Source organism: Bubalus kerabau, chromosome 1, assembly GCF_029407905.1.
Source record: "Bubalus kerabau isolate K-KA32 ecotype Philippines breed swamp buffalo chromosome 1, PCC_UOA_SB_1v2, whole genome shotgun sequence".
Lineage (NCBI taxonomy): Eukaryota > Metazoa > Chordata > Mammalia > Artiodactyla > Bovidae > Bubalus > Bubalus kerabau.
The window spans coordinates 65,343,260-65,477,990 of record NC_073624.1 but is presented as its reverse complement, the minus strand read 5'-3'; the positions used below and the strand labels follow the sequence as shown (position 1 = coordinate 65,477,990).

General features: G+C 47.5%; 10 protein-coding genes and 1 non-coding gene across 36 annotated transcripts in view; 7 read left to right on the top strand and 4 right to left on the bottom strand.

Moving 5' to 3' along the window:
* The window catches only part of STAT2 (signal transducer and activator of transcription 2), a 16,445-nt gene extending 4,022 nt beyond the window's left edge, over positions 1–12,423 (top strand). For 2 of the 3 annotated variants that reach the window (XM_055577961.1, XM_055577968.1), the window contains exons 5-24: positions 82–171; positions 263–338; positions 758–843; positions 1,007–1,155; positions 4,053–4,211; positions 4,315–4,407; positions 4,624–4,683; positions 5,045–5,065; positions 5,276–5,369; positions 5,749–5,796; positions 5,877–5,960; positions 6,107–6,205; positions 6,307–6,442; positions 6,564–6,616; positions 6,742–6,836; positions 8,094–8,230; positions 8,404–8,586; positions 8,825–8,882; positions 9,701–10,029; positions 10,313–12,423. In XM_055577961.1, the coding sequence (XP_055433936.1) occupies positions 82–171; positions 263–338; positions 758–843; positions 1,007–1,155; positions 4,053–4,211; positions 4,315–4,407; positions 4,624–4,683; positions 5,045–5,065; positions 5,276–5,369; positions 5,749–5,796; positions 5,877–5,960; positions 6,107–6,205; positions 6,307–6,442; positions 6,564–6,616; positions 6,742–6,836; positions 8,094–8,230; positions 8,404–8,586; positions 8,825–8,882; positions 9,701–10,029; positions 10,313–10,455 (2,193 nt within the window). In that variant the 3' untranslated portion in view covers positions 10,456–12,423. Of the gene's footprint in view, positions 1–81; positions 172–262; positions 339–757; positions 844–1,006; positions 1,156–4,052; positions 4,212–4,314; positions 4,408–4,623; positions 4,684–5,044; positions 5,066–5,275; positions 5,370–5,748; positions 5,797–5,876; positions 5,961–6,106; positions 6,206–6,306; positions 6,443–6,563; positions 6,617–6,741; positions 6,837–8,093; positions 8,231–8,403; positions 8,587–8,824; positions 8,883–9,700; positions 10,030–10,312 lie in introns of those variants that run through there. The other variant, XM_055577969.1, reaches the window with a different exon arrangement.
* Positions 11,486–15,028, bottom strand: IL23A (interleukin 23 subunit alpha). Its single transcript, XM_055577975.1, has 4 exons — positions 12,876–15,028; positions 12,552–12,653; positions 11,763–11,909; positions 11,486–11,647 (listed from the first exon to the last, which is right to left on the bottom strand). Exons 1-4 carry the CDS (start codon positions 13,041–13,043, stop codon positions 11,486–11,488), a joined length of 579 nt encoding a protein of 192 aa, XP_055433950.1. The 5' UTR covers positions 13,044–15,028.
* A 1,751-nt stretch (positions 15,029–16,779) lies between these two features.
* Positions 16,780–30,664, top strand: PAN2 (poly(A) specific ribonuclease subunit PAN2). 8 transcript variants are annotated; one of them, XM_055577903.1, is made up of 26 exons: positions 16,780–16,921; positions 17,575–17,980; positions 20,638–20,807; positions 20,919–21,039; positions 21,180–21,257; positions 21,849–22,116; positions 22,512–22,854; positions 23,055–23,151; positions 23,995–24,114; positions 24,327–24,446; positions 24,724–24,852; positions 24,981–25,180; positions 25,280–25,413; positions 25,552–25,658; positions 25,874–25,972; positions 26,090–26,163; positions 26,270–26,417; positions 26,857–27,000; positions 27,129–27,188; positions 27,416–27,506; positions 28,085–28,242; positions 28,339–28,482; positions 28,613–28,792; positions 28,918–29,011; positions 29,288–29,485; positions 29,985–30,664. In XM_055577903.1, exons 2-26 carry the CDS (start codon positions 17,699–17,701, stop codon positions 30,017–30,019), a joined length of 3,594 nt encoding a protein of 1,197 aa, XP_055433878.1. In that variant the 5' UTR covers positions 16,780–16,921; positions 17,575–17,698; the 3' UTR covers positions 30,020–30,664. The 8 variants fall into 8 exon arrangements, with proteins under 8 accessions (XP_055433878.1, XP_055433855.1, XP_055433844.1 ...); XM_055577880.1 differs by having other exon boundaries at positions 26,830–27,000; XM_055577869.1 differs by having other exon boundaries at positions 26,830–27,009.
* TRNAE-UUC (transfer RNA glutamic acid (anticodon UUC)) lies at positions 26,472–26,545 on the top strand. Its single transcript has one exon. It is a non-coding gene; the product is annotated as a tRNA-Glu (tRNA).
* Positions 30,665–32,632: 1,968 nt separating the features above from the next.
* On the top strand, positions 32,633–35,849 carry CNPY2 (canopy FGF signaling regulator 2). Of its 2 annotated transcripts, none has more exons than XM_055577945.1 (6): positions 32,633–32,932; positions 33,560–33,672; positions 33,817–33,932; positions 34,700–34,903; positions 35,065–35,161; positions 35,687–35,849. In XM_055577945.1, the coding sequence occupies exons 2-6, from the start codon at positions 33,585–33,587 to the stop codon at positions 35,728–35,730; spliced, it is 549 nt and encodes a 182-aa protein (XP_055433920.1). In that variant the 5' UTR covers positions 32,633–32,932; positions 33,560–33,584; the 3' UTR covers positions 35,731–35,849. The 2 variants fall into 2 exon arrangements, with proteins under 2 accessions (XP_055433920.1, XP_055433925.1); XM_055577950.1 differs by lacking the exon at positions 32,633–32,932 and adding an exon at positions 33,121–33,430.
* An 8,081-nt stretch (positions 35,850–43,930) lies between these two features.
* Positions 43,931–66,265, top strand: CS (citrate synthase). 2 transcript variants are annotated; one of them, XM_055577905.1, is made up of 11 exons: positions 43,931–44,066; positions 54,742–54,792; positions 55,406–55,513; positions 56,219–56,284; positions 56,601–56,732; positions 57,353–57,541; positions 62,727–62,926; positions 63,621–63,750; positions 63,867–63,968; positions 64,166–64,375; positions 64,682–66,265. In XM_055577905.1, exons 1-11 carry the CDS (start codon positions 44,025–44,027, stop codon positions 64,850–64,852), a joined length of 1,401 nt encoding a protein of 466 aa, XP_055433880.1. In that variant the 5' UTR covers positions 43,931–44,024; the 3' UTR covers positions 64,853–66,265. The 2 variants fall into 2 exon arrangements, with proteins under 2 accessions (XP_055433880.1, XP_055433884.1); XM_055577909.1 differs by lacking the exon at positions 43,931–44,066 and adding an exon at positions 49,104–49,277.
* COQ10A (coenzyme Q10A) lies at positions 49,243–70,376 on the bottom strand. Of its 4 annotated transcripts, XM_055577924.1 has the most exons (6): positions 70,050–70,376; positions 69,370–69,516; positions 68,396–68,588; positions 68,064–68,165; positions 54,193–54,363; positions 49,243–52,670 (listed from the first exon to the last, which is right to left on the bottom strand). In XM_055577924.1, exons 1-5 carry the CDS (start codon positions 70,169–70,171, stop codon positions 54,235–54,237), a joined length of 693 nt encoding a protein of 230 aa, XP_055433899.1. In that variant the 5' UTR covers positions 70,172–70,376; the 3' UTR covers positions 49,243–52,670; positions 54,193–54,234. The 4 variants fall into 4 exon arrangements, with proteins under 4 accessions (XP_055433899.1, XP_055433913.1, XP_055433894.1 ...); XM_055577938.1 differs by lacking the exons at positions 49,243–52,670; positions 54,193–54,363 and adding an exon at positions 60,100–63,073 and having other exon boundaries at positions 70,050–70,374; XM_055577919.1 differs by lacking the exons at positions 49,243–52,670; positions 54,193–54,363 and adding an exon at positions 66,096–67,796 and having other exon boundaries at positions 70,050–70,374.
* A 5,471-nt stretch (positions 70,377–75,847) lies between these two features.
* ANKRD52 (ankyrin repeat domain 52) lies at positions 75,848–97,548 on the top strand. 4 transcript variants are annotated; one of them, XM_055577833.1, is made up of 29 exons: positions 75,848–76,241; positions 76,552–76,635; positions 77,090–77,168; positions 77,361–77,431; positions 78,476–78,676; positions 79,183–79,270; positions 79,386–79,528; positions 79,830–80,042; positions 80,294–80,372; positions 80,627–80,741; positions 80,850–80,932; positions 81,039–81,156; positions 81,385–81,453; positions 81,651–81,791; positions 81,872–81,952; positions 83,064–83,175; positions 83,381–83,452; positions 83,701–83,902; positions 84,150–84,237; positions 84,314–84,431; positions 85,120–85,339; positions 85,555–85,642; positions 85,751–85,834; positions 85,938–86,083; positions 86,301–86,383; positions 86,584–86,666; positions 86,866–86,957; positions 87,364–87,518; positions 97,422–97,548. In XM_055577833.1, exons 1-29 carry the CDS (start codon positions 76,215–76,217, stop codon positions 97,500–97,502), a joined length of 3,216 nt encoding a protein of 1,071 aa, XP_055433808.1. In that variant the 5' UTR covers positions 75,848–76,214; the 3' UTR covers positions 97,503–97,548. The 4 variants fall into 4 exon arrangements, with proteins under 4 accessions (XP_055433808.1, XP_055433811.1, XP_055433803.1 ...); XM_055577836.1 differs by lacking the exons at positions 87,364–87,518; positions 97,422–97,548 and adding an exon at positions 87,042–87,331 and having other exon boundaries at positions 75,849–76,241; XM_055577828.1 differs by lacking the exon at positions 97,422–97,548 and having other exon boundaries at positions 75,850–76,241; positions 87,364–92,973.
* Positions 92,953–97,242, bottom strand: SLC39A5 (solute carrier family 39 member 5). The gene is made up of 10 exons (XM_055577851.1): positions 96,785–97,242; positions 96,398–96,581; positions 95,430–95,592; positions 95,078–95,247; positions 94,738–94,878; positions 94,266–94,362; positions 94,013–94,183; positions 93,752–93,832; positions 93,436–93,626; positions 92,953–93,194 (listed from the first exon to the last, which is right to left on the bottom strand). Exons 1-10 carry the CDS (start codon positions 97,066–97,068, stop codon positions 93,051–93,053), a joined length of 1,626 nt encoding a protein of 541 aa, XP_055433826.1. The 5' UTR covers positions 97,069–97,242; the 3' UTR covers positions 92,953–93,050.
* Positions 97,549–98,422: 874 nt separating the features above from the next.
* NABP2 (nucleic acid binding protein 2) lies at positions 98,423–104,558 on the bottom strand. 6 transcript variants are annotated; one of them, XM_055577818.1, is made up of 8 exons: positions 104,324–104,549; positions 103,980–104,061; positions 102,260–102,363; positions 101,748–101,886; positions 101,601–101,672; positions 101,361–101,442; positions 101,203–101,266; positions 98,423–98,942 (listed from the first exon to the last, which is right to left on the bottom strand). In XM_055577818.1, the coding sequence occupies exons 3-8, from the start codon at positions 102,336–102,338 to the stop codon at positions 98,743–98,745; spliced, it is 636 nt and encodes a 211-aa protein (XP_055433793.1). In that variant the 5' UTR covers positions 102,339–102,363; positions 103,980–104,061; positions 104,324–104,549; the 3' UTR covers positions 98,423–98,742. The 6 variants fall into 6 exon arrangements, with proteins under 6 accessions (XP_055433793.1, XP_055433785.1, XP_055433802.1 ...); XM_055577810.1 differs by having other exon boundaries at positions 102,260–102,361; positions 103,975–104,061; positions 104,324–104,547; XM_055577827.1 differs by lacking the exon at positions 101,601–101,672 and having other exon boundaries at positions 102,260–102,361; positions 103,975–104,061; positions 104,324–104,558.
* Positions 104,559–104,701: 143 nt separating this feature from the next.
* Positions 104,702–133,010, top strand: RNF41 (ring finger protein 41). 4 transcript variants are annotated; one of them, XM_055577799.1, is made up of 8 exons: positions 104,708–104,854; positions 105,347–105,498; positions 107,514–107,698; positions 124,374–124,486; positions 128,360–128,631; positions 129,329–129,464; positions 129,834–129,937; positions 130,699–133,010. In XM_055577799.1, exons 4-8 carry the CDS (start codon positions 124,397–124,399, stop codon positions 131,048–131,050), a joined length of 954 nt encoding a protein of 317 aa, XP_055433774.1. In that variant the 5' UTR covers positions 104,708–104,854; positions 105,347–105,498; positions 107,514–107,698; positions 124,374–124,396; the 3' UTR covers positions 131,051–133,010. The 4 variants fall into 4 exon arrangements, with proteins under 4 accessions (XP_055433752.1, XP_055433774.1, XP_055433768.1 ...); XM_055577793.1 differs by having other exon boundaries at positions 104,713–104,854; positions 105,403–105,498; XM_055577782.1 differs by having other exon boundaries at positions 104,718–104,854; positions 105,386–105,498.
* The last annotated feature ends 1,721 nt before the right edge of the window (positions 133,011–134,731 follow it).

The window sequence follows — 134,731 nt, the reverse complement described above, 5'->3', positions numbered from 1 at the left end:
ACATCCTGTGGTTTAATTTCAGGTCTGGATTTTAGGGGTGACAGGTCAGAGTTGAAATGTGCTCATAGCCTTTTATTTCAGGAGCAACGAGATCCAGCCCCTGAAGCACCTGGGGAGAGCCAGCAGCATGAACTTGATTCCCGGATCCTGAAATTACAGGCTATGAAGGAGGTTGGTAGACGTGGCAAGAGCCAGGGTGGGCAGGACTCAACCTGCCTTCTTTCATAGAGGCAGCCTCACTGGGGTCTCATCTCTTCTGCAGAAGCTGGTGAAATCCATCAGCCAACTGAAAGACCAGCAGGATGTCTTCTGTTTCCGATATAATATCGAGAAATCAGGTAGAAAGCACTTTGAAGGGTGGGGTACCTACTGGGAGGCCAAGGGTAGAGTAGAGCAGAATGGAAAAGTCCCAGTAAATGGTAATCAACTTGTGGCTGCATCTTTCTGGTTATAGTCCTGCTGCCATGCAATGCTGGAAGTGCCAGGGTATGTTGTATAGGTCAGGGTAATGATATAAACCAAGGGATAGCTGGTGAAGGTTGGAGGAGGTGTTTGGGAAACTGCCTTGGCTGATTGAGTGGGCTTCTAGTTCTAGCAAGACGATGCAGAATTTGCCTGAGGGCCCAGAGATGCCTGTGCTTTGCTTGGTTCCCTTTCTTCTCCCTTTCAAACTCCCTTCTCCTGACTCTAACTGAGGTCTGGATCAGGAGGAGCCCTAGGTCTGAGCACTTGTCTCCCTCCCTCTCCTGCCATCCAGTGAGGACACCTTCTTTGGACCCCCGTCAGACCAGACAGATGGACATTCTTCAGGAAACACTCAATGAACTGGACAGACAGAGAAAGGTGGGAGTCAGAGGACAGAAGGAGTGGGCAGCAGGGAACTGGGGAAAATGAGGCATTGGGAGCCCTGGCTTCCTGGCCTTGGTTTCTTTGTCTCTTTATGCCTAGTTGGATGGTGGAGGGTAATGGTAAGAGGCTCTCAGTACTTACTTTATGTCTTCCATAGGAGGTGCTGGATGCCTCCAAAGCACTGCTAGGCCAATTAACTACCTTAATTGAGCTATTGCTGCCCAAGTTGGAGGAATGGAAAGTCCAGCAGCAGAAAGCCTGCATTGGAGCGCCCCCTGTCGGAGGGTTGGAACAGCTGGAGAAGTGGTGAGAGACACCTCCCCAACTTCATGCTCACCTGTCCCTAGTCCTAACTACCACCTGTGCTTTGTAGATTATAATGCCCTGAATGAGCTTCCCCAGTGGCTCAGTGGTAAGGAATCCACCTGCAATGCAGGAGACCTGCATTCAGTCCCTGGGTTGGGAAGATCCCCTGGAGGAGGAAATGGCAATCCACTCCAGTTTTCTTGCCTGAGAAATCCCATGGACAGAGGAGCCTGGCAGGCTACAGCCTGTGGGGTCACAAAGAGTCAGGCACGGTTGACTGAGCACACACACAATGGCCTGTATATGACAAGAGACACCGCCCTCCTTAGTCTCTACTCCCCAGAATGACCTCAGCTCCCTTGTCTGACTGCAGCTACACGCTGCTCTTCATTCTCACCACTCAGCAAGCCCAGAGCCCAGTCTTTGCTTTGGTGAAAGACTCTGATCCACAGTCCAATTTTTCCTGCCTCTTTAATCACCAGAGAAATATCTTTTTACCTTTTTTTAGTGCAATGAATATAATGCCACCAAAAAAAGGAAAAGAAAATTACCTGTTAACCTTAATATCTGTTTGTAGCTACTATAATATTAAACAAAAATTGAAACGTACTGTTCAAACTACTTTGAGACCTGTGAGTTTGTTTTTTTAACTTAGCATTATATAATATTTACTTGTGATATTTTTTTTTTGGCCATTCCACACGTCATGTGGGATCCTAGTTTCCCAAGCAGGGATCAAACCCATGCCCCTTGCAGTAGAAGCCTGGAGTCTTAACCAGCAGGGAAGTCCCTACCTATGATACTTTTAATAGATGCATAATAGTTCCCTTTATGGGAGTAATATAATTTAATTAATAAACTCCTATATTTGGATATTCAGGTTGCTTTTAATTTCTTGCTATTGTTTTCTAGTAAACTATCTTATATTATCTATTGTGATGTAAAAAAAATAACTAATGTGTCCTTCAATATATTTGATTTGAAAGATACCTATTATTTAAATATCTTATGAGAAAATTTATTATAATTTAATCTATTAAAAATACACCACAGGGAACTTCCCTGGCGGTCCAGTGGTAAGACTGTGCCCTTCCACTGCAGAGGGCATGGGTTCGATCACTGGTCAGGGAACTAAGGTCGTGCATGCTGTGTAGTACAGCTGAAAGTTAATAAATAAATAAATAAAAAATATCACAACTTTCAGGTAAGTTGAAAACAGGTGTATAGGGCTTAGGGTACAGGATAAGTATTTAAATTACAGTTGCAGGATTGGCAAACTATGGCCTGTGAGTGATTTCTTGCTTTTTTTATTTTTGGCTGTGCTGTGCTGGCTTGTGGGATCTTAGTTCCGTGACCAAGGACAAACTCATTCCCTTTACAGTGGAAGTGCTAACCATTGGACTGCCAGGGAATTCTCGATTTCTCACTGTTTTAAACAGTGCTGCAGTAAATAACCTCTCACTGTTTTAAACAGTGCTGCAGTAAATAACACGTTTGCATGCGTGTTGAGTCATGTCCATTTCTTTGTGACCCCATGGACGGTAGCCTGTTAGGCTCCTCTGTCCGTGGAATTTTCCAGGCAAGAATACTGGAGTGTGTTGCCTTTTCTTCCTCCAGAAATAACCTCATAGTTACATCTTTATTTACAACCCTAATTTATTTCTGTAAGTTGTTGGAAGTGATATTCCCAGGTTAGAGAATATATCTTTTCTTGGTGGTGCTGCTGTTATTGTGTTGTTCTTTTGTTTCATTGTTTTTATATACAAAGAGCTTTATTGCTTTCTCTGATTGTAAATATATGCCAATTGAAAAAATTTCAGACTACTGAAAAGAGGGAAAAAAAAGTAAAAATTATCCATCTGCATAATCTGATCATGCAGAGGTACCCACTGTTAATGCTTTTGAATACATTTTCCCAGATTTTCCCTGTGCATATACACAAATATACATCTGTTTTAAACAGAAATCAGATTCTATCATATATGTATACTATCTTATATTTTTTAATTTAATATTTTTGGACATTTTCCATATTAAAATTTTCCACCTATTTTATCGTTATTTTTAATGGTTGCATAGTATTCCATGGTGTAACTATAACATAATTTATACCATGGGATCTCAAAGAGTCAAACATGACTTAGCGACTAAATTACCACCACGTATACCCAGTGCCAATTGTTTCTAATTTTTCTATTACAGATAACAAAGCCATGAACTGTGACCATCTGTCTGTCCATTTGTTTGATTATTTCCTTAGGGTGTATCTTAGAAATGGAATACTATAAAGCATATGTACATTTTTGAGGCTTTTTAAAAAATAGTTCCAAACTGCTATCCCAGTCTGTTTGCTTTTATGTAGTGGACGATTGTTTTCCTGTTACCACATTGTCTATTGGTCTTATATCTTATTATAAAAACAGTAAAATATAGAAGTTAAAAGTATGGATGGTACAGCCAGACTGCCTGGGACCACATACAACTTCATTCTTTACTAGTTTTATGACCTTGAGCAAGTCACTTTACTCTTTCTGTGCCTCAGCTTTATCCTCCATAAAATAGGGATAAAATAGTACCTACCTCATAGGGTTGTTTTAAGAATTAAATGCATGAAGATGTGTAAAGCACTTTAAAAAAAAGAGATCAAGCATCATATGTTATCTTTATTATGTTAAATATAGTTTTTGGTTTTATATGTGAAAGTGGCTTTCATTTTCATTCCTTGCATTATGAACAATGTTGAATAATATTTCATACACTTTCATACACATTGGGACACTTTTTTTGTCCCAATCAGTTTATGACTTTCCACATAGTTAAAGGGGAGCTTTTGGAGCCTGTTTGGGGGTTCCAGGAAACTCATGATTCTTTCTTCCTTGGATTATGTCATTACCCAGGTTCACAGATGGAGCGAAGCTGCTGTTTCACTTGCGGCAGCTGCTGAAGGAGCTGAAGGAGTTGAGTCACATGGTCTCCTATGATGGGGACCCTCTGAACAAAGGGGTGGACCTGCGGGAGGCCCAGGTCACAGAGCTGCTGCAGCGCCTGCTCCACAGGTCTGGAGGCCAAGAAAGGACCCCTCGGAGGCCAGAGGGAAAGGACCAAGGGAGCCATTCTTACAGATACTGACCTCTATATATTCTCTCCACATCTCTCCAGAGCCTTTGTAGTAGAAAATCAGCCCTGCATGCCCCAAACTCTTCATCGACCCCTCATCCTCAAGACAGGGAGCAAGTTCACCGTCCGAACAAGGTTGGCATCTCAGAACTCATTCCTGCTTTCTTTTTCCAGCCCTGACACTGTGTGCTCTTTGGCTTTTCAGATCTTCTCACTGTGAGCTGTTTCTTCTCTCATTTCCCCTCAGTCCACTTACCCCTTCTCATCTCTTCCCTTATCTTTTTTAAACATCTGTTCTATCCAGGAGATTGAGGTTGACCACTTTCCCCCATCTACCTCCCTCTCCTCCAGGCTGCTAGTGAGACTCCAGGAAGGCAATGAATCACTGACTGCGGAAGTCTCCGTTGACAGGTAAGTTGGGGCAGGTGAAGGGTGGGACCCAGAGGCGCCCAGGACACGGGATGATGGAGTGGAGGAGACAGCTACCATTCACAACCAGGCCCTAGGGCTGTGTTCTTTCCCCTTCCATTACTACCTCATAGAAATAGTTCATCCCTTTTGAGTCGTTACTATGGGACATGTAGCTTGTCAAGTACCCAATTTAAAATTGTCACAGGAACCCCAGGAGTTAGATATTATCAATGCACTTTATATCTCTAGTGCAAGCCACATAACTGGTGAGCTATTTGAACTTAGGTCTGTCTGACCCCAAAGACTGAATCCCTTACTTCTACATTATTTTGCTTCCTAATGATTTTTTTTTTCTTTTTAGGGATTCTCCCAAATCACAAGGGTAGGTACCTAACAAGGATGCTGCAGACTCTGTGCACTGCATGAGCTGCTCAGTCACGTGTGACAGCCCTGATGGGGACACAGGCGAGGAGGTTGATTTGTGTGGTGCATGGACAGAGAAAGGAGGGGAGGTCTGAAAGGAAGTGGGACTTTTGTTTTCCTACCGGACTCTGCTCCTGACCTCCATATATCTTCTTTTTCCTCGGAACAGCTTCCGGAAGTTCAACATTCTGACCTCAAACCAGAAAACTTTGACCCCCGAGAAGGGCCAGACTCAGGGCTTAATTTGGGACTTTGGCTACCTGGTAAGGTGGTTAAGAAGGAATGCTTTTTTTTTTAATATTTATTTTTGTTTATTTGGCTGGATTGGATCTTAGTTGCAGTACATGACATCTTTGTTGTGACATGCAGGATCTCTAGTTGTGGTATGTGGGCTTAGTTGCCCTGTGGCATGTGGGATCTTAATTCCCAGACAAAGTATCAAACCCATGTCGACTGGAAGGTGGATTTTCAGCCACTGGTCCATCAGGGAAGTCCCAGAGGGATGCTGTTTTAAGCCTGTAGTGCAATGGAACAGGCTGGGGGAAGTTCCCAGGCCCTGGGAAGTCCTGAGGACAAAGCCGGGGTTCCAGGGGCCCTGAGGTCTCTTCTCTGGCATTCTTTCTCCCTCCCTTCCATTCACAGACTCTGGTGGAGCAGCGTTCAGGGGGTTCAGGAAAAGGCAACAATAAGGTGAGGCCTGCACAGAGGATTATGGGGCAGGAGGAACTTGCCAGAGGGCACTCTGATCACTGAGTCTTCTGTTGTCCCAGGGGCTGCTGTCTGTTACAGAGGAATTGCACATCATTAGCTTCACAGTCAAATACACCTACCAGGGTCTGAAGCAGGAGCTGACAGTAAGTGAAAATGAAGTGCATTTGTGGGGAGACATAAGGAGGGGTTAAGCAGAAACCATTCATGGTAGGCTGTGATCAGGCCCTTACCAAACGTCTACAGTTGGAAACCTCACATCCCTCGCTGGTGATTTGTGTCTCCTCCTCAGACGGACACCCTCCCTGTGGTGATTATTTCTAACATGAACCAACTCTCAATTGCCTGGGCCTCTGTTCTCTGGTTCAATCTGCTCAGCTCAAACCCCCAGGTAGGAGGTGGGGCCAACAGGTGAAGGGAGGCCAGGAGGGGTGTGGAGCTTGGTGTGAGGGCACTGCTTCTGAGCCACCCTGTCCCCTCCCACCTCTGCAGGATCAGCAGTTCTTCTCCAACCCCCCAAAGGCCCCATGGAACTTGCTGGGCCCTGCTCTCAGTTGGCAATTCTCCTCCTATGTTAAGCGAGGCCTCGACTCAGACCAGCTCGGCATGCTGAGGGACAAGCTGTTTGGTACTGATACTTCTCTTCTGTCAGCCTTTCCCTAGCCTCTGTCTGCCCCAGCCCTCCGTCCTTGCTGTCCCAGGACCTTTGGCCTTGCCTCCTTCCGTCATCTTGAACTGTCCTTCCACAGGGCAGAACTCCAAGACTGAGGGTGCATCGTTGTCCTGGGTTGACTTCATTAAGGTAATTCCCTGCATCCCTTGCAGCTGGCCCCTGGCCCCCTCCAGTTACTAGCCCTTCCCCCACCCCTCACTCTCCACACCCGGGGCAGCTCTGCACCTCTTCCTGCCTTGCCGTTCTTCCTTCAGCGAGAGAGTCCCCCTGGCAAGCTACCGTTTTGGACATGGCTCGACAAGATTCTGGACCTGATACATGACCACCTGAAGGATCTCTGGAAGGATGGGTAAGGCCTTGGTCAGTCTCCCTCCTTCCACTCCCTCAGGCCCAGCTGCCTTTCTGGGCTTGAGAGTGGACTCTGTGCGCCCTCGTGTGGCAAGTAGAGGGAGTGTGCAAAACCCGCTGCAACGTCACACCCCCTCACGTTCGCAGTAGTAGTCTCCTAGCCTGTATTTGATTCCAGTACTCTTGCCTGGAAAATCCCATGGACGGAGGAGCCTGGTAGGCTGCAGTCCATGGGGTCGCTAAGAGTCGGGCACGACTGAGTGACTTCATTTTCACTTTTCACTCTCATGCATTGGAGAAGGAAATGGCAACCCACTCCAGTATTCTTGCCTGGAGAATCCCAGGGATGGGGGAGCCCAGTGCGCTGCCGTCTGTGGGGTCGCACAGAGTCAGACACAACTGAAGCGACTTAGCAGCAGCAGCAGCCTGTATTTGTCAAGCATCCACTGTGTTCATGTGGCAATTGAGAGTTGGTTCATGTTAGAAATAATCACCACAGGGAGGGTGTCTGTCTGAGGAGGAGACAGAAATCACCAGTGAGGGATGTGAGGTTTCCAACTGTAGACGTTTGGTAAGGGCCTGATCACAGCCTACCATGAATGGTTTCTGCTTAACCCGTCAGTGTTAAGGCAAGGCCAAAGGTCCTGGGACAGCAAGGACGGAGGGCTGGGGCAGACAGAGGCTAGGGAAAGGCTGACAGAAGAGAAGTATCGGTACCAAACAGCTTGTCCCTCAGCATGCCGAGCTGGTCTGAGTCGAGGCCTCGCTTAACATAGGAGGAGAATTGCCAACTGAGAGCAGGGCCCAGCAAGTTCCATGGGGCCTTCGGGGGGTTGGAGCCTACTAGGTGCTCTTGATGAATTCTCTCATGTAATCCTTTCAGCCCTGCTGCATGGTGGGTGTTGCCACCCTCAAGTGAGGAAGTGAGGGCTCAGGGAGATTAAGGGAGTTACACCAGGGGGACAGTCGGGATTCGAACCCAGGGCTGTCTGACCCCACCCCTGTGCACTTTCCACCACACTGCCCATTTGGGCAACCCTTTGCCTTTTACAAGGTGCTTTTCACCTGTGTGATCTCACTGAAGCTTCACACCTCTTCCAGCCCTGGGAGGTGGATACTGTCAGTTAAGTGAAATGACTTGGCCAACACAGAACAGTCTGTAACAGGTTGGCAGGGCTGAGGCCCAGCCCTGGCACTCTGTTCTTCTACAAGGGGAGTAGGAAGCAGCAGGGCCTCACAGCTGCTCTCCATGCTGCAGACGTATCATGGGCTTTGTGAGCCGGAACCAGGTGCGCCGGCTGCTGAAGAAGACTGTCTCCGGCACCTTCCTGCTGCGCTTTAGCGAAACGTTGGAAGGGGGCATTACCTGCTCCTGGGTGGAACACCAAGATGATGGTCAGCAGCTCTACCGTTCCCCTCAGCCTCTCCTTTCCTCCCCTCTACTGCCCTTGGCTTCCCTGGCTCTGTCCCAAATCCCTTGGCAGATTTGGGGTTGGGCAGCCAGGGTGGGAAGCCCTCGGGCCCAGCCTCTCCTCTCAAGCCTGCCTGTTCCTACATCCGCTCTCTAGACGAGGTGCTCATCAACTCTGTGCAGCCCTTCACCAAGGAGGTGCTGCAGTCACTCCCACTGACCAAGATCATCAGCCAGTACCAGATGCTCACGGAGGAGAACATACCTGAGAACCCACTGCGCTTCCTCTACCCGCGAATCCCCCGGGATGAGGCTTTCGGTTGCTACTCCCAGGAGAAAAGTGAGAACCGTTGATATATTTCACTGGTAGAGTGCAGGGGTCCACAGGCATCCATAAATGCAGCTCTTCTGTTTCAAGATGGGAAAACCAACATCCAGAGGGGAAGGGATTTGTCTGTGGGACGCTGCTAGTCAGTCAGTAGGGAGACATGGCAGTCAGGACCACCTGCACTAGAGGACCCTGGGGCGACGTGTCCAGTCCACTGACCTCCCCTGCCTCCTGTGTCTGTCCCCCATAGTTAATCCTGAGGAGCGGAAGAAATACCTGAAACATAAGCTCATTTTTGTCTCTAACAGGTGAGATATGAACTCCTTGCCCACCTTCCTTAACCCTTCTTGGTTAATATAGTTACCCAGACCTGCCCCGTTCCAGTCTCCTCAGCCTTCTTTCCTACCAACCCAGGCTCCCCAGCCCTCTGGGGTTTTTTTCCTACTCTTTTAGTCTCTCTCTATTTTCCTGCTGCCATCCTTAGGTTGTCTCCATGGGGGTTCCCTGATAATAATCGTCATCATCACTAATGTTAATGGACATCTACTTGATGCAAAGGATAGTAGTAGATTCTTTTAGAACATGTTTTGTTTTTTTTTTTTCTTTTTTCATTTAATCCTTATGAGAACCCAGCCAAGCCAGAAATGGTAATAGCCACAGTTAATGAAAGTTCATTATGTGCCAGGCACTGGGCTAAAAGCTTTGTGTTCGTTTTCTTTAGTGACTTCATAACAGTCCTGTGAGGCAGAAAAAAAAAACTGTTATTACTGTTTTCAGCTGAGGAACCTGAGGTTTAATGTGGTGAAGTGTCATGCCTCGGGTACATGGCTGATCGGCAATTCAGGTCTCTCAAATTCCAGAGCCCTGATTTTAACCATCCTACTCCTCTCAAGTATTCTGAAGTATGCTTGTTTAGGCTCAGAGTGGTTGGGTCACTTTGCCTAAGGTCCCGCAACTAGTAAATGATAAGATTTAAACTCTAGTAAGCCTAATTCCAGAGCCTTTGGTCTTAAGCCCTCTGCTCTGTTGCCTTTTTAGACTAGAAAGATAGCCTCTGCTTTCTCTGCCATTCCCCACTTCACCTAAACAACTGAGCCCTGCTCTTTTGTCTGTATTGGGTATCCAGACAGGTGGATGAACTGCAGCAACTGCCGGAGCTCAACTTGGAGCCAGAGCTGGAGTCATTAGAGCTGGGTCTGGGGTTCACGTCAGGGCCTGAGCACGGGCCAGGCCTGGACCTAGAGCCACTGCTGGAGGCAGGATTGGATCTAAGCATGGAGCCCATGCTGGAGCCCACGCTGGAGCCCACGCTAGGCGAGGTGTCACAGGGAGTCCTAGAACCACACCCGGGACCACAACTGCAGCTGGAGCCTATTCCAGAGCTCGAACTACAGCCCATGCCAGAACCAGATTTGCCCTATGATCTGAGACACTTGAACACTGAGGACATGGAAAGTAAGTGATGATGTGCAACCAGGGAAGAGAGGACACATTGCCTTTCCCAACTCCCCTCCCTCACTCGCTACAGAAAAAGCCTGTGTTCTAAGCTCCTCATTGGAGAAAGGCTGATTGCGCTGCAATTCATTTCATTAGGAAATACACACGCCTCGCCCACCTCACCTAATGCCCCCCTCAGGCCCTATCTAGGCCTCTGCTGCCATCCTCTCTCACTTTCCCTGCTGGTTTGGGAACTCCTAGTCTGAGATCAGGGCCTGACTTCTTTCTCTGGATGATCTAGTCTTTAGGAACAGCATGAGGATTGAAGAAATCATGCCAAACGGTGATCCACTGTTGCCTTGCCAGAACACCATGGATGAAGCTGACGTCTTCAACCCCAGCCACTTCTATGCAGATGGGCCCTTGAGCCCTTCTGACTACTAGGAGCTACATTTCCTCAGATCTTTCTGTGCATTTGCCCCTCGTACCCCTCACACATGACACTGCTCTCCAAGGATGGGACATGAGGCATGTGCCCCTTCTAAACTGGGTTAACCCTGGGGGAATGTGAGGGAGAAGCATAATATGGGTAAGGGAGAGGCAGCAGTGAATCAGCAGGGATGTTACCCATGGCTCCGACTAGGAGCCTGGAGGCTGCCTGCTGTGCTGGGAGGTACAGGCATTCAAGGGCAGACCAGGACAGTTAGGAGGTTCCTGTATGGCTCAGGGCAGTGGCTTCTTTCCAGTATGGAAGGCTTTCAACATTTTAGTGACTGGTAAGACTAACCTGGTGCTCATTTCGTCTTTCTGGAATGCCCTTTCTGCTCATAACAGCTCTGACTTCTGATCCCGCAGTACCTGGGGACTCCTAGCATTGGCCAAATACACTGTTGGCCAAGAAAGAAGGGAAGGAAGCCCTGGGTCAAGGAGCAAGAGAAGGCTATGCTTAGGAGCGATACTTCCCAATTGCAGTCCCTTGTAACCTCATTCAGCTTGCTCAGCCTTAGCAGGGATTATGGCCAAAAAGATCCCAGTTACTCTATATACCAAGGGGTCACGAGGTAAGACCCCTTTCCACTGTAGCCCTGCAGAGCAGAAGGATACATTTTATAGTGCTTTGGCCCTATTTTTTCCATTCTGTTTCTTTTTACTGACAAGCCTAGACTTAGAGATCCACATAAATAAGTCTTTATTGAAAAAGGTACATAATTCAGTATAAATATAATAAATAATCCTCATCCCCAAGCTCCTGCCACTATAAATAATCCCAGAATTTCCCTTCCCATGTAATAAATATTCAGCCTCTCCTAGGTCAACATTGTAAGTCAGTCAGTTTTGGTAATTTTTCAACAGAAGAAGTCTCATTAAAATTAATGGACCAATGAACTTGTTGGCTCACAGGTGTCTAGTTGATAGATTGATCTTAGCATTACTGAGCCACGGAGGTCTGGGTGTCATCCTTAAGCTACTGGCTTTAGGGGCTCAGAGTTGCTGCTCCGTGGGCAAAGACCCGGGCAGCTACAGCCACAAAGGCCTGGAGGCTTCGAAGGATCTTGAGACGGAGAAGCAGGCGCTGCCATGGCTGGCTGGGAATAGGGCTTGGAGTCTGCTCAGTTTCCCAGTGGTGACCCTTGGGCTGAAAGGACACAGGACACAATCAGAGAAGACTGTAAATCATTCACCCCACCCCCACCCCCAGGCCCTGTCTCTGACACCTGCAAGCCCCTCTCCTCCAGGTCCCTAGTTCATACCTGCACGAGTTCCCTGAGGCCCAGTATGGAGGCGTGAAGCTGGTCCACAGGGCCATATGGGAGTAGAGAAGGCTCCCCTGTGAAAATATCTGAGCCCAGCAGCTTCTCGTAAAAAACCAGGCCTCGATGAATTCTTTGCAAGCAGGACTGGGGAGAAAAGAAAGCCGTGAAAGAAAACAGATATGGGGACTTCCCAGGCGGTCCAGTGGTTAAGATGCCACGCTTCCACTGCAGGGGCCATGGGTTTGATCCCTGGTTGGGTACAGCTCAGCTCAGCCAAAATCAAAATGAAAGAAAGAAAACAGATCCCTTCTAATTTCTCCACCAAAGACTCACCTGATATTTGCCATTCTTAAGACATGGCTGTGATCTGAATGTTTGCGTCCCTGTGAAATTCATATGTTGAAATCCTGACCCTCAGTGTGGTGGTGGTAGGAAGTGGGACTTTTGGGAAGTTACTAGGTCATGAGGATGCAGCCCTCATGAATGGAATTATTGGTCTTATAAAAGAGACCCACAGAACTCCTTACTCCTTCCCACAATGTGAGGAGACAAGAAGTCTGATCTGGAAGAGGGCCCTCACTTAACCACACTGGCACCTTGACCTCAGACTTCCAGACTCCGGAGCTGTGAGAAATAAATGTCTGTTGTTTATAAACTACTGAGTCTATGGTTTATTATTAAAGCAGGCTGAATGGACAAGGACAGATACAACTTTTACGAATTCACCATGGTGTCCAGCTCTATCTCCAGTCCCCTCTTCCTTGGGGGCCAGCCTCATCTTTGTACCTGACTGTTGTCCCTGAGTCCTTGTGGATCACAGCCATCCTCACACTGGATACGGGGGACATCATCTGTAGTCTCATCACCTCCTTCTTCTCTTGGTAGATCCTGAAATGGAGGAGGGGTGGAAAGAGTAAAGAAATAAGTACCCTCAAATCCTACCTGGACCTTTTGGCCCTTACTCTCCCTGGATGCCTTCTTCAGGGGTTCTCTCAACCACTGTTCTCTCTTACCCTGATGGCTTTCAACCCTCCAGCTTCCACCCCAGGCCACAGCATCTTCCACTATAGCCTTGGAGAGCTCAGATGGGCTCTAGGGGCCGCCACTCACCACATGTCCCATTGGTAGGTGTGCACTCCAGGCCAGCATGCAGAGTTGCTGTGAGAGCTGTTGGCCCCGAGTCCAAGCAGGGCTGCTGTCCTCTGACACAGCCCGGCCCTGAGCTGTCCAGGGCAGCAGTAGCAGCAGCAGCAGCATCGCAGCTCTGTTCCCCAGCATCTCGTTGCCTGCCTCTCCAATCGGGCTGGCTCCGTGCCTTGCAGTCCCTGTGGAACCTCTGTCCACTTCCCCTTGCTCTGAATCTGATTCTCTCTGTTCTGTGCGTCTGGTTCTCTCTTGCTCACCGTGGTTCTGAGCTGCTTCCTGTAGATTTTCTCCCCTTGTCTCAGTCTCTTTTTAAGGTCCTTGCATTGTGAGACCCGCCCTTTATACTAGCAGGTGACTCACAGCAGGTGGGATTCCCCTCCTGCATCATCCCCCTCCGTGGGGAGCCCAGGTAAGTAGCCTCAGTTCCAGGGGAAATGAGTCGTGTGGTGGCTGTGGCTGGAGGCCTGGGATGAGACTTCTGTGTAATGCTCTCCAGGAATCAAAGTGGCCGAAGACAGGGGGAGGGGTGGGAACAGCAAATATTTAAATGAATCTAGTCTCAAGTTCCTTCCTGTTTAACCTTTCGCTCATCTTTTTGTGTCTCTAAGCTATATTAGCCCTCCCTTTAAACCTAATTTCCTCACCTCCTGCTTGAGTAAAAACCAAAACAGAAGCATTCTTTTATCTCCCAATAGGATGGCAAGATCAGTTTGGAATGAAGCTGGCTCACCTGATGCCCTCAATCCAAGAATAAGGGGGCTTCTTTTTCTCTGTTGGGAAGTGTTATTTTCACTAGGAGAGGATGGACATGAAACATTTTGTGAACTGGGAAGCCGCATCTGTTCAGTATAAGGTATTACTGCTCCCTCACTTCAGGCCTCACTCTGGAGGCTAGGGGGACTGTTGGGAGGAGAGAACTGTTGCTAAGAACCATCTGATTCCTCAACCTTAGTGGCCCAAGTTTCTTGGGCTCTGTGGGATTCAGGTGATTTGGGGGTAGGGGACATCAGTGTGTAAGTGAGGTCTAGAAATCCAACTGGAGATATTCCAGCACCGAGCCCTTCACCGTGGCTAGAAAGTCCAGGGTTCTGGGTAGTTGAAGGTGCACTGTGTCAGTGACCCTGGCTGGTCCTTCAGCCTGTTGCATCCATGGGTAAAATCCACTGATACTGATTTCATCACCATCCCTGATGCAACATTCAGTGAAACAGCTGAGACTGTGAGGCTGGACGTGGGAGTGGAGGGTGGCCCAAACCTGGGACTGTCCCCACCCCAGTGGAGGGTCCCAGGACAATCTGGACGTCAGAATGAGGCCATGGATGACCACACAGATGGCTCCCAAAGCCTTTCCAAGAGGTTGACCCTTTTTCTCTGAGAAACTTACCTTCGACAGAGGTCTCCGTTCCCTTAGTACTATTCAAAACTGCCCAGTGAAATTTCTGATTCAAATGTGACTCTGTGGTAAATCCACCCTTGGGATAAAATATTTCCAGCCTCAGAGAAGTTATCTCAGTTTGAGTGAGAAATGGTTTGCCTTCTGAGAAAGATGGATATGCATGAAATAAGGAAATTGGGAGTAGGGTGGGGGAGCTCACCTCACTTTTGTATGTCTTCCATGCTTTTCCCACCTCTAGTTCCCATTCTGGGAGCCGTTTAGGATAAGAGATGGAAGGTGAAAAGGAGGAAGAGGAGGAAGTGGAACTCTGGGGGATGGGATGAGAGGGACAAGGGTGAGTTGGAAGCACGGGGCTTTGTTTCACTTCCTGGTGCTTTGGGAGTTGGGTAGGAAGCAAGGTTGGTGGGGTGACTGTGGGACTGTTGTGTGACAGGAACTACTTCCAGGACTATATCTGACCTGGAGCTGCAAGGAGACCATGACGTCAGCAAGACCTCAACCGTTATGCAAATCTTATTGACAAGACACTCCCAAGCAGGCCTTTCCAGCTGGATGCCTGGACACCAAATCCAGTTGAAGTTTCCCCAGGTGGTTAGTAATGATGGCTTCTATCCAACTCTCACTTTATACCAAATACTTGGTTTAAGCACTTTTCATGTATTAACCCATTTAATTTTCACAACAGCCCAATGAGATGGGTACAAATGAGGAAACTGAGGTGCAAAGATAAGTAACTTACCTAAGATCACTATTAAGTGGCCAGAATTACCACATAGACCAGATTCTGCATTCTCATTCTATTATATTGGACGCTGTGAGGGGACACCACGCATCTTAATAAAGTAGCTCTTTTAGCCTGATGTTGCTGGTATCTCAGGCCTTGTAATTCTCACTGCTAAGTCTTAAAAAAAATTTTTTTTTGGCTACACTGGGTCTTAGTTCTGGCAAGGATCTTTGATCCTTGAGGCATGCAAATTCTTAAGTTGCAGCATGAGGGATCTTGGGATTCCCTGACCAGGGAACAAACCCAGGCCCCTGCATTGGGAGCGAAGAGTCTTGGCCACTGGATCACCAGGGAAATCCCTGTTAAGTCTTTCTTAATTTGAGACCTAAATATGGAAATTTCTCAAAGTGTAGGAACTGTCCCTATTACTCAGCACACATTTTTTTACAAGATTTTAAATCTAGGGACCTCTGAAGTCAGATCAGCTTGAGAAACCCTCTTGAGTTAAATGTGCTTTTCTCTCGGTCTATGACCTCTAAGCCTAGAATCCTGACTCAGAGAATCCTGAATCAGAGGGGTTCTAGACTTAGAGGTCATAGACCGAGAGAAAAACATGTTTAACTCAGAGGGTCTCTCAAACTGATCTGATTTCAGAGGTCCCTAGATGGTGACTTCCCTTGTAGCTCAGTCGGTAAACAATCTGCCTGCAACGCAGGAGACTGGGTTCGATTCCTGGGCTGGGAAGATCCCCTGGAGAAGGAAATGGCAACCCACTCCACTATTCTTGCCCGGAGAATTCCATGGACAGAGAAACCTGGAGGGCTATAGTCAATGAGGTCGCAAGAGTCGGACAGGACTTAGCGACTAACCACCGCCACCACATTGAGATGCTTTAAAACTGTATTCTCTGTGAGGAATCCCATCAACGCTGCCCTTTATGTGGCCTTTACAAACTGAACTAAAATACCCTACAGACATCTAACATTCTGGATCTATTCCAAAGCAGTTCAAGCTCAGAGTTATACCCCAAGAATCCCTGAGTAAGTGTTGACACTAAATATGTTAAGTCCGGGGAAGGCAAACGTCTCAATTTGCCATGTCCTGCCCCCTGAGGAATAATGTCCTGCTCCACGAGCTAGGGGAATTTTATAGCTGAGGGGTCCTGTTCCCTGGAAATATTACCGGCGACTCTAGGGAGGGAATAATCACAGATGGGAGTTTCAGATGGTTGCCTTTAGAATCGTAGAAGATGCAGCTACTTGAGCCGTGTTAGGAGGCTGCCTCCCGCTTCCTTTTTTCTCTCCCATGCCTGAAAATGACAGGAAATGCCGGCAAGTTTCAGGAGTAACAAGTCGGAGTTGGCGAAGTGCTCAAAGAGTACCACGGGGAAAGGGGGTGGACTGGGCCATAATGGGAATATCCAGCAATCGATTCCCAGTGCTTTGCTTTTAGGTTCCCCTTACTCTAGTCTTGAGCTATACAGAGCTTGAAAGTTCGGGCTCCAAGCCTGGGGCTTTCTAATTTCTTTTAAAGAAGGCTTAAATAAGACAACGGTTACTCTACCACCACCGAACTGGGACAAGGTTCTGACTCCGTTTGTCCCTATCCGCGCCCCGTAGGTCTTGTTTTGCTCAGCTCGCTCGTCACACGTCTTCTCGCGGGTCCGGCTGTACCTGGCTGCTCCCGATTGGCTAAGGTAAGCCTCTCGCCCTTCCTAATTGGAAGCTGAGACTGGGAGTGCACGCCCTTTCCGTCGTAGAGTTTGATTGAACCTGAGGCGCGGGGGAGAAGTGGGGAAACTGGAATTTCCCGCGGAGCTGACGGCGCTTGCTCTCCCCCTACTCGTTTTAATTCCACGCGCTCCAAAATATCCGCCATGGAGAAATCTTGGTAATGACCTAATCCCCGTAAGCATCCCAGGAACACATCTGACCCCTGCCCTAATCCCTCCCCTCCCCGCCGCCGAGGGAGAATTATGGGTAATTGATTTTTCTGGTTCCCCCAGAGAATTCTGGGTAACTAGTTATTTCCTTCACGTCCCCCTACCCCCCGCCCCAACTGTGGGTAACTGGCCAGTCTTATTTTCCCCTAGCGAATCCTGGGTAGCATTGCAGAGGATTCTGGGAAACTGACTTACCTTGTTCTGCCCTTTCAACCGTCTACCCCTATCCCTAATTCTGGGAAATAAGCACTTTACCCCCCTCTACCTAACCCCTACCCCCACAGTTGCTGCTCCTGACATTGATGGTTCAGGGATGAACCAGGCAAGTGAGCAGCCCTGAAGGAGGGTGAAAAGGAAGTCAGGGATTAAGTTAACTAGTGGGGTGCTGGGAGTTCAGAGTACCTTAGAGGAGAAGAGCAAGGGACAGCACCTTCTACCACCTCTACCCCAGTGCCGATTCCCTTCCTGCCTGTTTCATCCCCTGCCTTGTATTCTTACATCTTCTGCCTGCCTTATCTCCGTCCTGCCAGTAAAATCTAGAACACACTCAATACAAGTACCTGGGCCTACCCGTGACTTAGCTCCCTCTTTCCCTTTGCAGGTCAGGATGTCCATTCTAGGTCCAGTGATGTCCTGCTGAAGGTTGGGTCAGGCATCCAAAGGGGCTGTGGCAAGGGAGGGTGTGTGACACGGGTCAGTCTGCTGCTATCGTCATCATCACCATCATGAACTTCGAGGGTCTGGACCCTGGACTTGCAGAGTATGCCCCGGCCATGCATTCTGCCCTGGATCCTGTCCTGGATGCCCACCTGAACCCGAGTCTGCTACAGAACGTGGAGCTGGACCCGGAGGGAGTGGCCCTAGAGGCTCTTCCAGTCCAGGAGTCAGTGCACATAATGGAAGGTGTCTACTCTGAGTTGCACAGTGTGGTGGCTGAAGTGGGTGTGCCTGTCTCCGTCTCCCACTTTGACTTGCACGAGGAGATGCTGTGGGTGGGAAGCCATGGGGTAAGAACTGTACCCCTTTGAAAGGGCTGAAAGGAGATATTGGGGGTCTCTTACCTGGTTTTAGCCCAAGAACAACTGCTTTGCAGGGAGCCAGAACTGAGTTGAGGTGATGGAGTTAGCTGGGTTTCTAAATCAAGCCAAGAGGAAGGGAGGGGAGGGAGAAGGAGGGAGTCATAGAATGCAGAGATGGATTACATAGGTGTTCTTATTCAGAAGGTATCCCACTTCTTCCACAATTTGTCCATTCCATGCTTTGATTAATCTTGATAACTGTACGCATTCAGTTAGTCTATAGCCATCTGAATACAGTCTCTAATGCTCTTCCTCTGTTTTCCATTTTTATAATTACAGGATGTTTTCTTTTTGACCATGCCAGCCACTTTGGGGATCTTAGTACCCCTGACCAGAGATCAAACCCGGGCCTGGGCAGTGAAAGCATGGAGTCCTAACCACTGGACAGGCAGGGAATTCCCTAATTACAGAATGTTTAACTCCTATTTCTGCACATATTACATGGAATCATTTTGTCTTTGGCTGACTTTAATCACTCTGGGAGCAGTTATCATTGTTAATTTTTAAAAATGTATCCATATTGCCAATATGCTCAGGAGCCCAAAGATTTTGTAAGAAATAACATGGTGTCTGTGGTTTATTTACCTTACATAGGATGTGAATTCTTTTTCTGTTGGAAAGAGTGAATTTTTTGGTAATACATTCATTTCAGTAGGCACTGTCTACTACTAGACTAGGCTCAGGGAATAAAGCTTAATAAAACATAATCTTTGCCCTCAAGGAGGTCACAGGACAATGAAGGAAAAAACCCAAGTATATGAATATAATTTTATGGCATTTTAAAAGAAACTAAAAAGTGTTTAACTTAATAATTATGAATTTGGGATATGAACTTAATAAATGCCAGTGTGAAAATACATACTGGATGTTGGTGAGCAAAGAAGAGAATTAGAGGATCTCCAGAAGGAAGTGACACCTGAGCTCAGTCTTGAGAGATGCGTAGGAGCCAGATGAAGAAGAGGGGGAAATTCCATTTTGGGAAAAGCAATGGAATAAACAGTGATTCCCAAGCTAGTACACAGCTTGGTGATTGCACAGTGCAGGAACTACAAGCAGGTAGGGTTTACTGGAATGGAAGATGAAGCTGCAGAGTTAAAGACTTTTCTTCAGCCAGTGTTTTTGAGCACCTTTTAGGTGCCAGACCTTGTTCTGAAGTCTAGGTTTTGAATAAGCATTTTAATAAAAGGCAACAGAAATATATTTATGATATATCCTTAAGAAAAATAGAATCCCTAAGAAAAGTACCGTGGAGTTAGGGGGTTGAGGTATTGAAAGATGTGAGGTATTGCTATTTTAGATATATAGTCAAGGGAAGGGCTTTCCGATAAAGTAACACTTGAGTGGAGACCTGGATGCAGGCCAGGATGTCCATTCTAATCTCCCTGGAAGGAAGGGAAGGAACCATGCAGTTGTCTGTGGGAGGACATTCTGGAAAGCCTTATAAGCTCTGTTAAAAGAGCTTGGACTTGATTCTTTAGTCCACTAAAGGTTTTTATCCAGAATGACGAGGTCTAGTTTGCATCTTAGGTGGAGTGCTTAAGTAGCAGTATAGAGTGATTTAAGGAGGATGGGACAGGACTCCATGAGGTCAGTGCACAGAATTTTGTAGTAGTTCACCTAAAATGTGATGAAGGCCTGAATGAAGCACTATAGAGATTTATACATCAGAACAGATTTGGGAAGTATTTAGGAAGTTAAATTTAAGTCGACTACCAGTGACTTATTCCACTGGGTAGATCATGGTACCATAGGGAATACAGTTAAGAAGAATTGAAATGAGGGGAAATGGTGAGTTTTATTTAGGATGTAATGAGTTTGCGTTCTCATGGAATAGCTCAAGAGAGGCATGTGGTAGGTATTTGGATGTACAAGTCTGAAACTTGAGGCAGTGGTCTGGGCTAGGGGAAAAAATTAGGATTCATCCGGTTTAAGCTGAATGTTTAAACCTTAAGAGTGGGTAAAATTAGGAAGACAAGTAGGGTGAGAAGATGGTGGGCTTGGAATAGTCACGTTTCAAGAGTGGTCATAAGGGTTGCACATAAGGAGAAGATATGAGCTAAGAGTCAGGAGAGAAACCAGGAGTGGATGATGTCATAGGAGCCAAGGGCAGCATGAGTTTCAGTCTCTCTGTTCCAGCCTGTGACCCACAGTACACATTTCCCGGGTGGCTTGTAAAGATGAGGACTTGACTGTGGGACACAAGACTGCCACCTGGCCAGTGGAGGATTGGACCTGTGTCCCTAACCTTCTGAGTACTGTTCTAACCAACTGAGCCATTACCTATTCAGCAGGGTCATTGTGAGGATAAAATGAGGTAGAGTTTATAAAAGTACTTTGTAAAGTATTAAATGAACGTAAGATAGTATTCTCAGTGTTTTTATCATAACATATAAATATCTTTATATTTAAAGATACCATATCATATCATATAAGATTGGTGCCCAGCTTTATGCCTTAGTCACTGCCAGCCAGAAAGGCCAGGCAAGAAGGGAGGAAAAACTGAGCAATGTCTAGTTCTCTGATTTGTATCTGGGATAGCCTTGCCGCTCCACTCAGGGTGTCTCTCATCTTTTTGTCCACTACAGGGCCATGCCACATCATTTTTTGGCCCAACTTTGGAGCGCTACTCATCATTTCAGGTCAATGGCAGTGACGACATCCGCCAGATCCAGAGCCTGGAGAATGGCATCCTTTTTCTTACCAAGAACAACCTCAAGTATATGGCCCGAGGGGGCCTCATTATATTTGATTACCTGTAAGTGGCTTCTTACCTCTGGACTGGGGAAGGGGATCCCTCACAGAGTGGGAAGGGTAAAGGATTGGAAACTTTGGAAACCCTGGCCCCTGAGCTTTTCATCTCCCACAGGCTGGATGAGAGTGAAGATATGCACAGCCTGTTGCTGACTGACAGCAGCACTCTGCTCATTGGTGGGCTGCAGAACCACATATTAGAGATTGACCTGAACACTGTCCAGGAGACTCAGAAGGTACAAGTGGGATGCAGGCAGGGCCTGAGGTTATTGGGGGCAGTATAAACTGGAAATGCCTATGATGCTCATATGACCTTTCTGTTCCTTTGGTCTGTGGGAAGAATCATTCTCACGGGTTTCTCCCGCTTCCCTCACAGTACGCAGTTGAGACACCTGGAGTCACTATCATGAGACAGACGAATCGCTTCTTCTTCTGTGGCCACACATCTGGCAAGGTGAATGACTAAGTTCCATTTTTCCTCCCACCTTGGGGCTCTGTTTCGCCAGATATGTGATTGGGCTCTGTTTTTTACTCAATTCTGGGGCTCAGTAGTTGGGGAGGTGGGAGGAGTGAATTGAGTTCCTACTCAGCCACGTTATACTATGAGATTATCTTTGAGCCTGATATTTTCTGTGTAAGTGGGGTATATTAGAGGCAAAAGGGTAAACAAGTTCTCTTTGGGGTCCCTTCCAGATCTTGGCTTCTCTTTTTGCTTTTTTTGTGCTTTAATTGCCTGTATTGTGGCGCTAGTGGTATAGAACCTGCCTGCCAGTGCAGGAGACATAAGAAACGTGGGTTCTATCCCTGGGTCAGAAAGATCCCCTGGAGGAGGGCATGGCACCCCACTCCAGCATTCTTGCCTGGAGAATCCCATGGACAGAGGAGCCTGGCAGGGCTCACATAGAGTCGGGCTGACTGCAGCAACTTAGCACACACACATTGTAGAGCCTTAGTTCTTTTGGCAGGGACCTCACAGGGTTAGGTAGATGGTGGGTCCTATTCCTGAAAACAGTGTTGGCAGATAACGAAGATCTCTCTTCTTCAGGTTTCTCTGCGAGATCTCCGTACTTTTAAGGTGGAACATGAGTTCGATGCCTTCTCAGGGAGCCTGTCAGATTTTGATGTGCATGGCAACCTGCTGGCCACCTGTGGCTTCTCCAGCCGCCTTACTGGTCTGGCCTGTGACCGTTTCCTCAAAGTTTATGATCTACGCATGATGCGTGCCATCACACCACTTCAAGTTCACGTGGATCCTGCCTTCTTACGCTTCATCCCTACATATACTTCTCGTCTTGCTATCATCTCCCAGTCAGGTATGAAGGGGACATAGGATGGGATAAGAGTTGATGAGTGAAAGAGGAGTGTACTCCCTGAAATTTTTTTGCTGGGAAAAAAGTAACCTTTCTGAGGGGTCTCAGGGTCTCACTTAGGTTTGGTAAGAGATTAGAGCTTTTATTTTCTCCCTGGATGTGAAGAACACATATGCAAAAAATACAGGTAGAGCAGGCAGATAACTAGAGAACTGGTCTCCAGTGGGTAGCAAACCTCCTTGTGATTTATGGGAGGCACCAGATGGTATTTCCTCTTATCTCTAGGCATGGATTTGGGGCCCATCTTTTCTTGAAGCAGGGGAAGAGAGTAGGAAGGGCATAACAAGATGGCTCCCTTTCACCTTCCAGGGCTCAGTGGGCTTCCTCCTCCCTCCTAGGGCAGTGCCAGTTTTGTGAGCCCACAGGCCTGGCCAACCCAGCAGACATCTTTCATGTGAATCCTGTGGGACCTCTGCTAATGACGTTTGATGTGTCAGCCAGCAAGCAAGCCCTCGCTTTTGGGGATTCTGAGGGCTGTGTGCACCTCTGGACTGATTCCCCTGAGCCTTCCTTCAACCCGTACTCCCGTGAGACCGAGTTTGCTTTGCCCTGTCTCGTGGACTCACTGCCGCCTCTGGACTGGAGCCAGGACCTACTGCCTCTTTCCCTCATCCCTGTCCCGCTCACCACTGACACGCTTCTCTCTGATTGGCCTGCTGCCAACTCTGCTCCAGCTCCCAGGTTGTACCTCATATCTGGGCCAAAAGGAGGGAGGGGGAAAGGGCCAAGATACCAGGAGTCTCGGCAAACCCTGTTATTATTCTACTTCTTTCCTGATTGTTGTCTACTCTTAGTATTTTTTTTTTCTGGTCCCTTGGGGATTGGGAATTGGATGGGCAGACACCACAGTCTTCAAGCCCTAGAACTATACTACATTATAGGCGAGCACCCCCTGTGGATGCAGAGATTCTGCGCACCATGAAGAAGGTGGGCTTCATCGGCTATGCACCTAATCCCCGCACCAGGCTGCGAAATCAGGTTTGTTCAGGGGGGAGAGGGTCAGCCCCCGCCCCAGCCCATTGGTTTTTCTCCTTTGTTTTTAGTAATTCTTCCTAGTTTTTGTTTTTAGTTAGTCAACAAAGGTTTTTGAAGCCTACTGAATTGGAGGTGGTATACTAGGTGTTAGGGTTCAGATACATAAGAGATAGGGTCCTTGCTCTTTAGAAGTTTAGTGTTTGGTTGTTGAAGATAAGACCTATCCATGGCAGAAGTTATTTATGCTTTATCATTAAATGCTAAAGGAATGTTAGAAGCAGTCAGTGTTCGAGTTGTTTAGAGAGAAAAGGGTACTCTGGTCAGAGGCTAGACTGGTCAGAAAGGGCATACTCCACGAGGTGGGTGTTGAGCTGGAGGGATGAAAGACAGGTAAGTAGATAGTAACGGGAGCATTTCAGGATGAGAGAACAGTGTTAGTAGAAGTCTCAGGAGGTCTAACTGACAGGGACCATGTTGGACCGGCTGTTAGTATTGGGAATCAATGAGAAATGAAGTTTGGAACGGGCCTGGTTGTGAAACCTTGTGCGTACCAGTGTACAGTGGAAGCAATGCACCAAAAAGGCCATGCTGGGGGGGTTAGCTCGGTGGCGGTGTGCTGGGCTGAGTGGATAGGGGTGGGGGACCCACTGTGGAAGCATCGGCATTGTCCAGCTGTGATGAGGTAGGGTGATGGCAGTGGGAATGAAAAGGCAGCAGTGGATGCTGAAAACCCCATGAAATTATTAGGTTTGGGACTTGGTGATTGCTTCAGTGTTGGAATAAAAGGTAGGCGGGACCAAAGATCATTATACACCCAACAAGGGTACCTCTTTTTAAAAACCCTAGATTCCTTACCGACTCAAGGAGTCTGACAGTGAATTTGACAGCTTCAGCCAGGTCACTGAGTCACCAATAGGGCGGGAAGAGGAGCCACATCTCCACATGGTCTCTAAGAAGTACCGCAAGGTACTGGGGGATACCAAGGAAGGGGCCCTCTGGGATGTGGGGGCAGGTTCCTGGGAAAGGTGGTCATCAGAGAAAGGATTGAAGGGCTCATTCAAGAAGCCTTTGCCTATCCCTCTGGACTTGGGAAGGGTCTGGGGGAAGGTTATGGTTACTGCAGAGATTTAGGGGGCTCTGAGGACATCTTCATCTTGCTCAGACTATTTCTGCCTCAGGTGACCATCAAATACTCCAAGCTAGGGCTGGAGGACTTTGACTTCAAGCACTACAATAAGACGCTGTTTGCTGGATTGGAGCCCCACATCCCCAATGCCTACTGTAACTGCATGATCCAGGTAAGGCTGGGTATTCCCGCAACTGGAAGATGGCTACTGCTTTTCTTCTTCTCTCTGGGCCCCTCAACCCCTCTTTTTCCAGGTCTCCCTAACCAAGTGGCCAAGTCCACTTTAGTCTCCTCTGCCATTCTTTCTTGCCCCATAGCCTGCAAGTCCCCCATGAGCTCCGCTTCTTCAGTGGACTCGAGCTTTGTGTTCTCCACCATCTCTTAGCCTTCCCACCGCTCTTTCTCCCTGTGCCAGTTGTCCGCATCAGATCTCCTGCTCTTCCCTCCAGGTGCTCTATTTCCTGGAGCCTGTGCGCTGTCTAATCCAGAACCACCTTTGCCAGAAGGAGTTCTGCCTGGCCTGCGAGCTGGGCTTCCTCTTCCACATGTTGGACCTCTCCCGAGGCGACCCCTGTCAGGTCAGTGCCTGGAGACCTGGGACAATAAAAAGGGAAAGGAGGGGGATAGTAGGCAGGGTCATCACTCTTGCCAGTAATCACAGAAGAGGAAATAACCCTTTTCCACTGACACACTTCCTGCATTCCAGGGCAGTAATTTTCTTCGAGCATTCCGCACCATTCCTGAGGCCTCAGCCCTTGGTCTGATTTTGGCTGACTCAGATGAAGCTTCAGGCAAGGGCAACCTGGCCAGGCTCATTCAGAGGTGGAACCGTTTCATTCTCACGCAACTTCATCAAGATTTGCAGGAGCTGGAAGTACCCCAGGCTTACCGAGGTGCTGGAGGCAGGTATGGAATAGTTCAAGTCACCACGGCAGGCCCCTCTGTGACTAAAAGGGTGTCCTGACTCCCTCAGTGTGCATATCTTGCCCTGTCCACTCTTAGCAGCTTTTGCTCATCGGGGGACTCTGTCATTGGGCAGCTGTTCAGCTGTGAGATGGAAAACTGCAGCCTCTGCCGCTGTGGCAGTGAGACCGTGCGAGCCTCATCCACACTGCTCTTCACACTCTCTTACCCTGAGGGTAGCAACAGTGGTATACCCTGCAGCTGGGGTGGGGGGGCGCTCCCCCAGGTGTCCTCAAACATCAAGGAGAAGGGTGTTGGGGGGCTCATGGTGGGGATAGGGAGGACCTGGAGTGAAGCATCCAGTTTCCCCTCAGATAAAACCGGGAAGAACTGTGACTTTGCTCAGGTGTTGAAGCGAAGCATCTGCCTGGAACAGAATACACAGGCCTGGTGTGACAACTGTGAAAAGTACCAGCCCACGGTGAGTGGGCGCTTGCCCTGGGCCAGAGTCCTGCCACATGGGGGACTCAGCTGTGGTCTCATCCGGGACAGACTAGGTCAGCACCGCCATCCAGAGATCTCTAGTGGGTGGGAAGAACCCCAGTTGGAGGAAGCAGATCCAGGCCTAAACTGTTCCTGTCCAGGTTTCTTTCCCAGTGGGCCTCCTGCCATTCCTTGTTTGTTTCCTTCTCTCAGATCCAGACCCGCAACATCCGCCATCTGCCAGATATTCTTGTCATCAACTGTGAGGTGAACAGTTTGAAAGAAGCTGATTTCTGGAGGATGCAGGCTGAGGTCAGGACTTAGGTTGGAAATAGGGCGCTAGGAGTACTTTTTAGTTTTCTTCCTCTTTTAACCTCCACAGATGATTCATGTTCTCCGAGGAACTGGATGTTTTCTCCTTGTGTGCAGGTTGCCTTCAAGATGGCAATAAAGAAGCATAGTGGGGAAATCTCCAAGAATAAGGAGTTTGCTTTGGCTGATTGGTAGGTATTGTCTGTAGAGTGGTCAAAGGATTGAACTACCCAGTGGCCCCTCTTGTCACTGGTCAGATCTCCTTAGAACAAATTTCCAATTCTCCTATCCTGATAGGAAGGAACTAGGCAGTCCAGAGGGCATGCTGATGTGTCCCTCCATTGAGGAGTTGAAGAATGTCTGGCTTCCTTTCTCCATTCAAATGAAGATGACCAAGAACAAAGGGCTGGATGTTTGCAATTGGACTGATGGGGATGAGATGCAGGTTGTTGAAAAACTGGGAAGAGGAGGGGGAATAAGGGAAAGAAGGTTGGGAAATTCCCTGGTGGTCCAGTGGTGAGGACTCGGCGCTTTCACTGCCGGGGCCCTGGGTTCAATTCCCTGGTCAGGGAACTAAAATCCCATAAGCTTTGTGGCATGACCAAAAAACAAAAGCGAGAGATGGTGCAGAAGCAGGGCAAGGGAAAGGTGGAATTTTTAGTTTCCCTTAGTATAGGGGAAAAAGAGAATAAGGCCTAGTATTCACCAGCTATGGGCTTTTCTAGAGTGACTCAGTTCAGTGCTGGGAGTCATAGTTGGGCTAGGATGGAAAGAACCCACCCTGGTCCCCTATCCCCATCCCCCAAGCTCCCTGTCCTCTATCCCCATTCCCCTTCCTTCCCCACCCTTAAACTTAGCTTAGCAGCCTGGGTACCCCCTCACAGTGGGGCCCAGCCAGGGCAGAGGAGGAGCATGGTGTCTATGTGTATGACCTGATGGCAACTGTGGTGCACATCCTGGACTCACGCACAGGGGGCAGCCTGGTGGCTCACATCAAAGTTGGAGAGACCTACCACCAGCGCAAGGAGGTGAGTGAGGTAATACAGGGCAGGAATATTCCTGGTGGTAGCCACAGTGGAATCCCAGTTCTGTCCTTATCTTGAGTCTGAGCCAGAATGCTCTAGCCATCACTTTGGCATCCTCTGTATCTCCACAGGGTGTTACCCACCAGCAGTGGTATCTCTTCAATGACTTTCTCATTGAACCTATTGATAAGGTTAGTTGTAACACATTCCATTCCCCCTTGCATCTCCCCTTTCCCTGGCATCCTCATCCTCAGTACCCAAGAGAATGCCAGGCAGATTCACGAGGAGGGATGGGTCCTCAGTAGTAAAAAGCATTAGCAAAGCTAAATATAGCACCTGAGTCCTGTCTTCTCTCTGACTTGGGATAAAGGGGAAGAAAGGCGTATATGTTGACCATTAGGTGCTTTTTCTTTTATAGCATGAAGCTGTGCAGTTTGACATGAATTGGAAAGTGCCTGCTATCCTTTATTACATCAAAAGGAATCTTAATTCCAAATACAACCTGAACAGTAAGTAGTATAGCATAGACCCAAGGGTGTGAGCAATAAGATTCATCTTCAGGAAGAGATCTGGAAAACAGCTTATTAGGATTGGCAACCAGTGTTAATATTTCCAGGGACAGTAGAGTGATTCTGCTCATCAGGCCTTAAATTTAGAAGCTGGGGATCCTGAGGGTGTAATGGGAAGAGGTGATGAGAGGTAATATCTGAAAATAGCTAAGGTTATGATTTTGAGCTTATCTCCAAGTAAGGCTCTCTTCTTTTGTGTGTGTGTGGTAATAAACTATATTATTCTAGACTTTCTTTTTTCTTTTTTTTTAATTCTGGATTTTCTAAGGTAAAGTCCAAATTGAAAATCTCACTCCTTTCTGGTTTTTTTTTTTTTTTTCCCTTAGCATATTTCTTGATAATTTTCTGATTTGACCTGTTCGTTGGCCTGTTCTGTTCATCAGACATGATCTTTTTAGTCACATGCTTCGATTACTGGGATCACAGTGTAGACCCAGTCTGTAGTCAGCCACTCTGGTTTCCCTCCCCTGGTCACTTCCCTCTCCGCAGCCATCTGTCTTCTGGATTCTCCCCTCCAGTTAAGAATCCTATTGAGGCAAGTGTTCTGCTGGCTGAAGCCTCATTAGCACGGAAGCAGCGGAAAACACATACTACTTTTATTCCCCTGATGCTGAATGAGATGCCACAGGTTGGGGACTTGGTGGGCCTGGATGCTGAGTTTGTCACCCTTAATGAGGTAACCAAGACCAAAAGAGTGGGGTGTTAGGACATAACTCTGGGGATATCAGGAGTCACAAGCATTTCTCTGGTTTCCTTATGAACTCTTATATAGGAAGAAGCAGAGCTGCGCAGTGATGGCACCAAGTCTACCATCAAGCCAAGCCAGATGTCAGTGGCGAGGATTACCTGCGTTAGGGGCCAGGGACCCAATGAGGGTATCCCCTTCATTGATGACTACATCTCTACCCAGGAGCAGGTATTAGGATGTGGATGTGCAAATGTGACAGACCCTGTGCTTCTACAGAAGGTCCTAGAACCTGGGGACGAATGGAAGGGGAACTGTGCATTTCGCTTCTTGTGTGACTTGACCTTTTCTGTATCCCTAGGTGGTGGATTACTTGACTCAGTACTCAGGGATAAAGCCAGGAGACCTTGATGCCAAGATTTCCTCTAAGCACCTCACAACTCTAAAGTCTACCTACTTAAAGCTTCGTTTTCTCATAGACATTGGAGTCAAGTTTGTGGGTCACGGTCTGCAAAAGGACTTCCGGGTCATCAACCTCATGGTTCGGGCAGGGCTCTTTTAAGAGTCTTTCTTTGTGCGGGCCCCCCAGGGTATACATTGTGTTTTGGGAAAATGGGAAATTATGGATCCCCTGCGTTCAGTATCCCACTGTTTTATCCCTGGCAGGTGCCCAAGGACCAAGTCCTTGACACTGTTTATCTATTTCACATGCCCCGGAAACGAATGATTTCCCTGCGATTCCTTGCTTGGTACTTTCTAGGTGAGTTCCTCTGCCTTGTACATCCTTGTGTGGAGCAAGAGCATGAAAATGTGTGAGAGGCCAAGGGGAATAGGGATAACCCTGAATTACTGGTGAGAGTTACAGGTGGATTTAATTAGCTTCAGTATCCCTTTTGTGCACTAGGGATGGTGTTTGGCTCTTTCCCTTAACGGCAGTCAGGGATTTTTTGTTTATTGAGAGTGGGGATGTGAGTAGAGGACATGTTCTTACCTTCCTTTGCTAGCTCCCAAACTATTCCACCTCTGCTTCCCCTAGACCTGAAGATTCAAGGGGAGACCCATGACAGTATTGAGGATGCCCGCACAGCCCTTCAGCTTTACCGAAAGTATCTGGAACTAAGCAAAAATGGCACTGAGCCTGAGTCCTTCCACAAAGTTCTCAAGGGCCTTTACGAGAAAGGTCGAAAGATGGACTGGAAGGTGCCTGAGCCTGAGGGCCAGACAAGTCCCAAGAGTAAGGCCTGGGATGGGACAGGGGAAACTGGCCTGGGTGGGTTGTGAAGATTATAGCCACCATAATAAGAACAATGAAAGTGAAAGTGAAGTCGCTCAGTCATGTCCGACTCTTTTCAACCCCATGGACTGTAGCCTGCCAGGCTCCTCTGTCCATGGGATTCTCAGGTAAGAATACTAGAGTGGGTTGCCGTTTTTTTCCTTTGCCAAATAAGAACAATGGTGATGTTAAAACAGTACCACCCCAGCCTTCTGTTTGTAATAGAAAGCACTTAATGGTTTACAAAGCACTTATTCCTTCCAATATTCAGTGAAATCAGAAATCAGTTTTATTATTGAAGCTCTCTATTGGTCCTAACCTTCTCTTTCCCAATTCTAAAAAGTTTGGGGGAGGTCCATGCCTTTTTTTCTCCTGCATTTTTCCTTCATAAGAAATGTCCCAGGTGCTTTTTCTCCTGACTCACCTTAGGAGTCAATGCTCTTGGTTTTGTCTCTGACAGATGCAGCTGTCTTCTCTTCAGTGCTGGCACTCTGACCTCATGCTCTCCCAACGAACAGCTCCCTCCCTTTAGTGTTCTGTGGCCCCAGAACTGGGAGATGAGTTCCCAAGTTGGCTATACCCTGTCTACTTCCAGAATTGGACTTGCTCAGGGTCTACAGATGGTGCTATTAATAGAACTGGAATGCAGCAGGATTGTTGCAAAAGGTCTAGGAGCCAGATTAATTTTTCATCCTTTGCAAAATAGTGGGCCAGAAACAGCCTAGAATTGACCCAGATGGAAAGTAATTCATGTTCTTAATAATTATCCTGGGTAATTAATATACAGGTAAAGAAGCTCCTGGAACCTAAACGCTCAGTTCCTACTGAAGTCCCAGACACTGATAGGATACAACAGAAACTCAAGACCTAGCCTAAGTCTGGCTGCTTGAGGGTTGCCCAGAGGGGCCAGCATTTAGAGTCTGGTGGTCCCAGCAAACCAGTGTTGCCAACATCATCATTGCCAAAAGGGCCTTTGAGTCCTAGACAAAGCTTGGCTGCTGGCTTCACTCCTGCTGACAGCTGAGAAACATCTGTCTTCCATCCACTCTCCTGTCCCAAGTTTTGTTTTCTTGCTATTTTTTTAAAATTCTTGTTTTAAACTGCATGTTTTGTAAAATAAAAACAAAAATATTATTGAGTGTCATCTATTTCATTAGAAATATCTGCACGTGGGGTTCTCTGACTTCAGCCTCCTCTCCTTTGTGTTGGCTTTTTATTGGGTTGGCCAAGAAATTCCTTCAGCTTTTGAGTAAAAATAAAGGACACATTTTTCATTTTCACCAATAACTTGGTTGAACAGCCATTTTGTTTCACTACCTTCTGCCATTTTTCAAGCAACTCCATAATTCCATTTTCCCAAAACTTTTCTTTTTGAACAAAGGACTGTTCCAGGTGCCTTGTACAGTCTTCCAGAGAATTGAAATTTTTTTCACTAAGAGAATTTTCTAAAGACCAAAATTAATGGAAATCCAAAGGTGCAGTGTCTGGTGAATACAACAGATGCATTGGAACTTCCCAGCCAAGCTGGAACAGTTTTTGCCTGGTCATCAAAGCCTTGTGTTATTCCTAATGGAAGACTATGTTTTTTCTGTTAATTCAGGACACTTTTCATTGAGTGCTGGTGTCAGCTGGTCTAACTGGGAGCAGTACTTGGAATTGTTTGGTTTTCTGGAAGGAGCTCATAATAGAGAACTCCCCATCCCACACGACTTCACCTTCTTTGTATAAGGACCAGCCTTTGGCGTAGTTGGTGGTGATTCATTTTGCTTGTGCTATGATCTTTTTTGTGTCACGTTATTGTACAGTATTCACTTTTCATTGCTCATCACAATTTGTTTTAAAAACAAGGTTTTGGAACTTCCCTGGTGGTCCAGTGGGTAAGACTGTGCTTCCACTGCAAGGGGCGCAGGTTTGATCCCTGGCCAGGGAAGTCCTGCATGCCTCCAAGTGTGGCCAAAAAAGAATACAGAACGTTTTCGTTAGGGTTAGTAGAGAATCGCATGTGGAAATACAGCCAAGAAGGTGATGTTTTAGGTTTTTTTTTCCACTTAACATATGTGGAATCCAAACAACAAAACAACCAAGCTGGTGCAAATTATTTTCAATGTCTGATTTGGATTCTTTTAAAAAATCTCTTCACTGATTTGGATATTTTGAGTATGTCAGCTGTCTTCCCTCATGGTATAACATTGATTGTTCTCAATGTCTTGATTGATTGCTATCAACCTCAACTGGCCTACCCAACCGTGGAGCATCCTCCAGCAAGAAATCTCCAGCCGAGATCTTTGCAAACCACTTTTGACACATTTCATCAATCACAGCGCCTTCTCCACACACAACACACATCTTTTTGCGTTTCAGTTGCATTTTTTTTCTCTCGAAACAAGCAGTATGCCAAAGACGTTGCTTTCTTCTTTCATCTTAAATAGTAAAATGGCTACACAAAAATTAACCAATTTTGCTAAGTATTTTTAGTTATGACAACTGTCACACTACAATCTAACAAAATTGCTTCGAATGAAGTTAAAGACAACTAAGCACTACTACAGACATCTTACATGACAAAAACCAAAGGAACTCTTTTGGAAACCCAATATTACAAGTGGAAAAAACTAAGTCAAAGTCTCACCCATGAAGATAAAATTCTCAAGTCCAAAATTCAGGATATTGGAGATGCATGTCATTCCTGGGCAGTTAGGCCTTTGGTGTGGCTGCCTAGAACCCTAGGGTCGGATTCTTTTAAGAGGTACAGTATGGTGTCCCCGTTTTGTGTAAAATGTGAGTTGGAGAAACTGACAAACTACAGGTCCCAGGAATCTTAAAACCTGTAGCTACTAACAAAGTATAAGTGTGGTGATGTGGTGCTTCCTGGGAGATGTAGTTTCCCGGGTATTAAAACCAGGGATTCTCACTGGCTAGCCGCATACCTTTCTTTTAGAAGGTCCGAGCCCACCTAGATTGGCGTGTGTGAGCCTGACCGCCTCCGCGCACGACGTCAGGCTCTGACCCTGCTTCAAGCCACTCCTATTCTTCGGCTGACCTCTGATGGTCACGTGGAGCTCCTCGCCACGCAAGTCTGGGTCCTGCGATCCACCGGGGTCCTTGCTGTCTGGGAGCCGCTCCTAAGCTGCCTGTTCGCGCGAGAGTTTGGAGGGGCGGGTTTGGGGTCGGTCTCCGGTGTGCGACGCGTACTGTAGCGCCTCTGAGCCCTGCTTAGGAATCCACTTAGGACTCGAGGAGCTGGCTCAGGCAGTCACCGGGGCACCCCGTGTCTGGAGCGCGCAGGAGCGCTCTGGAGAAGCCTGGACAGCCCCGCTCCCCCGCAGCCAGGTGCTAGGGTCGGGAGCTAAAGTGAGAGTTCGGCTGTCTTCCAGTGCCTGGGCCACGGCGGCGGCCCTGGGAGCAGAGGTGGGATGGATCCGAGTGGCACTGAGGGTTGGGGTTGGACTGGAGCGAAGGCAGTGGTGGGGTCTTTACAAAGGGGGCTGGTCCGCACGGAGGAATAGCTTATAGGCTGGAGGTGGGGATGCAGCAGTCTTCGGTGCTGGGTCCAAATAGGCCCTAGTTATTGAGTGCTCTTCTCGCCAGTCAGCCACCTCGCTACCTCTTGGCCAGAATCAGCTACTCTCCTTGCCAGCAGCTCCTCTGTGCCTGTCATCCTTGCTTAATCCCAGCCACCAACCCATGACTGCCACATAGCCCTGTGATCCTAGGCAGCCACCGCTTAAGTACCAACATCTGAGGGCTCACCTGTCGACGTAGTATCTGGAACTAAGACCCAAGTCCCAAGCCCGCTCTCTCACCCACTGCCCCGGGGCCTCCGGGACATCGAGCGCCGGAACAGAGGAGCCCCTTTGTGTCCAGGCCATTTCCTGGAAAGTAGAGCCAGATCACACTGAGGCCTTTGTAGGCTTGGGATGAGGGATGGGGAGGGGTGGTGGTGGCGGGGATTAGAAGCTGACTGGGTGTTGTGGCGGCCGGGGGTGGGGGGCGGGCGAATGGAGTAGGCTTCTCACATCTATGCTTTAAACCCAGGTGGAGCATCCCCATTGCGTCAAAGATGAAAGGCTGGGGTTGGCTGGCCCTGCTTCTGGGGGCCCTGTTGGGAACTACCTGGGCCCGGAGGAGCCAGGATCTACACTGTGGAGGTAAAGGCACAGAAGAAGAAATGGGAGGAAGCAGGGTGGGATGGGGAAGATAGAGCCTTGGAGAGGATGGGATCCAAGGCCTGGGAGAAGGATGAGTGGAAGCCCGTAGGTTGATTCCTTTCTCCCCCTACCCCCTTGCATCAGCTTGCAGGGCTCTGGTGGATGAACTTGAGTGGGAAATTGCCCAGGTGGATCCCAAGAAGACCATTCAGATGGGCTCTTTCCGAATCAATCCAGATGGCAGCCAGTCAGTGGTGGAGGTAATTTGACTGTTCCCCCAAATAGCTCATTCTAACTTTGAATGAGAACTCAACTAATGAGATATCTAAAAGATTGGGCTGTTTCATTTGGAAGAGGCTGGAGGCTTGTATCCCATACATTTGCTTCCCTGGCTCCCTAATACAGCAGAAATCCTAATACTTTGTAGACGTTGTTACAACTTAGCGTGCATGCAACTGCCTGATGCTCTCCTTTTAAGGGCAGGTATTAGCCTCATTTTAATACCAAAAAAAATAATAACCTTACAGCCATAAGAATTAAAGAAATTCAAAGGAAGAGAACACATAGTGACCAGAGTTAATCAAAGAGGTCATTTATCTATAATTTGGAAAGACACCTATTTTATTTTTTCCGCTTGTATAATGAGGTAAAATAAGATCACATATTTGAATGGACTTTTGTTGTTTAGTTGCTAAGTTGTATCTGACTCTTTGCGACCCCATGGACTGTGGCCCTCCAGGCTCCTCTGTCCATGGGAATTCCCAGGCAAGAATACTGGAGTAGGTTGCCATTTCCTTCTCCAGGGAATCTTCCCCGACCCAGGGATTGAACCCAGGTCTCCTGCATTGGCAGGTAGATTACCGCTGAGCCACTAGGACTTCAGAATTACACAAATCATAATGGTTTTAAATTGGAGAAGGCTTTTTAGAGTAGGTTGATCAAGCTAGATTTGGAAGGAAAAGTAAGGGTATAAATTATTAATGTACAGAGGTAGAAGAATATGACCCAAGGCTGAGGACATTTCTAGGTGCCTTATGCTCGCTCAGAGGCCCACCTCACAGAGCTGCTAGAGGAGGTATGCGACCGGATGAAGGAGTATGGGGAACAGATCGACCCTTCCACGCACCGCAAGAACTATGTACGTGTCGTGGGCCGGAATGGAGAATCCAGTGAACTGGACCTACAGGGCATTCGAATTGATTCAGACATCAGTGGCACCCTCAAGTTCGCGGTGAGCTATGGGAATGGGTAGCTGGTTCTTGAAAATTAGGGGAGTTATTGGAGAGCCCAAGTGGAAATTTGAGTTCATGTCCTTCTCCTCCTCTCTGGAGGTGGAGACTAGAGGCTTCCCCTTGCTGGCTTCTCTCACTCCTTTCTCCCTTGGGTTGACAGTGTGAGAGCATTGTGGAGGAGTACGAGGATGAACTCATTGAATTCTTTTCCCGAGAGGCTGACAATGTTAAAGACAAACTTTGTAGTAAGCGAACAGGTAAGCTACGGTCACTTTACCTCCTGTCCTCACATCTCTGTGGAACCTGGCGCATTTTCTAGTGTGTGTCCCACTCCCTGTCCTCCAGCACCCCCAACACCTCCTCCTCCAGCCTACTCTATGAAGTTAACTTAAGAGTTACTTATGGCTTAGGGACTTGGGTTGATCCTCTGCATTCTCTTCCTATCAGCTTTCAGAATTTGTGGCTCCCTCACCTGAGATACATAGAGGGGAGAGGATGATGGGAGAGTTTTGTCATTTTAAAGTCTATGCTGGGGGGTGGGGGACTTCCCTGGTGGGCCAGTGGTTAGGACTCTGCACTTCCACTGCCGGGGGGATGGGTTGGATCCCTGGTCAGGAATTAAGACCCTACATGCCTTGAGGTGTGGCAAAAAAAAAAAAAAGCATATGATCTGAAAAATGGTGGTCAGTGTGTGTCAATTTGTTTTGGGGTATTTTCTTGATAGTGGCATATATCAGCGTGAGAGTGGCGTTTTCTTTGAAACTGTCATGTGCTATTTGCAGATCTATGTGACCATGCCCTGCACATATCCCATGATGAGCTGTGAACCACTGGAGCGGCTCAGACTGACAAGCTTGATGGATCACCCCCAGGAGGGGAAGAGGGTAGCGATGCCTTTTATATTATGTTTTTACTGAAATGAACTGAAAAAATATGAAACCAAAAGTATGAACTGTGTTGTCTTTTCATGCCCAGAATTGGCCCTTACATTAGGCTTGAAAATAGGAGATTCCAGACAGGAAGAAAAAAAAGGGAAGGAAAGGAAAAGCTTTGGGAATTGTATAGTGCTAAGGTAGAAGGGCAGGAGGAGAAGGGGACGACTGGATAGCATCACAGACTCAATGGACATGGGTTTGGGTGAACTCCGGGAGTTGGTGATGGACAGGGAGGCCTGGTGTGCTGCAGTTTATGGGGTCACAAAGAGTTGGACACGACTGAGTGACTGAGGAGCCTGAACCATAATTCTTTTGTCATCTGAAATTCCTGATGGACTAACAAACTGGATAAGCATTTATTCAGTGCTTACTCAATATAATGTGTTTAGAGTCTAATTATTGTGAGAAGAGGAACCTCTATGCATAAGCTAGGGAACATGAATAAGTGTATAGTAGTATGGCCTTCCCTGGTGGCTCAGCGGTAAAGAATCCACCTACAGTGCAGGAGCTGCGGGTTCAATCCCTGAGTTGGGAAGATCGCCTGGAGAAGGGAATGGCAACCCACTCCAGTATTCTTGCCTGGAGAATCCCATGGACAGAGGAGCCTGGCGGGCTACAGTCCATGGGGTCGAAAAGAGTTAGACATGACTGAAGGGACTTAGCATGTATGCACGCATTCATGGTAGTATAGGATTCTAGAAATTAGTTGTATTCATACTGATGAAACATAAGATAGAGCACAGTCCTAAAGGAAATGGATTATTTTACCCTCTGTACCCTTCCAGATGGAGGGATCAGCAAGAGCAGACAGGAAAGGGCAAATGGATGTGATCATCTCAGCTGACAAGTAAGGGCTTTGTCAGATAGGGAGAGATGAGGTAAGAAATGTTATTGAAGGAAAGGTGTTGCTTTCAGATTCCATGCCAACAGCAACATGTCATCTCCATCCCTAGCTATGGCCAATGTGGACTATAAGTACACTACGGTGTGGACTACACACACTTTCTGTGCGTAGAGATTCTGTCCTGGGACACAGGATGAAAATGTAAAGGATACTTCTTTGAGGAGCTTCTAAAACACCCTGATCCTAAAGTGGCTGTCTCAGGGTTTGGAATGGAACATCTGTCCTAGGGAGAAACACCTGTTACTAAGGTTTATTACATTTCAAAGACTTTTTAAAAATTATTTATTTGGCTGTGCAGGGTCTTAGTTGTGGGAACTTTTACCTGCAGCATATGGGATCTAGTTCCCTGACCAGGGATTGAAACTGGGTACCTAGCGTTGGGATTGCAGAGTCTTAGCCACTGGACCACCAGGGAAGGCCCCATTTCAAAGACTTTTTAAACTAAGCACTTTAGAATCTAAGGGCCCTTGGAGGTCACAGATACCCCCAAGGTCATCTTACAGGTTCACTTCTGCAGATGAAGTAACTGATTTTACCGATAAAGAAACTGAGGCCCACAGAAACCACAGGTCCTCAAGTTCTGTATTTAGTGGCAAAACTGAATCTATAAGCTAATGTTCCCAAGTGTCAACTGATCTAATATAGCTGTGAAGTAGCTTCTGTATTAAGTCTTTTTTTCCCCTCTTCATACCTTGCACTAAGCCTGGCACATGGAATGAATATGTTCAGCAAAGCTTTCGTGTACCAGAAATCCCTATGAAATCTAACTAGCTCAGAGCAAGCACCTGATACTAGTTGACAACTAAATTCAGAGTCAAGTGCTAACTCTTTTTCTCTCATCAGTCATAAGAAATGTATCCTGTCAAATCACTTTTCTAGCCGTTACTACTAAGCGTTATGTCTTCTGTGATGCAGGTGAATAATGTTCACATGCTTCATTCCCCTATGAGTATCCCTAGGATTCTGTCCATCGTCTGCTTGCAGTCTGAAAAGCTCTTCCTCTTCCACCAGAAAGTTTCTCAGAAACATAAGTGAGAGTACTCTTATGGGGAACCCAAAACTCGTCTAATTTATACACAAAAAAGATATTTACAAATTTAAATAAATAAAACAAGTTACTTGTGATGTGCCTCATTAGTTTGTCAAGGTACAGCTGTTAAGAATGTTCCAGACCAAGAGTTTTTGCCACTGGGACACAGGCATGTGTCTCATATGGGAAAGAGTGGACCTTATCATCCTTGACTTGATCCTCAGAAGGTCAGGAGGATATATTTTGCTTATCTCTCAATTCATACCACAGGTTAACACAAGGAATCCATGAATTTTTCTGAACCTTTCTGGAGGCTACTAAAATTATTCTAGCCTAGTATTTGGTAGAGCATATACTCAACCCTGGCCTTCCCTGGTGGCTTAGACAGTAAACAATCTGCCTGCAATGTAGAAGACTGGGGTTTGATCCCTGGGTTGGGAAGATCCCCTGGAGAAGGAAATGGCAATCCATTCCAGTATTCTTCCCTGGAGAATTCCATGGACAGAGGAACCTGGTAGGCTACAGTCCAGGGGGTCGAAAAAAGAGCTGGACACAACTGAGTGACTCACACTTTGACTTTTCACTTTCATACTCAACCTCATATATATGGTTACACCCTAAATTTTACATGCCTTCTAAATGAGTTTATCAGAAAAATGTTAGCATTTAATGAAACATTCCCAAAGACAATGTGATAGCCTTGTTTCTTTTGTTTTTGGTTTGGTGAAGCTTACAGGATTTTAAGAAGACTCTTGAGAGCCCCTTGGACAGCAAGGAGATCTAACCAGTCCATCCTAAAGGAAATCAGTCCTGAATATTCATTGTAAGGACTGATGCTGAAGCTGAAACTCCAATACTTTGACCACCTGATGCGAAGAACTGACTCATTTGAAAAGACCCTGATGCTGGGAAAGATTGAAGGTGAGAGGAGAAGGGGATGACAGAGAATGCGATGGTTAGATGGCATAACCAACTCAATGGACATGAGTTTGAGTAAGCTCTGGGAGTTGGTGATGGACAGGGAAGCCTGGCATACTGCAGTCCATGGGGTCGCAAAGAGTTGGACATGACTGAGCGACTGAACTGAACTGATAATAGTTTTAGTTCCCCAAGCAAACTCAGGCAGACTGCCAGGGAATTCCCAAAGACAGTGTTAAATGAGATCCAGGGTGACTAGGAAAATGTATTGTGTGAAAATCTAGTCTATATTTTAGAGGATTTTCTTTTTGCTGTAAAAGGATTCTAAGCAGGAACAAAAATCCTTTAAATATAAGACAAAAATGAATAATAAGGGAAAAATAAATATTTTACTTATATAACACATTTATTTAATCTTTATAACTCTAAGAAATACTAGATATTACTCCCATTTTGCAGATGCAGAAAACAAGCTCAAAGAGGGTTGCGGTATCCAACGCTTCATCCCCAGTGATCACCTCATGCCTAGGCCAGTGGAGTCTTCATATAGTCCCTAGTGGCTCTGTAAAGTAGTACTTCTTTTATTTGTTTGAAAACTACCTTCAAGTTTGAATGCAAGCCCTCTGAATCTAATAATGTACAGTGAAAAAGCACTGTATCCACTTTTCAGCCTTTTTCCAGCCTGATTATTCCTTGTAAGAAGTCCATTCTATCCCCCTGGTGTTTTTAGGTGCTAAATGTTTGTCTCTCCTACCTTTATTACCTGTATACTGGGAAGGTCATCATTTATCATGTATTTCAGGTATGAGTGTACAAAGGTTTTACAGGATGAATGAGACTATAGTTCTTTATCTTTTTGTTTGTTTAGTTCCCCAACCAGGGATCAAACCCCTTCCCCCTGCATTGGAAGTGTGGAGTCCTAATTACTGAACCCCAGGGAATTCCCTATAGTTCTTATCTTTTAAAATATCTTTAAACATACCACTGAAAAAAAAAAAAAATACCACTGAGCTAATGTGCCCAAGAGACAGTTAACAATGACTCAAAGTCCCCTTCCTGAGTTGCAGCTGATAATATACAGTCATCATCATATAAACAATACAGCTTAGTAATTACAATACAGCTTCTGGAGTGAGGCCAACCTAGGTCTGAATTCCAGCAATGCCAATTATAAGCTATGATCCTGAGTGGGATACTTTATCTAAACCTTGGGTTCCTCCTATGTAAAGATACTACTGTTACCTACATCCCTTAGAGTTGTGAGGATCAATTAAGGTAATGCATGTGCCACATTTACACAATATCTGGAAATAGTAAGTACTCAACAAATTTTAGTTATTACCTATTTAAGTAAAGGAGTTTGGTTTCAGTTCAGTTCAGTTGTTCATTCGTGTCCAACTCTTTGCGACCCCATGCACTGTAGTACACCAGGCTTCCCTGTCCATCACCAATTCCTGGAGCTTGCTCAAATTCGTCCATTGAGTCAGTGATGCCATCCAACCATCTCATCATCTGTTGTCTCTTCTGCCTTCAATCTTTCCCAGCATCAGAGTCTTTTCCAATGAGTCAGTTCTTCCCATCAAGTGGCCAAAGTATTGGAGTTTCAGCTTTAGCATCAGTCCTACCAATGAATATTCAGGCCTGATTTCCTTTAGGATGGACTGGTTTGATCTCCTTGCAGACTCTTGAGGCACTTTCAAGTCTTCTCCAACACCACAGTTCAAAAGCATCAATTCTTCAGCACTCAGATTTCTTTATGGTCCACCTCTCACATCCATAAGTGACTATAGGAAAAACCATAGCTTTGACTATACAGACCTTTGTCGATAAAGTAATGTCTCTGCTTTTTAATATGCTGTCTAGGTTTGTCACAGCTTTTCTTCCAAGGAGGAAACATCTTTTAATTTCATGGCTGCAGTCACCATCTGCAATGATTTTTGGAGCCCAAGAAAATAAAGTCTGTCACTGTTTCCATTGTTTCTCGTCTATTTTCCATGAAGTGATGGGACCAGATGCCATGATCTTAGTTTTTTGAAAGTTGAGTTTTAAGCCAACTTTTTCACTCCCCTTTTTCCCTTTCATCAAGAGGCTCTTTAGATCCTCTTTGCATTCTGCCGTAAGGGTGGTGTCATCTTCATATCTGAGGTTGTTGATATTTCTCCCTGCAGTCTTGATTCCAGCTTATGCTTTATCCAGTCCAGCGTTTCTCATGATGTACTCTGCATATAAGTTAAATAAGCAGGGTGACAATATACAGCCTTGACGTACTCCTTTCCCAATTTGGAACCAGTCTGTTGTTCTATGTCTGGTCCTAACTGTTACTTCTTAACCTGCATACAGATTTCTCAGGAGGCAGGTAAGGTGTTCTGGTATTCCCATATCTTTAAGAATTTTCCACAGTTTGTTGTGATCCATACAGTCAAAGGCTTTAGCATAGTCAATGAAGCAGAAGTAGATGTTTTTCTGCAGTTTGGTTTACTGATGAATTTTTAGGGTGTATTCTTCTACTTATCCTTGGCCACCAGAGGGCACTATTGCCCTTGTCCATTTTAAAGAGGTCATTCCCAAGGTCAAGATGACCTCAATTCTCAGTCTTCTCTCCCTTGTCCCCTCCAGTTTTTCAGACACGTAGCTGTATTTGGACCTATAATTCACTTGGCTGCTTTATTCATGTTAATCCTTCTCCTTTAACTTTTTTCCCCACCTCCCCAGATCCCAGATAGCTTCAGAGAAAAGACTCTAAGCCAGTTTCTGAAAAATACCATTCAGTCCCTTTGATCCCTGGGTTTTCCCATTGATCTTATAGCAATGGATGTCAGAACTGAACAACCTTAAAATAAGTCTGTTGCAGGAAGGCGGACTGTTTCCAGGGCCCAAAAAGTGTCTCTTGTCTAATATTCAGAAATGAATTGTCTGAGGAGACACACATGCTGACAAAGCAAGAGACTTTATTGGGAATGGGTACCCGGGTGGAGAGCAGTAGGGTAAGGGGACCCAGGAGAATTACTCTGCCACGTGGCTCAAAGTCTCAGGTTTTATGGTGATGGGGTTAGTTTCTGGCTTGTCTTTGGACAATCATTCTGACTCAGGGTTCATCTTGGTGGCACACGCATTGCTCAGCCAAGATGGATGCCAGCAAGAAGGATTCTGGGAGGTGGTTAGGACATGTGGTGTCTCCTCTTAATCTTTCCTGAACTCTTCTGGTTGGTGATGGCTTATTAGTTCCGTGTTCCTTAGTAGGACCTCCTGTCATAAAATAACTCACACAAATAGTTACTATGGTGCCTGGCCAGGGTGGGTGGTTTCAGTCAGTGTGTTTCCCCTAACAAGTCCATAAAGGCCTCATGACACTAGGCTCCAGGACGCTGTAAGCATTATTATTCCCCACCCTTCCTTCATCACTAGAGTTCCAGAACAGGTTACCCTCATGGCCACTCAGTAATTATCCTTTTGGTAGCCTCACCCTAAGAATGCCTTCTGTCTGTCCGGGCACTAGAGTTCAGTCCTCTGGTCTGCAGGCTAGTCTCTGTGGATGATTAGCCAGAGAGAAGAAACCAGGTCAAACTATTCTAGGGTTAGGAGGAAATCCTCTGTGAGATGCTAAATTGGGAACAAGTATTGATCAGTGGAGCTTTGAAGTCACCGAGGAGATAGCTAAGTTCAGTGCTCCTCTGGGGCACTATTTATGAAGTTCTTTCCTAGGATCTGGTCCCCAAGCCAAAGAAGCATTGCTTGGTAGGTGTAAAGCTAAGTATAAAGAAATCTGGCAAGAGAAAATGACTTTTCTTTCTCTCTTTCCAAGTTCAAGCTATAAACTAGGTTCTTTATAAATGGGATCTAGCTAAACCTGGCTTAGATGGTACTGAGACCTCTGAACTTTGTTACTTCTATGTAAGGAGATAAAAGGACTGTTCATCTGGGCGTAGGTCAGTTCCTCTCTGCCCTTGGGTCAATGACAGTGATAGCTTATAGAGGCAGAAAGGTTCTAAGTTCTTGTCTACCCAGAATAATTAGTCAAGAATGATATAGAAGATCACTTCAGTGCCATGGTTCATTTAACGGTCTCTGGGGAGCACAGGATACGAGTATATAGAAGACAGCCAAATACGTGTAAAGGTCCAGAGGTCCTATGAGAGTAACAGGAGTGATGTAACAAAAAAGGAGGTGATTTTGGGTGAAGGGTTGTTCTGCAGCTCCTGATCTTTTGGTTATATGTGGTGTGGACTGGTTGTGTGGGGTTATGTGACTGGAGTGGCAGTGAGACTAACACCCAGGACCCAGAGGCTCTGGACTGCTCTGGAAGCCCTCACATTAAGGGGGCCTTTGTAGGAGTTGCTTTGTCTGATACTCAGATGGTAAGGAATCGGCCTGTGACGCAGGAGACCTGGGTTCTGATCCCCGGGTCAGGAGGATCCCCTGGAGGAGGGAATGCCAACCCACTCCAGAATTCTTGCCTGGAGAATTCCATGGACAGAGGAGCCTGGCGGGCTATAGTCCATAGAGTCACAAAGAGTAGGACACGACTAAGCAAATAACACTTCGTAAGACTTGGGTTTCCTGGCACTAATCACAGAACTGACAGCTGGCGAAGACCACCCGATATTCAGGTTCCTGCCTTTGCTTTCCTTCTCCACATTTTGGGATCTGTTGGTATCTATAATACCACGCCTTCTGCTTACCTCAAATGATTTCCAAGTAGCTAATTCTGGCATCATAGCCTGTGTCCACATGATGTCACCTCTATTGCCATTAAGTCATTAACCAATGACATTGATCAAGAAAGCATGCCAATGGAGTACGATCAGTTGCCGTGATAGTATTAAGGGGTTGGCTTCGGAGGCCCTTTCAAAGGTCAAAGGCCTTGGAGCTTTTTTTTCTAACAGCCACCTTACAGTTAACCCTAAACGTGTTAAGGGCAAGGGGAAAAGCCTAAGAAGGAAGTTAACTGAGTTCTCAGGCACATACTTAACCACCTACACGCTTCCCCCCGCCCATCCACCCTCAATTAGCCCACCTCGGACGGTCCAATCCTCCCCGCCACAACTGCTGTCAATGGCTTAGGACCCGCCCCCCCACGCACACTGGACCAATGGCCGAGCTCGAGGCGTGTCCCCTGAGAGGGGGCGGGAGCGGGTTCCGGGCGGTAGGCGGGGCCTCACCGAGGACCCCGGGCTGGGCGCCGCCGCCGGCTCATCTACTCTTTCCCTCAGCCTCCTCCTTTCAACCTTGTTCCCCTCGTCCGCGCGGCCTCTAGTGCAGCGGCGGCGCCTCCCATTCCTGCCGCAGCTCTCTTCCCTTCTTCCCTCCTTGACAGATCCCCGAGTTCGCCCGCCATGGCTTTACTCACTGCGGCCGCCCGGCTATTCGGAGCTAAGGTGAGCATCTAGGAGGGACCGCGCCGTTCCAGGGTGGGGCTGAGGCGACTGCAGGCCCTCAAGCCCGGGGTCTCCCTCCCCTACCCAGGCGCACCCCAGCGCGTCTTAAAGGGGCCCTGCGCTTGGCTGGCCGCCTGCTCTGCTTGGAGCTCCCAGGGCTATGTGCCTTCCGGCCCACTGCGGGTGAAGTGAGTACTGCCCGCCCAGGCCTGAGGTCTTGGGCCGGTGGGGAGGCCGGACCGAGCTGTCACCCCGCGTGTCAAGGGTAGAAGAGGCGGGGGTGCTTGGCCTTGGAAAAAGGAGTGAAGAACATAGATGTATTCCACTGGGATTAGGGAAAGAGCCTGTTTGGAAGAAAGGGCTGGCTAAGAGAAGTGTCAAGGGTGAGCAGATGTGCTCACTCTATCCTGGGCCCGAGCTGGAGCCGTGGCTAATTTCAGCTTCGACTGGGTAGAGAGGTCCTTGACAGTTTCAAAACTGCCGGCTTCCATTTCTCCAGCCCAGTTATTTAAGCCTTTAGTGACCAAGCATAGCAGTTCCTTCTGGAGGAATGCGACTCAGGTCCTCTTTGTCCTTGGGACTTTTGCAGTTACTCTATGTAGGAGGAGCTTGGGTGGGGTGGAGGGCTTGTGTAGAACCTTCTGCATGATTATCGCATGTGATTGAGGAAAACTTGTTCCTATAAACTGCAGGCTGATAAGTGAAGATAACTGGGCGGGAGATAGTAATTCCAAGGTTACGTCCTACTACTTGCTCGCTTAAGTTTTACTGTTGCTTTTAAATATGTTCTACCCAAGAAAGGTTCCTCTTTTGGGGGGCCCTTTTACTTTTTAAAAATTTATTTGGCTGCAGCACACGGAATCTAGTTCTCTGACCAGGGATGGAATCCAGGCCCTCTGCATTGGGAGCGTGGAGTCTAAGCCACCAGGGAAGTCCCATGGGGGACCCTTTATTTGACTTTTGTTGTTGTTGGGATCATAAGGAATATTGTTGCTTACACAATGTCTTCAATTTCATATTGCCAAAATTACTTTTGTCTCTGGGTAACTGGGTCCTTTAAACAGAAAGACTGGTGTGCTGAGGGGTCCCAGCCTTCTAATCCAAGCAGGGACAGTCCCACAAGTGACCTTGACTCTTGCAAAGAACTTACACTGTTTTCTTCTGCAGACAAATTAAAGCTGCCAGCACCTAAGGGGAGGAAAGGAAAAACCTAGAAAAGTTTTGGCTTACAGTGTGTTATCTTGAATGGTTGGCAGTTAAAGTAAAGCCTGTAGCATTTACAGGTTTTTCCAGGTACTCAGCAGCAGCAGCAGCAAGGTGGAGGCTGGCCATTTAGGAGATACTTGTCTTACTTGATGGTAGTTCCTTCCACTACCAGGGAACAGGGAAAGGAAACCTATTGGGAAATGAAGCAAGTTCTGGATAGTGTTTTGGCAGAATAGGAGATACTATAATTAGCTCATTCCAGAGCTGCTAACTCTACAGTTTGAAACTGCCTTTGGAATTACATTTGAATTTAGTTTTTATCTTAAACCTCTGGGGAAAGAAACTCAGAAAGTTTTTGAATTGACAAGGCAACCTAATTGTAGTGATCAGTATTGTTTTGTTTACTTTCTTGTTGGACCTGAGGATCCTAGAAACCTGTATATTGGAAGCCCTTAGAAGGCTTTCAACCTTTATAACAAAGCTCAACAGACCAAGCAGTGGAAACTTCCTGAGATCTAAGCAGTATAGCCAGAATACCAAGAAGTCTTTCAATCTGACAGCATTGCTAGCACCTGCCTGAACTTTGCAGATTAGCCTACAGCTTAATGGTGCTCAGTTTTTCCTTCGCTATTAAGGTAGACTTTAGAAGGCAAAAATAGTACCTACCACTTTGATTCTCAAAGTCAGGTGTAATTCACTTTTCTGAGAAAACTTTTTAACCTTGCTGCTGCTGCTGCTAAGTCGCTTTAGTGTGTCTGACTCTGTGCTACCCCATAGACGGCAGCCCACCAGGCTCCCCCATCCCTGGGATTCTCCAGGCAAGAACACTGGAGTGGGTTGCCATTTCCTTCTCCAATGCATGAAAGTGAAAAGTGAAAGGGAAGTCGCTCAGTCATGTCTGACTCTAGCGACCCCATGGACTGCAGCTTACCAAGCTCCTCCGTCCATGGGATTTTCTAGGCAAAAGTACTGGAGTAGGGTGCCATTGCCTTCTCTGTTTAACCTTGCTAGGAGACACAAATGCTAATTATTGTTCTGTTGTTCCACCCTGCCCACTGTCAGGTAATTTAATGAGCACCTGAGTTGAAGAGACCACCTCATTCAAAGCCTTAAGGTTATTTGACTTCTTGTTTATCTGAACGAATTTCTAGTAAGCAATGGCTTTAGTATTAGCTGTGGGTGCCTTCGCTTTGTGCTGTCTTTTCATAGGTGATCTGAGTTGGGAATTAGAGTAGATCCACCAATTAACTTCTGCATTCTTAATACCAAAGTGACAGACAGCCCTACTTCTTGTATCTTTGAGAATTATTCCTCTAAGCTGTTTGATAACTTTAGTTAAGTCAATCCAAAAGTGTTTCTAGATTATTTCTAGACTTTTTCAAGACACTTTACAGCAAGCCCACACCACTACACATCTCTTCTGTAAATTCAAGCCTGAAACTGGGTTCTACACAATTGAGTCAGTTTTGTCCTTTGAAATATTAGTTAAGCTTAAAGCCCAAAGCTTGTTAAGAGCAAACTCTCAAACTTCTTTGATTCTCTGCTACCCAAAGTGATGGCAACTGCCTGATGGCTTATAAGATGAATCAAAGATGAACAGTGGAGAGCGATGCCTCATCCTGTGCTAGTGGTGGAGTGATTGTATTTGTTCTTCCTGATGGTCTTTAGATTGGTAGCCCTTGAATGCATGGGTGTAGGGAGGCATTGAGATAAGCAGGGATTAAGCAGGTAATCAGAAGGGAAGGCTGACATTCCAAGTGGGCAGGAGGCGGGAAACCAGACTTGGTGGAGCTTCCTAAAGCCACAGAGTAATTCCTTCTGCCCTGTTTTTGGGGCCTTATGTAATAGAGTTGAATAGGATTTGAGTGAAATTAAAACCAGTAGAGAGACAACTTTAGCAGCAGATCTTAGGATCTGTTTTTCAGTTCTTCCCTGAAATTGCCTGAATTCCTGTTTCTTTTAACATGTTATCATTTTAAAAGATCTGTAAGTAAGTTCACAGTGAGCATCATCACCTGGGGTGGCTTGTTTACATTGCACGTTTATGAATCCTATATGCAGATTCTGGTTCAGCAGAGGTGGGGTGGATCTGGAAATTTGTATTTTTTCAAGTGTCTCAGTTGACTGCTTGGTGATCCCCTCCTGTTGGGCCAATAAAGCCACATGCAGTCCTTTTTGCTTATAACTATATTTAATATATATGTGTGTGTGTGTTGGGCTTTTTTTTAAATTAGTGATTTTTTAAATAAATATGTATTTAGTTGATTGCATCAGGTCTTGGTTGCACTACACAGAATCTAGCACAGATTCTCTAGCTGTGTCACATGAGCTTAGTTGCTCCTTGACAAGTGGGATCTTAGTTCCTCAACCAGGGATTGAACTTGCGTCCTCTGTATTGCAAGGCAAATTCTTAACCACTGGACCACCAAGGAAGTCCCTAACTAGTTATTATTTTTAAATGACTTCAAAAGTAGCTGTAGTCTGTTTTAGACTATTTTCTCTAGATAGGTGTTTAGCAACTATTAAAGAACAATAAGAATTTCTCTAAAAGAAAAATTAGGACTCAATTCTTTCCTGAGGCTGAATTGGTGTCCTTTGCAGTCTTCTTCATTGAATAATCAGCGAACCTTTAGAGAAGGGTCTGTTAGACAATGGGAGTTGGGCAGAATTATTAAGGGAATTCTTGTGAGTATGAAGGGCATCAGAGTACAAAATCTAAAGATTTCTCTGCTCAGGCTATTAAGTGGCCTGACCAAGTAGTGCGGGTAGACTTCCAGTATTACCCTTGTGAAACACAGATGTTAAATGGCTTGAGTTCTCTGACCTGGTTCTGGGGAGAGAGGAGTCTTTGTCCTGCGTGTGTTCATTTTTACTTAATGCAAGTTGTTTCTTCTGCACTGGAAGCCTTCATAGCACAAGCTTTTTCTTGCAGTTATTAGAGAATTGTGTTGTTTCATCAACTAAGCCAGTTCTGCTGGCTTGGCAAGCTCTGATCTTTTGTTACTGGACAAGGGCGCTAATAAAATCAGGAGCATCTCTCACAAGTTTTTTTTTAATTAATTTTTAAATTGAGGTGTAGATTATTTACAGTATTTCAGGTGTACAACATGGTGATTCACAATTTTGTAGATTATATTCCACTTATAAATATTATTCTGTATTGGCTATGTTCCCTATACTATACAACATATCCTTGTAGCCTATTTATTTTATACACAGTAGTTTGTAGGCTCACAAATTTGATGTTGGAGCTCCTGGATATGTGCCAGGACATGTTCTGAATGTGTGTTTGATGGAGTATTGAAGGAAATTTGGCTTTTCCCTTGTAGAGTAAGGGTCCTAGATATGGATCAATGATGATAATAGGCTAAGAGGAATAAGAGAGAAATAACTACATTATTAAGTAAGTGCTTATCCAAATGGGATTCTACTGTTTGCAGAATCTGGGGGAGAAGGGAGTAGTTTTAATTGATTTTTGTTAAGGGACTTGGCCAATACCCTAAAGTATTATAAGCAAATCTTTGGCAGAATTTCCTGCATGTTTTATTTGTCCTTTTCCTCCCTTGGCCTTTTAAGATAGAGGTTCCCTTAATTGTATTTTTCTATCCTAGCATAGCACATTTGACAGCTGCAGCCCATTTCTATCAGTAATAGCCAGCTCACTAAAAGTTATTGGCATGGGATGGCAGCATGTGGGGTTTGAAAAAGCCTTTTAGTGATGGTAATTCCCACCACCCTGTAGAGAATTCTGGCAGACAGAAGCTGTGAGCCTGGCCCTTGTCTTTGGAAGTAGCTCCTACCGTCTCTCCCCATGAAGCAGCTGACCTACTGAGGCAGATGATTCCCGGATTCACCTGACAGCCGCCTTTCCTGTAGGATGACTCCACACGTGGCATGTAACCAAAAGCCAAAGCTCAGTTGCCACACCTCCAGAATTGGGGGGAGGAGCTAGGAGTTGAAAGTTCGGGGATGACTCAGAGATTTGTAAGCTGGCCTATTCTATCTGTGAGTATAGCCTGAATGCACTGTACCAAAGCCATTTAGCAGCTTTCACTGGTAGCCAGGAGGTAGATGAGATGAGGTATGTAGCCTAAGGTACAACAGCCCTCTAACACCTCCTGCTGGTAGATTATAGTTAGTTAAATTTGTTTCCTCTCCCTGAGACTCTTCGCTTGGTCAGGAAGCCCTTCAGAAAGTTGGGGCTTTATTTCCTGTTCTTCAACTACAGGGAATTATTCACTCACCCCTTCCTCAGACTTGACTGTCTCTTTCCTGGGATCCAGCTCCACAAGAGAGTTGTGACACAAGTTGGTAGGTAACAAGCCTGCACATAACTAAGAAACATGTTTACTGATCTCAGCTATGCAGAACGCACTGTTCTAGATGCTTACATGCAAATTATTTCATGTAGTCCACTTGTCTACCCTGAAATTGGCTTTATTACCAATTTTGAGATGTCAAAATTGAAACTAGAAGTTAGGTCTTAGAGCCATGGTAACACAGCAGGATAGTAGCAGGACCTGAATTTAGGACTTGACTCTTAATAACACCACATCCTAGACTCTTGGTGTTCTCCCCTCTGCTTCCTTGCTTAACACTTTAAATCATGAATGTTTCTCAAACCTTACTGTCGATAGGAATCAACCTAGTGAGTTTGTTAAACTACAGATTTGGATTCAGTAGGTCTGAGGTGACACCCAAGATTCTGCATTTCTGACAAGCTCCAGGTAATGGTAATATTGCTGGCCAGGCAGTCATATTTTTTAAATAGCAAGGTTTTTATGTACCTTTATATATATGTCCTTGTTGGAACCTTAGGATCAGACTTTGGAGCCAAGTAGCTTGAGTGTTATCCTAGAAGTGGAGAGGGCAAGGGAAACAGTAGTAGTTTTGCTTTAGATGTCTCAGTTATTTAGTAATGGAGCTGGGACTGGAACCCAGATTTCCTTTCCTAATTCCAAGCCATGTGCTCTGTCTTCTACATCATTAGGTAAAGGTATCCTAACCTGAATTTTTTCCAATATTCTACCCATATTGATTGTTTTTAAAATCCTTCATATTTCTTCAGTTTTTTTTTTCCCCCTAGGCTGCAGGGTGAGCTAAAATATGACTAAACTTGACATTGAAGAGTGCTGGAAAGTAGCCATACTATTTAATTTTCTATATTTATTAAATAACAAATATAGAGCACTTGGTGCTGTGTGCCAGGCATGATCGTAAGTGCTTCATAAATATTGACTTAATTCATCCTCCTAGCAGTGCTTTGAGGTAGGTTCAGTTATTTCCATTTTACAAATATTTTCTCAGGTCCTCTCTCTCTCCTCCTTCTGGGACCTGCATAATGCGGATGTTTGTGCATTTAATATTGTCTCAGAGGTCTCAGACTGTCCTCATTTCTTTTTTTTTCATTCATGTCTTCAGGCTCACTTATCTGTTTCTTCTGTGTCACTTATTCTGCTATTGATTCCTTCTAGTGTATTTTTTATTTAAGTTATTGTATTGTTTATCTGTTTAACTTTCCTGATGGCTTAGATGGTAAACGTCTGCCTACAATGTGGGAGACCTGGGTTCGATCCCTGGGTAGGGAAGAGCCTCTGGAGAAGGAAATGGCAACCCACTCCAGTATTCTTGCCTGGAAAATCCCATGGACAGAGGAACCTGGTAGGCTACAGTCCATGGAGTCGCAGAGAGTTGAACAGGACTAAACTTAAACTTTATTGTTTATCTGTTTGTTCTTTAGTTTGTTGTTAAACATTTATAGTGTGTTGATCAGTGCCTCTATTCTTTTTCCAAGATCTTGGATCATCTTTACTATCTTTACTCTGAATTCTTTTTCAGGTAGATTGTTTACATTTTAGAGATAAGGAAATTAAAGCACAGAAAGATTAAATAACTTGGCTAGGCTCACACAACCAGAAGTATAGTAGGAACAGAATATTCTACCTTCACTTTGGAGCTACATAGCCATGCTATTCACACACTAGCATTATTTTTGCAAATTGGAGATCTGGCTAAGAAGTGTTGCAGATGGAGATTAGGGACAGCTGAGATCAGCTCTCCTCAAGTTACTTTGAGGTGCCTCATTAAATGGCAAAGACATGCTCTACAAAGGAAATTAAGACTTTGCTGGTGGTGCAAGTATGGTAATACTTTCCATCTGATGCCTTTAAATGATGTTGCATTCTTATAGCCTTGTTAGTTGACCTTCCACCCTTTTCTTTCTGATTTCCTTTTTTTTTTTTTTTTTTTTAACCTTAAGTGAAGTAAAAGGAGAGGGAAGCTCATTGATTCTAGTAGTTCTCTCTTATAAGGGGAAAAAACTGTTTTTGTTTTATGTTCATACAGGCATATTGGTGGAAGAGAGACTTCCATTCTGAGAGAATTTCATTTTCATCTTAAGATCAGGCTTTCATTCTGTCAGCTTAGCTTGGATACATTTTTTTTTTTCTTATGCCTAAGATTTAACCTTAGACTATTCTTATAATGTCTTCCTCTTGCCAGTGAAGTAGCCAGCCATTATAGAAACTTAAAGATGTTTTAGAAGTGAAAAAAGTATCATTATGGAGAGATTTCAACTTCTTTTTTCTCTCAGATGGTATGTTCCCCTATAGCCTCTTTAAAAGCAAACCCACATAACCAACTACCCACAATTAAAGGGTCTGCTGAGTGCTGATGTGGTCTCCAGGAGATAGGGCTTCTATAATAGGGGATCTGTGGGACCGTGGAGCATGGGATAGCTTGAACATGGAAAGTGCTGTAGAAGAGTAGTTTGAACCCACTCAAGGTTTTCCCTTGTTCACTTTTGGATGACTAGTAAGATAAAGGAAATAGTTATTTCTTGAGTGCTGGGTGCACTCCCATTCACCCCATGTAGGATGAACAGGCTAAACAGCTATTTGTGCTGTGTACTTTCTGCCCAAATGGTCCTCACTGAGCTAGAGGAGATTCTTTAGAAAGTTAATGAGAGGAGTCGCAAGCAGCCCTCATTAACAATCTGAGGCCTTCCCCCTTTGTTTTAAGGCCACATTAGCTTGCCTTGTGTTCTCTGAATTTAGCTTTGGATATTCTTGGCCTGGGAAATCCCATGGACGGAGGAGCCTGGCAGGGGTCACAAAGAGTCAGACACAACTGAGTGACTTCTCTTTCTTTCTTTTGATTCTTTTTAAAATAAAGTTTTCTGAAGGGTCTCTTCCCTTTCCATTTCTTCCTCCTGCCCCAACAGAAAGAGGGGTATGAAATTCTAAAAGCCTCAGGCACTACTCAGTCTCACCTTAAGCATGTGGTGTTTTGGAATTTATACAATACCACTAGTTCAAATGATTTCCAGCGCAATCAGACAGCAACGCAGTACAGTCGGCCCTTTGTATCCATGGGTTTTGCACCTGTGGGTACAACCACCTGTGGATCAAACACATTTTTTTAATTCCAGAAAGTTCCAAAAAGCAAAACTTGCACTTGCCATGTGCTGACTACTGGCATAGCATTTACTTTGTACTTCCAACTATATAGCATTTACATTGCTTTAGGTATTATAATGGAGAAGGCAATGGCACGCCACTCCAGTACTCTTGCCTGGAAAATCCCATGGACAGAGGAACCTGGTAGGCTGCAGTCCACGGGGTCTCGAAGAGTCGGACACGACTTCACTTTCACTTTTCACTTTTGTGCATTGGAGAAGGAAATGGCAACCCACTCCAGTGTTCTTGCCTGGAGAATCCCAGGGATGGGGGAGCCTGGTGGGCTGCCGTTTATGGGGTCGCACAGAGTCAGACACGACTGAAGTGACTTAGCAGTAGCAGGTATTATAAGTAATTTAGAGATACCTTAAAGTATATGGGAAAATATGCATAGGTTATATACAAATACTACACCAGTTTATGTAAGAAACTTGAGCTTCCTCAGATTTTGGTATCTGTTGAGGGTGGGGAGGTTCTGGAACCAATACCCTCTTGAATACCGAGGGATGACTGTAGTTACTTAAAAAAGTGTGTCTGACTTTTTGGCAAAAGGAGAGGTATAGACGTGCTACATGGTTTGTGTGTGTGTGTGTGTGTGTGTGTGTGATCTGTAGTTTGCAAAGTGCTCCCACGTCCATTGTAATTTAATCATCACAAGACAGCCCTGTGGGATATAGTGGGTATCAGCGCCATTTTATAGATGAGGACCCTGGGGCTTATTTTTACTATTTAATTTTATCTTCAGAATAATCTCGTGAAGAAAAGTCAGCCTCCTTGCCTAAGTCCTTACAACTTGGTAGTAGTACAACTGGTTGTCTTTTTCAAAGGCAGTGTTGAACTTTCTGTTGCAACTCAGCAATCTTCATAGAAAGTTGTGTTTCTTGGGGGGAAAAAACGATCTCTAAATATAGAAAAATATAGCCTAGCTACAAAATACAGAAGCAATCTAAGTGTCCATCAAGAGATGAATGGATAAAGATGTGTGTGTTATATACACAATGGAATACTACTAAGCCATAAAAAAGAATGACATTTTACCATTTTCAGCAACATGGATGGACCTGGAGTGTACCATGTGAAGTGAAGTAAGTCAGAAAGACAGATGCTGTTTATCACTTACATGGAATTTAAAAAAGAAAACTAGTGAATATAACAAAGAAAAATACAGATATGAGAATAAACTAATGGGTGCCAATGGGGAGAGTGAAGTGGGGCAATAACTATAAATGGAATGTAACCTTCAAAAATTATGAATAATGTTGTACACCTGAGACTTACAGAATACTGTACAAGAATTATACCTCAATTTAAAAAAAAATTTGTTTGGTACAGGTGTGTAAGTGATAAACTCTCAGCTTTTGTTCACCTGAAATGTCTTTATTTCACCTCCTTTAAGAGTTTTTTCTTTCTCACCTGGGTACACAAGTCTAGTAATTTCTCTCAGTATGTTAAAGCTAACTTACCAGTTTTCTAGTTTCCATTGCTGTCATTGAGCGTTCTGATTGTTACTTTGTAGATATCCTGTCTTCTCCACGCTTTTTCCAGGAGCATTTCAGGTAGTGTTGTAAAAGGTTGCTTTCCCCTCTGGACTCTCCTAGACTGGAGAGGTTGAAGTGCTGCCAGAGGACTAGGTGCTAAAGAGAGATTACCAGCCTGGTTAAGGGATTGATCAGTTTCCTCGTTGCTTTTCTCAGGGCTCCTCAGAGCTACGGAAAGCTAGATTTTTGAAGGACTGGGTACTTTAACAACTGCCTCTCTGCCGTTTCCTTCATGCCTAACAAAGCCCAGCCCTTAGAACCCAGGTGATGGGAGAGGCTCTTCGGGGAGTGCTGATGAAGCTGCTGCCTCCATACTGGAAATTCTTTCCAGGTTGCTCAAGGCCTTATACAGCTTTCATATGTCAAACTGTCCACAGAGGCTAAAATAAAGAGAGAGAGGTTGAGGCATTGTAATTACTTGTTAATACTTAGGAAGGAGGACGGTTGTATAAGGTTTTGTGTTTTTTTTTGCAGAATGCATCCTGTATTGTTCTTGCTGCCCGGCATGCCAGTGCTTCTTCCACGGTAAGGTTTGGAAAGAGGACTGAGGATCATTGAGGCAGCTGGACCCTGGGGTGGGCTACCATCCAGGCTCTTATCATTATCCCAAGTGTCTCCTGGAGGTGACCAAGACTCTTGTTATAGCCTGTTATAGCCATTATTACTACTGCTATTTTAAGATAGCTAAATCACTGTGGACGTGATAAGGGCTGTGGGATTTTGGCTGGAAAAAAGTAGCTCTGTAATGTACTTCAACCAAAGTACCATTCTCTTCACCGACTATTCAAAGCGTTCTGTCCCATAAAAGGAAATGCTGGAGCTTATGGTATTCATTAGAAAATAGACTGTTCTCAAGTTTATAGTTTAGGGGTAGTTAAGTAATTCACATTATTGTGCAAACATCATCACTATTCATCTCCAAAACTTTTGTCTTCCCAAATTGAAACTGTACCCATTAAACAACTCCCCATTCCCTTCTTCCTCTGCCTGATTCTTTTACCCTCATCTGTACAGAGCAGTTGACCAGGCTTCCCTGACAGAGAAAGCCAAATTCTAAAAAGCAGTCTTAACATATCAACTTGGCAGAAATATAATCAATATTTTGATCATCACTTAACCTCTCTACTTCTCTTTTTAGAATTTGAAAGACATATTGGCTGATCTGATACCTAAGGAGCAGACCAGAGTGAAGGCCTTCAGGCAGCAACATGGCAAGACGGTGGTGGGCCAGATCACTGTGGACATGGTGAGGGCTGTGGGGTTTTGCCTGGAAAAGGAGCTCGGCACCACGCTGGGGCAGAAGCACCACCCTCCTCACTGACCATTCAGAGCATTCTGCCCCACATAGGGAAATGTTGAAGCTAATGGTGTCTGTTAGAAATTAGACTGTTCTCTTCCACAGATTTCATAGTTGAGGCTAACCTAATTCATGTATGGGAAAGGATGAATGAAGTTTCTATTACTTTTCCCAATCCTTTTGGGCCCAAGGTTCTCTGTCTCTGAGTTGATCATCCAGTTAGACCATAGCTCTAGCTGGCCTTATAGAACAGCTTTAGGATGGTTTTTCTTCAGTTCTGAGAATCTCAGCAGCTCAGATGATAATTTCATAACACTGTTTAGCCATTGGTCTCCATCTTCTTTCCATATAGTCAATCCCATTCTGTTTACTTTGGTTGGTGGGAATGAGGGGAGAAGAGCAGACAGGAGAAAAAAATAACAAAAGGGAGCACAGGCAGAAACACTAACTAAAGATAGTGATTTCTCAACTTAAAAAATTCATTTCCAGCGTTAGCAGTCTTCCTTTCAAAATTACTTTCTATAGAAAGTTAACTCAGAAATCACCCAAAGTTTTGCAAGTCAGAGACTAAATTTCCTCCCCCAGATCCCATGAAGCTCTAACAAGCTCTTGCCTGAATTACTTGGACAACTTGTTACATCCTCTTTTCTTTAGATGTATGGTGGCATGCGAGGCATGAAGGGATTGGTATATGAAACATCAGTTCTTGATCCTGATGAGGTAAGAGACCTCCTGTCGATCACTAGTAATCACTGACTTTACTGAGTTGTGCACACCATGGATTAAATCACTAAGGGTGAGGAGAACAAAATAGGGCACATACCTATATATTTTGGAAGGTGAAAATAGGTACATATGGAATAGCTGAAAAATAACTTTACCTTTTAAATATATCAACTAGTAAAAGTACAAAGCAAGAGTAAGTTACCTAAAGATTTACATTTTGAAAGTTGTAACTTGTTGACAGGTCTGAAGAAAGTGAGATCAGTCAATTTATGTGATTTTTGAGTTGTAATCCTTACTCCTCTCCCTCAAGGGCATCCGTTTTAGAGGCTACAGCATCCCTGAATGCCAGAAACTGCTGCCAAAGGCTAAGGGGGGTGAAGAACCCTTGCCAGAGGGCTTATTTTGGCTGCTGGTAACTGGACAAATCCCAACAGAGGAACAGGTAAGCAGAAGGACATTAGCCCTTCTCATTCCCCTCCTTTGCCTTTTTCTAATCTCAAGCACTTAATATTATTCTGGTTATGGGTGATAGGGGAAGGAAATCAGAGCAGAGTTCTGTTTTGTAAGCGGACTGGATTGAAATCTCTTGGATTTTATTTACTTGAGGTCAATCTTTTCATTTTCTTTAAATTTTTTATTTTGGTCACACCAGGCAGCTTGCAAGATCTTTGTTACCATTTTGCAAGTTGCTCAGAGCCAGAGATTCAACCCAGGCTCCCAGCAGTGAAAGCGCCGAGTCCTAACCACTGGACCACCAGGGAATACTCATTGTCTTTTTTTTTTTGTCATTTTCTTCAATTTTGGCTGTGCTGTGCTGTGCCATGCGCAGGCTTTCTCTAGTTGTGGCACACAGGCTCTAGAGCACATGAGCTTCTCTATTCTCCAGTTGCAGCACGTGGGCTTTGTTGCCCAGTAACATGTTGGATCATAGTTCCCTTCCATGTCCCCTGCATTGGAAGGCAAATTCTTAACCACTGGACCACCAGGGAAGTCCCCTGTTGTCTTTTTATTTGTCTTTTTTTTCCTTGTCTAGTGTTATGAGCAATGTCTTCCTTTTCACAGGTATCTTGGCTCTCACAGGAGTGGGCAAAGAGGGCAGCTCTGCCTTCCCACGTGGTCACCATGCTGGACAACTTTCCCACTAATCTACACCCCATGCCTCAGCTCAGTGCAGCTGTTACAGCTCTCAACAGTGAAAGTAACTTTGCCCGAGCATATTCAGAGGGTGTCAACCGAACCAAGTACTGGGAGGTAGGAAACTTTGCTGTGATGATTGATGTTTGATAGAGATTCAAAGGACCTGAGTGCGAAGAAAGAAAAAGGAATGAAGAATCCTTAGGAAAATTACTACCCTGAGTTATGCCAAAGATTGATTTAACAAAATTTTATTGTAGGGTTGCTTTTTATGGGTCATTGAAATTACAAAGATAAATGAAGCATGCTTTCTATCACCAAGGTTTTTGATTTTAGTAAGGGTGATATACACGTAAAAAAGGAATTACAGTTCAGTAATCTTGCTATAATAGAGGTATGTACACAGCACTGTTGGAATATTGAAAAAGGTGTGACTTTAATTGCAGGGTCCCTGAGGAAGGTTTCGCAGAGTAGACATACCCTGGCCCCAAAAGATCCTTTCTCCTCTTCTTCAAATGAGAACCTTTTTAAGTTGGAAGAATGGCACCTAAGGCAATTTTGGAGTCTAGGAAGGACTGATTGCCGTCAGCCACAGTTTGGGCTAAGCCACTCCAGATACCTGTCAGGAGTGGAAGGGTAGTTAGTATCCTGGAATGAGGATGCAAAAAGCAAATGAGCTTTATTCTCTGAAAACACAGTGTGACTTCACAGTTTGAACTCTATTGTGAGAGTATGAGAAGATTGTTGGGCCTTATCCTAGTGCACAGGACACACTTCCTGCTCTCCTCTTTCCAATACCTCACAAATACTGGGTAAAGTACAATTTATCTGGCTAGGTCTACAGAAGGACATCTCTTTTTGTTTGTTTGTTTCTTATTTAGAGACAGGTAGTATAGGAATGGAAAAGTCCCTTTTAGCAAAGCAGATGCACTAAATGATTTTTGACCAGAAGGCCCCTAAAGAGTTCACTGTGAGTTCATACTATTCATAGAATAGTATGGCCCACTTGTCTGATGAAATCTCCTTGGGGTTTTGGCAAATCCCACTCCATTTGATTGGTCAGTGTTTACTCAGTGCCAGCTGTGTATGCAGAACTGAGTGCTATTGAGGGAAAGAGGGAGAGAAAGTTTGCAATTGATACTAGTCTGGTTGGCTTTGAGGAAAAAGGTATAGGAATGATGCAAACTAAACATATCCACAAGCATTTATGAAATCACAAATCAGCAGATTCAGAAGGTTGTATAATCTGAATATATTGTTTTTCATTTTCTTTTTAAAATGCTGTTTCAAGTCATTGTTATCTGTGTGGGTCACCATAACAGAAAAAGTTAAATCAAGCCCAACATTTCTTTTAAAACTTGTTTGTTAGAAATTGACCATTCAGGAGTGCCTGTTACTACTTATGATGCTGTTGTGTTGACTATTGTAGAGTTCTTCATACTTTGCAGTAAATACCTATAAGATATTTCCCAGGTATCCAAACAGGCTGCACTGCTTCACACTGTCCTTTATTGAATCAGGAAGATGAATCTTGTTCTCTGCTTGCTCTTGCCTCCGATTCAGTGTACAGGTATTGGTTGGTTGTTCTGCTACCTCTTGGGAGATGTCATTTGAGGGTGGCTGTCTTGAGGTAAAGATTGTATTTCAGGACTTTACCAACCTTGAGAGTATTTGTAAGCATTACTGATAATTCTGTCAGCCTCAGGATGTGTGTCTAATAAAGTTCATACTGAACAAAAGTTAGCTCCAGTAATTGCTCTAGTGGAACTTGGTGCTATTTTGCTGCCATGTCTTATATCTCTCTAAAAGGTCATTGAAGCACTATTCTACTATTCTGCTTAAGTAGAATTACAAGACAGTGTTCAACTGGTTATTTCTGTTTAAAAATTTATGTTAAAGAGTACATGTGATCTAAGTCTCTTCTAGAATTATCAGTTCATGCTGTTTTACATATATCTCAATGGATGATCTGCCTACAGCTTTCCTTTCATAGCAGTTTACATGACTTTAGATAACTAGTGTACTCTCTTGAGGTGAAAGAGTTAGGTCTTTTTATAATTGACTTAACTTCACTTGTGACTAGGAGATTACTCTGATGCACAAGCTGTTTAACTGTGAGGTAGCCTTAACATACTGTTGGATTGGGTAAAATTTGCAAAGTAGCTGACAGATCAGGTTTTTGTAGTAAGGCCTATGAACAGTATGTGTAGGGTTTGAAGCTGTCATTCCAACACCTAACAAACAACTCTTGAAAGCATCAGCTTGAATGCTTATACTCATCTGATTTAATCATCAGAACTACCCCATGAGGTAGACCTTACTGTTTATTCTCATTTTACTGAATGGCAAAGTTGAAGATGAGAGAAATAAAGTAGCACGCCCAGGGTCATGCAGGTAGTAGCTGGTGGAGACCAAGTTGAGACTTGAGTTTGTTTCACTCTAGGGTCTCTTCACCATTAATACTGACTCTTTGTTTTCTGTGTCCTCTTAATAATGATTGATAGCTATTAGTAGTACAACATTGTAAATCAACTATACTCCAATAAAAAATTTTTTTAAATGATTGCTTGCTAAGTACTTGGCCAGAATTTCTCTAGCCCTAGAGATGCTGGATCACAGTGATGATTATGGCCAGTTTTGTTACCTTTATTCCAGGCAGATGTGGTGGTGGCAAATTTTGTCTTTTTTTTTTTCTGAGGGTTTAAAGATGAAGAATGAGTTAGTACCAGTAGCTAAGTAGCACCTCAGTCTTATTCGCTTATTAAAGAAGAAATAAGTGGAGAAGGAAATGGCAACCCACTCCAGTATTCTTGCCTGGAAAAGTCCATGGACAGAGGAGCCTGGCAGGCTGCAGTCCATGGGGTTACATGACAGAGCATGTGTGCATGAGGGTGGAGGGTCACGGGTTGGTAGCAATAAACTGGTAGAACTAAAAAAAAAAAAAAAAAGAAATAAGGAGTTCTCTGTCCGTGTGTTTATCTATTGAATCTCTTGACAGTACAGCTTTCCCACTACAAAAAGCAGGGTAAAGATCCCACACTGTCAGACCTGGTCTGATACTAGCTGCTTCATAAACTTCATCTTCAGTGGTAGAGGTTGAAACAATCTTTTTGTAGTTTCTTTATGAATCGGTCATTCATACTTCACAAATAATTATGAAAATTAGTACATAGTCCACAGATGCCAGTTGGCCTAGCCCAGGATCTTGTTGTTCTTGGCATTCTGCTAATTGATCCAGGTCCCTTAGAGCTGCATATCGTTTATGCATACTTCTGGAAAACATCTACTTCCTTGGGGGATGTAAATCTGCAAGGAGGTGTGGTTAATAGTATGATTATCATGTAAGTAATCTCCTGAGAACTTGTGTTAGCTAAGTACTTCTTGCTTCAAGTAGCTTAATTTTGGCAGTGTTCTTATTGACTCTTGGTGGCACTGACAAAATTCAATGCTGAGTACTTGAGTAATAGATGACTTCACATAGATTATCTCATTTAAGATACTTATTATAGATTTTGTTCTTTGTTCCAGCAGAACTACTAAAACCTCATGACTTCTTACAGGAACATCTAGCCAGTTAGCTTGATAGAACAAGCACTATATAATATCATTCAGCAAGTATTTTCTCCATGGTTCCTATGTACTGTGACTGAAAGTAGAAATTTCTTTGTTTTTTTCTTTGGCTGCACCTCATGGCTTGCAGGAACTGAAGCCAACCAGGAACTGAACCCAGGCCTTGGCAGTGAAAACACCGAGTCCTAGCCACTGGACCACCAAGGAATTCCCCAATTTTTTTGTTACTAACAGAAAAAATAGGAATTCCCTAGCAATCCAGTGGTTAGGACTCTGCTTCCACTGCAGAGGACGCAGGTTCAGTCCTTGGTCAGTCAGCTAAGATCCCATAAGCTGTGCAGCATGGCCAAAAAAAAAAAACTACTAAGTTCCTCCCTAGAGGAACTTAAAATCCCTATGAGAAGATAAAATTGAGACATAAAAGTTGAGCAAACCATTAACATCACAAAAAGACAACCAGATGTTATATGTTGCTCTTAATAAATGAACATAGCGCTATTTATCAAAAAGTCTTGCTAAAAAAAAAAAATTGAACCTGAATCTGCTCAAGCCTCCATCTCTTATCAATTTGTCAGAAATAAAATGGACAGAAGGACATGTTAAATGACATCACAGGTATATAACCAGCAAAATCTAAACTAAGGGAAATTCTCCAGAACAAATGAGGCTGATTTTCTACAAGTAAATTGCAAAATAAAAAAAGGAGAGCAGAAGAGGGAACTTGAATTGATTAAAAACTACTTCAGAGACATCAGACAATTGTAATATAGGCTATTTTTCAGTAAAACAAACAAATGAGGGGGAGCTTTAATCAATGAATGAGGTGTGGAGGGGATTTCAGTACTGATTAGTTAATGATATTGAAGATTTGTTAAATTTTTTTCAGTGGGATAATGGTTTTGTGATTTTGATTATGAAGGATCTTTATCTTTTAGAGATACATGCCTAAATATTTACATGTTATATATGATATCTGGGATTCACTCAATAATTTGGGAGATGAGAGGGGAAAGTAAGGGTATAGATGAAACAAGCATAGCCATGAGTTAATAATTTAAGCTAGATTGATGCTTATTAGCTGAGTGGGTAACTTTGTGCCCCAATTTTTACAAATGAGGGATATGTTATCTTACAGGACTATTGTAAGAAAAGAAAAAACTGAAAATAATCTATTTAGCACAGTACCTGTTACATAGTAAATACTTTAAAAATGGAAGCCTTTGTTAATAACTAATGATTGAATGTCACTGTTTGACCCTTAGCATATATGGTAAATTTTCTTTGAAAGATGGAACATAGAATTATTAAATAACCTAATGTCTTAGCATATTCTTTGAGTGCAAAGTCATATAGTGGAAAAGATCATGTTTAAACATGTAAGGGTTGGAAATCTGACTTTGGCATTGACTGAATGCTCTGAGGTTTGGTTCCCTTTTCTGTAAAATGAAGGTCATTATATATTTTGTAGAATGGAGAAAAACTGGGAATAATATTTTAATATACATGGGATACCATGTGTAACTCCCTTGATGCAGTACCTGGGTCATAACAGTTACTCAGTTACATGGTCATTGTTGTTATTTACTCCATATATAACCACCCAGCATATAATCCAAATATCCATATCAATCCAAAAAGCCCAGTCCATGGAGAAGAGACACTATCCCTGCCTAACTGTTTTTTGCTGATGATTCCTCTTCTTTTTTCTCCATTTTCCTTTTCTCCTCATCAGTTGATTTACGAAGACTGTATGGATCTGATCGCAAAGCTTCCTTGTGTTGCAGCAAAGATCTACCGGAATCTGTACCGAGAGGGCAGCAGTATTGGGGCCATTGACCCTAAGCTGGACTGGTCCCACAATTTCACCAACATGTTAGGCTATACTGACGCTCAGTTCACGGAGCTCATGCGCTTGTACCTCACCATCCACAGGTGAGGGAGACCCAGCCACCAGGTTGCTGGATTGGTGGTGAATATTAAGAGAAACTCCTTGGGACTTCCCTGTTAGTCCAGTGGTTAAGACTCCGCACGTCCACTGCAGAGGGTGTGGGTTCAATCCCTGGTCAGGGAATTGAGATCCTGCATGCCACACAGTGCACCAAGAGAAAAAAAAGAAAAAGCTCCTTAACATTCTCATCTTTTGGGAACAGGTGGTAGGCAGCAAGGAGACGGAAGCACAGAATATGGAATGATACAAAGCATGAAAGGGGTCTGGTAAAGGCACAAGAGGTCTAGTGAAATTACTATAACCACACACACAGTAAGCTAGTGCTTCTAGCTAGGAAAAAGAACTAGCTGTTCGCGTTAGGTGAGCCCTTTGGCTTTCCAGGAGCTCCCTCTTCTGGCCATTGCTGTTAAAGCTTGAGTGAAAGTCAGGGAGCATGGCACACAGGTTGGGCATCATCAACCAATAACCTTTCCAGCTCTGTGGATTAGTGAACAAAGGCTGATGATAACTTTGGGACATCTCTTACAAGAGCTTATGTATAAATGACTGGCTCTAGGCTGGTGTGAACCCACAGCTAGGCAAGTATGTGACAGTAAGAGAACAGCAAGGTCCCTGTTAGCATAGTCTGCTCCTTTTTTCCCCTTTCTCTGGGCCTTTATTCTCCTTTCTTCCCCACAGTGACCATGAAGGTGGCAACGTAAGTGCCCACACCAGCCACTTGGTGGGCAGTGCCCTTTCAGACCCCTATTTGTCCTTTGCAGCAGCCATGAATGGGCTGGCAGGGCCCCTGCATGGACTGGCAAATCAGGTAAGACTCTTCTTCTCCTGCTCCATGTTTTTCTACTGGCATGCTTTTGTTTCTGATCCTGGCATTCTCTCTTGGCGTATACATTGACACTCTTATTCTCTAAACCTTCCCCATAGGAAGTGCTTGTTTGGCTGACACAACTTCAGAAGGAAGTTGGCAAAGATGTGTCAGATGAGAAGTTACGAGACTACATCTGGAACACACTCAACTCAGGACGGGTGAGCAGAGATACTTAGCAACTAAGAAAGAAGCCAAGACTAAAGTTCAATAAATTGAAAGAAGGAAGGAGAAAACAATGAGATAACTTCCTAAATTAGAGATTTCTTTTCCATTTGTCTGCCCTGAAGAATTTAGAAAAGACAAAAATTTATGCCTGAGAATACAACTGGTTTTCCCCCAACCCCATCCTTTGCAGGTCGTCCCGGGCTATGGCCATGCAGTACTAAGGAAGACTGATCCACGATATACCTGTCAACGAGAGTTTGCTCTGAAACACCTGCCTCAGGACCCCATGTTCAAGCTGGTTGCTCAGCTGTACAAGATTGTGCCCAATATCCTCCTAGAGCAGGGCAAGGCAAAGAATCCATGGCCCAATGTAGATGCTCACAGCGGGGTGCTGCTCCAGGTGAGTCCTGCTTTCCTCTAATTTATACCATATCCTACTGTTCTCTGCCATGCACAAAATCAACTCCCTAGTCAGAGCCAGGGCTCTCACACCTCCTTCCTCAACCCTGTTGATAAAGTTGCCTGTGGTGTAGAAAGTGGGGGCTGGAGGGAAGGGATGATGATTTCCTTTCAGAATGCAGTTGCTATACTTTTCCCAATCATTTCTATTTAAGGCTAATTGGGTTAAGGCTTTTAATCACCCTGGACTTGTACATGCAACTACCCGTGGGCCTTTAACACAACTTTTTTCTCTTTTACCTTACAGTACTACGGCATGACGGAGATGAATTACTACACAGTCCTGTTTGGGGTATCACGGGCACTAGGTGTATTAGCACAGCTCATTTGGAGCCGAGCCCTAGGCTTCCCTTTAGAGAGACCCAAGTCCATGAGCACAGATGGTCTGATGAAGTTTGTGGACTCTAAGTCAGGGTGAAACTGAAGATGGGGAGGAAACTATCCACCAGAGAGTGAGGGATCTTTAAAAAAAAAAGTATACTTTTGTTTCGGGGCTTTTAGAGACTTAAGATTAAATTGGATCTGAGGCACTGATGATAAGTCTGAGGTTAAAATATAAATTAAGATTTTTAAAAGAAAAGTAACCCGTTCTTCCCTGACCAGCTCCCTTCCCCTGCCTGGTGTGAGTTGCCCACCAACTGTAGGATGACCAGGACTAATGCATGTAGTGTGGGTTAGGTTTCACCTCACCCCATCTTCAGAGTGGGAATCTGGCTCCTCTTTCCCTAGGTCAAAGCTGGTTGCAGAGAATTTGCCATCACTTCAGAACTTTTGGTTCTACTCTGTCCACCTTTAATAGGCCAGCAAACCAGGACTCTACCCCTTCTGTTTCCATAGGAATCATGTTGGATTGTCAGCTGTACTAAGCCCCATTAACTTCTCCCATGCACACAGAGACTTCCTAGCAAGATCTATTGGTGATGCTATGGCCTTTTTTTTTTTTTTTGGTTAAGCTACCAGATGATCATAAAGGCCATGGTATTTGTTGTTGACTGGCAACCAATATTTGGTTTTTATTTTTCTTTTTTAAAATTATCCTATTAAAATTAAGATCTAGGAGTGTTCTATTCCCCATTACTTGAATACTCACCTCTTTCCAGATTTTCTATACCTGCTGCACCTCAAGCCAAGGTTGCTGTGGACCTTCCCGTCTTGGTCCTTCCTAGAGACCTCTTTTCAGCAGGTATATACAGCACTGTCTACTATGTGGTCTTTCCTAGTTATTTGGCTTTATCAGTGCTTAATGTGAACTAAGTTTTTACTTCCTTGGAACACAAACCACTACTTTCTGACCTTTTTTTTTTCCCCTTTAATATGCTATGGGCTATAGAACAGGGACTTAGGAAAGACCAGCATGATATCTTCATGGCCTGATCCTAGGAGTACTAGTACCTCTTTCTGAACAGGGAAATGATTTTTAAGATTGGACATGGTCTCCTTTGACTATCAGGTGCTGGGGCTGAGGACATTAAAAATAGTAAACCTCCTTCCTCATCCCCTGCCACAAGCCAATATCCCTTTATTTATCAAGGTTCTTATCCTGTCCCTTCCCCAAGAGCTCACAGTACACTGTTTGTTTTAGAAGCCCCATATGCACAGGTTTCAAGTGACTCAAGGTTCTACTGCCTTTTTAAGAAAGGATTAAAAATACACTCCTGCTGTGCCCCTCTTCCTCTCTTGCAACTCCTGCCTGTGTTTGTGTGGATCCCTAATCCTCAGAACCATGCTGTTGAGATGGATAATACTGTCTGTAAACCCTTGGGTAACTGTCATGATGCAGACTCCAGGTTGTTCTGTATAAAATGCAAAATAAATGTTTTTATTAACAATGCTTGAGCCTATTAATGAGGCCTAGAAGAGTCTCCATTCTGAGGTAAGGAGTCTGGCTAGCAAGATCCTAGACTTAGTAGGTTATAAGTTACCCTGTGCATCTCTTTATCTTTAGGCATGTTTGGCACTCACTTAACCTAATCAGAAGACAGGTTCCCTGTGAGATTTCCAAAGAAGATTGCTGCTATCTTAATGGTTAGAAGTCCTTGACCTTTAGCCTCCATCCTTCCTAAATTTGTTGTAAAGTAGAACACTCAAGGACTAAAGCCGAGACCTCACAACTGCTTAGGTGACTAATCCAAGGAAGCTGGTCCAGCCCAGTGGGTGAAAGGAAACTATACCAAGGGCAGTTAGGGTAGGACAGCTGACTCCGGATCTGACCCTCCAGAGGGCTCTGGAGCTTTGTGGAATGTCGATCCTTCTTTGCTGCCTCCCTTACAGATCCCCCAGAATAAGAGGTGGTCTGGAGGGCATCAGTTATATGGGAGGTCTGAGACCAGATTACTCTGTCCTGAGACTCCTGCTGCAACTGACCTTCTGAAAAAGTCTATAAATAGGCAAGGGAGTGGGTACTAGGTCCTGGCTTGTAGAATGTGCTACTATAGTTAGCAGGGACGCTATGTCCAAGAGGCCTTCTTGCACCTTCGCTCCCCTAGGAAAGGAAGCCATGACTTTCTTCTGCTCTGCTATATCTACATTATTCCCCCAAGAAGCAATATAAAAAAGCCAGATTCACACTGTCACAATTAATTTATTGAAATTTTATAAAAACTCAGGCCAGGTAGAAGACAGCCCAGGAGTACAACTGTTCAGTGCTCTTTTGCTCCTTGCCCCTGTGGCACTGATGGCTGAGAAAGTCCCTTGCTCTCCACTAGCCAGGCAGCATGGAAGTAAGGTCATAGGGATTTCAAGCTGGGGCCAGATCTCAGGCATCTCCTGAGGCATTTCAGGCAGGCAAGGTTATTGACCACCCAGTAGCTCTGTGTCAGAACAAAGAGTTCAATTTCTTCAGTCCTAAGAAAAGCTTTCTTCCCCTGGTCAGACACTAAGGCACCTTGACAAGAGCTCAGAGACAACCGTGCAGCCCCCACTATAATTCAATGTGAGAAGGTGGCAGGCTTCAGGCATATGGTGCTCTCAGGATAACCCTGACCCTTTCCTAAGCATATCTCCTTTCCATGCCTCCTTGCCTTTTCTTTCTCCCAGCATTTCTAGCCAGCTCAGAGCCCAATTTTGGGGGATTTCAGAGGGAGAACAGTAATATGAACATGGACTCTTCTCTCAGATTGGAACAGGAGCCAAATAAATAAGAAAATTGGGTGAGGAGTGGGGGGAGAGGCGAGGCTAGGGAATAATGCTTTGCCTCAAGCCTGGTGCACCTCATGAAACATCAGTTCACGGGGGACGGCTGTTTCTGGACCAAACTTGGTTGCTGCCCGGCGCTCGAAGGCAGCGACATTCTTTTTGACAACCTCATCAAAAAAGATGGTGGCCAGCTGGGAGTGCAGCAGAGAGCGAAATTCAAAGGAAATCTGGGAATGGGTAAGAGACAGTCAGAAACTCTTCAAAACCATGTTGGATAGTCCCTGACCAAATGCAAGGGTACTATTCAGTGCCTTTTCCTCCCCCCCACTCCTGTTCCTTAGATCTCCTCAAAAGCCCTAGGACTGAGTACAAAGTACAAGTGTGATACAAGCTGACCCCTGTGGAGAGTGTCATTGACTTGGGAAGTAACTGTCATAGTACCTCAGCTCAGCCCCCACAACCCAGTTGTAGCCCTATGTAGCCTCCTGACTCACCGAAAAGTCCACAGTGCAAGTTCGAGGATAGGCAGGAATTCCAGGGCTGAATCGCCAAATGGTCTCTAAGTGGTTGAAGAGCTTGCCATCAGTGCAAACAGCCTAGAACAAGACAGGTAGTTAAAGAATATTACAATGGAATGAGACCTACATCAGGTGTAGGAAGCTATACGAAGGAACTGAAAGCCATTTTCCTTTCCTTCAAATATTGGAAATATCTGACACATGGAGATAGAAAAATCATAAGGAAAGCCAAAATAGCCCTTAAATGTAAAAATGCCACAGAACACAGAAAAAAAGATCCTGATAAATCACTCCCAATCAGGCCTCACCTTGACCATATGAGGTTTGACCATGGAAACAGCAGAAGTGTAACGTTCCACAACAGGTGGAAAGCCAACCTCCAACTGGGCCTTCAAGTGACCTTTGCGGCTGGATACCACCAAAGACTTCTTACACCAGGGCACAAACTCACGATACTCCTGGACATTGGCTACCACCTCGTACATCTCCTGCATTGAGTACCTAGGGGAAGGAGTCACAGAGGCCAAGAAGCTGCCAGTTGGCTCAGGTTCCTCCTTGCCATAGGCACCCTCCCCTCATACCTTTGCCCACCAATCATGTACCTTCAGGAACTAGAGATCCCAAATAAGCCCCCATGAATGATTTTGCAAGAGCAAATGTCCAGATTTCCATGATGTTAATGCATCTCAAGTCTTGCCATTTAGAGAGTGTTTTTGAATTTACTATCTATTTTGATCCTTAAAAGGGTCATGTCCGGAGAACCGGGATGACTGGTGATTCACATAGGGACGCAGATCCCAGCTCTATAACTTTTTGACAAAGCGGCCCTAGGAAAATTATTGTTTCCATTTATCTTCTCTGCAAATCATAATAGTAGTAAGTGATTCATAAGTTTGTTTAGAGGATCAAATGGGAAAATCTGTGATAAAACACCTGAACAGCCTAACTGCTAGCAGTAGTTAAGTGTTCAATAAGTGTTAACTCATATTTGCTCAGAATACCTAAAGTCAGGTCAGTAAAGAAATAATACCCTATTGTCTTATGTTATTGTCCAACTCTGGTCACGTTTCACAATGTACCTGCACAGCAACCAAGAAGAGGGGGACTAAGATTGGGAGGCTGCCAAAGGAGGGTAAAGGATCAGTAATACCACTGGGGAGAGTGGGATGGCCAGGGATGAATCTTGCCCACTATGGCTACTCTTACCTTCTACCCTGGACATGGTGTTTTGTTTGTCGGGAAAAGGAATGTGGAGGGATACTGGACAGGAGAGCATGCTCACCCCATGATCCGACGCTCAGAGTAAGCCTTTCGCTTGTTGGTGAAGGGGGCAGCAAAGCCCATGAAGGAACGGCTGGGAGGTAAGCCAGACTCAGTCGCCAAGACCTGGGGAGCCCGGGGCAAAAAGAAGCTGCAGGACATCGGAAATCTAAGGCCAAAAGGAAAGGAGAGACAGTGTCAAGATTCTTTCCTTGTGGTCCTCAATCATTCTCAGGTGCAGAAGAAGAGGGGCGCATCCCAGAAGGAAGGTCGTCCAAACCAGCTTTTCCCCTAGCACCTGCTGCAGCCCGCCAGGCTCCCCGGCCAGGCGGTCACGAGTGCGAAAGGTCGAGGGCGGCTGAGGACAGTGCCGAGGGAGGAGATGGGAAAAAGGGGTGCGTGCGAAGCTCCAGTTGCCTTTGACTGGAGGCTAAGCTACTGCTGAAAGCAAGGACTCCCGGGATGCCTCACAGCCCCTGGGGCCTCGCAAGCCGGCGGATGCCAAGGCACCCGCGACTCGGGGACTGCCTCGCGAATAATTTGCAAAAGCATTTCCCCAAAGCAACACATTATACCCCAGGGTATGATCACCGCCGCCCTCCCACCGCGCTTGCAGCCAGAGTTGCAACTCTCCACCTCGGAACTTCGGGGTCCTGGGTGACCCCCTCGGCTCCAGCGCTGACGCCCGCACCTCCCTCTCACCTCATTGGTCCCGGCGGTCGCGGAGGGCCCGGGGGCGGAGCCGGGCGCAAGGAGAGGCCGCAGCAGCCCCGGGCCGCGGCGCGCGTCCCAGCAGGGAGTCGCCGCGCGCCCGCCGAGGCCATGCGCGCGACCCTCCCTTGCCCTCTCTGCTCTGATAGCGGCCGCGCCCTCCTCACTCCAGAGGGAGAGCGGAGGGTTAGCCGCAGTCGGGCGGGTTCAGGGCCGGCGAGGGCAGGGGCGGCGCGGGGCGGTGGCTGTTCTCGCCCAGCTCCCGCCCGGGCGGCTGGATAGCTTAGAACTGAAGCCGCTCCCGCCGCTCCCTCAGCTCCCAGTACCCCCACGTCACGCCGTTGCCATGGCTCGGGACCGGGAGAGGGGGGAAGGAAGGGGACCACGCGGCCTGTCGGGAGATGTAGTTTCACACCTCTGGCGAGAAAGGGCAAGGGCGCTGGAGTGGGTATTTGAGAAGCTGCAGACATGGCCCGGTGGGGCGAGGTCAACAGGCAAACTACTTGCGGGGTCTGATCACGGGCCTGATACATAAGCACAGAGGTGGCTTAGTGGCCGTGTCAACAGCAGATACCCTCGGTCTTCTGCACGTCTCTTAGAGCCTGTACTATATTTTGCCTTGTTTATAGTTAGAAGTTCCATTCATCTTTAGAGCCAGCATAGCGCATAGTGCAGTGCTTTGAGACAGAAAATTAATGTTCCAAGATCTGGGCTAAGACTTTGCATCATTTTCTCTTAATAATTATAGAAAGCAGTGGAAGTGAGAAGAACCAGACTTACTTTTATGGTAGATAGAGAACCATCTTTGCCTGGAAAAGTGTGCATTTGATAGAAGTGAGACCTCATGGGCCAGGTAATGTCACTACACTGCTTTCAGTCATATTACAAGGGTAGAAAAAGTGTCCTTAATAAAAGTGGGGAGAACAGATGAAAAAGAGAGAGAAATCAACAATTAGAAACTAGATCTAGGTGGGTACAAGAGCTCTTGCAATTCTCCCACAGTGGAGTAAAAGAAGGACACTTTAAGAACAGTGGTATCTGCTATTGCACTTAAAGATGTTTACACTATTACAGTGCAACCCCCCTCTCTGCTTTAGTCTTGAGAGCATAAATCTTTAGTCATGTTCTCCACATTCAGGAAATCTTTATCTGAGTAGTGTGGTGTGGTTGGTGCTTCCCAGATGGCACAGTGGTAAAGAATCCACCTGCCATTGCAGGAGACGGAAGAGACGTGAATTTGATCCCTGGGCCGGGCAGATCGCCTGGAGGAGGAAAATGGCAACCCACTCCAGTATTCTTGCCTGGAAAATTCCATGGACAGAGGAGCCTGGTGGGCTACAATACATGGGGTCACAAAGAGTCGCACATGACTGAGCGACTGAGCACACACCATACAGTCCTGGGGTTGAGGGTGGAAGAATGAAATGATTAATGATGGTGTTGCCCTTAGGACCTGCAGTGAGTCCACTACATACAAACCTTCAGGTTGTGAACTCTCAAAGATGCAGATGTGCGTGCACACTTCCAATAACATCAGGTAGTTCATGTCTGGTGTACGCGGTCATGTACATGCATCCTCTATAAGTGGTTGTGCTTTTGTGTACTCAACAGTACTGCAAAGAGGACAACAGTAGAGTATCTTTATTTCAAGCCCAGGATGTCCATAACCAACTGAGAAAGTGGTGGTGATGTAGCTGGTTCTGCTAAGAAGCACCAAGGGATTGCGATGGAAACAAAAGTGAAAATAATTGAGAGAATGGAGTGACAAGGAGAAGAAGTAACTGAAGAACCAAAGAGATTCACAATGCAGGAAGCAGCAAGGGGATTTTCTTTACTGAGGAGGCACTGTTAGTTTTGAGGTACAGGACCTGAATGTAGAATGGTACACGAAGGTTGCAGCAGCCGTTCAGGATGCAGTCCAGTGCTACTGAGTCAGGTATGATGAAAAAAAAAAAAAAAAGAGCTACTACCTTGTCATCACTGGATCATTTTTTCCTGAAGGTAGATAGAATTGACTCCAGCAAGGAACCAGAACTTGTGCCATCAATGTCAGGCAGGAGTGAAACTGCAGCTTGCCCTCATCTCCAGTTGCTAATGACCATTCAGCTCTACCATCTCTCACCTCCTCTGCCTCCTCCAGTCAGTAACTCTTCTTGCTTGTTCACTCGATGATGCCAGCCCTGCTATGCCAGCTGTTGTATTGTACTACTTTACTTTTCAAGATATTTTACTGTAAGATTAAAAATCTTTTATTTTTTGTTTGTTTTTTGTTTTATTTGTGTGAAAAGTATTATAAACCTGTTTCCATACAGTACTATATAGCTGGTTGTGTTAGTTGAGTACCTAGACTAACTTTGTTGGATTTACAAGCAAATTGGACTTACAAACATGCTCTCAAAATGGAACTCATTTTTATGTAGGGGACTTGCTGTAACTGGAAGGGAAGAGAGACAGCTTGTCCAGAAACAAGGCCCTGAAAACAGATATAAACCTTCCAACTTTCCCCACTGTTTGAGACTGGCATTTATTTGGGAGATTTCGGTGGATATGGATTGATTTTTTTAAAGTTTGGGCCATTTTGTCTGGACTTCATGAAGTGGGGTCCTCCCTTGAACTGTGGCTTACATTTGCCATTTTTCAAGGAAGGCATTTCAATCCTTACTTTGTATTATATACACATGAAGTCCCAATTGTGGAATGATCTCATTTCTTTTTTTTTTGAACATTTCTTCTTTCCCCCTCAGAACCCTCCCTGCCAACAAGACACAATATGTTCTTCCAGTTTGAAGATGGTCATGGGGAGCCATTCTCAAAAGGGTATGTGATCTTGAGGGACAAATTTATTTACTCTTTCCAACCCCACTCTCTTGTCCACCCCCTCTGACTAAGGGCTTACACATGTGAGACAGCTGTGTAGAGTGGCGGGTAAGGATCTGGTCAGATAAAAGACAAATTAACTGGGATACATAACTAAACTGTGACCTCATTAACACTATGCCTTAACTGAGTTAACTGCTACAGAATCCCCAAGGAGGTATAACAGGCCTGCCAAGCCAATTTGCTTGCTGTCCCCCCTACTAATTAGGTAATTATTGCCATTTAAACTCTTCCTAGTTCATCCCTTGTACTTGAAACAACCAGTTTCCTTCCATTTCCCTGTCATTCTACATCAATAACTTCCTTCAAGTACTGACTAAACACATCTCCTCCAGGAAGACCCTCTTGACTGAATCCATCTCTCAACATTATTGTGAACACATAATGCCACATAAAGTAGCTTGAATTCTATATTCTCTAATTGTTTCATGTTCATGTATATGTTTTTCTAACTTGTAAACACAAAAATAGACACTGTTACTTAAAAAAAAAAAACAACCTACTATTACATATATTTTTCTGTTTTTTTGGCAGCACCTCAAGGCTTGTGGGATCTTAGTTCTCGCCCTTGGTAGTAAAAGCATGGAGTTCCAACCACTGCCCACCAGGGAAATCCTGAAACCATTACTTCTCAATTTCTACCTCCAAACCAGTTAGTATAGGGCTGAATTCAATGGTGAAGCCTCAGCAAACGTTTGTTAGAATGAAAATCAAGGCTTAAAGACAGGCAGGCATCTGCTTAGTTATCCAAATATGAATACAGTAGTGTACTCCAGAGGGAGAAGGCAATGGTACCCCACTCCAGTACTCTTGCCTGGAAAATCCCATGGATGGAGGAGCCTGGTAGGCTGCAGTCTGCGGGCTAAGAGTCGGACAGGACTGAGCAACTTCACTTTCATTCATTGGATAAGGAAATGGCAACCCACTCCAGTGTTCTTGCCCAGAGAATCTCAGGGACAGTGGAGCCTGGTGGGCTGCCATCTATGGGGTCGCACAGAGTCAGACACTACTGAAGCGACTTAGCAGCAGTAGTAGCATCAGTGTACTCCAGAAGGACAGTTTGCGTAAGAGGACTTTAGGACCACTTCCGGCCTCCTTATCCCCACGCCTTGCATCTCCTTGAGCCCTGGAAGTAACTGTGTTACCTACATCATATCCTTTTTTCCCTATTGGGAAATCCTCTTTCTGTGCTCTGAATAATATTAAAAATAACTCTTCTAGCCCTTCCTCCTCCTTCCAGCTGCCCAGAGGACCTGGCTGGCGTAAACTCCCTTGTTCACTTCCACTCAGGAGCCAGAACCAGGCACGTGACCCCAGTTCAACCTCTGACTCCAACTCCTCAGGTTACCAAAAGCTATTCTGGGCAATGGAGGCCATGTAGTCCCCTCCTCCCCATCCTCTGGGCCATAGCTTAGCCCTTCCTGGAAGGTCTGTCAAAGCTAATAGATAAGTCAACATGTCCCAACACCCCTATCCATCAGATTCCAAGCTACCTTCAGTTTCTACTTCTTCAGCCTCATCTTCATCATCATCAAGCATTAAGTGTCTGTTCCTATATACTTCTCTCCTTGAGCATCCTTTTTTCATAGAAAAGAAAACCAATATATAGTCCAATGTTGGAAGACTCTGGCTAAGAAGGAGCTTAAAATCCCTTCTGAAACACTGGATTCCTGTATGTCAAAGATGTAAGGTGAAATAAAACAATAAAGATGTGCAATTTAAACTTGATTGTGACTGCAATATAGAGAATATAGCCTGTATTTTATAACAACTATAAATGAAGTATAACCTTAAAAATGTGAATCACTATGTTGTACATCTGCAACATATAATATTGTGCATCAACTATATCTCAATTTGTAAAAGTGGAAAAAAAAAAAACCCCGCCTGAAACAACAACCTGATTGTGACAGTGTAAACTAAGTATAGAAGTGTTAAAGAGACCTGTCAAAACTAAAAGAAACTGTTAACCAGGGAAGACTTCCTGGAAGAGGTAAGTTTTCAGTAAAACTGTGAATTTTGTTTTCAAAATGGTAAAAATTTAAAAAAATTAAAGGTATATACTGATAGGTAAATTTCTCCCTCACTCCTTATTCCCTGTTCCCCAGTTTTTCTCTCCAAGAAAAACCACTGGCACTTGTGTATTTTTCAAGGGATCAAGATAATGAAAGTGATGAGGGTCAGAGATTGTCGGAAGGCAAAGGAGGGCTTTTATGCCTCTGTCTTGACAGGGTGGGCAACGCGCTATGCTTCTTTTTTCTAAATGTGTTCCTCAGATTGCATATATTGAGTTGCTGAGCTCTGCACAGGACACTGAATCATCTTTTATAAATTGTATATAAATTCTTCAATATCTACTTTTCTTCTCTCTTTTTGACTTTTTGGGAAGTCAACCTCCATCTAGATCTTGCCTGATTAGCCTGGTCTCTCCAGTGGAGAAGTACCTCGACCCTTTTTTGGGGAGAAACTGACGAGTCTTTTAAAATGTAGCCACCCTACCACCTTAACCTAGCAATAAAGTAGGCAATGGAAAAGCCCCCTTCTGTTGGGCTTGGAGTCCTTCAGTTGCCAGCTAGCTATCTTATCCTCTCTGTGGGGTTTTTATGCAGCTAAGAATCCTTGAGGGTTTTTTTCCCCCCGCTCCTCTGCAGTTTGGGCACTTTTGCTCTTTGCTTTCTACCCAACTCTTGTCACCGCCAGCGGAGATACGCGCCTTCCCTGCCTCTGGGACTATTGTCATATATAACCCCCAGATCTCCATGCCCTGCTTCCCCAAGTCAGTGGGGAATGTTGAGTTGTGTGATCGCGGACCGGAGGCGTTCGCTCAGAGGAGGCATTGTAGGCTGAGTGAGATCTGGCCCGCCATTTGGTCCTCAGTTTGGAAGGCAACGCAGGAGGGCCGAGGCCCGAATTGCCGCTAGGATTTTATGGAGCATCCCCCGTGGGCTTCAGACTGGAGCTAAGAGCCCGGCGCGGCCGGCCTGAGGAGCTGGGGAACCAGGGCGCGAGGTGGGGGGGGGTGCCCAGACCGCTGGGACCGCTGGGGAAGGGCGGAGGGCGACGCGGCCTGGGGCAGCCTGCGCGGCAATCGCCCTGCGGCCGGGCCCCCGACGGCCGCCAGGGAGCGCTGCGGGCTCCCGCTCGCCCGCCCCCCGGTAGGCGGGGCTGCGCTCTCCCCGCAGCCGCCGCCGCAGCCGCCGCCTGGGCCGCCCCGTGTCCCCGGTGGAGCCGCCGCCGCCGCCGCCGGGAGCTCGATGCGGACGGAGCCCGGGCAGGGCCATGGGGATCCTCAGCATCACGGACCAGGTCAGCCCTCCTGCCCTCGCTCGCTTCCTCCTTCCAGGGCCCGACGCCGCCGCCACGCGAGCCCGGGGATGTGCGGCCTAGGCTGGGCCCGAGCCCGGGGCTCCCGCCCCGCCCCACGCCACGCTCCCCTCAACCGAGCCGGTGTCCTTGGGGGCCTGGCGACCGGCGGAGACACCGTGGAAGCCCCCTGCAGCCAGGACCCCAGAGCGAAGCCCCTCCGGCATCGCCCCCCCATCTCAAACCCGGTGTCCCCCGCCCCCCTCCCCGGTTCCGCTCCGGCCCGCTCCCTGAACGCCGGTTCTCCCTGCAGCCGCCCCTGGTCCAGGCCATCTTTAGCCGAGATGTGGAGGAAGTGCGTTCCCTCCTCTCGCAGAAGGAGAACATCAATGTGCTGGTGAGTTGAGATCAGGGAGGATGGCGAACCGGTAATCTGGGCCCTGGCGTTCAGGACCCCTCCCCACGCGTGGGGCGGCTCCGTGTCTGTTCGGCTCGCGGGAGGCCGCAGCTCTTTCCACCCTGGGATGGGCGACTGCTGTACATTGGGGATGAAGAGCAGGGCAGGCTTGGAGCACAGACCAGTAGGGCTGAGGATGCCCAGAAACGGTGTTCTCTTCTGAACCATCCGTGTCTGCAGCGCCCCCACCCCTCCTGGAAGAAGGAGGTTGCTTCGCTGCCGGTGGCCCCGACCCCCTGACTCCACCCTCCTAGGTCCTGGCTTTGACCTAGGATTGGGGTTTAAGGGGCCACAGAACCTGTGCGAAGAGGTTGTGGGGAAAGGCCTGGAGCACTAAGACTTGGGGTCCTGGGTAGTTCACCCCCATAGCCGCTCCTCTTCTCTGCCTTACCAGGACCAAGAGAGGCGAACCCCACTGCATGCTGCTGCCTACGTAGGCGATGTCCCCATCCTCCAGTTGCTACTGATGTCAGGTGAAAGTGGGGAGCTGGAAGGTGTGGTGCCCAGGGAGGGACCTGAGGGAGGAGCCTATTTGTTGTATCCAAGGATGGTCCAGCTGGGTCCAGGCGAGGTTCTGTCTCCATCTAGATTTCCTGGCCTGATTCTGGCTTTTCTTCCCCACCTGCTCTCCAACTCCCACCAAAAGAATGTATTGCGTCCCACAGGTGCTAATGTCAACGCTAAGGACACACTGTGGCTGACCCCTCTTCATCGTGCTGCTGCCTCCCGAAATGAGGTACTGGCCTCCCCGCTCCTTTCTCCCTTCCGAAGGGGATGAGTTGGTTAAAGGAGGATGACAAGGGTTGGAGAGCCTTAGTCCGCTGCCCCACAGGTTATGGTCTACCCCCAGGTTGGGAGGAGACCAGACCTTGGCCCCTCCCTCCTACCCCTGGAACTGGCTGGTAAGGGGGGGTGGGGGCTGAGTGTTGCCAGCTGATGTGACGTCAGGGGAGAGCTTAACACTGGGCTGGCAGACTGCAGGGGGCCCTGCTGCCAGGCCTTAGTGACTCATCCCTCCCAGGGGGGCCACCTTGGAGTCTGACCCCGCTCTGGGCACTAAGATTTCTTTCCTTGTGCTTGAGGGATGGGGGTTGGGAGGGAGTGGTTTGTGACATCCCTGGCCCTTAGGTAGCCTGGAAGTTGACACCGCAAGGATCAAACATACCTCATCAGTTGGGCCCTTCAACCCTGAAGAGTGGGAAAAGATGACCTTCCTCTTGGCTTGGCAGTCACTTCCCCTGGCTCCAGCCACTAGGGAATGGGAATGGGGTGGGTGGTGAACAGGAGGGGTATTTTAGCTCCTCTCCTAGAGGAGCCAGTATCTGCTTACCTAGGTAATGGAGATGATTTTGATGTCTATGGAAGGATAGAAGCGGGTATTCAGGGCATTAATGTAGTGGGAGCATTTATCTTTCCTAAAAGTGGTGGGAGGTCAGGAGCCTCTGTGTGGGGATCTGCTCGGTAGTGGCTGTATATGTGGGTGAAGATTTTCAGGGTATGGGTTGGAAAACGATACCAGGTGACTTGAGGAAGAGTTCTGTGTTTTCCTCAGCAAGTTAGGGAAGATTTTAAGCTCAAAGAAAATCCAGAAGATGGAAAGTGGGTATTGAAAAGCTCACTGTGTTGGAAAAATGCGAGTAACTCTGTGCTGGGGTAGTGGGGAGAGGAGGACATGTGTTCTGTGCTGACCGGTTCTCCCCTCCATCTCCTGTTGGTTTACCTCCTGCTCCCCCCCACCCCCACCCCCCCGTCTTCTCTTTTATCCTCCACCCCTCCACAGAAGGTGCTGGGACTGCTGCTGGCACATTCAGCAGATGTGAATGCCCGGGACAAGCTGTGGCAGACACCATTGCACGTGGCTGCTGCCAACCGGGCCACCAAGTGTGCTGAGGCTCTGGCACCCTTACTGAGTAGCCTCAACGTGGCCGACAGGAGCGGGCGCAGTGCCCTGCACCATGCAGTGCATAGTGGGCATCTGGAGGTGAGGACCACTCCAGGCCATGCCCAGCTTTCTACCTTTTTCCTTCCCTTCCCGCTCCCCTTCCCCTGCTTCCAGGCTATTAGGCCTGGGGAACAGCAGCCCAGATGATTATATAAATACTTGGGCTCAAGCATCAAATGAAGGGTTGGGTTAGAGGGGAATTCTTGACTTGGACCTCAAGAGGGTGGTAAAACCTCTGAAGCTGCATGAAAAATGTTTGCCTGCGTGCCTTTTTCTGAAGGGAGAGTCCATGTCCTTCAGCACATTTAGAAGACTTCGAAAGAGTTCAAAAACCACCAGATCACCTGAAGAGACTCTCTTGAGTTTACCTCAGTATTTCCACATCTATCTGGGTTCTCCTTAGTGCCTGCTTTCTCCATTACCCCTAGTTCTCTGTTCTGCCCAAGAACAGAAACACTGGGCTGCCTCAGCCTTTTCAGGTGCTCTTAGGTACACTGAAGACAGGAAGCTGGCTCTGAATAGGTGTCTTTGCTGTCCTGCTATAGACGGTGAACCTGCTCCTTAATAAGGGAGCCAGCTTGAACGTTTGTGACAAAAAGGAGCGGCAGCCTCTGCACTGGGCAGCTTTTCTAGGTGAGAGGAGAATCGGGATGAGCAGGATTTGGGGTTCCTCGGGCAGGGATGTAGGGTTGCAGCCTTTGGAGGTGCTCACCCTCCATGTCCTTGAGAGCATGCACTCCCTTCTCAGGGCATTTGGAGGTCCTGAAACTGCTGGTGGCACGGGGCGCAGACCTCGGCTGCAAGGACCGCAAGGGCTATGGGCTGCTCCATACAGCTGCTGCCAGTGGCCAGATTGAAGTGGTGAAGTACCTGCTCCGGATGGGGGCTGAGGTCAGGGTGCAGAGCATGGCGGGGGTTCAGGGTGAGGCCAGGGAGCTGGAGTTCAGAATCTCTTCAGGAGATGGGAGGGTGCTGGGGTTCCTGGTATGGTTTGGGGAGTTGGGGGGATGTGGTGAGAGGATCTGAATAATGCTTGTCTTAAGCAGAAGTGCCTTCAGTCTCTGGGTTGGGAACCTTAGGAGTCTGAGGCCATTGTTGGATTTCTGGGACTCTTTAGGCTATCTCTGCCAGCTTCCACTTTGTTTAAACTGATACCTCCCTTATCCCCTGACCCTCACCCCTGGAAATCCAGATTGATGAGCCCAACGCTTTTGGAAACACAGCTTTGCACATCGCCTGCTACCTGGGCCAGGATGCTGTGGCTATCGAGTTGGTGAATGCAGGAGCCAATGTCAACCAGCCGAACGACAAGGGCTTCACGCCGCTGCACGTGGCTGCAGTCTCCACCAATGGCGCGCTGTGCTTGGAGCTGCTGGTCAATAACGGGGCGGATGTCAACTACCAGGTGCCTGAAGGGAAGAGTCTGGGACTAGGGGGAGAGGACCCTGGCTCGGGGTGCTGACCGTATCTGCCCCTCTGGATAATTCTCTGGGGAGTCATCTGCTTGTGTCCTGAATTGACCAGACCTTCCCAGGAGAAAGTGGGTTGAGAAGATGTCCCTATGGTCGCCCTATCTTCAAAGATGTGTCCTTTGGAAAGGGGACTAGGGCACGCTCCATGCTTTGCACTAGGGGAAAAAATGCTGTGTTTCCACAGAGCAAAGAAGGGAAGAGTCCTCTGCACATGGCTGCCATTCACGGCCGTTTCACCCGCTCCCAGATCCTCATCCAGAACGGTATGGACTTGGGAGGCTTTGTGACCTCTTCTCTTCACTCCTCAGAGAACTCATCTCTAGAGACCCCTCTTCTTCCTTCTACCTCCCACCCCATCTTCAGTCAGGACAGGCACCTGGCGCTCTGGAGCAAGGCGCTTGTGGAAATGGCCCTGCTCCGCCTGCCCAGCCCCGCTCAGACGGTGGCTCACTAATTAGTGGGAGTGGCCTGAAGCCTAAGGGTTAGTTCAGTGTGTGCATGCGCTGCCCTCTTTCAGGCAGCGAGATTGATTGCGCCGACAAATTTGGGAACACGCCACTGCACGTGGCCGCTCGCTACGGACACGAGCTGCTCATCAGCACCCTCATGACCAATGGCGCGGATACCGCCCGGTGAGTGCAGAGACCCCCGGCCCCACTTCTAGGCTGCCTCAGACCCCAGGCTGGTGGTGGGGCTGCAGCTGGTCCCCCCTGAGGACTGAGTCCCTCTCCTTCTTGCAGGCGCGGCATCCACGACATGTTTCCCCTGCACTTAGCTGTTCTCTTTGGATTCTCTGACTGTTGTCGTAAGCTTCTTTCCTCAGGTATGAGCTGACTGGTTTGGGAGTGGGAAGGAGGGCAGGAGAGCAGGGGCCATGTCCTGCCCCGGCCCATGCCCTCAGGTGGGACCTGCGGCTTCTGGCCCCTCAGGTCAGCTGTACAGCATCGTATCCTCACTCAGCAACGAGCACGTGCTTTCAGCTGGGTTCGACATCAACACACCTGACAACCTTGGCCGTACCTGTCTTCATGCTGCTGCTTCCGGAGGGTGAGTTCTCATCCCCCTCTCTCTCCCCCAGGCCTAGCGAAGGAGTCTGGGCAGCAGTCTGGACCCTTCCTTCTCTCCTGCCCAGAGCTCCCCACCTCTCGCAGTGAGAACAGTGGCAGCAGAAAGGGCTGTCCAGTTCTGTCCCCCCTCAGCCTCTCCCTGGGGAGAAGCCCGTGGCTTCTCCTTGAAGCGCTTTCTCTCATTAACCCGTACCCTCCTTCCTTTCAGGAATGTTGAATGTCTTAACTTGCTGTTGAGCAGTGGAGCTGACTTGAGGAGGAGAGACAAATTTGGAAGGTGTGTTAATGTGCAGGAGTGTATATATACAGAGAGGGCGCCCAGTCAGAGACAAGTGATGGAGGAAGTGATGGAGGCAGGGTGGGGAGTTGGAGACTAAGGGAGGAGAATATTACAAAGCAGCTTATGGCTGTACCTCTGGTTGCATTTGGACCTGCCCTTGATTCTTTTCTCCACCCTCCTCCGCTTCTCCCCAGGACCCCACTGCACTATGCAGCCGCCAACGGCAGCTACCAGTGCGCCGTCACGCTGGTGACTGCCGGGGCCGGCGTCAACGAGGCTGACTGTAAAGGCTGCTCTCCCCTCCACTATGCTGCCGCCTCCGACACCTACAGGAGGTGAGGCGCCCTCTTGGTTCTTCTCAGCCCCACTCTCCTCCCTGAGCACCCTACCAGACTTCCTCACTCTCCTCCACCAGGGCAGAGCCCCACTCACCTTCCAGCCATGATGCTGAAGAGGATGAGCCCCTGAAGGAGTCCCGCAGGAAGGAGGCCTTCTTGTGAGTAGCAGAGAAGACCCCTGGGCTGCACCTCCCCAGCAGTGCAGATTCCCGTCCTGTTATTCTCCACCACTGTCTGCTGCTGCCTTGCACCCTGAGTTTAATCCTGGACCAAGCACCGTGGGTACAGGCAGAAGTGGGAGAGATACTTCCTTCAAGAAATGGATGGTCTTCTTGAGAGGATCAGAAAAGCTAAACACAAATTCATTTATTCCTCAAGCATTAAATGAGTATTTACTTAATAGGTACACCAAGTACTGTTCTAGGTGGTAAGGATAAAAGATGAATTACCCTGAGATTCTTATTCTTGGGGTAATACCCCAAGATTATACCTTCTAGTGTAAGATGTTAATAATAGAGGAAATTGGATGACGAATATATGGGAACTCTATTATCCTTGTAATTTTTCTTTATGACTCCTTTAAAGGGTTTATTTATCTAACAACAACAACAAAAAGATATTTAAAATCTGGGAGGCCTAATTTGTAACTGTGACTTCTGGCAAGTAACTTAATCTCTCTGGGCCTCAGTTTCCTCAGACACAGTAGGGATAAGAACAGTATCTACCTCAAAGGATCATTGTGAGGATTAAGTGATTTACTACACATTTACTACACAAAACGGTGTTTGACGCGTTGTAAATGTTAAATGCAATATTACTGTTACTACTAGTAGAGTTGCTACTGATCTGTGAGAGTGGTGCCAGGGAGGAGGCACCTGTCGGGAAGGCTGGGGAGGGCCTCCCACAGAAGAGGGTGCTGGGAGTGAGTGTGAGACGAGCAGGCCTTTTCCCGATGGGCTAGGAAGAGAGGGCAGGGTCAGTGTGCCTGGAGGTGGGGAAGAGTGTGTCAATCAGCAGGTTGGTAACTGTGGTTGTGCTCCAGGGTCTCTAGGAGCACATTCAAAGGGTCGAGGAGCTAGAGTGGTTCAGGGCAGACCTGGAGGTGGTGGGTCTGGGTCAAACGGGCTGGAGTTAGCCTCCTAAGAGTGAGGGGTGAGCGTGGACCAGCTCAGCCTGGAGGGGCTCCTTTGCCCTATCCTCTGCTCTTCCCAAACTGTACCTTCCCTGGCTAGGCCTGTCCCTTCCTCACCATCTGCTCCTGTCCCCCAGCTGTTTGGAATTCTTACTGGATAACGGTGCAGACCCCTCCCTGCGGGACAGGCAGGGCTACACAGCTGTGCACTATGCAGCCGCCTATGGCAATAGACAGAACCTCGAACTGGTACGTGTGGGACCTGGTGTGGGGAATGGGAGCAGGGCAGGGCCCAGCACGCAGTCTGCTTCTGTGTCTGGATTCTCAGGCCAAGGGGTGGTTGAATCCAGTGTGGTCTCTAGATCCAGGGACTTCGGGGATTGCTGTGGGTGGAGTCAAGGGTGATGTCTTGGGAATACCAGAACCTCAGCACCTCCTGTTCTGTCCATTGCAGCTCTTAGAAATGTCCTTTAACTGCCTGGAGGATGTAGAGAGCACCATTCCAGTCAGCCCTTTGCACTTAGCTGTGAGTCCCAGGTCTTTTCCTCTTGCCTTCCCTGTCCCCACCCGCCCCAGGCCGGCTCACAGGTACCAGCACGTGTGAATCCGTCCTTGCTTCTGCCTTCTCGTGGGGATGTGGCAAGCAGGCAGTGGTCTGAGAGGGGCCCAAGGAGCTCACGGGGAGGCCTGCTGCCCAGAGTCTCCCCGTGGGCCCCAAGAGCAGAGTGGGGCCATGTCTGGAGCTTTATCCATGGATTTCCCACACCCCTCCAGGCCTACAACGGTCACTGTGAAGCCCTGAAGACACTGGCTGAGACGCTGGTGAACCTGGACGTGAGGGACCACAAGGGCCGGACCGCGCTCTTCCTGGCCACTGAGCGAGGCTCTACTGAGTGTGTGGAGGTGCTAACGGCCCATGGCGCCTCTGCCCTCATCAAGGAGCGCAAACGCAAGTGGACACCCCTGCATGCTGCTGGTAAGGGTGCCCTTTGGGCTGCTTCCTCCCCTTGCCACCCCAGGCCTCCTCTGGGACTGGTCCCCAGCTCCCTCCAGAACCCTGAAGGGACTGGGGTTGAGATAGGGTAGGGCAAGGAGGATACAAACCTCAAGTCCTGACTCTTCCCCAAGACTTCTCCCTACCCCGTGTCCTCCCATGACCTCCACCCTCCACCTGGTCTTCTTCCCCGACCATGCCTGACACTGAAGGCCCCCTCTTCACCTAGCTGCCTCTGGCCACACTGATTCCCTGCACTTGCTGATCGACAGTGGGGAACGCGCTGACATCACGGATGTCATGGATGCCTATGGACAGTGAGTGTGGGCTGGGGGTGGGGTGCAGGGTTCCCAGCCCTGCCAGGCCCTCACCCTTTCCCCGCCCCCTCGGTAGAACCCCACTGATGCTGGCCATCATGAATGGCCACGTGGACTGCGTACATCTGCTGCTAGAGAAAGGATCCACGGCTGACGCTGCTGACCTCCGGGGCCGCACCGCCCTCCACCGCGGGGTGAGTGGGCTTCAGGGTGGGGTTGCTCACAGAAGGGCTCGGACACAGGAGCGCACAGTAGGATATCAGATTGTCTAGTAGGTGGGCTGGAGTCTTAGTGGGCCTTAGGCAGTTCATCTTCCTGATTACCTTGCTCTGTGATCCTGTGTAGTCACCTGCTCACCGCCCAGACTCTGCCCAGGGTCCCCAGCTGGCCCTCTCCTGTTTGATAATGATGCCACTTGCCCAGTCCTTCTCCACCATCACCTGCCCTAAAGCTGTCTCCTCCTTATCCCATGGGGTTGTTTGACTCCTTAGTCTCCCGCTGCAGAGGGCCAACGTTAACTCTCACTATCCTGCTTGTCTGATGGCATAGAATCAGGGAAGGAGATGCCAATCCTTAATACTTAGAATTATTAGAAAAGACCCTGATGCTGGGAAAGATTGAGGGCAGGAGGAGAAGGGGGCAACAGAGGATGAGATGATTGGGTGGTGTCACTAACCCAATGGACCTGAGTTTGAAGATAGTGAGATACTGAAGGACAGGGAAGCCTGGCATGCTGCAGTCCACAGGGTCACAGAGAGTGGGACATGACTTAGCGACTAAACAATACTTAGAATCATTGTTGCAAAGACAAGGATTGGAGCCCGGGAAGCGATTCTTACTCCTGGGCCAGCCTCAGGACTGACACCCCCACGTCACCTGCAGGCAGTGACTGGCTGTGAGGACTGCCTGGCTGCCCTGCTGGACCACGACGCATTTGTGCTATGCCGAGACTTCAAGGGCCGCACACCCATTCACCTGGCCTCAGCCTGTGGCCACACCGCAGTGCTGCGGACCCTGCTGCAGGCCGCCCTGTCCACAGACCCCCTGGATACCGGGGTGGATTACAGCGGATACTCGCCCATGCACTGGGCCTCCTACACTGGTGTGGCTCTGGGGCCTTTGTGGGGACAGCTGAGATGGGGGTGGAGGGGTGTGGGGGAGGGCAGACAAGGACTCGTGGGTTGCTCCAGATCTGGAAGTAGAATGGGGTGTCAAGAGATGGGAGCAAAAAAAAAAAAAGAGAGAGATGGGACAGACCAATGAAAGGGGTCGTGGTGTTATTTCTCTCCATCACCACTCTTCCCTCCTCGTCCTCAGGACACGAAGATTGTCTGGAGTTGTTACTTGAACACAGCCCGTTTTCATATCTGGAAGGAAACCCCTTCACTCCTTTGCACTGTGCAGTGTAAGTCCCTTCCTCAGCCCCAGCCCCACCCAAGGGTCTGTGATGTGGGCATAGAACAGACCGTCTGTTTCCCCGTGCCCCTCCTGCTGACCCTTCCTCTTCCCCCAGTATTAATAACCAGGACAGCACCACAGAGATGCTGCTGGGAGCTCTGGGTGCCAAGATTGTGAACAGCCGAGATGCCAAAGGACGGTGAGTGGCAGGAGCCTTGGGAGACGCCTCTGCTGCCCCTGGCTTCCTCTCTGCTCAGAAGAAAGGGTCTCCCGGTTCACTCTGCCCTGACCCCTCCCCACAGGACCCCTCTTCACGCCGCTGCCTTCGCGGACAACGTCTCCGGGCTCCGGATGCTGCTGCAGCACCAAGCCGAGGTGAACGCCACGGACCACACTGGCCGCACCGCGCTCATGACGGCGGCTGAGAACGGGCAGACTGCAGCTGTGGGTGTGTAGGGGCCCCATGTGGATGGGAGGTACTCCCCCTGGGTTTTCATGAGATGAGTCAGCCCTGCCGGTGGGGGTTAGGAGGCAGGAGGCTTGTCTTTGGATGTTTCACCCTCTGCAGAGGGGATGCAAAACATGTGCAGACAAGAGCGGGCAGAGCCAGACTGGCCCAGCTCTGGAAGGGAACATCACCCCTCTCTGCCTCCCTTCCCTTGTAGAATTTCTGCTGTATCGAGGGAAGGCAGACCTTACTGTGCTAGATGAGAACAAGAACACTGCCCTCCACTTGGCCTGTAGCAAGGTACCATCTGCGGTGCTGGTGGGGGTCTCTGTATGGGGCAGGGCCTGATGAAAGACCTGGGTCTGGTGAGAGGGCTCAGGGGAAGTCAGGATTGTCCTGTCTGCCTGGTGGGACAGCTTTGTGTACCCCTGCCACCCTCCTCAGCTCCCATGGTCAGGCTTCCACTTCTCCAGCCCTCACTCTCTGCCCCCCTCCCTCAGGGCCATGAGAAGTGTGCCCTCATGATCCTGGCAGAAACCCAAGACCTTGGCCTTATCAATGCTACCAACAGCGCGCTGCAGATGTGAGTGCCTGGGGTAGGGGGCTCTTGGCTGAGGGGTGGGGGCTGGGGAGGTGGAAAGGAGGCTGCTGCCCATTCCAGGGTCTCTAGCTCTCTGGAACTCACAGTATTCGCCCGGCAGTGTGGCTGCTCTGGCTGAGGGTGGAAAGGCAGCTTGCCACCCCCTTGACTTCACACTCCCCTTTTCTTCCTTTCTTCCAAGGCCACTACACATTGCTGCCCGGAATGGCCTAGCCTCTGTGGTGCAGGCCCTGCTGAGTCGTGGGGCCACCGTGCTGGCTGTGGATGAAGAAGGTGGGTGGGGTCTGGGGTCAGGGACGTTCTTCAGGAGGTGACTTCTTAACCTGGCTGGTTAATAAACTGGATTTTTTTCCCAAGGGAACTCTTCAGAGCAGGGACCCAACACCGATACGCTAGAGTCTCTGAGGGGAGTCTGACGGAACTAGGTGGAGCCTGCAGGGTCCTCAGGACGACCTCCCGCACACCTCAGCCTCCTGTCCCCCAGGCTCTGCTCTTTGCCCCTCACTTGGACAGCCTGCCTGTCAGCCTCCCAGGGCCCTTATAGCCCCTGATTGTGACCCTGTGGGGTGCTTGCCTGCCTCAACTCCCCTCTACAGAGAAGAGCACTCAGGGCCCGGGGCGGGTGGAGGGGGCCCGGGAATACAGGACTCTGGGCTCAGTTCTCCCCTTTGCCCCGCAGGTCACACCCCAGCATTGGCCTGCGCCCCCAACAAAGATGTGGCAGACTGTCTGGCCTTGATCCTTTCCACCATGAAGCCTTTCCCACCCAAGGACGCTGTCAGTCCTTTCAGCTTCAGCCTGCTCAAGAACTGCGGCATCGCGGCAGCCAAGACGGTGGGTGGCTGCGGTGCCCTGCCCCACGGGGCCTCCTGCCCCTACAGCCAGGAGCGGCATGGCGCCATTGGGTTAGATGGCTGCTACTCCGAGTAGCCCCCTCCAGTGTCCCTCCCCCTGCCGGTGGCTTGATATCTTATTCTATTTATTTAGAAAAAGTCTATACATTTAGGGCACTTTAAAGGAGAACACGACTGGGTTGGGGGGGGGTGGAGTGGGGAAAAAGCACTGGGGAGCAGCTGCTCACCCCTTTGCCACACCATCCTGGCCTGGCAGGGGTCTGGGACCAACAGGGAGCACCCCAGGCCCTTAGTACCCCCAGGGCAACCCCTTCTGCCAAGTGTCCCAAAATGATTGCTTGCTGCCTGGCGCCCTCTCTTCTGTCCGCTCTCTCAGTTCCCCTTCTGCTGCCAGCTGCCCCTTACTCTTCCTTCTGACTCGCCCCAGTTCCCTTCCCCTTGCCCCTGCCAGGCAGATCTCCGCCTCCTCTTCCATACCCATCACTGCCTCCCTGCTCGGCCGGCCCCTCCATCCCCGCAGCAGTGAGAAGCCTTAATTTCTGGTACTGTGTGAGCACTCTGGGGGTGTCCCCCTCCCCCTTCAGGGGCAGCTAGCGGACGAGGGGGGAGGGTATTTAGCACTGGGGCCTGGAGCTTTTCCCCTTCTTCTGTATCTCATCACCCCTAAAGTTCAAATGCAAAACACTTGAAGCAGCAACTACTGTACCTGGGCCCCAATCCTGCACTCTCCCGGCTCCTCGTATGCAAATCAAGGGCTGGCATTGCCCCCACAGCCTGCCCCTCCCCTCCTCCCGCCCCTTCCTGGCCTGGCCTCCTAACCACGCACTTTAACACCCACCCCCCACCCCGCTTCTTTCTTTTAACTTCTTTTGGGAGGGTGGAGCCTGTGGCCATTCCCTCTCTGGCTCTCCCCTCCCTTGACTTTGAGGCTTGTCATGAATTTTTAAGTAAGCATTTTATCCTTTAGGGGAAGAAACAAATTAATTTCCTGTCCATTTCAAAACCACAGCCCTAGTCTGTCCTCTGTGTTTCAGGCATGTGTTTGCATGTGTGTGGAGGGAGAGACTGTTCTTCCTCCTGTGTCCCCCAGTCCCACAGTTGCTCTCTGCCCTGACCCCACCCCACCTGCTGCCGCCTTCTGTGATGTCCAAGAGTACCCACTGCCCCCAGGCACTCCTGATCTGAAGCCAAAGATGGAGGGGCAGGGCAGACTAGGGACCGTGGCTGCTCGGGGGCCCAGGCGTCTCCTCCAGTGAGAGGAGGAAGGTCTGCGTCTACTGGGGCTTGGTTTCTGCCTTCCCAGCAGCTGGGAGAGAAGGGATCAAGCTAAGGGCTGCGCTGAGATTTCCTGACGTTGCACCCTATAAGCCAAACTGGGCTGGAGTGAGGAGGGGGCAGTTTTCTCTCTAAATGTAGCATTGAATTTGGCCCTGGTCCCTTCAGACGCCCTGTCCATCCATCTCCTAGCTCAGCCTCCTGGACAGTGGGACCCGCTTCCTTAGCCCAGCGTTCCCTTCCTTACACTCAATACCTCAGCCAGGGGCCAAGACACATAACTTGAATAGAGGTCCTGCCCTCCCCCGACCCCAGTGCATCCTCGCCCAGTCTGGCTGCCATCAGTATTGTCCCTGGAGGACTGGACAGGCTTCGTTTACACAGTACAGGGCCTCCCCCCGGGGTGGGGTGGGGGAGTCCCCTCCGTCTCCTTCCCCCACCCGTGCTTGCTTTATTCACAATCTTTTACACCCTTTTCAGTTGTGTCCCCCACAAGTCTGGCCACCCTTGCCTGGGGTGGGCTGAGGGGAGAGTAGGGACATCCCAGGGACTCCCCGCTCCCTCGCAGACACCCTTCACCATACCTCATTCTGGTTTCCCGAAGCCTGGGGTGTTCATCCCAGTCCTTACTCTTTTTGTCTGGCTCCCTTTCCCTCCCACCCCCCTCTGTGTGTCTTGCTTCCCCCAACCCTCAGTTCCTAAACCATTTCAAAGCTTCCAAATGACCATTATTGGTGAGAAGGAGTGTGCAGCTTTTAGTTTTAATCTTTATTTTCAAAGCCAAAGGGCCTTGCAATGCCCCTCTTGCCCACCTCCCTGCGCACCCTGTCCTCCCCTAGACGACAATCAACGTGACCTCTCTTAAGGGCTGCAGCCCCCCACCCTGCTCCCGTCCTGCTGGTTCTGCAGAGCTTGCCCCTGACTTCACTTCTCTCTCCTCCTTCCTGTTCCGCCCCCCCCCCCTTATTTTGGTGCTGGGAATTAGGTGGCGGGGGGGCAGGGGGCGCAGGGAGATGGGTCCTCTGGAGAAGACTCTTGGGATTGCAGTCGTGTTCTCCTTCATCAGTGTCTGGTGACGACAGGAAGACGCGAGTGTTTGTCAGGAGCCCCGTGGTTTTGCTAGATGAGATTTCTGGTGACTGCCCGGTCCCTGCCGTGCCTTTGGCACAGCATCAGCAGTGCTGGGGCAGGCCATGGAGCATCCTCTGTTCTCCTCGTGTGGCTGTGAGGAGGCCGGGAGGCCGGGCAGCCTCCTCCCTTATGCCAAAGGAAATCCCACACCCCACCCCGGGCTCCCCAGCCCCTAGTGTCTTTTGAAGCATTTTGACCATTCTCATGGCCACTGCATATTTATTTTAATGTTAAGTTTTTGATTTTTGTTTTAAACCTCTTTGACTTAAACGGGTGCGGAGAAATCAACCAGGCAGAATGCCCCCCCCAATCTTAAGGAGGTAGGGCGGGGAGGAATCGTCTCCTTCCCTTCGCCCTCCCTCTCCCTGTCCCCCTCTCCCCACCGCAGCTCTAAAGCACTTGCTTCAAGTAATAAGCACTTTTGAGAAAAGGCCTATTTTAAGTGAGGACCCTGGGAGCCGCCCCAGGTCCCAGCAAAGGGGACAGAGCGAGGGCTACGTAGGAGACAGGGAAACAGATGTGTGAATCAGAGGGCGAGATGGAAAGAGCCAGTTTTTAGTTTCTGATTTTTGGGGAGATGTTTCTGATTGGGCGGTGGCTTGGTAGGGTTGTGTACTATCCTTCAGAAAAACAAATGGCACAAACTGTGGGTCCCTGGATGGACCAACAGACCCGGGTCACTGCCACTGTCCAGCCGAGACTGATGGGCCACCTCCCCCGCCCCGTGGCCCCCTGAGCCATAGGACTGCTGAAAACCACTGAATGTACAGCCCAGGTTGGGGTGGGGAGCAGCCCCTGGGGGAGGGGGCTTCTCCTTTCGTTTGGTGCTGTGGGGGGTGGGAGAGATGAGACGGAGGGACTGCCACCCCACTTCGACATGTGTTCCTTGGGGTGGAGGGGCTGAGGAGGGCCTGCCTCCCTCTCCAACCCCAGCCATGGCCCCTCTTCCTTCCTCACCCCTATCCGTTTTGACTGTAAGTCCAGCTCACCTTTGCCTTCAATATGTAACCAAAGGAAAACTCAATACTGTTTCCACCGCTGTCTGCCCACCCGAGCACCTTCTTACTCCCCGGACCTAGGAGGGGAGAAGAGGCAGGGTGGGGCAGGAGGTGTGGGGCCAGAGTGAATGGTTCTGCAGCTGTGTGCCCCCTCAAACCTCCCTTGGGGGTCTTGGGAGGGGGCGTTGGGGCCAGACTGGAGGCACTGGGAGCAGGCACGCTCGGGATCTTATGTATGTGAGTGTGACTTGGTCTGAGTGGCTCCGGGGACTGTGCTCCGGAGGGTGGCCCCTTCCTCCTTCCCTCTCTGCCATTTCTCACCCTCTCCCCACACCCAGTGTTCATCCCCCACCTCCCCTTCCTGCCGCAAAGGAAAATAGCCTTACAGACCCTAGCCCAGAACCCTTCCTCTCGGGGCAAACCAGTACGGGGCCCCAACCCACCTAGTTTGAACCCTACCTTTGAAGGAGGGATAAGGAGTAAAGCAGCCCCTTCCCATCTAATTGTGGCTCCAGCCCTCAGCCTTGACCCAGATCGGGCAAGAGCTGAGGGGAGGGATCTTTGAGGACCAAGCCCAGTGGTCTGGGAAGAGGGAGGTAGAGAGGGAAGGGTCTGACTTGGGGACCCCCTCCTCCCGACCCAACCCCTAGAGAAGCGACCAAATCCCAGAGATGGGAGGAAGCTGGGGTGGGGAGGGTCTGCTCTATGAATTACTTGAAGGTACTGACTGAGGCTGCTGTTGCCCACTTGGGTGTGAGGGGGACACTGTCACTGCGTTTGGGAGGGCCGAGGGTGGCGGGGTTGAGAGGGTCTGCCCTGGGCCCTCGCTCACTCCCACCAGGCCCTTTCCCTGGGGAGCCTGGCTTCGCCCCTCCCACCTCCATCCCTCACTCTGGGCACCCTCTCCAATTGCACTAAAGTAGCTGTGTGCCAGTCTTACCCCACACCAGGGCGGGGTCTCTGCTTCCAGTCCTTTCTCCCCCACCCCGCCTCTGCTCCTGTCCCAGACAATCTCCTTGTTCCTCTGTATTCCTGGGTAGCTCAGCTTTGTGTGTGTGTGTTTTGGGGGGTGGGGTGGGTTCTGGCTGGAGTGGGTTTGCTAGGGGTTTGGGAAGGGCTAGGGGAAAGATGGCAGATGAAATCTCCTGCCCCCTTCCTCAACTCCCGGCCACATAAGCCTGGGAGGGAGGGTGCCTACTCTCGCTGCCGCGTGTCTTGCAGATGTGCCAAAATGGGGGTGGGTGGGGGGGAGGGTGCCTGGCAGAGCAGCCCCCAGGGTGGCTCTCTCAAAGCAATACAGTTCCTCCTGCCTGGGGGACGGCAAGACAGGGGAGAGGGTTGGGTTGGGGACCTGGGGGTTCCCTGTGTATAGCTGTGTATATTCAGGGGTGTTCTCCGTCTGGTACCCGCTGTGGGCGTCTCTGTGTGTGTGAACCTCCCCTTCCCCGTGCCCTGCATGACCTGTGATGCTGCAGACACCACCATCCTGTGTGCAGGGGTGTGTTGGGGGCACCGAGGGGCACGCCCCATGTCCTGTTGCGCCCGCCGCCCTGTGACCCATGTACTCGGTTGTAGGAAGTAAAGAGAACTGAGCACAATTCACTGGATTCTAGTTGAATCTTTCTCTAAGCAATGTTCCCCGCCTGCCCTTCTCCCTGTCCTGGATTCACCTGTGGTGCTAGCATTGGGGTCGGGGGTGGGGGGCGGGGTGTTAAATGCTGGTGGGCAGCAATAAAGGGCAGCCCTGCCCGGATGCCTGCATCCCCAGGGTGCTGAGGGCAGCAGGGAGAAGTGGGGACCTTGGTGCATCGTTCTGACCCAACCCGCCCCTTCCTCTCTGGGCTGAAGCACAAAGCTCTCCCCCGCAGACCAGACCCAGGCGTCCTGCACCCTCCAGGCCCTCCCTCCCCCTGCCTGCTTTGAGCCCTCCTCCTGCCACATCCCCGTTTTCTATGCTGTTTTGGTGCAAGTACAACTGTCGTAGTCATGGCTTGGGGATGGGTTCTGTTTATTAAAATCCTATTGATCCTACTGGCCCTGTGTCCCGCCTCCATTCCTCTGGCCGGGGGGAAGGCAGGGCAGCCTGGATGCCTTTCCACCAGCCCCCCTCAGTCATCAGAGACAAGGGGCCACAACTGCTCCTCCAGCAGGGCTATGGTGAGCATGAGGGCACCCCCCAGCAGCAGCCCCAACCCCTGCAGCAGCACGTGGAGTGGGGGGAGAGGCTCAGGAGGACGAAGCAGGGCTGGGAGCTGAAAGGAAAGAACATCAGGGGGTCAGAAAAGCCCCCTGCTTCCCCCCCCCTCCCCACCCCTGCCAACCCTGTGCCAGCTCTTCCACGCTTCCGTATCTCAGATGCTGGTGAGCCAGTGGTTCCCCCCAACCCCGACCCTGCCACCCTTCTGGTGGCTCCCAGTGGAGGCAGAGGGGCTGAGACTCCCCTCTCCACACCTGCCCGCTTCCCTTGGTTTCTCTGCACCCCCCACCCCTCACCATGTCCACGAGGGCCACATAGAGGAAGACCCCAGCAGTGACCCCAAACACCCAGGGAGTGAGGGGGACAGGGCCCAGGCTGAGCCCCACCCCCAGGGCTGCGCCCCCCAGCCCCAGGACTCCAGACACCAGGCTCAGCAGGAGCAGCTGCCGGAAGGGCAGCCCAGCCTGGAGCAGCATGGCGAAGTCACCTGTGCAGAGAGGGGACAGGGCAGCAGGGAGTTAAGCCCGGGACACCCCTCACCCATGTCACCCCCCAGCCTCCACGTTCCACCGCTTTCTAGAGTCAACCTCACTCCACTCCGGCCATTCCTACCCAGTTCGTGGGGCAGCTCGTGGCAGAAAACTGCTACAGTGGTGCTGAGGCCACTGGAGAAGCCATCAGAGAAGGCAGCCCCTGGGTGGGCAAGATGGGAGGTGGGCAGTCTGGAAGAGGGGTCTTCCCAGAGGCAGTAGCACAGGGGCCCAGAGCTCCACGCCCCCCCGCCCTTCCTGGTAGCCCTCTCCCAGCCCCACCCAGTAACTAGAGGCCCACCCTCTCCCTGACCTCCCACCCTCCATCCCCTTTCCCACACACCTATGGCCAGCCCATCAGTGAGGTTGTGCAGACCGTCTCCCAGGAGGACCATCCATGTGATGTTGGTGCCACCACCACCCTTGTACCCGTGACTGTGGCCTTGGTGCCCAGGAGGGGCTGGGACTGCTGGGGGCTGGCTGTCCTGCTCCCTTGGGCTCTGAGCCCCTGGCTCTGCAGGAAGAAGGACAAGAGCCATGTTGGCGGCTGCAAGTGAGCTGGGAGCCAGGGCCCGCTCCTCATGTTCTCTGGTCACCTGGAGCTGCCTGCAGTGGCTGAAGGGCCACCCCACCGCCATCCTCCAGGTCCAGGTTTGGAGTTCTGAGGTCCTTTCTTTTCTGCCCGCAGCATCTCTGAAACGGGAGGGCATCCTTCCTGATGGAGGAAGCAGCAGAGCCAGGGGGCAGGGAGAGCCCGGGCTGCCGGCTGCGAAAATGACAGTGGTTCCGCCTCTGGTACTTGGGGATGTTCCCTGGCCTCTGCTCTCTTCCCAGGTTGGCACCCCTCTGTTTCTCGTTGCCCCAAACTCAGGAGAGGAGCCCGTTTGGCCGGAAGTCCTGGGTCTGTGCCGAGGAGCCCAAACCCGCTCCCTGCTGGCCATCAGGCCCCGCACAGTCAGGCAGACGTCAGAGCCAGGAGCGCTCGGCCCCTCACCTCCTGGCTCCAGTGGCCAGTTCTCGGCTAGGACTCTGGGCTCGGCAGGAAGAGGACATCAGGGTGTCACTCACTGGCTTGCGCCCTCGACGCCGCAAGAGCCCTAGCACATTCTCCAGGATGAAGAGCAGGAAGAGACCTCCAAGCACCGAAAGTCCTGGGCCCAGGTCCTCCTCTGGCTGCCCGCCAGCTCCAGCGTACTGCCCTCCTTGTGCCTGATGGAGAGGTGGTCAAGGGCAAACTCCAAAAGCCCCCCGCGCCCGACAACACCCCTCTCCTGAGGTGGCAGAGAGGGCTGGCAAGCCTTCACCCACACTCCCTACCAGAAGGCAAATGTGGGCTGAGGCTGGGGTGGAGAGAGGATGTCCTGTGACTGTGGACACGGGCAGGGGGCAGGGAAGGGGCTTCACGTACGTGCGGCAGCAGGTGCAGCAGCGCATCCCCACAAAGAGTGCCCACAGCCACGGCCCCCAGGAAGCCCAGCAGGGGCCGCAGCAGACGAGGTCCCAGGAGCCGCAGCAGCAGCAGGGAGAGGGGCGCAGGCAGGCTGAGCAGCAGGACTGCCAGGGTGCTATGAATCAGGGCTGCACAAATCAGGGGCTGGAGTCAGGCGGAGCTGGAGGGACACCTTAAAGGTGGGATGGGGCAGAGAAATGCTGCAAGGGGAGGCAGGACCCCGGTGAAATGAACCCCCTTCCTTGGCTTGAGACCCACTTCCCCCAGCATTCATGTGCCGCACCCCCAACTCCCGCTCTCACCCACTGACCAGATAGTAGATCCCCTGAGGGGGTCGGAGCTGGGGCCCGGATGCAGACACGGCTGTCAATCTGATAAAGCAGGGCTGGACACAGCAGAGCAAACTGACGAGGAGTGAGAGGAGCAGCAGGGCTCAAGCCAAAATTGACCAGCAGCTGGGAGCCATTCAGACACTAGGGAGGTAGAGTTGGAGGTTAGGCACCAGGGAATTGCTGAGACCTGTGACTCAGATCTTGAATGTCGGCCCTTGCATTGCATGAACTCCTGGGTCTCTTCCAGGGTCCCCTTCACTCACATTGCCAGGTGCATCAGGGACTCAGGACAGTTATAATCAGCATTTAATTATCAGTAAATATTCAAACCAAAGCTAATAATTCAATTCAGTGCAAATTGGGTGCTAGTGAGCAATGCCACCATCTCCCTCCCTCCGGAGCTCTGGTGTCTCATTAATTTGGTGATGATGGTCAGATAACTAGAGCCCTCCCTTCCAGAATCTTAGAAGGGAGAAGAACCCTAAAATGCCATGCAAACCTCCTCTCAACAGCCCTGACACTTAATCCACCAGCCTTGGATCGAGTGCTTCCCGTAATGGGGCACTCAGCCTCACCAGGTCTGTTTCAGGGCTGGGTTTGGCTGCCCTCCGGTGTACATGGAACATGTTCACTGACTTTCTAGATAATGATAGCCATCTACCCGCTGCAGGCCTCCTCTCCAGGTAACCAGCCCCAGATCCCACCCTGGGCTGCTTCTCTGGATTCTCTGCTTTGCCAAGTGTGGCCCCTAAACCCAGTCTTAGAGCTCGGGCCATGGGTTTACCTACTGTGAGCACAGGGGAACATATTTCTCTACTGGAATAATGTACCCTAAGATCACACCTGGATTTTTTTTTAAGTAGCCATTTTAAATTACTGAGTCTTCAAACATTTCAGACATCTAAATCCCATGGCTCCTATCCCCTCGAGAGATCATCAGACTCACATCCTCATTCAGATGGTCAGCCAGTGAATGGTCCAGCAGCAGAAGCCTGTGAAAGAGGCCCAGGCCCGAGGGGCCTGGCCCGTGGGGTGGTCCTGGGGCCTCTGTCTCCGCCAGGTCACCCCACCCCGAGGGGTCCAGAGGCAGCCCTGTCCAGACATCCACACTCAGCTCGGGATCCTGTGGCCTAGAGTGGATGGGATGGCAAGTGAGGCTCCCTGTGTTCTCTTACAAAGGGGCCTTGAAAGGATACAACAAATCAGGGTCTGAAAAATGTGTAATTCCAGGAATCTGATGTTAGGAAGGCAGAGCTAGGCAGCCAGAGGAGACTTTTCTCAGTAGGGAAGAGCTGGGGTGTGACACTTCAGGTTGGGGGAGATGGGTTAGTACCTGTGTGTGGAATTGTCTCCCGCTGGGGGTGCACCCCGACCAGCAGGAGGCCCATGGTGTCCCAGGCGAAGGGCCTGAACTCGGCCTAGTCCCAGGCTGTGGAGGAGCCTGGCTAGGCCCCCTGCGGTCAGCGTCCCATTCTCCCCATACAGACCAAACAGCTGGGCGAGGTAATGGTTCTGTTCCTGCTCAGCAGGGCCCAGGTAGGGGGCTGAGCCCTCCACCTGGCCCAAGGCCACCCACACACACAGGCCAGCCAGCAGATGACTCATTGGGGGCCCCATCACTGGGGGGACAGGCTTAGAGGCTCTGGTTCTGGCTTCTATTCCCCCTGGTGGAACATCCTGAGGACTGTGCCCTGGAAGAACAAGGAGGAAGGGGCTGGGGCTCCTGCCATGAGCCTGCACTCCTCATACCACCCCCCAAGCCCATACAGCAGCAGCCCCACTTGCTCACCCTTCCTCCACTTTGCCTCCTGAGCAGCCTCTTGTTTACCAGTTTCTAGAGCAAGCACTTTTCCTGACTCAGAACAATCCCTTCACCTGATCCAGAGCCGCCCAGCCCCTGTCCCTCCCATGTCCCCCAGAGCCCAACCCTCAACCTCACCCCACCTCTCTTATACTCACTCAATCCCCAGGACCTCACCCCCACTGGCAGTGTGAGAGCCGTCACCTCAGGTCCCCATGAGGCCTGGCTGTGGGCACTGAGAGGTTCCTGACTTACGGAGGGGAGCCAGGCTCAGTCTCTAGCTGCCCAGGTAAGTTGAAGGCCACGTCAGATAGAAAGCCAGGATGGCCAAGCCCCCGCCCCTAGCCCACCTGCCTGGGGGTGGGGCCAAGGGAGGTGCCGGAGTGGGAAGACTCACATCAGAGGAGTTAATGGTTCACTGGTCTCTGGGGTGGGGGTCAAAGGTCAGTCTCGGCTGGGCCCCCGAGTAGGGAGGGGCCACCCTCTGCCCCTGGAAAAGCCACATGGCCAAGGAGAGCCTGGGCCTGGCCTTTTCTTCTAAATAATTTACACACACCCCCAAGCCAGTCGGTACCATCTTAGCCTCTCGCTGTCTAAACTGCCACCCCATCTACCTTACCTATGGCATTGGGATTCATTCAGCTCCAACCCCCATGCCCCATGCCCACATTCCCTGGAAAGTTGGCCCCAGATGTCCCCTAAGCTGGAGAGGAGGGTAAAAAGGCAGATGAGTGGCAACACCAGATGCATGGGGAAGAAATTGTTTTTATCAATTTCTCATTCCAGAAGAGAAAGGGCCAGAACTCAGGGAATCATGACCAAGAAAGGGGACGCTCTGGTGGGAGGAGGAAAGGAGCGTCCAGGCCCTCTGGCTTTAGGTTGGGGAGCACAGTCTGAGCGGGGTGATTGGTCCAGGGGGTCGAGGTTGGCGTTACCTGACAGCAGCAAACAGGGACACCCAGAGGAAGGGGGATGCCGTCTTCTTGGTTCCAGCTGTGGGGGGTAGGCAGGCAGGTGGACAAGGGTCACCCGTAGGGAGGGGGCAGGGGAGGGGCACTACCTTAAAGGGGCAGGCACTGCTTCTCCCCTCCACCTCCTAGGGACACCCCACCTTTCGGAAGGCCCAGCTGCCAATCTCTTCATTTTCCCATGGAAAGCAAAGGAGTCCAGTACAGAGTGGTAACATTTATTAGGAGATTCAATTAGACTTCCACATCACACACTCAAGAAACAGACTAACCGTCGTTTCTAAGCAGGAAGGAGGGGAGGCAGAGGGCCCCGAACCCCAGGAGACAGGCAGCTTCAGCTGGACAAGGAGGGGAGAATGGGCTGAGGGTGGAGAAAAGCCGCTGCTCACCCACCCTCCAGTGAAGTTTAGTGGCTAAAATACGTCTACCCCCTGGCCCCCTAGACACGGCAGCCCAGGAGAAAGCTGTGTTCTCTAGCAGAAGCCTGGCTTATGGCTGGTGGCGGGAAGGAGGAAAGTATCGCTATCTCTTGCTGCTCCTCCGGGTTTCTTTGCCGTTACTGACAGGGTTGCTGGAGGGGCCGGGGGGGCCGGCAGCTGTGTGGTTGGGCTGGCTTCGGGTAATTCGGGTGCTGGGGGGGTGGGAGGGAGTGTGAGGCGGGTGCGGGCCACCACCAGGACCTGGTGGGGCGCTCAGTCCATTCCCGTTCTGGCTCTCAGAGGCTAGTTGTGGGAGAAAGAGGAGAAACACAGGAATCAGAAAACTAAGGCAGGCGAGCATCCATCCCCAAGACCTCCCTGCAGCCCCGGCGGACAGAGCAGTCTTCACCAAGTACAACTGCACATTTAAGGCTGTGTGACCAAGTGCAAAGAATGTGAGTTTTAGGAAGGGGCCCCAGAGAAGACGCAATTATTTTGACAGTTGCTACATGAACCATTGTATATTTTCTTTAAAAAAAAAAAAAAAAAAAAATGGCTGCACCTCACAGCTTGCGGTATCTTACTTAGTTCCCTGACCAGGGATTGAACCTGGGCCCTCAGCAGTGAGAGCAAGGAGTCCTAACCAGTGGACTGCCAGGGATTTCCTATTTTTTCTTTTTATTCATCTCTATCATTAGGAGTCACACCTAGCTGTTTAGTTCTAGGCTCAAGGACCACCAACAAAATAGCTCTTGACCAAAACTGACTGTAAAACTGGAGAATCACTGGGAAGGGAAATTTGTGTTAAAGTGTAAGAAGGATCTTGAAGAAAACAGTGTGGTGTGTATCACAATGAATCACATTCACTTGAGAAAATATAAACAAGAATAAGCAAAAAAAAAAAAAAAAACTATTATACATACTCACACCCCCAAAATAACAGACAACACTTTTGTGTATATTTTCAGTGTTTAATCCTTGAACTACCTTAGCTGTGAAAACCACCATCACCACACTTACCACAGTGTATTATTAACATAACCATCATCTGTGGGACTATTTCCTGCATGGACTTCGAGCTCCTAAAGACAAGTGCTGTGTTTTTTCCCTTGTGTTCCTCATCTATAAATGCTTGTTAAATGAAGATAGATGCCTGCCTCTCACATACACAAGGCACCATGAACTCTAACCATACCCCTGCTGATCCATCAGACAAAGATATCTGCAGCCAAAACTGAAGAATAAAGCTCCTTCCTTAATTCACAGAAATAATTAGGAGAGTATGTAGAAAGTAACTGTTTTGATGCCATACATTTTTTTCTTTAAAACCTTCTGTACTTATTAGCAGCGGACAAAGCAAATAAACATGTAGCAAATGAATATGAGGGGGCAAACAGGCTTAAATGTATCTTATTTAAAATATTTTTGTAAACAATGGAGTTATAGAGACCAGAGAATATGTAACTGTCATATTTTCAGTTGGAAATATGGATGCTTACTTTTTATAGTGGAATTAAATGTTGTTATTTCATGGTGTTTCCAAAAAAACACCATGACCTCGAGTGGTTCTAATGCAGGTTAGGAAACCACGGTAACTGAGGATGCAGACACAGACTGAGGAACGCCAGAGGCAGCCCGAAGCCTAGTGTCACGGGAGAAACGCAAGGCATGGACCCGAGGCAAGAGAGCCAAACATCCAGGAGAGGAGCGTCAGCTGGGAGATGACCCAGGAGAAAAGAACAGTAAAAAAACAGGTTTCTAAGGAAAAGCCAAGGGAAGAAGGGAGTGATGTTGGTGAGTGATTCTCATTAAAAGTTGATGATCCACAGGAAGGCAAATTCTCGAGACCAAAAGCAAGGGCTTCTGAGTTGGAAGAACCATAATCCCGAGGGCCAAGGCCTAGGAGCGGGGCCTTAAATTTCAAGAGTGGCAACCCTAAACAGAAACTATGGGCTTAAAGTGGTGCGGTATGGACTCCATGTGGAGTCATGTAAGTAACAGTGTATCAGAACTGATACTGAATCAAAATAGGCAAGGGTGGAAAATGCCAAGTTTCTGCCAAAGGAGAAGCAGAGAGGAAGGAGCTAGAAAGAAAGAGGGCAGTCTGCAGAGAAACTGCTCTCATTTTTGGCTCTGAGTGTTAGTGGCAAAAGGGAGCTCTATCAGTCAGTGATAGAAACATATCCCCAAATGTTTTCACCCGAGGGACTTGCAAAAGAACTGGGAGAGGGACTTCCCTGGTGGTCCAGTGGTTAAGAATTCGCCTGCCAATGCAGGGGATGTAGGTTTGATTCCTGGTCATGGTACTCACATCTCACATGCCATGGGGGCAACTGAGCCCACGCACCACAAGGAAGATCCTGTGTGATGCAACTAAGATCTGACACAACCAAGTAAATAAATATACAAACATTTATTAAAAAAACAAAACAAAAAACTGGGGTGGAAAAGGCTATAATCACAGAAAAGAGATTTGGAAAAGGGATGAAGGCAATGCATCTCTCCAGGCTGGGGAGATTAGGGAAACTAGGAGGACTAGTGAATGGAAGAGAAACACGTTTACCTGGAGAAGTAGCAGGGGGTCCAGTGGGAGGCTGGGGAGCCGCAGGGCCACTGTCGTTCTGCACCTGAAGGCACAGATGACATATGCAGACCTTATTCTCTGCCAGGCTTCTTGGCCTGACCTGCCCTCCTTCCCCACATCACAGTCATGGGACCCACCGTCTTGCTGGGTGCCTGCTGGGTGCTGTATTCGGGGTTTGGCTCACTGAAGTTAGGAACCTCAGAATAAACCATACAGAATCTGCAAGGGGAGAAAGCGGCAAATCCTCAGACCCATCCCCTGGAAACCTCAGAAAGGTCCAGACTCCGAACATGGAATGCACACCCTCATGCTGCCTCCTGCAAAACACAAACTGCTTTCCTTGGCCTGTGCTTCTACCTTCCCAAGATAGCACTTACTCTCCAATCTTCTGAAGATCACCCCCACGGCCAGTGTACAATGTCAGACAACCTTTGAACACTGACGCATACCTGTGGGGGCAAAAAAGCAGGATTCAGAGTTACAGAGAAGGCCCTTGAATAACCAGAAGTCATCTGATGGCTTACCCTTTGGTGAGCCGGATAATATCCCCAGGCTGGATCAGGTTGCCCACGTCATCCCAGACAGAGATATTGATGCTGCCAGTTTTGTCTGCCACTTTGCAGGTCCGAACCTCGTGCCCGTCCTTTGTCTTGGTCACTCGGCCTGGAGGAAATAGACCAATGGGTGGGGGTGGTCAAATAAATAGGGGTGGTGATGATCAGAGGGATGAAGTCTAGATATTGGCGGAGTGAGGTGTACAAACAGGGCGAAGCCAAATCCCTGGGGCAGGGAGGAGCCAGCACCATGGAGAGGGCCCTGAGTGGGAAACGGCCTGGAGGCACTGGAGGCTTGGATCTGGCAAGAGTTCCCTCCATCTACCCTACACTCGACTACAACTCTCCGGGCGGGGGCTAGGAGAGAGATTGGACGTAAGCAGTGCCTTGGGGTGCGCCCTGCCATTCTGAGTGCAAGTTAAGAATGGTTCTCCCCAACCCCGAGAGCCTACGCAGGGGGCCCGCCGCCCCAGCAGAGCCACCTGTCTCCAGCACAATGAAGATGAGGTTCAGATTCTTGAGCCCGGGCTTGATATCCTTCACGAAGGTCTCCGTCGTCATGCTGCCCAAGCCTCAGCACCCCACTAGAAGGGGGGAAAGGGGATGAAGGTTCAATGCATGGACCTTCCCATGTCCACTTCGCAAGGCCTATCTACCACACTAGGCTGGTCAGGCAGCCCTAAACCATCTAACTCTTCTGAAAGGGTAGAAACGAACTTCCCCGTGGGCCTCCAACTTCAAGATCAGAATTTGGGTCTCTGGATAGGCTGTTTCGGGGCTGGAAGTCCCCCCTCCCCCGATGCTCTTTCAGTCTCAAGTCCCGAAGTGGGAAAGCCGACGGAAACCGGGGCAGAGAACCTGATGCTGAGCCAAGGAATGGAATCTCACTCGCCACACCTTCCCGAACCCTCATCTGGACAATCCGGGACTCAGTCCATCCTCTCCCCCAGCCCACAGCCTACCACCCACCCAGCCAGCCCGCTGGACTGTGCACGCCGCCGAGTCGCCCGCAGGGGGAGCCAAAGGTCCCCAGGCCGCCGGATGCGGACCAATGGAACGCAGGAGTAAGAACATTCCCGGAAGTTTTCCCCGGCCGGCCTCCTCTAGCCAATCAGCACTGCCCCGGCTCGGGCCCCTGCGTCCCGCCGCGGGTTCGCACCCGGCCAATCGGGATTCGAGATTCACGCGCCGCGAAAGGGGTGGGATTTTAGGTATTAAAGGAGCTTCAGAGGGTTGACTGCGCAAAGAATAACAAAGACCACCAGGGGGCGCCTCAGGTCCCAGTTTTCCTCCACTTGACTAGGCGATGCTAAGTCGCGTGTCCGACTCTGTGCGACCCCATAGACGGTAGCCCACCAGACTCCCCCGTCCCTGGGATTCTCCAGGCAAGAACACTGGAGTGGGTTGCCATTTCTAGGCGCAAGCACTAAGATTTTCTTTCTCCAAGATTTTCTCCTAGTCGTGAGACAGTGGAAATAGGACCAAAGGTTTTTTGGAATCCAGCGGACAAAAGCATAAAAACAAGCTCATCACTTCACTTTTTTACTCGACAGTTCTTAAATATGTGATTCCATTTTGCAGACGAGAAAAAGCAGTGACTCAGTTCAGTTGAATCGCTCAGTCGTGTCCGACTCTTTGCGACCCCATGAATTGCAGCACGCCAGGCCTCCCCTAGCACATGTTAAAAGCAGTGTCTAGCACACAACAGGCAGTTTCCTCCTCTTCTCCAACTGCTCTAACCCTCATCTTTATTTCTGATTTGGGGCCCTCAAGTTTAATGCAGTAACCAGCTTGGTCAAGATCTCTGGAAAAAGTAGCATTCACACCAGAGACAGACAATTGGCAGACTCACTCCTTACCCCTGGAAATAATGGAATCTGGGGCTCAGAGAGCCCCAGTTCCTCTCACAATCCGAAAGGCAACTGTTCCTGAAGTACTCAATCCCTAGACCTCAGGATCCTCAGAGGACTAAACAGAAGAGGCCCGAACCTTTAGTTCCCTTTGAGACTTGATACATAGTCAACAAAATGTAGCTAGCTCTGTAGTATTGCGTATAAACCAATTATATATATAAACAATGTACATACATGTGCGTTACCATTCGCCTAGCGAACATCGGTAAAAAAATACTGCTTATCAGATTAGCCTAAGAGGCCATGCAATTGTAATACCTTGGTTTGCTTAATCAATCCCTTACCTTCTTCTAGAGGGCTTTAGGCTCCACCTTGACTTTCCTCGGAGCTCAGGTTCTCTCCCGCCCACACCCCCAGCCACGGTGTTGTACCTTAAGGAAAGCAAACCACAACCCGGGAAGAGGGACATTTTTATCTCCCTTCTGTCCCCTGATGTGTTTCAGGCAACTATACGAGTGCTCCGAAGGCCGACGTAAATACGGCGGGAGTGAGACTGGGAGGGAAGCGGGCAACCATAGATCAAAGTTTTCCGGTCAGACACTCCCCCATTCCCCACCCAGTGGTCGCCTCGTTGACTACATATCCACTCCCATGACTATGAGTCATAAGATCAGGAGGCTCCGGGATGCTGACCACGGCTCTGGAAACGGGAGAGGGGCCGGGGAGACGGCAGGTCACTGCAGGCCAGCCTACTAGCGACGATCTCGCACCAAGTCGCATCAGCTTTAGAGCACGAACACGTGCACCCCTCCAAAGCGAAGTCTCCGCTCCTGGAGAATCGGCCTCCTGCTCAGCCCCTGATGTTCACGCTGGGAAGAACATAGAGTCCTCCCTCCCAAATGGCTATCTAGTTCTCCCTGGGACCACAAAGACTTCCGGTCTAGAGCGGAGGCCTGGCTAGCCTTCACTCTCCTCGTTGGCTGCTCGTGGTTTCTAGTCCAGGACAGAGTTAAACAAAGAGGCGGAGTTTGGTGACGAGCTTCCGCCGGGTTGCGTAGCCGCGGTGGGCGGGGCAAAGGTTCCGTCCCACACGGCGGCGAGTGGTCGGAACCCTTTCGCGTCTTCTTCCCCTTCCCCTTCCCCTCCCAGAAAAGGCTGGGACCCGGCACCCGGGCTATCTCTCGGCCGCTGCGAGCACAGCGAGTCCAGACCGCTTCCAGGGCGGTGCGTACGGCGCCTGCGCGCGATCCTACTTAAAGAAGGGTGTGGGAGGGAGGGGGCGATGTCCCAGGGGGGATTGAGGCGGGGGTTCGAGATATTGGAGGTCAGGAGAAGGGATGAGAGTAAAGATGAAAAATGGAGGAAGGAGCAGCAGTAGGGAGGGGTCCAGAGGTGATAAAGGGGCGCTGGTGGGTGGGTTGTTGGGGTGATCCATTGGAATGGGGGAGCCTTAAAAAGTGCAGGAGGGGGCCTGGGCTGGCTGGAGGACAGGGAGGAGGGGACTTGAGGGAACAGCGTGGTGTTTAAATAGGCAATGATTGACAGGCCGGGAGCGGAGGAAGGGAACATTCTGAGGGCCAGCCTGGTAGGGGCCGCGGAACCTGAACCCCCGCCCTCGAAGCGCCATAGCTTGGCTCTTCTCCCATGCCTTGTCTTTGGCAGCCTTGTCTTCCTTCTCCATTCCTTCCCCTCTCTCCCTCCCACCCGTCTATGTAGGAATCTCACATTCCTTACATCCCTGCCCTGGGTTTGCAGCCGGTCCCTCTTCACAGGCTTCACCCACCGGAAAGCCTTCTCCAAGCCAGAACGCAGAGGAAATTGAGGACTGGGAAGGAGGGAGCTGGAGAAGGAGCAGAAAGCTGAGAGGGGTGAGAGTGTTTCGCTTGAGGGACTGACAGGCATCTTCATTCAGAAACTGACTTCGTTCCATCTAGTAGCAAATGCAGCTGTTAATGAGACCACTGAACCACTGTTCTTGGGGACTGGACTGTGATAAAGTCTAATCCCTTCCTGTACAGGTGGTTTTAGTCTGACAATAGAGCAAGAAGCTGATATTGTTGCAGGCTGCTAGTTTTCCCCAGATAGGGATGGTAGGGAATCTGAGTGATGCAATGTTACTGCCCTGTGTGTCCAGCCGACTTTGTGGCTGCACCTGGATAGAAAAGAAGAAACAAGCTTCTTTCAACTATTTCCTCACGGACCCTCAGAACTCTAAATTTATTTTGCATTCTATTGCTACAAATACCTCATGGTGTTTGTACGAATAGTGGTATGAATAGCAGTATTCAGTATGCTTTCATATTTATTATGTCATTTTATTTTCCTGGATAATATGTAAGATAGATAAGTCAGTTACCATTTTCCCTGCTTGACAGGTGAAGAAACTGAAAGCTGCAGAAGGGATACATGGCTTGCTAAAAGTCGTACAGCTGGCAGAGCAGGGACCAGAATCCGGGTCTCCTGACTCCAGGTGCCCCTTTGTGTTGAAAAATCCTGTTTTGTTCTGGTCAAGAGAGCTGTGAGGGGGGATATTTTTTCCCAGGATGGACAACTGGTAGTCTGGAACTTGTCTCTAAAAGACTGAACATAGCACTGATTCCTGGAAGCTTTTCTTGAGGTTTGGGGTGGACGCCAGGCTGTTGGGAAATACAGTATTGTCAAAATGGAAGAAGCATTGTACATTCCTCTGTATTATGAATGGGAGAGACCTATCAACTCCCTCCCACTGCCCCCCAACTACCTGGTCTGCTGCCTTTATCCTCTGATTAGTTTTTAAATACTGCACTAACATGTTACCGGAGAAGGCAGTGGCACCCCACTCCAGTACTCTTGCCTGGAAAATCCCATGGACGGAGGAGCCTGGTGGGCTACAGTCCATGGGGTCGCTAAGAGTTGGACATGACTGAGCAACTTCACTTTCACTTTTCACTTTCAAGCATTGGAGAAGGAAATGGCAACCCACTCCAGTGTTCTTGCCTGGAGAATCCCAGGGACGGAGGAGCCTGGTGGGCTGCCGTCTGTGGGGTCGCACAGAGTCAGATGCAGCAACAGCAGCAGCAGCAACATGTTATGGCTGCTGAGCATAATAAACTAATGAGCCCATGTACCAGACTCAGGATGAGGTGGTCTCTGTTTTATGGATAAAAACTGTCATCCTTCCTAACATAGTCCTTAATATTGATCCATGTGAAGGTGAGGAAAGGAATTTGAGTAGTTTCTGTTCTGCCTCTGAAGCTTTGTCTCCCTCTACTTGGTTTCATCCTTTTAGTAATGAGAGTTTGGTCTTCCCAGTTGTCTGTCCTGGAGTAATTTCCTGATTGACTGCGTCTTCATTTGTTTTAAAAAAAAGCCTGATCCCTTCAGGAATATTTCCGGAATTACACCTATACCAATATTCTTGAGTATCTTCTCCTTGTGAAACAGTATTTTCTGAGTGGAGAGTAGGACACAATTCTTTTTATATGAAATAATTTATGCGAAAGCACTTTGGAAACATTAAAGCACCATACTGTGCATGTAAGGCATCATGGCTCTCTGTGTTACGTAGCCACAGATTTGGATTCTCTGGCATTCCTTGCAATTGTTTGCACTGAATAAAAGAATCTTTTCTGTCTCAAACAGCTCCTCTTCCCTGCCTTGCTTCTTGTCCCTTTCTGTCCCCACCTCAGCTGTGTTTGAATCACTTGGCCCGGGTGTGTGATTCCTTAGCAGATGACCTCACTCCTTACAGAGTAGCCTGTGTGCCTAACCCTGAAACCTGTAGCTCTCAGTGGAGTTGTCTTGTCCTCCTCAACTGACCGTCAGATCCAAGTCTGTCTAGTTTCACTGCCAAGTGCAGGTAGTGCTCCTGACTCACCTTTTTCTTCCTTGTTCCTATTAATAGAGTGCTCCCGATTGTGACATCACATCCATCCCCTTGGCGATGGAGCTTGTTACTAGGAAGGAAGACTCAGTCGGAGAATAGCCAACAAGATGGGTTACTGGGAGCGTCTCCTGAGTGGCACTGAGTGGAGGCATCAGGGGGTCGGAGCCTTGTGAACAGGGAACCTGCCCCCCAACACTTGGAAGGTAAAAAGCATTGATTCAGAACCCCCTTCTGGGCTTCAACCCTCTTCTCTGCTAGTCTGGATTCCTTCTGCTCTTGAAAACCTGATTCTCAAAACTCTTTTCTGCATAAACTTTTTTATGATTAACCCATGTCAGTCTGTTCTTCAATGTACACTTATGTCTTACATGAACTATTAACTTTGACTTGTTGATAAATTGTTAAATTTTACTATTTTTGTGTGTTTTATAGCCTGCGTACTCACTCATTGAACTCAAGCCTGTGCATTTGTTTGAGGACAAGGATTGTGCTTGCTGTTTCTTTTACATGTCTTTTACATGAAGATTAGATTGGGGGTAGCCACACAAATAGTGCTTGGTGCTGATGACCAAGGTGGTGGTGGGGGTGGGGTCCTTGCTGATCTTTGAGGCCTGGTAGGCCTCACTTGAGGTGTTAGAGTTGTTTTTGAAGGATTGTGTGACCTCTGGATGCTTATTTATTTATTTATTTAAAAAATATTTATTTATTTGGGTGTGCCGAATCTTAGTTGCAGTATGTGGGATCTAGTTCCCAGACCAGGTATTGAACTCACGGTCCCTGCATTGGGAGCATGGAGTCTTAGCCACTGGACCACCAAGGAAGTCCCCCTCTGGATTGTCTTTCAAATTTAACCAATTAAAGTGTGTGCTGAAGAAGCCTGACTTTAAAAATCCCCTGTGCTAAATCTAGTCTGGATCACAGAATTCTGGAATTAAATGGAACCTTAGAGGCAACGAGAAAACTGAGTTCTAAGAGCTCAGTTCTGTAAGAGAGGGAGTGACTTCACTCTAAGGATTCTATTGCTTAGATGAAAAAGACCACTTTCTTCCATTTAGAAAGTCAGGAGAGTTGCCTAAAGAGAGCAAGGTCAAACTTGGCTCTCATAAAGCCAGGGCACCTTTTATAATATAATTACCCCTAATTTAGCCTGTTTTTGTACTTATGTAGAACTTGTATTGTCTTGGCTGCTTCATTTCATGTGGAGTAAAGGGAACTGAGGCCCGGAGAGGTGAAGTCAGTTGCCTAAGGTTACACACTGCTCAGTAATAGAGCTAGAGTGCCACTCAGGTTTCTAGATTGTCAACTCAGTTTTCTTTTTCCACATCTATTTGTTTATTGGGAGACAGGGAGATAAGATGAAATGTTTTAGGGACTCCCTTGAGGCACCCTTCACCAGCTACTTTTTTCACTAGGTTGAAATTCCTAGGAGTCACCTGTTTCATTGCAGTGGGGCAGGTTATGGGGCCCTTTGCCTTAATGTCTGGTGACTTGTGGTAATTGGTGCTGGAGAATTCTTAGCCCTCTGTACCTGTATTGTATTCAGGGCATGGATGAGAGAGAAGGAGTAGAAGGAGGTTATAGCACACATGCTTGGATTTTACCAGTATAAACATGTGACAGCATACCCAGTTACTCTAAGATGGGCATCGCACTAACGTCTGTGCATGTGAATGTGCACGGTTTGCACATCGGTACATGGGTTCAAGAAACCCTGAATAAGGGAGGGTAAATGTTCAGGCTCTTTCAGAAACAATCCGTTTTGAATTCCTAGCTCTCTCTGGGAGTAGACCAGTGAAAACAATCGCAACAGTAAGTTACAAGGGTGTAGGGAGTGGCCTAGTAAAGTTCTCAAGTTTTTATTTATTTATTTGAAATTAATTAATTAGTTTACTTATCATTTTTGGCTGCACTGTGCCTTCGTTCCTGTATGTGGGCTTTCTCCAGCTGCGGGAAGTGGGGGCTACTCTCTAGTTGTGGTGCACAGGCTTCTTGCAGTGGCCTCTCTTGTTGCGGAGCACAGGCTCTGGCCCATGGGCTCAGTGGTTGTCGCATACAAGCTTAGTTGCGCTGAGGCCTGTGGAATTTTCCTGGACCAGGGATCATCAAACCTGTGTCCCCTGCATTACAAGCAGGATTCTCGACCATTGGACCACCAGGGGAGTCGTCACATTTTTATAATAATGCTGACCAGAAAAGTAGAGACATCCCAGTGTAACAGTGAGGAAGTACAGCCTCATAATTACCTGCTTTGGTTCTGGCCTGCTGGGAATGCAGTTTTCAGTTTGGGTTCAGAATGTTCAAATTGGGTAAGTTGGCGGAACTCCTATTAAGCCTGAAGGGACACTTCAGTGCTAATTTAGTTCAACTCCCCGACTTACGTGAAACCTTCCAAGGCCTTTTCCTGTTCTACAGCTCAACAAGGAGATCTAGGAAACTGTGCTTCCAGTGGCTGTGGTCACTGGCTGTGATTCTTGCGGTCTCTGTGGTTTCAGTTTTATAAAGGCTTCTGTCACTAGGGCAGTAAGCAATTGAGTTCTTGTGAGGCACCCCCCTTGAAATGAGAACCTACCCCTGTGATAGTCCCACAGTAATACTGAGAGTCCTAGAGAGAGAAGGACTAGTCACAGAGCCTAGCCTGTCAGCTTGACTGTCTACCCAGGGGCCAGGCGAGACAGGGCAAGGAGCTGGCTTCCAAGGCTGTGTATAACCACTTCCTTCAGCATGTTTCCCATAGACGACACATCGGAAATACCCTAGTCGGAATGAAATCTAAATTTCTCCGTAATTCTTGAGGTCACACCTCTGAAAGAAGAGAGTTAGAGGAAGATGGATAAAACAGGAGCATCTCCAAGCAGATAAAGTGGAGGTTTCGATTCAGAAAGAACAATGCCCAGCATCTTTGCAGAGTTCTGTAAACCTTGACTTTATGGTGGGAACCTTGTAACTCCTAAGCCTGGCTGGTGGCTTCTACACCCTCTGACCATCCCTGTACCAACTGAGGCAAGTTCTCTGCTGTTTCTTCTGGGGATGTGGGATCCCATGAGACCCCACTAAGATCAGTTTTCAGAATTTGTAGTCTTCCTTAAGATAGCATTTTATTTTAAATATTTATTTGGCTGTACCAGGTCTCAGTTATGGCATCCAGAATCTTCTAGTTGATCTTTAGTTGTGGCCTGTGAGATCTAGTTCCCCTACCAGGAATCGAACACAGGTCCCCTGCATTGGGAGCATGAAGTCTTAGCCGCTGGACCACCAGGGAAGTCCCAGGACTGTTTTGAAATTAAAACACAAGTGAAACATACTACAGACTCTCAGCCTGCTTTCTACATTGCCCCATAGCAACAAGAGAGAGAAGGGTATTGTTTTAATTTTTGCCCCTTGCTCTAAGGTAACTGATTTTTTTTAAATTATGTCTTGCAGAAATATATTCTGTAGATCAAAATTATAATCTCATTAGATTTTTAAAATGTGTACACAATATATTCCACTTAAAAAGAGAAGTTTTTATATAAATGGGACCACCACTATATGTACTGTTTTTGCAGCTTGCATTTTTCAGTTTGAGAGGCAGTTTAACATAGCAGTTAAAGGCTTGAGCCCTGGGGCCAGTCTGCCTGGTTTGGTATCTGGCTCCACCACCTGTTAGCTGTGCGATTTTGGGAAAGCTTTTTTTTTTTTTTTTAAATGTTTATGTATTTATTTGGCTGTGCTGTGTCATAGTTGTGGCACACAGGATCTTTTATTAATAGTTGCGGCATGCAAACTCTTAGTTTTACCATGGCGATCTAGTTTTCTGACCAGGGATCGAACCCCAGCCCACTGCATTGGGAGCAGGAGGTCTTAGCCACTGGACCACCAGAGAGGTCCCTAGAGAAGCTTTTTAACCTTTGTGCATCTCTTTCCCATCTGTAAAAGGTCATGCTGACCTCACAGAGTAACTCATAGTTATTGTAAAAATCAGTTGAGTTAATATGCCAGAAATGCTTAGAATTGTGCCTACGACATAGAAATACTTAATAAATAATGATTTAATTATTATTTGGTTGTATAAGTAAAACATCATTGTAAAAAAGAGGAAGAAAAAACTAATAAAGCAAAACTCTGAGTGAAATTAAAAGTACTAATAACATGCAGAATATAGTCAATATCTTATAACTCTAAATGGAGTAGAACCTTCAGAAATTGTGAATCACTGTATTGTACACCTGTCACTTATATTGAACACCAACTATACTTCAATTTAAAAAGTATGGAGGAAAAAAGTAAAAGTACTAAATGTCTGTACTTAGGGGCAGCTTCTCATATGCTTTTAGATGCTCTCCAGCATAAGTGTGGACACACATAAAATTTTTTTAATGAAAATGGCACTGTAGAATATATACTATGAATAAATGTTATTTTACTTATATAAATAATGAATAAATTTGAATAACCTAAATAAACAAATATTAATAAAAATATCTAAGTCATATTAATGCTACATTGTATCCCATTTTAAGGATGTAAGGAATTCTACTGGATGTTTGTGTCACTTCTGATTTTTTTGTACTGTTATAAACAATACTTAGATAAACAACCTGGTATATTGTTTTGCTCACTTGTGTAATTATTTCCTTAGGCTAAGTTATTGAAATTAGGATTGCTAGATGAAAGGTATATATTATTTTAGGATATTGACTGACTGTTTTGTTATGATTCACCTTGATTAACTTTTTCTTGCAAGAGAACATTTTTTCCAGACCTTGCTATAGTATACAGCATGTTATATATGTGTGTTGTATATGTTACATGATATAAATGACACATATAGTATATGTGACATTGAGTGTTTTGGACATGTTTTTTCATTTAACCTTAATACTTTCACAGTTTAGGATAACTAATAAAAGTATTTCTTTATGTGACTATTGAGTACACACACACAGAAAATCTTTTTCAAAGATTCAAAGGGATAACTGAGGAAATTAAAAATTTCCCCCATTCCTGTTCCTTAATGACCCTTCTTCAGCAGCAGCCACTATTGGCCATTTCTGGAGAGTTTCGTATATATGAAAGCATATTCATATGCATTCATAATACATATGCACACATATGTATTATATTTTGCCCTTATTTTGGCACATTTCCATATACTATTATATACCTTAGTTTTTTTCTCTTAGCAGTGTATCTTGGAAAACTTCATACCTGATACATTTTAAGGCAGTAATAATTTTTTTCCCTCTGATTAATATAGTAGCTATTATAGAGAAACCAGATTACACTTTGTTCATTTAATTGAGGTAGATATTGTTAGAAGCTTCTCTGGTGGCTCAGATGGTAAAGAATCCACCTGCAATGCAGGAGATCTGGGTTCGACCTCTGGGTCAGGAAGATAGATAGATCCCCTGGAGAAAGAAATGGCTATCCACTCTAGTATTCTTGCCTAGAGAATTCCCTGGACAGAGGAGCTTGGTGGGCTATATAGTCCTTGGGGTTGCAAAGAGTTGGACACGACTGAGCAACTAACACTTTAACTTCATTTTCAAATATTGTAAAGTCAGGGGTTCAACAGCTGAATTATGGGTGTTGGGTGATATTTCTGCTATCATGTAGAGGCTGTCTCAGGTAGCACCTAGCCATTATTCAGAATAGCACAAACCAGTGTCAGGTTGCATTAACTGAAGTAGAGAGGAAATGCGATAATAGTTCCATTGTGTCCTTAGAGGTCGTCCGCAGGTAAAGCTCCCAATACCGGTTTTAGAAGGACATGGGTAACTCTAGATGCTGTGGGAGAGTTGAGTCTAGGCTAGATACTCCTCTTCTGTGCTCCTGCTGCTCTCTATCTTGACCTTTCCCAGGACTGTCTAAGCTCAGGGTGACTGACTCTTGGATACCATGGAGAGGATTCCAGCCCTGGTGTGTTAAACCAGATGGTCTCTTATGGTCCATTCCAACTCTAAAGGCAAAAATAAGACTGTCTTAACCAGGTCAGTGGGGAAAACTGTGTTTCAACAGATCTATATTCAAGTTTGTGTCCTACTTTTTAAATCTATTATTGGGTCGGCCAAAAAGTTTGAGTTTTTCCATAAGATATTACACAAAAACCTGAACAAACTTTTTGGCCAACCCAATATATTATGTTATTGTATATTCCTCATAAGCATCATTTAAAATACATATCCTCAGGCTTCCCTGGTGGTCCAGTGGTTAAGAATCTGCCTGCCAATGCAGGGGACATGTGTTTGATCTGCTGAAGATGAAGCTCTGATACTTTGGCCACCTTATGCGAAGAGCTGACTCATTGGAAAAGACCCTGATGCTGGAGCTGACTCTTTGGAAAAGACCCTGATGCTGGAGCTGATTCATAGGAAAAGAGCCTGATGCTGGGAAGATTGAAGGCAGGAGGAGAAGGGGATGACAGAGGATGTGATGGTTGAATGGCATCACCAATTCAACGGACATGAGTGTGAGCAAGCTCCGGGAGATGGTGAAGGGCAGGGAAGCCTGGTGTGGGTCGCAGAGTCAGACACGACTGAGCGACTGAACAATAGCAGCTTGGAAGATCCTGAAGACCCCGAGGCTACTCCTGAGCCAGTGCCCCAGAGCCCACAAGGTGCAACCACGGAAGCCCTCGTGCCTAGAGACTGCTCTGCAACAAGAGAAGCCACCACAGTGAGAAGCCTGTGCTCTGAAACCAAGAGTAGCCCGCACTCAGTGCAGCTAGAGAAAGCCTGTGCACAGCAGCAAAGACCCAGCGCAGGCAACAATAAACAAATAGATGTTTAAAAAAAAAAAAAATAGATGTGCTAGATATGCTCTTCCATCAGGTGGGCTTATATTACCATAAGTAAGTGTAGCTATACTTTACTGTTCACTTAAATGAATGTGATTATCTGATTTTTAAAAGTTCATTAGTGTGATTTTTGAAAACCTGTCTGGACCTCTTTCAGTACCATTCTTCTTTCCTGCTTTTTTTTAAAGCCTTAATTAAAAAAAAAAATATTTATTTGGCTGCACTTGGTCTTCATTGCTGCACTCAGGCTTTCTCTAATTGCAGTGAGTGAAGACAAATGTTCATTGCATTGCACGGACCTCTCATTGCAATGGCTTGTCTCAGAACACAGGCTCTAGGGCATTTGGGCTTTAGTAGTTACGGGGCACTGGCTTAGTTGCCTCATGGTATGTGGGAGCTTCTCACGGGGATCAAACCTGTGTCCCCTGCATTGTCAGGTGGATTCCTAACCACTGGACCACCAGGGAAGTCTGTCTGCTTTCCTGCTTTAAAGGTGTCCCTCTTCCTATTTAACATATTTCCTGGTTTCCATCCTACCTTTCCCTCAGTGACCAGATTCTCATCTTTACTTTTCCTTCTTCACTAGAGCTTTCCTTTTAGTACATACACATCCTCAAACCTTCCTTAGCAAAAGGAAAAAACACCCCTACCCAACCCCCTTCCTCAGCCTCCTGTGCTCCTCCTTTCTTCCTTGGAAATCAGGCTTTTGACAGTTTTCTTCAGTCCCCATCTCTCTCTCCTGTTCACTGGGCCACTGCAGTCCGGCTCCCACTCTCAATGCTGCGTTGGCCGCAGTGCCACCCAGCGCCATGCAGCCCCCCTCTGCTGTGGGCGTCCACAGTCCCATGTCTTGGCAGTTTCTGCTTTTTTAGTCCAACTTGTGTTTGCAGTTTTTGACACTTCTTTTCCCTCTAAACATTCCACTTCCTTAATTTGTGTGTGTGTGGTAAAAACACGTAACACAAAATTTCCATCTTCACCATTTTTGAGCATACAATACAGTTCAATAATGTTAAGTATATTCACATTGTTGTGAAACAGACCTCTGGAACATTCTCATCTTGCAAAACGGAAACTCTGCTCATGAAACAAGAATTCCTCTTTCCTTCCTCCTCGCCACACCCCCAACTCCCTTAACTTCTGTGACTCTCTTCTCTCCAGGATTTTCTCTTATCTGGGGCCAATCTTTTTCAGTCTCTCTCTTTTTTTTTTTCAGGCTCCTTCTCTGCCCCCCTTTTAAATGTCATTATTAAAGTATTTTCACACACTGTTGGTGGTGTTGTAAATTGAAAGGGCCTTTCCAGAGTATGGTATGGAAGTGTCTAGAAAACAAATAGCAAGCCCACCATTCAGCCCAGCAATTCCAGCTCTCAGTATCTGGCCTAGGAGAGAGATTTGTTCTCATGCTCCAAAAAAATCATGTTACAGGGGTGTTAATTGCAACATGATTTGTTTCAGGGGAAAAATTGGCAATCAGGCAAACCTCAGTCCTGAAGGGAATGGCAAAACACATTGTAATCAAGGCTTAGACTGGTGGCTTGAAAATTCTCAACCACTAGAATATAAACTGCCTGGAAGCAGGGCTTCTTTCAAACATGATTCTATGGGACTTCTCTGCTCCAGTGGTTAAGACTCTGAGCTTCCACTGCAGGGGGCATGGGTTGATCCCTGGTTGGGGAAATTAAGATTCTGCATGCTGTACACCGTGGGGAAAAAAAAAAAAAAAAATCTATGTATAGCAAAGGAGGGCAGGGCAATTGAAAGAAGGAGTGTTCACCAAGCAATGGATGGCGAGAGGAAGGTGGGAAGAGTGGCTTTATTCTTTTAAAATGAGCATGAAGTCATATATACTACTTGTGAAAAAAGGACAACTAAAAAATAAAGCAAAGAATCAGTGCTCCCTAATGTTCCATAGACTTCAGAACCATCCTCATTGTCTGGTTTCATTCTGTGTACTTTCCCTTGTGGCCTTTCAAAACCCATCAGCTATTACCTTCAGGATTTCTGCTTGGAATCTGAAACTCTACACGTCCAAGACTAGGATCATTATTACTTGTTACCCCATCCTGATCTTTTTCAAAGTTTCTTATTTTGGTAAATAAGAATTCACCACTAATTATCCAAGGCAGAAACAAAAAAGTAATCTTTTTATTACTTTCTGAACTAATATAAATTCCCTCTTTTAAAATTTTTGTTTATTCATTTTATTATTGTTATTTTTGGCTGCACCATGCAGTTTGCAGGATCCTAGTTCTCCGAAGTGGGAGCGTGGGAGTCCCAACAACCACTAGCCTGCTTGAGTCCTGATTCCTTCTCTTAAATGCCTTGGTTTGAACCTTTATACTTTTTTTAATCTTAATTTTTACAATAAACTCCTACAAAGATCTTACTCTCTCTAATATTCCCTATCCCCTATATTTTTTGCACGGCTGCCAGAATCTGCCAGTCTAAAATAGAAAGCTGATCATGTCAATTTCTTAAAGCTCCTTTGGGTGTACACACACTTAAGAATCTCCCCCACAACATTCTTACTTACATAGGAAAAAGTAATAACTCTTAGAGTAGAAAAACCTGACAGATAGCATTTAACCAAAGGGTCAAAGCTGGTACTACCAGGAACAGTACAGATCAACCTTATGTGCTCCTGATATGATGCATTGAGAACACAGTGCTACTTTGTGGTATTTTTGCCTAAAATGAAACCTGAATTTACTTACTTATTTTTAATATTTATCTATTTATTTGGCTGGGTCAGGCCTTAGTTGCAGTATGCAGAATCTTTAGTTGTGGCATTCAGAGTCTTAGTTGCTGCATCTGGGATCTAGTTCCCTGATCATGGATCGAACCTGGACCCCCTGCATTGGGAGCTTGGAATCTCAGCCACTGGACTGCCAAGGAAGTCCCAAAACCTGAATTTAATCATGAGGAAACATCAGACAAATGAGAGACATTCTCATATAACTGGTGTGTCTTCTTATTTAGTCATTGGCTGTGCTGGGCTTTCTCTGGTTGCAGTGGTTGGGGGCTGCTTTCCAGTTGCGGTGCGTGGGCTTTGTCACTGTGGTGGCTTCTCTTGTCGTGGAGCATAGGCTCTTGGCATGTGGGCTCCAGTAGTTGCAGCACGCAGGCTCAGTAGTTGTGGCACACGGGCCTAGTTGCTCTGTGGCATGTGGGGTCTTTCTGCACCAGGGATCGGACCCGTGTCCCCTGCATTGGCAGATGGGTTCTTATCCACTGTACCACCAGGGAGGTCCAGTGCGTATTCTTAAAAAAAATGTCAAATTTATAAAAAACGAAAAGGATTTAGTAACTTTTTCAGTCATAGGATTAAAGAAGTTTGACAACTCAGTGCATAATATAATTCAACATAATCTTGAATGTTCTTTTGCTCAAGGAGATTATTGGGACAACTGGCAAAACTGGAAAAATGGTTTGTAAATATAATATTACATCAATGTTAATTTCCTGATTTTTATAATTTTACTATCAATATAAAAAATGTTCTTTTAGGAAATACAGTACACAGTATTTATTTAGGGTTAAAAGCATCAAGTCTACAGTTTACTTTTAAAAGTTCAAAAAATTTTGATATATATATATATATAAATGTGGTTAAAAATATGCAGTTATAAATGTGGTTAAATGTAAACATTTAAGGAGTCTGGATGAAGGATATATGGGATCTTTGGAAGTCTGAAATTGTCAAAGTAAAAAAAACCTGTAAATTTATGTCAACAAAAATCCTTCAGGCACTCCCATAACTTTCAGGTTAATTCTAACCCTACTATAGTATCCCAGGGTCTTCATTACTCTTAATTTAAACCATCCCTCTTTAAGCTTCTAATGCTATATGCTGTCTCTTTGCTGTTGTTTGAACCAAGATTCTTTTGGTTGGAAGACACAGAAGCCCAACTCAAAGTAGCTTAAATAAAAAGAGGATACACAGGGTGTCTCACAGAAACCAAAGTTAGGAAGACAGCTGGATCTTGGGAATACACCTGCACTCTGATCTCAGGACTTGCTGCTCTCATCCAGGCCTTTCTCACTGTGTTCGTCTCAGTCTTTTCTTTCCCTCTGTAGATTTGTCTTCCTCAGTGAGCATGGCACACAGAGAAAGAGCAACTCATCTTGCTTGATGTCAAATTCAAATTCTCAGAGATACGATATGTTGGCCCTGATTGGGTTGCATGCTCACCCTTGGCCCAGTCAGGTGCAGCCTAGGGTAAGGTCTCTGTACTAGTGGGGCAGCTTCTCTGGGAGCCATGTGGATGAGAGAGAGGGAGTAGAATTTCTGGAGCGAACAATGCCATGGTGTGCACCACAGCCGTCAGTAATGAAGGGCCACAGAACAGGGACCCTGCACTGCTCTCTCTCGGCTCTCTCACCACCATCCTCGTTGCTCAGTGAGTCACAACAAGGAGAATCGCAAGGGGCCTTTGTTCTGTGTTTTACATTTCACTTTATGATGTCTTTAATATCACCTTTCATGTACTCACTCTGATCCATTACTGTTGATAGATTATTCAAAAGAATGTTGACATAGGAACAGAAGGTCAGAGGTCTGAGGAGAGACAAATATATGGCTATCCCCACTTTTTTTTAAACTTTTTATTTATATTAGAGTACTCTTGAGAGTCCCTTGGACTGCAAGGAGATCCAACCAGTCCATTCTGAAGGAGATCAGCCCTGGGATTTCTTTGGAAGGAATGATGCTAAAGCTGAAACTCCAGTACTTTGGCCACCTCATGCGAAGAGTTGACTCATTGGAAAAGACTCTGATGCTGGGAGGGATTGGGGGCAGGAGGAGAAGGGGACGACAGAGGATGAGATGGCTGGATGGCATCACTGACTTGATGGACGTGAGTCTGAGTGAACTCCGGGAGTTGGTGATGGACAGAGAGGCCTGGTGTGCTGTGATTCATGGGGTCGCAAAGAGTCGGATACGACTGAGCGACTGAACTGAACTGATAGTTGATTAATGATGTTGTGATAGTTTCAGGTGCACAGCAAAGGTACTCAGTCACATGTATACATGTATCCAATCTCCCGCAAAACTCCCCTCGCATCCAGCCTGCCATATAACATTGAGCAGTGTTTCCTGTGCTATACAGGTCCTTGTTGGTTATCCTTCTTAAATATAGCAGTATGTACATGTTGATTCCAAACTCCCTAGCTTTCCCTTCCTTCCATTGTTTCCCCTGACAACCATAAGTTCATTCTTTAAGTCTGTGAGTCTGTTTCTGTTTTGTACATAAGTTCATTTGTATCATTTCTTTTTAGATTCTGCATATAAGGAATGTCATGCGGTATTTCTTCCTCTCTGACTTCACTCAGTATGACAGTCTCTAGTTCATCCATGTTGCTGCAAATGGCATTGTTTCCCTTTTTATGGCTGAGTAATATTCCATCGAATACATGTATCACATCTTCTTTACCTATTCCTCTGTCAGTGGATATTTAGGTTGCTTCCATGGGTCGGCTATTGTAAACAGTGCTGCAGTGAACATTGAGGTGCATGTATCCTTTCGGACCATGTTTTTCTCTGGGTATATGCCCAGGAGTGGGACTGCAGGGTCATATAGGAGCTCTGTTTTTAGTGGAATTTTTTTAATACTCTTCTTTAAAATTTTATTTATTTATTTATTTTTGGCTGTGCTAGGTCTTGGTTGCTGTGAGAGCTTTTCTCTAGTTGCATCAAGCAGGGGCTACTGTCCAGTTGAGGTGCCAGGCTTCTCCTTGCAGTGGTTTCTCTCGTTGCGAAGCATGGGCTCCAGGGGCACAAGCTTCAGTAGTTCTGGCGTGTGGGCTCAGTGGTTGCAGCCCACAGGCTTTAGAGCGCAGGCTCAGTAGTTGTGGCACATGGGCTTATTTGCTCTAAGGCATGTGGGATCTTCCTGGATCAGGGATCAAACCCGTGTCTCCTGCATAGGCAAGGCAGGTGTATTCTTTACCACTGAGCCACCATGGAAGCCCTATTTTTAGTTTTTTAAGGAGTCTTTATATACTGTTCTCCACAGTGGCTGTACCAATTTACCTTCCCACCAACAGTGTGGGAGGGTTCCCTTCTTTCCATGGATATCCCCGTCTTAGAGGAAGATAGCCAGACCAAGGTAGTTTAGAGTGACAGTTTCAGAGGCATTGTTAGAATGTAGATCCTAGAAGTGGAGGAACAGGAATGCAGAGAAGTGGTGGTGATGGAGGTCAGTGTAATTGTACCAATGTCATGGGGTATCATTGTTCCTATATAAAATGCGTAAAGAAAGCTGAGTGGGTCCAAAGTGAGCCTTGTGATTTATCTCCATTAGCCTAGTATATTAGTTAGGATCTTGTCTGATTAAAGAGACAAAAACCCAGCTCAAACCAGCCTACACATAATAGGGAATTTACTGGCTCATGTAACTTATGTTCAGAAAGTGCCTGTGGCTTCAAACATGGCTGAATCTAGGCCCTCAAATGATTTCATCTAAATTTTATTTCTCAGCTCTGCTTTCTTTATAGTGGTGTCATTTTTTTTTTTTTTTTTGGCTGAGCTCTGTGGCATGTGGGATTTTAGTTTCGCAACCAGGGATTGAACCTGTGCCCCCTGCAGTGGAAGTGCAGAGCCCTAACCACTGGACCACCAGGGAATTCCCAATTATGGTGTCATTCTATAAGTAGGCTCTCCTCATTAATGGCAGGGCTGGTCACTGACCACTCTTGAGTTGTACATCCTACCAGCTATACAAACTTCTTCAGAGTCCCAGGCATTTCTCTTATTGTCCTGGGTTGGGTCATATGTCCATTAGGAACCAGGATATGATTCCTAAAGGAAACCTGTGATGCTGTTTACAGAAAATGGGATGGTAGGTAGGCAGAAATACATGTCCACTATACTCTGTTTGCTGGGAAGCTCCTAGTTAAAGCAACATTAAGTCACACCAATATTTTATGTTTTGTTAAGAACTGTAGCTTGGTATTAAATTGGATATAACTTATGAGTTCCTACTCTCAAGGAATTTTTAACCAAGTAGCAGAAATTAGATGTGTACATAAATAGGGAATTAAACTACCACACAGTTGCATTCATCTCACACGCTAGCAAAGTAATGCTCAAAATTCTCCAAGCCAGTTGTCAACAGTACATGAACCATGAACTTCCAGATGTTCAAGCTGGATTTAGAAAAGGCAGAGGAACCAGAGATCAAATTGTCAACATCCGTTGGATCATCGAAAAAGCAAGAGAGTTCCAGAAAAACATCTACTTCTGCTTTCTTGACTATGCCAAAGCCTTTGACTGTGTGGATCACATCACAACAAACTGGAAAATTCTTAAAGAGATGGGAATACCAGACCGCCTGACCTGCCTCCTGAGAAATCTGTATGCAGGTCAGGAAGCAACAGTTAGAACTGGACATAAAACAAAATACTGGTTCCAAATTGGGAAAGGAGTACGTCAAGGCTGTTGTATTGTCACCCTGCTTATTTAGATTATATGCAGAGTACATCATGAGAAATGCTGGACTGGATGAAGCACAAGCTGGAATCAAGATTGTCAGGAGAAGTATCAATAACCTCAGATATGCAGATGACACCACCCTTATGGCAGAAAGTGAAGAAAAACTAAAGAGCCTCCTGATGAAAGTGAAAGAGGAGAGTGAAGAAGTTGGCTTAAAACTCAACATTCAGAAAACTAAGATCATGGCATCTGGTCCCATCACTTCATGGCATCTGGTCCCATCACTTCAAGATGGGGAAACAGTGGAAACAGTGACAGACTTTATCTTTGGGGGCTCCAAAATCACTGCAGATGGTGACTGCAGCCATGAAATTAAAAGATGTTTGCTCCTTGGAAGAAAAATTATGACCAACCTAGACAGCATATTAAAAAGCAGAGACATTACTTTGCCAACAAAGGGCCATCCAGTCAAAGCTATGGTTTTTCCAGTAGTCATGTACGGATGTGAGAGTTGGACTGTGAAGAAAGCTGAGTGCTGAAGAATTGATGCTTTTGAGCTGTGGTGTTGGGAGAAGACGCTTGAGAGTCCCTTGGACTACAAGGAGATCTAACCAGTCCATCCTAAAGGAAATCAGTCCTGAATATTCATTGGACGGACTGATGTTAAAGCTGAAACTCCAATACTTTGGCCACCTGATGTGAAGAACTGACTCATTTGAAAAGACCCTAATGCTGGGAAAGATTAAAGGTGGGAGGAGAAGGGGATGACAGGATGAGACGGTTGAATGGCATCACCGACTCAATGGACAAGAGTTTGAGTAAACTCTGGGAGTTGGTGATGGACAGGAAGGCCTGGCATGCTGCAGTCCATGGGGTTGCAAAGAGTCGGACACGACTGAGTGACTGAACTGTACTGAACTCCCTGGCCATCCAGTGGTTAGGGCCCCTGGTGAGGAACTAAGATGCCGCGTGGCACAGTCAAAAAAAAAAAAAGATGTGTACATAAATAATGGTTACTCTTGTGTATTGAGTGCCTAGTATGTGCCAGCAAACACCATGCTAAATGTTTTTCATGCATTGTTTCTTACTTATACCCATTTCATCTATTTAAAAAGCCATTTAGCCTTAGGAAATGTACATGGCCTGCCCAAGGTCACCCAGCTAATGAGTAGTAGAACTAGGGATGTAAATCCAGTCAGTCTTAACTCAATCCAGTGCTGTACTTTAGTTTGTACTTGACCTAGCAAGGTCTCTCTGCATCCATTCCATTCCCCACCCTTTTAATTTCAATTTTTATTTGTTTGTTTATCTTTGAGCCATGCAGCTTCAGGGATCTTGGTTCCCCGACCTGGGATCAAACCTGGGCCACCACAGTGAAAACGCCAAGTCCTACCACTGGATGCCAGGGAAATCCCCCATTCCGCACTCTTATAAATTGAACAGCATAATTCTAAATTTCTGAGAACTTCATGATTGACGTAGTTCATCTTTTTCAGGACATCACAGTTTGATGGGGTCTGTAGATTGTCTGCCCTTATATCAGGTGCCCATCCTTGCTCCAAGTAGCCCACTGGTTGGATGTCCACAGGGGTGTTTCAGTTACTGTTCAGTGACGTCTTATTTGGGGCTTCCCCAGTGGCTCAGTGGTAAAGAATCTGCCTGCAATGCAGGAGACACAGTTTTGATCCCTGGGTCAGGAAGATCCCCTAGGAGAAGGAAATGGCAACCCACTCCAGTATTCTTGCCTGGGAAAAAAAACCCCATGAACAGAGGGGCCTCGTGGGCTACAGTCCATGACCTAGCAACTGAGCATGCACACACAGTCTTATTTAGGTTTGATCTTTAGGAGCCCAAGGAAGGGTGTGGCAGCCTAGCTGCTCTTTGAGTGTTCTCTTTCTTGAACTTCCCTCCCATTACCATCACCTAAATTCAGACTCTCACCGTTTCTCTCCTGCCTAGATGTTCTTCCTGTCTCTAATCTCAGCCCCGTTTACAGAGTGATTCTAAAAGAGAACTTTTATCATTGTTCCTTTTAAAGTCTTTCATTGGTTCCCTGTAGCCTTCAAGGTGAAGTCCCAATTCCTTATGTAAGACTCCCCATGGCCTGGCCCTTGCTTGCCTTTCCAGCCTTGTATTTTGACACTCCCTCTCTTGCACCCTTCAAATCAGCCTTTTTCTGAATCACTTACAGTTCCCTGAACTCATCATATATCTCCTCCTACTTCTGGGCCTTTAAATACACTATCTCATATGCCTAAAACCCTAATGTCCCACCCTGCTCAGGCTCCCCCACTCTCCCCCACCCCCTGCCCCTGCAACCTAGCTAACTACTTGTTTGTCCTGCTAGTGTCCTGGAAAACTTCTCAGCCTCCCTCCTTTCAGCCTGGGTTAGGTATCCAAATTTATTGCCATCATAATGCCCTGTGCTTAACCTGAGAGCATTTATCATTTCATATTTTAAGTGTATGTTTATATAAAATCCTTTGATTCTCCCATTAGAATTAAATTTCTTGAGTCAGCTTCCCCTACTGCCCCACAAATGACTGGCATGTAGTAAGCTCTCAATAAATATTTATTGGACAAATGAATGGGTCTTGGCAGTGAGATAAAGTTGACAATATCTGTATTCTTCTGACCTGGCCTCTCTTTCCTCTGTTGTTCCTTCCAGGACCTGGGTTTCAGTGATGAGACATGGGGTATGATGTAACCCGTTTCCAGGGGGATGTTGACGAAGACCTTATCTGTCCTATTTGCAGTGGAGTCTTGGAGGAGCCAGTCCAGGTGAGTCGGGTTGACAGCAGGTTTGGTGAGGCAACAGATGGCAGTGGAGCTAATTAGAAAACATTCATAGGAAATGGGGCCAACGGGGAAGTCACTGTTCAGGCTCCCACTCCCCACACTCCTGACACACGCAGACTAGAGGTTTGGGGCACAGGAGCGGTGGTGGTGACACCAGGAATAGGGCCTTCCAGAGTCTGTCTAGAGGCGGACACCGCAGAAGTGAAGCTGGTTCAGATTTTCTTCAGAGGTGAGGTTTTCATGCTGTAAAATGGTCAGCTATTTGTTTCTGTCCTCTTGACAATAGCTTGGTAGCTCCTTTTTCTCTTCAGGGGCTCTAACTAGGTTCCATCTTCCTTTCCATGACTGAACTTCTGGATTCTCCTAGTAAGTTCTCTCTGCCTTTTCATGATGGAGTGTCTCAGGTTATCAGCCTGCTGCTGCTAAGTCGCTTCAGTCATGTCCGACCCTGTGCGACCCCTTAGATGACAGCCCACCAGGCTTCCCCGTCCCTGGGATTCTCCAGGCAAGAACACTGGAGTGGGTTGCCATTTCCTCCTCCAATGCGTGAAAGTGAAAAGTGACAGTGAAGTCATTCAGTTGTGGCCGACTCTTAGCGACCCCATGGACTGCAGCCCACCAGGCTCCTCTGTCCATGGGATTTTCCAGGCAAGAGTACTGGAGTGGGGTGCCATTGCCTTCTCCTATCAGCCTGAGGGCCTGCCTACTGTTTAACAGATAGGAAGTGGGGAGCTGTATGAACTGATCTAGTTTCTTCCTAGGATTTATTGGGGGGAAAAAAGTTTTTAATGCAGCCATGTACTCTGGATTGTGATATGAAAGCTGCCACCTTCACTAGGTCATTTCTTTACCAGCTTTGAGAGACCAAAGATAATTGTGTCTTCCTGGGGCAAGTATGAGGAGAAGCTCATGATTACCAGGCAAGTATAATGAACGAGGTGAATTCTTAACAGTTGTATTCATGGGACATCATTCTGCATGGTCCTTATTGCCTGTACTCTGTAAATACCAATTAATCCTCTGCCGCTCCTCCGGCTAGGTGGAGATAATTCCATGTTCCAAATCCAGACACCAGTCAATGAGGGCTTGCGGCCCTTCCCCACTCACTGCTTATACAACTCCCTGAGGCTCCCCTTGATTCTTGGAGTTTATTCTTACTCTCCAATTGTCAGCTACCCAAAGGAACACAGATGACTGAACTGAATGAAAATCAGAATGCATTCCAGTGGCAGCAAGCCCTGGCCCTATCCCCTGCCTTTGCGGTGTGCTGCCAGGTGGCGCTAGTGGTAAAGAACCTACCTGCCAGTGCAGGAGACTTAAGAGATGTAAGTTCGATCCCTAGGTCGGGAAGATCCCCTGGAGAGGGAAATGGTAACCCACTCCAGTATTCTTGCCTGGGAAATCCCATGGACACAGAGGAGCCTGGTGGACTACAGTCCATAGGGTTGCAGAGTCAGACATGACTGAAGCGACTTAGCACGCACGCATGCCATTAGAAGCGGATTGGCTGGGTGTGGAGCAGGCTCTCCTGGTGGTGTCAAGAGGTCATGGGGTGTGTCAGTTCCCTCTCCACCCTGGCAGGGCCTTGTCTGTTTTCTGGCACCGTCATTTGAGGTGAGTCACATGTGGAGAAATCAGTGGAAGTTAATGACTATCTGAGACAGAACATCCTCCCCCACCCACTCAGGCTTTACCATCTGAGGAGCAAGCCAGGTTAACAGACCCATTTCCAAGGACAGAAAGCTTCTGCTAGGGCTGCTCATTTCCCTACATCATTTTTTAAAAAGATAATAAATTCATATGGTTTAGAAATCAAAACAGTAGAAAAAGATGTATGGTGAAAAGTCTTAATTTATCTTTGTCCCAGTCCACCTAATCCCCTCATCAATAGCCATTTCTATTAATTTGGTATCCTTCCAGTGTGTATGGGGGCAGATACAAGCAAGTGTGAATGTACACATATATTTGCCTACCTTTGCTTTTGAACTGTGGTGTTGGAGAAGACTCTTAAGAGTCCCTTGGACTGCAAGGAGATCCAACCAGTCCATTCTGAAGGAGATCAGCCCTGGGATTTCTTTGGAAGGAATGATGCTAAAGCTGAAACTCCAGTACTTTGGCCACCTCATGCGAAGAGTTGACTCATTGGAAAAGACTCTGATGCTGGGAGGGATTGGGGGCAGGAGGAGAAGGGGACGACAGAGGATGAGATGGCTGGATGGCATCGCTGACTCGATGGACGTGAGTCTGAGTGAACTCCGGGAGTTGGTGATGGACAGGGAGGCCTGGTGTGCTGCAATTCATGGGGTCGCAAAGAGGCAGGCACGACTGAGCGACTGATCTGATCTGATCTTACACAAAGGTAGCACCTTCTGTATGCTTCTGCAGGGGTGGCAGGTTTAGATAGAAAGATCATGAAAGAAGTTCAACTGAGCTGAGATTGGAATGATAAGGGGCCAGCAAAGGGGAGCAGCAAAAGCAAGAGACAGGAATGAGCAGGGTGGGACGAGGAACAGAGAGAAAGCCAGAAGGGCCTGAAGTCAAACCATGCTGGGAGCATGGTGTGAGGAGAGGCACAGGGCCAGATCAAACAGAATTTTTAAGTCCTGGGCAGGACTTTGGATTTATTTTAGGTGTAATGGGAAACCATTGTAAAATTTTAAACAGGTGAAGAATATGATCCGGTTTGCATTTCTAAACGATCACTCCAGGTGCTGAATATAGGCTGGATTATAAAGGGGCAAGGTGGAAGTAGGAAGGCCAGTTAGAAGACATGATAATTTAGATGAGAGGTGATTGCTTGAACTGGATTAGTGGTAGTACAGACAGAGAAAAGTGAACACACTTAGGATTTTTTTTAGAGATAGGGTCTAAGATTGTAAAAAGAATCAAATATTATGTCTTTCAGTGAAAAATAAAAATGTAGTGACAGTTGGATTAATGATATTGATAATGACTTCTTTTCTTATGAAGCCTTTGTATGTTACAATCTGTGAACATTTTGAAGGCAGAAACTTTCTTACCTTTTTTTAACTTAACCACGTAGCAAAATAAAAAGCACTCGGCGTCATTCATCCATTCATCAATATCTAGTAAGTTCCCGCTCTGTCTGTCCCATGTGGAGGCCAGAGAATCCTCTCACTTTGCATTATCAAGGAAGTAGGCTGAAATATGATCTTTATGAAACTGAAGAGAATGTGATTCTACAAAAATCTAGACCTGTTTTGGAGCGTAGGCATTGCTCCTTGGGACTCAGGGCAACACCTCAGGTTGGGCCTCAAACATAAGAACTTGGGGGATCTCCCTGGTGGTCTAGTGGTTAAGGATTTGGCACTTTCACCGTTGTGGCCCAAGTTCAATCCTTTGTTGGGGAACTGAGGTCTCGCAGCCAAAAAAAATGAACTTCTGCCAGTAAGTCTCTGCCCCACTCTCCCCAACGCATCCCTCAGGACCCATATCAGATTCTGTCCTGTCCATAAATACCTGCCCTGATTGACCTAGACTGGAAAGATCTCACCCTCCTCTGGATTTCTTTGGCCAATTATTGTCTATTTGTAATCCAGTTGGCATTTAATAATTGACCACCTTATATCTCTCACTCACTGTCCTGGAATGTTATTTATAGTTCTTATTGTTATATAACTTTTTACTTGTCTCATGTCACAATCCATTTGGAATCTTGAGCACAGGAAACATATCTGAAGCCTTACCCATCATAGATCTCACCGTTGCTGTGACCCCAGGGACCTCTGGCCCTGGAAGCTGTGCAGCGGCTTGATAGGCTTTGCAGAGTTATCGTCCCCAGGCTCTTAGCTCCGACTAATTCTCGTGTCCCTTTTGCCCTGCTTTCGCTTCCAGGCGCCTCACTGTGAGCATGCTTTCTGCAATGCCTGCATCACCCAGTGGTTCTCTCAGCAGCAGACGTGTCCAGTGGACCGGAGCGTTGTGACGGTCGCCCACCTGCGTCCAGTACCTCGGATCATGCGGAACATGCTGTCAAAGCTGCAGATTGCCTGCGACAACGCTGTGTTCGGCTGCAGTGCTATCGTCCGGCTTGACAACCTCATGTCTCACCTCAGTGACTGTGAGCACAACCCCAAACGGCCTGTGACCTGTGAACAGGGCTGCGGGTAAGAGTCCTGCCTTTCTTCTGCCCACAGAGAGGGGCCTTCCCGTTTATACCCATCTGTGGACCTCCCACTCCCTGCTGAAGAGGTCTCCTGTGTGCATAGGCAAGGAGTGCTGTTGGCCTCCCTGGCTCCCTGCTCTAGGATCTGTTTCGTGCTGCTTTCCGAGCTACGATCTTTGTCCTCTTGCTTTAGTAAGAGAAGGGAGACAGTGATTCAGCAATCTGTGTGATACCACTAAAGACTGATTTACTTTATTCCTCCCTTTTGTCCAGTACTGCTTGTCTTTGTCAGATTCACTGCTCTAATTTCCAGGCCTCTCATGTTACCTCTGGTCCTATTTTGTCTTTCTTTGGGGTGTAAAATATTTGATTAAATCCTGATAGCTGGGGCTTTGAATCTAGGGCTTCCCAGAAGGAATGAGTCCACAGGCAGAATCTGCAGGAGGAACGCAGAGCCACGTGGGAGATAAAACACCGTCTCGGAGAAGGAAAGAGGCCCAGAGGAAGAAGACAGCAAAGGGATATGGTGGGTGGGGGAGCTGGGGAGAAGGAAGTGAAGGCAATAAACAAGAGAATGTTAGAAATGAATGAATGTTAGTAATTTCCGGTAGAAAAAAGCCCTCTCAGCAGATACCTGCCTGTGCCCACTTATCTCATTGAACGCTCCTGTCATGTTCTTTTCCCACCCTGGGTGGCAGCCTGGAGATGCCCAAAGATGAGCTGCCAAACCACAACTGTATTAAGCACCTGCGCTCAGTGGTACAGCAGCAGCAGACACGGATTGCAGAGCTGGAAAAGACCTCAGCTGAACACAAACACCAGCTGGCGGAGCAGGTAGGGCCTGGAGAACACAGAGTGTGTGCCTGTGGGTGACAGGCATGGATGTGAGCAGCGGATCTGTGCCTGTGCTTGTGAGCCTGGTCAGTGGATACTCTGCCTGTGCATAGCAGCAAATCAAACTGGAGCTCGTCTTGTTCCTCATTATCCCATCAGTGGCATTCATTTATTTACCATTTATCAAATGCCTTCCCTTGAAGGCACTTTGCTAAGAACTGAGGGTACAGCTGGGATTGATACCCTCGTATCCCTGTCTTTATGAAGCTTCCAGTCTGGTTGTTCCTCAGACCTCTCGATTTCCTTCATTTTGTCTTTCATCTATTGTCTGTCTTAACCATTATCCCTTGTTCTTCTTCCTTTCAACAGAAGCGAGACATTCAGCTGCTCAAGGCATACATGCGTGCAATTCGCAGTGTCAATCCCAACCTTCAGAACCTGGAAGAGACCATTGAGTACAATGAGATTCTAGAGTGAGTGTCATTCAGGATGTGGAATCACTTGTTCCATGTCCTGGTACTGAGCCCTGAGGAGAGAAGAGCAGGGAAGTGGCAAAGGGGGAGGGTAAGAAGAGGGCTGGGCTGGGGCCACTGCTCCTCAGATGCTGGGATGAAGAACAAGAGGCAGAGGAGAAGGGGATCACCTTCAGCCCCAGTAGAGGGTGGATGGAAGGGAAAGCTTAGCCAAGAGTTAGGTGGGTACCCACATGCACAAAACACTGTGTTAAAACAAAATATTGTCCCTGTCTTTAGGGAGTTTACAATTCAGAGAAGAGAGTGCAAAAATCCAGGAAAGTGATCTAAAATGTGGCAAAAACAAGTAAAGTCTAAGATCCCTTTCAGTTCTGGAGTTCTACATAGTTCATAGACTAAACTGTGAGTCAGTCTATACAGTGCTGCATGGGACACAGAATAGAGGAATAATTGCTTCATTCGGTATTCATTTTTGTTGAATACTTACTACCTCCCAGGCACCATGTGCTAAGTATTGGAATTTTCAGGAGAAATAACAGGAACCCTATACTTGTGGGGTTTAATCTGGTGAGGAACACGTGGTGACACTCAGGTGGGACCACCTAGGGAAAGATCTGGAGTTTCTGAACCAATGATGGAAGGAAAAAAGGAGGAATTGGGTTAGGCTGAGCGCAGAGCAGGCAGTCGTAACTATTAGGAGGAAAGCCAGTGCAGAGAAAGGGGCTGACCTTCACTGACCCCCTCCAACTCCCTCCACACAGGTGGGTGAATTCCCTGCAGCCTGCACGAGTGACCCGCTGGGGCGGCATGATCTCCACCCCTGACGCTGTGCTCCAGGCTGTCATCAAGCGCTCCCTGGTGGAGAGTGGCTGTCCTGCCTCTATTGTCAATGAGCTGATCGAAAACGCCCACGAGCGGAGCTGGCCCCAGGGTCTGGCCACGTTAGAGACAAGACAGATGAACCGGCGTTACTATGAGAACTACGTGGCCAAGCGCATCCCTGGCAAGCAGGCTGTTGTCGTGATGGCCTGTGAGAACCAGCACATGGGTGATGACATGGTGCAGGAGCCTGGGCTCGTCATGATCTTTGCGCATGGCGTGGAAGAGATATAGGAGATCTTGACGGGCTCTCTGGAAGAGATGAAAATCTGAAGATCCTGTTACTCCAGCAGCAGGGCCCCAAGTCCTCCCCACTTTCCTTAATACCGTGGCTCGCCCTGGAGCCACACATGTCCCAGCTGTGCCACCACTGAGGGGGGCCACAGAGCACTCTGCTCAGCCTTTCAGGTGGGAAACCCAGATTCCCTCCTTTTGTCTAATTTTTTCCCCCAAGATGTCTGTAAATTTTCCACCTGATTGGGAAAGTCCCCATCTCTATTTCTGTTTTCCTGCCTAGGGTCCCTGGTTCCAGATATTTTCAGAAAGCACAAAGATACTCATTTTAGATAGAGGATCAGGATGGAGTGAGGAATCGCTAACTGTTCCCCTCCTCCAAAACCTGGGACTCCAGATGAGGCAGGTCTATTGACTCTGAACAGCATTTAGAGGGCAACTGTGGGGAGCAGACATCCTGAAGAAATGGTAGAGTGGAACAAAAGCCTAGAAATAAATAATGAGGCCAGTAGGCTATCGCTGGTGGCCCTTAAGGGAAGATGACCTCGGTGCCAAGCAATACCCACCAGGCCACTTAAAGGTGTGGGCTCCTGCCGGGCCTGCGGGTGTACAGTTGAGGATGCCGAATATTTTCAGATGAGCTCTCCTTTCCTATACTTCATTACGGCTAGGCAATGACAGGGTTGGGGGTGAGGGGTTAGTCTCCCGGGGTGAATGTGCTCAGCAAGAAGCAGGTTGCTGGCTCCTGCTGCAGTCGGGTGGGTGCTGCCTCTGTGGCACGGGCCATAAGAGCCCCCTAGACCCCTCGCCAGCCCTGTGATTGTAACTAGTTATTTTGGTAACTTTCTTTCACTCTTTCCCTCCCACTTTATTTTTATTTTATTTTTTTTTAAAGAAAGGCCTGATTATGGCTACCCCACTTTTCTAGCCCAGCCACATTGTTGGCAATTTAATTTATTTACCTTTTTTTTTAAGAAAGGAAAAAGAAAAAAAAAATTAACAAAACAGAAAACTTTTCTTTTGCTGTTCCTGTTGTGGGGATTTTTGGATAGGGTGGGACAGGGCTGGGGTCTTTTATATTTTTCCTTTTCAGCACAACCTTTGGCTTTAATATAGGAAGGGCCATGGGAGCCCCTGGCTGAACTGAAGCCTGCCCCAAGCCTCCATAACCCGTCTAGGATGAGGCGCTTCCTCTATTCCAGTGATGGATGTGACCGTCCAGCATCACTGACTGTGCCCTAGAGAACTGTGCTCCCAGCCTCTCCAGGGTCTCATGGTAAAACTCTGGATTTAATTTTGAAGAAATCCTACCCGCCACCAGCCCTACCCTAACACCCAGTTTCCTTGGAGATATATAGCTGGGTTCTAAGCTTCACCAGGCAAGACGGGATGGAAATCCTGTCACTGAGTACAGGCTGTGCTGTCTCACCCATACCCGCCATGGGCTTCAGCTCCATTTCAAGCTGCCCAGGGCATTCCTTCCTCCCTGGGGTGGCCAGCAGAGTAAGAGAAAGGGAGGGGTAGTGGGTGTGATTATCTTAATATGCAGGTGAGAGAGGGGCTAGAGGAAGATGGCCATAGGACAGCTTGGAGTTTTATCCCAGGCCAGCTTGCTGTGGGTCTGGTAGTTGGGTCATGGCTCCACTGGGACTGTGGGGAGGAGAGGGACACAGCTTGAAGGCGGTGAGGAACAGTCATATGTTCCAGCTCCGGGACGTTGTGCTCAGGAATTTGAAAACGCTGCTATACTTAGTCTGGTTACTACATTTCTTCCACTCCCCTCTGCCCCTGCCTGCCTTACCCAGGCCCACACCCTCCTGTCATCACCTTCAGATGGAGCCAGGAAGCTCAGTCAAGGCTTCCCTACCCTTTGCACTAGTGTCTCTGCAGGTCGCTGGTTGTGTTATACATGTGCTGTTTCATGGTATTGACTGCACTAATAATAAATCTTTTACTCAGCTCTCTCAATTCTTAATTCATATCACTCCCCTTCTGGAGGTTCTCCTCTGCTTTGGCCTTTCTCTACCTTAATTCCATGACTTCTTCCTTGCTCTGTAACCAACTCTTGTCTTTGGGCTGACCTCTGTTTTAGGAGGTCTGTGTGGAAGGAGTGTACCCTCCTACGCCCTTCCCTCCTGTCTCCTGTTCTGTAGAGCTGAAGCGCTCTTGCTAGTGATCTGGACTGTGTTATTTTCAGAGTTTCCCTTTGCTCCAAATCCATGTCTTCCCAAGGTGTTCTGGGATTTGGGGACACTTTCTGTAGACGATATGCAAGTACCTTTCCCCTTGTCCCACAAACACCTTTGCTTTGGAATCTGGGATTCCATGGCAGGCAGAGAAACCTCCACCTAACCAAAAAAGTAAACATGAGGAAAGGAACCTGGAACGACTGCGCCTGCTGTGATCATCAAACCCGATAAACCCTTCTGTGGGCGTTTAGTGCCACTTTCCCTATCATGAGAAAAAAAAATCTTTTACCACAGTACTGTATTTTAAATTTGTTGAGCATTTACTGTGCACCTAATGTAAATCTAATAGTACTCTAGACACTTTAGAGGGGCAAAAAAAAGCATAAGAACACTCCTGTGCCCATGGAATCTACTACACTTTCATATACACAAGATCTGATTAGAAGATACTGATAAACACCTCATGGCATAGACCACGAGCGGCAACATACATGCCCTAGTGACAGCAGTAGTGCTTTTTTTAAGTTTCTTTAAAATAATGTTTGGGGAAGGCGATGGCACCCGGAAATTATGTTTAGAACCTGCTGCTCATTCTTTTGAATGTTATGAATGATGCCAAATCTTTTAGGGTAGGCCTGGTTTTTGGAAACAATACTCACTGAATGTCTATTTTGCAAGAACTCAACTAGGGTGGGGCTGGGGCTGGTGGTTCATATAGCAAAATGGCACCTACCTTCACAGAAGTTACTCCCCGATGGAGATAAATGTTCAATCAGTTCAGTTGCTCAGTCATGTCCAACTCTGCAACCCCATGGACTGCAGCATGCCAGGCTTCCCCGTCCATCACCAACTCCTGGAGCTTTTTCAAATTCATGTCCATCGAGTTGGTGGTGCCATCCAACCATCTCATCTTCTGTCGTCCCCTCCTCCTCCTGCCTTCAATCTTTCCCAGCATCAGAGTATATAATAAGACATCATAAATGTGGGAAGTGGATCTTGCCACAAGCAGTATGTGAGCAGAGTGAAGATAAAGCCATGGGTTCCAGGAAAGACTTTTCCGGGAGACATGGTATCTTGTTCTACATCAGAGGTTGGGACGTGGTATATTGTTCTAGATCAGAGGTTGGCAAACTACAACTTGTATCTTGCTGCCTGATTTTGAAAAAAAAAGTTGTATTGCAACACAGCCATGCCCATTTGTGTTTATGTATAGTGTCTCTGGCTGCTTTCAGATTACAGCAGTAGAGTTGCGTACCTGCCATAGAACTATGGCAAAACCTAAAATGTGTGCTACTTTGTCCTTTATAGAAAATGTGCCAACCTATTTTAAGGTCAGGAGAATGGGCAGGGAAGTAAAGAGCATTGCTTGTTTTAATTTTTTGTTTTTGTTTTTTTTTTTAGTATATGCCTTTGAAAAATCAGAATTTTTCTGCATTGTCAAAATAACAAATGCTTAAAATTAACAATGTATCCTTAATCTAATACAAACTTA

What these genes read in the sequence shown, in the direction of transcription:
- SLC39A5 (XM_055577851.1), bottom strand. Translation starts at nt 97,068, where the DNA reads ATGGGGCCCCCAATGAGTCATCTGCTGGCTGGCCTGTGTGTGTGGGTG. An exon ending in CACTGATGGGCTGGCCATAG is followed by an intron (nt 93,833 to 94,012) that starts GTGTGTGGGAAA and finishes TTGCCCACCCAG; the next exon opens with GGGCTGCCTTCTCTGATGGC. An exon ending in ATGTGGCCCTCGTGGACATG is followed by an intron (nt 93,195 to 93,435) that starts GTGAGGGGTGGG and finishes CTTTCCTTTCAG; the next exon opens with CTCCCAGCCCTGCTTCGTCC.
- COQ10A (XM_055577919.1), bottom strand. Translation starts at nt 70,171, where the DNA reads ATGGCCTCGGCGGGCGCGCGGCGACTCCCTGCTGGGACGCGCGCCGCG. An exon ending in CGACCGCCGGGACCAATGAG is followed by an intron (nt 69,517 to 70,049) that starts GTGAGAGGGAGG and finishes TTTTGGCCTTAG; the next exon opens with ATTTCCGATGTCCTGCAGCT. An exon ending in TCAAACCTCATATGGTCAAG is followed by an intron (nt 68,166 to 68,395) that starts GTGAGGCCTGAT and finishes GTCTTGTTCTAG; the next exon opens with GCTGTTTGCACTGATGGCAA.
- IL23A (XM_055577975.1), bottom strand. Translation starts at nt 13,043, where the DNA reads ATGCTGGGGAACAGAGCTGCGATGCTGCTGCTGCTGCTACTGCTGCCC. An exon ending in ACCTACCAATGGGACATGTG is followed by an intron (nt 12,654 to 12,875) that starts GTGAGTGGCGGC and finishes CCTCCATTTCAG; the next exon opens with GATCTACCAAGAGAAGAAGG. An exon ending in GACTCAGGGACAACAGTCAG is followed by an intron (nt 11,910 to 12,551) that starts GTACAAAGATGA and finishes TTTTCTCCCCAG; the next exon opens with TCCTGCTTGCAAAGAATTCA.
- CS (XM_055577905.1), top strand. Translation starts at nt 44,025, where the DNA reads ATGGCTTTACTCACTGCGGCCGCCCGGCTATTCGGAGCTAAG. An exon ending in ATGCCAGTGCTTCTTCCACG is followed by an intron (nt 54,793 to 55,405) that starts GTAAGGTTTGGA and finishes TTCTCTTTTTAG; the next exon opens with AATTTGAAAGACATATTGGC. An exon ending in AAATCCCAACAGAGGAACAG is followed by an intron (nt 56,733 to 57,352) that starts GTAAGCAGAAGG and finishes TCCTTTTCACAG; the next exon opens with GTATCTTGGCTCTCACAGGA.
- PAN2 (XM_055577863.1), top strand. Translation starts at nt 17,699, where the DNA reads ATGAACTTCGAGGGTCTGGACCCTGGACTTGCAGAGTATGCCCCGGCC. An exon ending in TCATTGAACCTATTGATAAG is followed by an intron (nt 27,189 to 27,415) that starts GTTAGTTGTAAC and finishes TTTCTTTTATAG; the next exon opens with CATGAAGCTGTGCAGTTTGA. An exon ending in TCCGGGTCATCAACCTCATG is followed by an intron (nt 28,793 to 28,917) that starts GTTCGGGCAGGG and finishes TATCCCTGGCAG; the next exon opens with GTGCCCAAGGACCAAGTCCT.
- ANKRD52 (XM_055577828.1), top strand. Translation starts at nt 76,215, where the DNA reads ATGGGGATCCTCAGCATCACGGACCAG. An exon ending in TGCATAGTGGGCATCTGGAG is followed by an intron (nt 78,677 to 79,182) that starts GTGAGGACCACT and finishes GTCCTGCTATAG; the next exon opens with ACGGTGAACCTGCTCCTTAA. An exon ending in CATGCTGCTGCTTCCGGAGG is followed by an intron (nt 81,157 to 81,384) that starts GTGAGTTCTCAT and finishes CCTTCCTTTCAG; the next exon opens with GAATGTTGAATGTCTTAACT.
- RNF41 (XM_055577777.1), top strand. Translation starts at nt 124,397, where the DNA reads ATGGGGTATGATGTAACCCGTTTCCAGGGGGATGTTGACGAAGACCTT. An exon ending in ACCTGTGAACAGGGCTGCGG is followed by an intron (nt 128,632 to 129,328) that starts GTAAGAGTCCTG and finishes CCTGGGTGGCAG; the next exon opens with CCTGGAGATGCCCAAAGATG. An exon ending in AACACCAGCTGGCGGAGCAG is followed by an intron (nt 129,465 to 129,833) that starts GTAGGGCCTGGA and finishes TCCTTTCAACAG; the next exon opens with AAGCGAGACATTCAGCTGCT.
- CNPY2 (XM_055577945.1), top strand. Translation starts at nt 33,585, where the DNA reads ATGAAAGGCTGGGGTTGGCTGGCCCTGCTTCTGGGGGCCCTGTTGGGA. An exon ending in CCAGGATCTACACTGTGGAG is followed by an intron (nt 33,673 to 33,816) that starts GTAAAGGCACAG and finishes CCCTTGCATCAG; the next exon opens with CTTGCAGGGCTCTGGTGGAT. An exon ending in ACTTTGTAGTAAGCGAACAG is followed by an intron (nt 35,162 to 35,686) that starts GTAAGCTACGGT and finishes TGCTATTTGCAG; the next exon opens with ATCTATGTGACCATGCCCTG.
- NABP2 (XM_055577818.1), bottom strand. Translation starts at nt 102,338, where the DNA reads ATGACGACGGAGACCTTCGTGAAGGATATCAAGCCCGGGCTCAAGAAT. An exon ending in ATTATCCGGCTCACCAAAGG is followed by an intron (nt 101,673 to 101,747) that starts GTAAGCCATCAG and finishes TTGCCCCCACAG; the next exon opens with GTATGCGTCAGTGTTCAAAG. An exon ending in ACCCCCTGCTACTTCTCCAG is followed by an intron (nt 98,943 to 101,202) that starts GTAAACGTGTTT and finishes TCCCACAACTAG; the next exon opens with CCTCTGAGAGCCAGAACGGG.